Source organism: Argopecten irradians, chromosome 11 (assembly GCF_041381155.1).
Source record: "Argopecten irradians isolate NY chromosome 11, Ai_NY, whole genome shotgun sequence".
NCBI classification, from domain to species: domain Eukaryota; kingdom Metazoa; phylum Mollusca; class Bivalvia; order Pectinida; family Pectinidae; genus Argopecten; species Argopecten irradians.
Genome location: NC_091144.1, coordinates 10598722 through 10726126, shown reverse-complemented (window position 1 = coordinate 10726126; position 127405 = coordinate 10598722). Strand labels below are relative to the sequence as shown.

At 34.5% G+C, this 127405-nt stretch overlaps 4 protein-coding genes and 1 long non-coding RNA gene across 7 annotated transcripts in view; 3 read left to right on the top strand and 2 right to left on the bottom strand.

Annotated features, from left to right (window-relative positions):
- Positions 1–6418: 6418 nt before the first annotated feature.
- LOC138334734 (SMC5-SMC6 complex localization factor protein 2-like) lies at positions 6419–43450 on the bottom strand. 3 transcript variants are annotated; one of them, XM_069283429.1, is made up of 23 exons: positions 43358–43450; positions 42239–42285; positions 36963–37007; positions 29288–32407; positions 28016–28039; positions 24556–24640; positions 23027–23069; positions 22395–22505; positions 22100–22144; positions 21292–21358; positions 20758–20795; positions 17981–18143; positions 17360–17455; positions 16952–17101; positions 16500–16560; positions 16071–16175; positions 15594–15671; positions 14304–14382; positions 12459–12641; positions 11663–11791; positions 11360–11443; positions 10628–10696; positions 6419–10225 (listed from the first exon to the last, which is right to left on the bottom strand). In XM_069283429.1, exons 2-23 carry the CDS (start codon positions 42261–42263, stop codon positions 9977–9979), a joined length of 5049 nt encoding a protein of 1682 aa, XP_069139530.1. In that variant the 5' UTR covers positions 42264–42285; positions 43358–43450; the 3' UTR covers positions 6419–9976. The 3 variants fall into 3 exon arrangements, with proteins under 3 accessions (XP_069139530.1, XP_069139527.1, XP_069139528.1); XM_069283426.1 differs by lacking the exons at positions 36963–37007; positions 42239–42285; positions 43358–43450 and adding an exon at positions 35232–36660; XM_069283427.1 differs by lacking the exons at positions 28016–28039; positions 36963–37007; positions 42239–42285; positions 43358–43450 and adding an exon at positions 35232–36660.
- A 616-nt stretch (positions 43451–44066) lies between these two features.
- Positions 44067–50971, top strand: LOC138334391 (protein SFI1 homolog). Its single transcript, XM_069283063.1, has 7 exons — positions 44067–44081; positions 44525–44701; positions 45068–45354; positions 46244–46333; positions 46694–47278; positions 47885–47990; positions 48633–50971. Exons 1-7 carry the CDS (start codon positions 44067–44069, stop codon positions 48744–48746), a joined length of 1374 nt encoding a protein of 457 aa, XP_069139164.1. The 3' UTR covers positions 48747–50971.
- Positions 50972–55794: 4823 nt separating this feature from the next.
- LOC138334733 (uncharacterized) lies at positions 55795–73934 on the top strand. Its single transcript, XM_069283425.1, has 4 exons — positions 55795–55908; positions 57554–57674; positions 69310–69402; positions 71220–73934. The coding sequence occupies exons 2-4, from the start codon at positions 57615–57617 to the stop codon at positions 71382–71384; spliced, it is 318 nt and encodes a 105-aa protein (XP_069139526.1). The 5' UTR covers positions 55795–55908; positions 57554–57614; the 3' UTR covers positions 71385–73934.
- A 36639-nt stretch (positions 73935–110573) lies between these two features.
- Positions 110574–122772, top strand: LOC138334732 (uncharacterized). Its single transcript, XR_011210148.1, has 3 exons — positions 110574–110697; positions 116537–116583; positions 121812–122772. It is a non-coding gene; the product is annotated as an uncharacterized lncRNA (long non-coding RNA).
- A 4394-nt stretch (positions 122773–127166) lies between these two features.
- The window catches only part of LOC138334390 (protein SFI1 homolog), a 23472-nt gene continuing 23233 nt past the window's right edge, over positions 127167–127405 (bottom strand). Inside the window, exon 23 of the mRNA XM_069283062.1 lies at positions 127167–127367. Coding sequence (XP_069139163.1) covers positions 127167–127367 — 201 coding nt within the window. The remainder of the gene's footprint in view (positions 127368–127405) is intronic.

Here is a 127405-nt window from a genome sequence, read left to right as displayed (position 1 = left end):
CTTAAAATGATGTTGTCGTGGCCAGCTTCCCTTAAAAAATTTTGCCGTGGCCAGCTTCCCTTAAAATAATGTTGCCGTGGCCAGCTTCCCTTAAAATAATGTTCTCGTGGATAGCTTCCCTTAAAATAATGTTGTCGTGGCCAGCTTCCCTTAAAATAATGTTGTCGTGGCCAGCTTCCCTTAAAATAATGTTGTCGTGGCCAGCTTCACTTAAAATAATGTTGCCGTGGCCAGCTTCCCTTTAAATAATGTTGTCGTGGCCAGCTTCCCTTAAAATAATGTTGCCGTGGCCAGCTTCCCTTAAAATAATGTTCTCGTGGATAGCTTCCCTTAAAATAATGTTGTCGTGGCCAGCTTCCCTTAAAATAATGTTGTCGTGGCCAGCTTCCCTTAAAATAATGTTGTCGTGGCCAGCTTCCCTTAAAATAATGTTGCCGTGGCCAGTTTCCCTTTAAATAATGTTGTCGTGGCCAGCTTCCCTTAAAATAATGTTGTCGTGGCCAGCTTCCCTTAAAATAATGTTGTCGTGGCCAGCTTCCCTTAAAATAATGTTGTCGTGGCCAGCTTCCCTTAAAATAATGTTGTCGTGGCCAGCTTCCCTTAAAATAATGTTGTCGTGGCCAGCTTCCCTTAAAATGATGTTGCCGTGGCCAGCTTCCTTAAAATAATGTTGCCGTGGCCAGCTTCCCTTAAAATAATGTTCTCGTGGATAGCTTCCCTTAAAATAATGTTGTCGTGGCCAGCTTCCCTTAAAATAATGTTGTCGTGGCCAGCTTCCCTTAAAATAATGTTGTCGTGGCCAGCTTTCCTTAAAATAATGTTGTCGTTGCCAGCTTCCCTTAAAATAATGTTGTCGTTGCCAGCTTCCCTTAAAATAATGTTGTCGTGGCCAGCTTCCCTTTAAATAATGTTGTCGTTGCCAGCTTTCCTTAAAATAATGTTGTCGTTGCCAGCTTCCCTTAAAATAATGTTGTCGTGGCCAGCTTCCCTTTAAATAATGTTGTCGTGGCCAGCTTCCCATAAAATAATGTTGTCGTGGCCAACTTCCCTTAAAATAATGTTGTCGTGGCCAGCTTCCCATAAAATAATGTTGCCGTGGCCAGCTTCCCATAAAATGATGTTGTCGTGGCCAGCTTCCCTTAAAATAATGTTGTCGTGGCCAGCTTCCCTTAAAATAATGTTGTCGTGGCCAGCTTCCCTTAAAATAATGTTGTCGTGGCCAGCTTCCCTTAAAATAATGTTGTCGTGGCCAGCTTCCCTTAAAATAATGTTGTCGTGGCCAGCTTCCCTTAAAATAATGTTGTCGTGGCCAGCTTCCCTTACCAATAATGTTGTCGTGGCCAGCTTCCCTTACAATAATGTTGTCGTGGCCAGCTTCCCTTAAAATAATGTTGTCGTGGCCAGCTTCCCTTAAAATAATGTTGTCGTGGCCAGCTTCCCTTAAAATAATGTTGTCATGGCCAGCTTCCCTTAAAATAATGTTGTCGTGGCCAGCTTCCCTTAAAATAATGTTGTCGTGGCCAGCTTCCCTTAAAATGATGTTGTCGTGGCCAGCTTCCCTTAAAAAATTTTGCCGTGGCCAGCTTCCCTTAAAATAATGTTGCCGTGGCCAGCTTCCCTTAAAATAATGTTCTCGTGGATAGCTTCCCTTAAAATAATGTTGTCGTGGCCAGCTTCCCTTAAAATAATGTTGTCGTGGCCAGCTTCCCTTAAAATAATGTTGTCGTTGCCAGCTTCCCTTAAAATAATGTTGTCGTTGCCAGCTTCCCTTAAAATAATGTTGTCGTGGCCAGCTTCCCTTTAAATAATGTTGTCGTTGCCAGCTTTCCTTAAAATAATGTTGTCGTTGCCAGTTCCCTTAAAATAATGTTGTCGTGGCCAGCTTCCCTTAAATAATGTTGTCGTGGCCAGCTTCCCATAAAATAATGTTGTCGTGGCCAACTTCCCTTAAAATAATGTTGTCGTGGCCAGCTTCCCATAAAATAATGTTGCCGTGGCCAGCTTCCCATTAAAATGATGTTGTCGTGGCCAGCTTCCCTTAAAATAATGTTGTCGTGGCCAGCTTCCCTTAAAATAATGTTGTCGTGGCCAGCTTCCCTTAAAATAATGTTGTCGTGGCCAGCTTCCCTTAAAATAATATTGTCGTGGCCAGCTTCCCTTAAAATAATGTTGTCGTGGCCAGCTTCCCTTAAAATAATGTTGTCGTGGCCAGCTTCCCTTACAATAATGTTGTCGTGGCCAGCTTCCCTTACAATAATGTTGTGGTGGCCAGCTTCCCTTAAAATAATGTTGTGGTGGCCAGCTTCCCTTAAAATAATGTTGTCGTGGCCAGCTTCCCTTAAAATAATGTTGTGGTGGCCAGCTTCCCTTAAAATAATGTTGTCGTGGCCAGCTTCCCTTAAAATAATGTTGTGGTGGCCAGCTTCCCTTAAAATAATGTTGTGGTGGCCAGCTTCCCTTAAAATAATGTTGTCGTGGCCAGCTTCCCTTAAAATAATGTTGTCGTGGCCAGCTTCCCTTACAATAATGTTGTCGTGGCCAGCTTTACCTGTGATCAATGTTTGATAGTGGACAGGAATCTTATGATACGGCTCCCCAGCACATCTTTCAAAACATAGTTTCTGACAGAGGCTTCCTTTATTTTTAGTGACAAGATTTCTCATTTTAAACACATTCTGTTATTGTATATAGGCTTTTAGAGTTAAAATATAGACATTCCCTTTTTTAGATACATCCCTCTAATGGAGCGCGCTTATCTGAGTAAGGGGTTTTATGTTTCTTCCATATCACCAAAAACTTATTACGCACAACGAAGGTACGGCGTATTCTAGCGACATCAGCACAAAATTATTTTTGGTGAAAAAATAAAAAAAAAACAGTATTTTATGGGCAATTGTCTATTTTGCTTTTAAAAACAGTAAAAAAGGAATAAAAATGCTGTGCCAGTCACTAATGCAACAGATGAAAAATATTGAATAAAAGTGACTGTCACTATGAATCTTTCATAAACATGTTGGTGATTTTACCAAACTTTTATAATCAAAGATATCACTGATGTTATTGAAAATATTTCCATTATCCTTCATATCAATACTGACCCACCATGACATGTTCGTAATGAAAGTGTCATCCCATACAAGGATTTTGTCATTATTTCGGTCACTTAAGTATACGTTCCACTGTTCAGCTCTTCTCCTAGATGGTAAAAAGGAGTTTACAAAAACATTAGCCTACCACCTTTTCCCGGTTCCATTTTTTCAATTATAGAGGTAGCCTTGGGTCTCAAATAGCGACTGGTTAAAAGAACTGTTTAGTTTTGTTTCAGCAATGAGCTAGAAGAGCAAGATGTCAACCTTGTGGAGAAAGCTGGAAAAGTCACTGAATTGATGCCCGATAGTGTTTCTGTTCAGGTACAAATCACATTCTTCGCATCAGTGATTCCTGGAAGGGGTCTCCATCTTCGACATCAGACGTACGATATTCAGAGAGCAGTCACACGAGGTGTTTAACGAGTACCTAGGTATATGATCAGTCCAATTATGCAAGAACACTTCAAGTGATTGTATAGTAGTAATGGTTTTTTTTACTAAAAGTAACAATGACCTTGGAATTTTATACCTTAAAATGCATTTCAAAGCATGCAAACACTTTTGGTAAACAAGTGTCCTAAAATTTTCACATTGCTTGTTGATTAACTTGATTGTGTTGACTAAAGTCGTTTATTTATATAATGCCTTGTAGGTAAAAGATATAGAACCGAAATGAAATACATAAATGTGTAAATAACCTTTTACAAGATGTTTACGTTGCTCCACTAGACATCATTATCTGTAGTACCTTGAGTCAATGACTTATAAATCCTTGTTTGAGCTAATACCACCCTGAGAACTATTCTACTACACGTGTACATTTTGTCCTCCAGGATAAAACCTGTCTCTTTCTCAATGGGATAGTACACAGGTTTACGACGCGCAATAAAAAAAAAAAAACAAACAAAAACTATTTTTAGTATTTTTTTTTTTTTTTGCGCGCGCGCGTCGTAAACCTGTGGATAGTAGTCGAAGTTTTCTTGTTAAAAAAGCCAAATGTTAAGGCCATTTTTATACGGAAACACCATTGTGCACAGCTACTGGCCAAGTCATTCGATTAATCTCGAATTGCACCTATCATTTACTCCTGTCTTCTATAACGTTGATTCATAATGAATGGATGTGTTGGTGATCAGTGTCAGATTATGTTCTACACTAGTTTTACATATGCATGTCCTCATAATAATTAAAATTAACCTATAATATCAGTGCTTGAAACTTGAAAACATCTTTTTTAATCTCTTGCTATTTCTGGAAGTCGTGCACTCGCAGTTCGACCACTGTGGCAATGTATTGTATCTATACCAGAATGGTTTAGTGGATGTATACTATAGGCAAAGAGATCAGTGATAAATACTAAAGTTGTTGACTAGATCAAAGAAACATAACCAGTATGCTACAGGCTCAATATCAGGTCTTCATGCCTCTTAGTTAATGACAAGAAGTTGTTAAAGAATTTAGCCTATTTGACGTTGAATAAAGTTCATGGTCATTCATTAGAATAAAGTTCATGGTCATTCATTAGAATAAAGTTCATGGTCATTCATTAGAATAAAGTTCATGGTCATTCATTAGAATAAAGTTCATGGTCATTCATTAGAATAAAGTTCATGGTCATTCATTAGAATAAAGTTCATGGTCATTCATTAGAATAAAGTTCATGGTCATTCATTAGAATAAAGTTCATGGTCATTCATTAGAATAAAGTTCGTGGTCATTCATTAGAATAAAGTTCATGGTCATTCATTAGAATAAAGTTCGTGGTCATTCATTAGAATAAAGTTCATGGTCATTCATTAGAATAAAGTTCATGGTCATTCATTAGAATAAAGTTCATGGTCATTCATTAGAATAAAGTTCATGGTCATTCATTAGAATAAAGTTCATGGTCATTCATTAGAATAAAGTTCATGGTCATTCATTAGAATAAAGTTCATGGTCATTCATTAGAATAAACTTGGTACATATGGTCCTTCATCCCGCCATATGTTACAGGCCCTATAGGAATACACCAGTCATTGTAAATTACAGGCCTCAAAGTAGCACTTGGGAATGACTAGCCAAGTGGCGAGTGACCTCTAAATTTTACTCGCCAAATGTTGTCAAGCGAAATTTATAAGTTTCAAATATTGATTTGATGTGTTAAGAGCTTTATTGAGACACCTTACACTATTGAGCAAGCAGATACAAATATACAAGTATTAAAAACATGAAAAACATAATTTTGTGTTGGTCAAAACTCTTTTTATTCAACAACTGCAATGTCCCACCAAACAGCCTCTGTACTTCAGCTTCCTTTTTGTTTTAAACCATTTTTCAATCTGTTTACATTTCTATATACGGTAATATAAGTAATTTATATATAAATGTATAGTAATTATCAATATATCTCAAATTTATTCAGTTACTAACTCATATCTCGCCGATTAGGGTTATAATATTTGATTTTGAATTGAATAAATTGGGCCTAATACCTCAGGCAGTCATGTACAAGCTTCCAAGAGTCCGTTTTTCGTTGCAAATGTCTACCAGCGTTGGAATTTACACTGTAGTTCTGGCTTGGCAATTCTATACATGTATGCATTGACGAACTTCATGTGCATATCTTGCAATGTTTGAAGCGATAACAGTATCATGAATGTCTTACTGTCTTTCTGTGTCACACAAGCGTCTGTCTCTTTCGTAACAATCAGTAGTTGGACACAAAGTCTATTTTGCCGGCCATTGATTAATTAATAATCTGTTCACACATCTTTCAAAACATCGTACCTTCGTCATGTCTTAGTCACAACATTCATTCAGCCATGTCGAAGCGTTTGCTTCCTGTCGATTTATTGGCTTCAGTCCAATTTTTCACATGAATCCCGAGTCAAATCTGCCATTGTTTTCTGTTTGTTTTGACTTTTTAAAGCCAAAACAAGTCAGGGGGATTTACCCCGGCCTTTTTGCCGCCACATTGCTACTGATACACGCTGTAGGGTCATCAAGACGCTTTACAGCATGCAGTAATTATGCTTTTAAGCGCTTTTCTGACACAGATTAGATATATGTTACTACTAAAAGAACCGAACACAAAATAAATCCGGAAATATTTAGGAATTTTTTACTCGCCGTTTGGCGATATATCGTTAATTTTAACTCGCCTTTGGGAATATTTACTCGCATATGCGAGTAAATTTCTCTCAACTTTGAGGCCTGTTAAGCGTGGCGACTATAGGTCAGCCAAATGACCTAAGAACGTAGTAAAAAATTCCATATCAAGTCCATGGAAAATCAAGTATACAAATAGATGTCAATTAACTTAATTATTAATAAATAACAGGACACTATTCTAGAAACGACATTTTATCATTTTATTTTAATAAAACATAACTTCTGATATCAAACACTTGAAATACCTGCAGATACATCCCATCTTCCACATCTGATATCAAACACACACTAACACACACCATCTCTCCCATCCAGAGACCGTTTTTGCATTCTCACCTTTTACATAGATCCTATACTCTAAGTTTTTATAGCTAAAATCAATCAACTTTTTATCTCTTAGACTAGAACTTACTCCAGAAATCTCTACTTGCACAAAATAATCGTTTCAATACAAGAAAATGACAATCATCTGTGAATTTTCAAAGCAAATTTATAAATGAAAATAAAAATTAAATGAACTCAATAAGTTCTGATAACTTTTTCTACTGGTTGTGCCTTCTTTTTAGTTCAGTTCAAATCAAAAGTGATCATGCAAACATCTGATTGGTTTTTGTTACTGTAGCAACGCCATTGAAAATATTGTAAATAATCTAGACATAAACATATGTACAGTATTTATTAACCATCAGCAATCAATGATTTTGAATAGAGGCCCATGGGCCTTAGCGGTCACCTGAGTTCGGATACAGAATGAAACAAAGACACAAAAACACTATATATTGGCCCATCAGGCCCTTGAAACCATTCAGTGATTTTAAAACTGACTTTTCAATCTATGAAGAGTATTTGGTTCCATCAAATCTGTGAATTCAGAAGATTTGTTTTCTTATTTTAGTCATTTTGACCCCTTTTGGCCCCGCCAATCTACCCCTGGAGGTTGGCCAGGACCAATATGGATATGTTGCTAAAATGCTATCACAGGGTAATAATTCTAACCAAGTTTGACCTATTGAAAATTAAGCAAATAATGCTCATAAATGTGTTTTTCCAATATCAATAAAATAGATTTGACCCCTAATCAGGGGAAAGTCCGAGATGCCAGGGCCATGAAATTCACAATTTTTGTAAAGGGCCTAAAAAGACCTTCAAATCTATGAAGAGTATTTGGTTCAATCAAATTTGTAAATTCAGAAGGAGACTTTTGAAATTTTAGCCATTTTGACCAATTTTGGCCACCCTCTGGCCCCTGGGGGTCGGCCAGGACCAATATGGATATGATGTTAAAATACTATCTCAGGCTAATAATTCTAACAAAGTTTGACTCATTTCCTATGACGCATGACCAAATAATGCTCAAAAATGTCTTTTCCCTATATAAACTATAGTTAACTTGACCCCCCTCCCCAGGGTAATAAAATTCACAATTTTGATTAAGGACCTCAAGACCTTTCAATCTATGAAGAGTATTTGATTCTACCATTTCTGGAATTTCAGAAGAAGATTTTTGAAGTTTTAGCCTATTTGACACCTTTTGGCCCCATCCCTCAGGTCCCCTGGAGTCGTGGAAAATTGTTAATAGGATTCAATGGCCATCTCATATTGATAATTCTGACAACATTTGACTTATTTCCTATTACAAATGACCAAATAATGCTCAAAAATGTCTTTTCCCTAAATAAACTATAGTAAACTTGACCCCCCCCCTCCCCAAGGGGGAACTTGAGACTCCAGGTCATATAATTCACAATTTTTGTAAAGAACCTCAAGACCTTTCAATCTATGAAGAGTATTTGATTCTACCATTTCTGGAATTTCAGAGGAAGATTTTTTAAGTTTTAGCCTATTTGACCCCTTTTGGCCCCATCCCTCAGGCCCCTGGGGGTCAGTGGTGGAAAATTGTTAATAAGATTCAATGGCCATCTCATACTGATAATCCTGACAACATTTGACTTATTTCCTATGACAAATGACCAAATAATGCTCAAAAAATGTCTTTTCTCTTTATAAACTATAGCAAACTCGACCCCTTCCCCACGGGGGAACGTGAGACCCCAGGGTCATATAATTCACAATTTTTGTAAAGGACCTCAAGACCTTTTAATCTATGAGGAGTATTTGATTCTACCATTTCTGGAATTTCAGAAGAAGATTTTTGAAGTATTAGCCTATTTGACCCCTTTTGGCCCCATCCCCTCAGGCCCCTGGGGGTCAGTTGTGAAAAATTGTTAATAAGATTCAATGGCCATCTCATACTGATAATCCTGACAACATTTGACTTATTTCCTATGACAAATGACCAAATAATGCTCAAAAAATGTCTTTTCTCTTTATAAACTATAGCAAACTCGACCCCTTCCCCACGGGGGAACGTGAGACCCCAGGGTCATATAATTCACAATTTTTGTAAAGGACCTCAAGACCTTTTAATCTATGAGGAGTATTTGATTCTACCATTTCTGGAATTTCAGAAGAAGATTTTTGAAGTATTAGCCTATTTGACCCCTTTTGGCCCCACCCCTCAGGCCCCTGGGGGTCAGTCGTGGAAAATTGTTAATAGGATTCAATGGCCATCTCATACTGATAATCCTGACAAAAGGTGATTAGGATAGGTCATTTGAGACTTCGTCTCAGGTGACCTAAAAAATGGAAAGTAAAAAAATATTTGCAGCATTTAATTATCACAACAAACCATCAGAAAAGTAATCTCCAATTCCATGACTTACTTGCGACTGGTATTGAAAATACAGAATACTAACCACATAAGTATTTCCATACGACTGAAATATAGAACATTCAATTGCTAATAATAATTATAATTTCCTCACATTGGTACAAAATAGAAAATCATTTTCAATTTTATGATTTACTTCAGACTGGTATTGAAAATGAACTATAAAGATGAAGAATACTAATCACATTTCCAAACGACTAACATATAAATCATTGACTACATGCATGGACACATTCTGAAATAACAGTAAAGATCCCAAATCCAACAGAAACTGCTACACATGGCTACCAAAACTATGCAATAATAGCTCTACATAGCTAATAATGTTTGTTAGTCAATATGCGATGTTACACAATTTTTTTTTGTATCTTATAATGTCAATCAGATTTCTTATTCCTTTTTTTATGTATTATAGTCTACATTATAAGAGCCTAAACAGTCATTGCAATACATCACACAAGCTCAACCACAACATAACACTCGACAAAGAAGAGGGCTTTGAAATAAGGTAGGAGTAATTTTGAAGTGGAAAATGAGTATGTCAACATAATATATTCATGTGTTACAGCCACAGTGGTTCAATTTCAATTTCAAGTCTAAAAAACATCCCTTTTGTACATCAACATCATTTAAAGTTTTCAGGTTCAGAGAGCCTTGGATCCAAAAGAATCCTAAACGTTATTTAGTCAATATAGTGGCTTTGGCAGTCAACAATTTGACCTGAAAGTGAACAAAATACCATCAGGACAGTCGGCGGATGGTTTCAACTAAATATAAGTAAAATCCAAAATTTGCTATAATTGAGACTTATTAGATATATTCAACATAAAACATTTACAAACCATACACAGTAACAAAGCACAATAACTTTATCATTTGACCTATTTGATACATAAATCCACAGCCATTCAGAGATAATCAGCTATCTGTATTAAATGAGTAGTGAGAATTTATATGTCATAATGTTTCCTTCCAAATGAACAATGTCAATAAGTTGTACGTCCTATAATTCTGGTAAATCATCATCGTCATCATCAACTTCCATTTTGTCATTGTCTGAAGGTGGATCCTTCTCCTTCACATCAATCGTCACGGTTTTAACTTTAGTTTGATCCTCTTTGTTGTCATCCTCTGTTTTAGCATCCTCCTCCTCGGACTCGGACGCTTGGTCTGTCTGACTCACATCTACAGTCTCAATCTTCAACTTTGTCGTGGATTGGTGGAAATTGCCTTGGCATTCAAAAAGAGTTTTCTGCAAAGTGAAGACCAAAACATTTTTTTCTTTCTTTTTACAGTGATAATAACCACAATAATCAAACAACTGATAGAAATGGTTATATTTACAAATCAAATGGTCTGCTTTTGCATTTTTGTCTTCATGTTCACTGATATTTTAGTGATGAAATCTAGAATAGGTGTAAAGGGGTAGGAAGTAGACGCTTGTTATATCAGACAAATTCTTATTGATCAATATCAATCAAGCAAATGATAAGACCAACTGGCATCAAAGTCAGTAAATATACTGGACAAAATTCACAACTTGTAAAATATTTTACAACATTTGTAAACATTTCAAGATGTCATTATTTTCGTTATAATTATAATTTTTTTCTCTCTGTATTTTTGTAACGTAGTTTCATTCAATTAGTTTTACCTGTTTACTACCGATACTGTGGACGACTAGTGTCCACTTGAGTGTTAGCCTGATCATCATGTCTTTGATCTGAAACGTAATAATAATAATGAAACTAATATATAAATATAACTGAATGTCCTCTCAAATATGGGTGAGTTTGGTGAGGAGAATCTAGAACTTCATCATGGTCAGCAGAGAGAGGAGGTTAAAACTTTATAAATCTACAAACAGGTTTCTGGGCATTCAACTGTGATGAAAAACAGAAATTTATCTAATAAGACAGCTTAATTGATTCATAGACAATAAATAAGTCATGAAAACATTAAAGAAGTTTTATCAATGAGAGCAATAGTAACACCAATGAGTGCAAAAAGCACTGAAAAGACAAATGGTTGATAACATCATCCTTTTCTCACATTTTAACTTTCAATTAATACAATGGAAATACCATATTCGACGCAATAAGCGCCCAGGGCGTTTAAAAAATTGAAAAAGTGCTAATAAAACAAAATTATTTCAAATCTATACAGTTTTCAGACTTTATTTATGCCTGGGCAATTGAAATGAAGGCCTGAAAAAATGGGGAGGGGCGCTTATAGGGACATGGGTGCTTATTGGGTCGAATACGTACGGTATGTGTAAATTTAACAATCACAAATAACAAGGAGGTATGGGAAGTAGAAACCTTGTGTGTCATAAATTTGCACTCTCAGGATGACTGTGAACATTGTACAGTACATATTTACTTACTCGAGTCCTGTCAAGCGTACAAACGTTGTCTCTCACTTCCCCTGTCAGCTTTTTCATCTGTTCCGTAATGTACTCCAGATCATTCTATATGGAAAAATCAGATATACTTCTGATCATTTTACTTTATGAATTCAATTTGTGATAGACCTAATCCTCATTCATTTTTATAAAAGATTTTAAAAAATGAGAATCAAACGCAAACTTTGACAGAATTGTAGCAAGATTGGATAAATACAAATTAATTGGTATTTATATCATTTTGCTGATTTCCAGCATTTAATTTTGATATCCAATAATTCCAACCTTCTCTGCAGATTTGATTTGCCCGTTTCCGATACACAGGTCTAGGAGACTAACACAGCTTGACAGCAGATAGATATCCTTGTCAGCAAGTCCTTGTAACTGAGGCAGGATGTTGTGAACTTGATTCATCTAAACAAAACAAATATTTGGTTATCAAACCATCCATTATCATTGAAAATTTAAAGCCAAATAAATACATTTAGTTTAAATTTTGGTGAAAAAAAGGGCTAGCAGTGATAACAAGGCCTTAACAGTCAGGTGACGATTATTTGATGTTTGTTAAAAAAGCCATTAGCTTGGTTAATTTAAATTCTATATTCAAAATATTGACATCAAGACAAGTCATTTTACTCCCTGTTAGTATTGTTTGGACCTAAACCAGAATACTGTTAGTGGTTTTATAGGCAAAGGGAGATACCTATATTTGGAATTTATGATATATTTCCTCAGTTCTGTTGGACTTCTTGTTGACAAATTGGTCCCAGAATGGGGAGTCTACATATGATATTTGGTACAGATCCTGGCAGTGCTTTCTATAGAAATAGCACTAAGTAACAAACTTTAACTACAAGTATCATACAAGATGGCTGTCTGTTGGCCATCCTGTTGACTGATTGGTTAAGAAATGCAATATGCACAGCTACCGTCCTAGAGGAACCTACACACGAAAATTCAAACAGTTATTACAGCAATTGGAATTTCCTATTTCTAAACATCATTGTCTTTGTGGTAAACACTTACTAGCCCTTTTGGTTAGGCAAGCTATGGATTAGGCCTGCTATATAACTTAAATTACCTGAAATTGCATGACATCATCAGGAACTTTCCGTTCTGGGTAGATCAGTTTGTGAACCATTAGGTAGCTGACTCGGCGCTGTAGAAACTGGCCTCTATTGGTAGGGGGAAGTAACTGTGCAAGGTACACTTGGTTGTGATGATGTGCCGTCAAACTAGACAACTCTCGACAGAGTATCATGGACTGAAATTTTCAAGAAAAACATGCTTGATATAAATATAAATTTAGATTTAAAAGTCATACTGACAGCTCAAAAAATTATTGATAGCATTGAAAGGGACTTTTATATAATTGGTAAAAGATACAAAAGTAATTTAGCTGTCACAATCAAATTTATAGTTGCATGTGCCATAACTAATCCAAATTTTGACATGGTAGTTTTTCTTCAGTAATTTATTCAAAACCAAAAATTGTATTAATCAATCTGTCAAAATCCTTCAAATAGATAGAGAATCATGTATGTATCATGTCTATAAACATCAGTTACAACACACAATACATACTTGCTGACTTTTTGAAATTCCCATGGGGGTAATTTCATGTGTTTATACTTTTAACCTCAAGAAAGTTTACATAGTAACCACCTATGAAGAAATTAAAGGTTGATTTTCGCATATTATTTTTAAAAAAATATTTTTTATTCATTTTCAAAATATATTACAAGACATACAAAAGCAACACAATAAGACAAAAAGACAGAAAAAAAAATACAATGTCTGTTGTCAGACTCTCTGATGTGAAATTATGTACTTTTTATGTGATTTTTGCATATTTTTACCTGTTCTTTCAGATGGTATAGTCAGATTTTTGCCATTTTGAATATTAAATTAAATTTGGACTTGCTAAAATGACCTAAAATGAGGGTCTCCCTTCAAAATGGGGAAGGTTGGCAAGTCTGCGAAATTGACACACTGTAAAATACTTGTTTTTATGCCATTTATATGTTTAGAAGGAAACACCTGCATTAATCACTTTTTACTAATAACACTGTAAAATGTGAAATGAAATTGTAGAGCACATTGGCTTCATGGTCTAACTGTGTTTCACAGCATTACAGATGTAAAAATATTTTCAACTATAATCTTAAAACCTATGCATTGTTTGTACTGTAATGTAATTCTCAAAATGTTGATAACTTTTGGTGGTGAATAACTTATTAAAAGCCCTTCTTGATTCATGAGTATGAGTATGAAAATCATGACTAAATTATATAACTTAAAAGTAAAAAAAAAAAAAATATTGCATCATTTTTGGGAACATTACTTGTAAATATTTGAGTTTAGATACAATTATAAGATAATATTTGTAAACATTTCTGAGGTTAAAGGTATAACTATCAGATAATATTTGTAAATATATCTAAGGTTATAGATATAATCATTAGATACTATTTGTAAATATTTCTGAGGTTATAGATATAAATGTCAGATAATATTTATAAATATTTCGGAGGTAAGATATGACAATCAAATAATATTTGTAAATATTTCGGAAGTCAGATAATATTTGCAAAAGATAGTAAAGTGGTAATCAAGGGATAATTTTTCAATGAATTTATCAAGGGCCACAACTCTTGAAAGGCCATCTTCAATAAATTTAAACAAAGTATGAAATATAATTTCCTTTGCAACAGTCAAAGAAAACTACAGAAAAATTGTATTTGTTAATAAAGGCTTTTTATATCCAAAAGGATTTCCACAAAATTGCTAAGTTCTCTTGACAGAAACAGTTATATTAAACCTCACCTAATACCGAATTTGAACAAATACCACCAAAATTCACAGCTGTCATTAGAGTTTGATACACAAATGTACAGAACAACCCATGTAGCTATAGCTGTTATACCTGATGGATCCAGTCCATGTCTGTGTACAACTTCAGCAGAGAGGCCACAACAACTTCTATCTCATGTGTCAGCATGAAACTGTAACACAGCACAATAGTGAATTTTATTCTAGATACAGATATCAGTCCCCAAGCAAAATATATATGGGCCAAGGAAGTAATTCCAACCGTGTGGACAAAAAAAAATTTGTCAAATTTTCCAGGCGATCTGCCCCTTTATCAAGACATACAAAACAAACACGATTACATAATAGGATACGAACAGTAATACAGGACAAAGTTGACAAATATTAAACTATACAGCACAATGGAGCGCAATTTACCATTCGGTAAGTTCACGAAGCAAAATATATATGTATATATAAGTATGCCTCATACTAGCTTAAGCAGGACAGTAAAAAGAAGGTCAGAGCTAGCATCAAAAGACCTCCCACTGGGTTACAGCAAGTGGATAAGATTACATATTCAAATCTAGTCACAAGAATCCACTTGTTAGCAAATAAAATTTTTTAGATTTTAAATCTTTTATCATATCTTATTTTAGAAGCAGACAATATACAATCTGGGGTCGAACAATCTAACATTTTGTTTATAACATAATTATATGAACTAATTGTAAACAATAATCACAAATTAAATACATTTAGGAATTGACAAAATTTCATCTTTCAGACAAATCAACAAACTTCTTAACAAGGATAACATCACATATGCCAGGTATGTCAGTACTCAAAATGAATTTGAATAGTTCTTAATAGAACTAAGTCTTAATTTCAGATAACTTGAACTGGTCTTTCAATGTTTATTTCATTGTTTGAGCTTTCCAAAGATTTAACATTCTTGTTATACAGTTTGGAGTCTTGTCTTGAACATTAGCATTACCTATTCGTTACAAGATATATTTTTCTGCATCATTGTTAGTTTTTCAATTACATTTGTATGTCAAAGCATCCAAGATTAGAATTTTTACCATGTAATTTAACTCAATCACCCCTGAAATTTCATAATGAACTGGTCTAGTCTTTGATTTAGAAGAGTCTAAATGGGTCTTCAGGGGTGAATAAGTTAAACAGCCACTCATAACAGTGTACTTACCTGTTATAACAGTGTACTTACCTGTTATAACAGTGTACTTACCTGTTTACTGTTAACAGTGTACGTTACTTACCTGTTATAACAGTGTACTTACCTGTTATAACAGGTTTACTGTTATACAGACTGTTATAACAGGTATACTACTGTTATAACGTGTACTCTGTTTAACAGTGTACTTATAACAGTGTTACTTACCTGTTAAGGGATTTGTCAAGAGCTACTTTACAAATCATCACGATCATTTGTGTCAGCTGGCTGTCTGTGTACTTGGGCCTGGTATTAAAATAAAGGTAGAGGTAAAATTAAAAGAAAGTCAGCATTTTTGTAAAGGTGATGGTTTGGTTTATGTACGATTAGTTATTGATGTTACAGTTATCAAGTACAAAATTTTTTGTAAAAGTCTACAGCAAGTTAATTACATAATTTAACAAATTTAAGCCCCTAAACATATGTGCCACAGGGTTGTATTTCTCTCAACTAGATGAGCTTTTATGCGGAAAGAGCCAGTCAGATTTTTGTTTTAAATTTAGGTCAAACGTCATTGTGTAGGTCACAGTGACCTTGTTCTGGAAGTGACATGCAGTTGGACCCACATATCAAGTATGAAGTAGAGCCCAAACAAGATTGAACACCACAACACGCTTATTTTTTTCAATTTGGTCTCCTGCTTACCTTATTTGAAATGCCAAGGCGAGAGAGTGAAGAACCAGACGAAAATTTTCACGATTGTATTTCCCATCTTGTACAATCTCCGCATTTTGATGAAAAAGACTATTTCTGGAGAAGAAATGACATTCAACCCAAGATTAAGAAGATACATGGTTTGTGTGGTATTAGAAAGAATTATATATAAACTAGTATGTACTATACTATGCCTGTGTATTAAAGAATAATGCCATATATTGAACACAGGCAAGACTTTCCCTATAAGTAAACCCTAGAAGGTCTGATTTTTTAAAGCTGTTAGCAAGATATGAAAAGCAACCCAAATAATACTTTTAACCAATTTTTATAGGACAATTAGTTGTGATGATATATGTACACAAATGACAAGAAAATTGTGATTCTATTGCTAATGAAATGTCTTAATAGATGACTCACTGTACAGATTCCTCATTTGTCACTAGTGATGACTTTGGTAGTAGGTCACTTGGGTTAGCTCCTAATGAAAAGAAATTAAATGATACATATTCAATCTAGGCTTGTACATGACATAACTTACTAATATTTCCCCCTTGACTATTAATTGAAAGCACTACTACTATAACAATTAATCAACTTCAACAACCAAATAATGATATTTACTTTTCAATTCTAGCTTTCAAATCCACTTGAAATTGTTATGAATATCACTATCTATATAATCGAGCATGTCCTTCCACTTTGTCATTAGAATTTTTTTTCAAAGACTGATATATGCCTCCTGGATAGGTTAAAATACATCTAATACACATACTATTGAATTCATCAATCTAAAATAATTTTTAATAATCATGAATATTCCAGACGCCTGATTAGATTGTGTGTTACAGCTATAATGACAGAACTCATACCATAGTTACAGAGGATGGAGAGAATATCCGTCACCGCTGGCGACCAGGTATATTTCGCCTTACTGCAGGTGGAATGTTGACAAGAGTACAGATGTTCCTGGATAGTTTTGTAGCAGCAGTTAACCAAAAGGTGGCTTGGGTGCACTGACACTATGTAATAGCATTAAAAGAGTCTCGTACAATAATTGAATCAAAACAACAATATTTTGTTTTATTTCAGTACTTAATATTTACAGAGGACCCTGTGGAAGATTAACTTTGCTAAACAGGTTTATATCCTCAGAAAATAAAGTGTATTATATGTAGATTATTTTTTACAACTTGATTCAAATATAGTAATTGAATAAAAGGAGTGAATTGAACAAATCATGCTTTGTTTACTTCTGTTATAGGTTTAAATCAACTTACTGATAAATAATAGCCAGCGCAGGACAGCATCTTTACAGGAAATAGCCTCAAAGCACATCTGCATAATATCCGAAGTCAGGAGTGTCAAGTAATCCGCTTTAACAGAATAAAATAATTATGAACTTTTTAACCCGAAAAAAATAGAAAATCATAGATATATTATATACATTCATATAAAAAAGTAAAACTTTACATGTACATGGGTACTGAAAAGTATAAAAAAAATATTAACATCATACAAGCGCTTGATTGACAGCATGGCAACAAAATGATGTATTTGTTTCAATATAATGGAACCAAGAATTTTTTTATGCTCATTTTGACGATTCCTTTGGAAACCATGGCAAACAAATGATATCTGATGTGTTGAAAACTGTAGCTTTTGTATTTGTCGCCCTTTAAAACTCCTATAATAGCAATATATGTCCATGCAAGATTTGCAGAAGACAGATAGAGAGGGTGATCCAAGTGTACCTCTTGTTGAGGGAGGGAGAAGGGAAGAGTGTTATAACAATTAACAAAGATATTGTATCTTTCCAAATGCAACTCGCACGATATAATGTAATTTACATTAAACTACATCAAATATATGAGTTTATTCAGGATTCAAGAAATCCATACCTGGTTGAATAGTAGCGAGATGTTTATCAATGTAGGTTGTTCCTGGGACAAAACCACAAGCCTGGAGAGAGACACTAGCATTGAACAGACACTGGTACCTATTGGCCTGGAAAATATTCTCGCCAGTATGGATCTCACTCATCTCACTTTTATGGATCTGAAGCTGTAATACAAGCATCATCATTATAAACAATTACATAAATCATCATCATCATCATTATAAACAATTACATAAATCATTATCATCATCATCATTATAAACAATTACATAAATCATCATCATCATCATTATAAATCATCATCATCATCATTATAAACAATTACATAAATCATCATCATCATCATTATAAACAATTACATAAATCATCATCATCATCATTATAAACAATTACATAAATCATCATCATCATCATCATTATAAACAATTACATAAATCATCATCATCATCATCATTATAAACAATTACATAAATCATCATCATCATCATCATTATAAACAATTACATAAATCATCATCATCATATCATCATCATCATCATTATAAACAATTACATAAATCATCATCATCATCATTATAAACAATTACATAAATCATCATCATCATCATTATAAACAATTACATAAATCATCATCATCATCATCATTATAAACAATTACATAAATCATCACCATCATCATTATAAACAATTACATAAATCATCATCATCATCATCATCATCATCATTATAAACAATTACATAAATCATCATCATCATCATTATAAACAATTACATAAATCATCATCATCATCATTATAAACAATTACATAAATCATCATCATCATCATCATCATCATCATTATAAACATGTCATCATCATTATAAACAATTACATAAATCATCATCATCATCATCAATTATAAACAATTACATAAATCATCATCATCATCATCATTATAAACAATTACATAAATCATCATCATCATCATTTATAAACAAATACATAAATCATCATCATCATCATCATTATAAACAATTACATAAATCATCATCATCATCATCATTATAAACAATTACATAAATCATCATCATCATCATTATAAACAATTACATAAATCATCATCATCATTATAAACAATTACATAAATCATCATCATCATCATTATAAACAATTACATAAATCATCATCATCATCATTATAAACAATTAAAACATAAATCATCATCATCATCATCATCATTATAAACAATTACATAAATCATCATCATCATCATCATTATAAACAATTACATAAATCATCATCATCATCATCATCATTATAAACAATTACATAAATCATCATCATCATCATCATCATCATCATTATAAACAATTACATAAATCATCATCATCATTATAAACAATTACATAAATCATCATCATCATCATTATAAACAATTACATAAATCATCATCATCATCATCATTATAAACAATTACATAAATCATCATCATCATCATCATTATAAACAATTACATAAATCATCATCATCATCATCATCATATAAAACAATTACATAAATCATCATCATCATCATTATAAACAATTACATAAATCATCATCATCATCATCATCATATAAACAATTACATAAATCATCATCATCATCATTATAAACAATTACATAAATCATCATCATCATCATCATTATAAACAATTACATAAATCATCATCATCATCATCATATAAACAATTACATAAATCATCATCATCATCATTATAATCAATTATAAACAATTACATAAATCATCATCATCATCATCATCATTATAAACAATTACATAAATCATCATCATCATCATCATTATAAACTCATTATAAACAATTACATAAATCATCATCATCATCATTATAAACAATTACATAAATCATCATCATCATCATCATTATAAACAATTACATAAATCATCATCATCATCATTATAAACAATTACATAAATCATCATCATCATCATCATCATCATTATAAACAATTACATAAATCATCATCATCATCATCATTATAAACAATTACATAAATCATCATCATCATCATCATTATAAACAATTACATAAATCATCATCATCATTATAAACAATTACATAAATCATATCATCCATCATTATAAACAATTACATAAATCATCATCATATCATCATCATCATTAAAACAATTACATAAATCATCATCATCATCATCATATCATCATTATAAACAATTACATAAATCATCATCATCATCATCATCATCAATTATAAACAATTACATAAATCATCATCATCATCATCATTATAAACAATTACATAAATCATCATCATCATCATTATAAACAATTACATAAATCATCATCATCATCATCATTATAAACAATTACATAAATCATCATCATCATCATTATAAACAATTACATAAATCATCATCATCATCATTATAAACAATTACATAAATCATCATCATCATCATCATTATAAACAATTACATAAATCATCATCATCATCATTATAAACAATTACATAAATCATCATCATCATCATTATAAACAATTACATAAATCATCATCATCATCATTATAAACAATTACATCATCATCATCATCATCATCATCATCATCCTCATCATCAAAATCATTATCATCATTACATCATTATAAACACATTGTCAACATCATTATAAACACATATCATCATCATCGTCATAATCATCATCATCACAATTTGACATCATTTCCCTGCTTATCATTTAGAGATATAAATGATCATCTATAAATATGTCTTAAACTTACCTTCTTCAGCTTGATTTTATGTTCAGGAAGTAAGTCATCTAAGGAAGCAAAATAGAAAATCTGTTCAATTAATACCGAATAATATGGAGGTTTCACAATATATAAACAAAGGCGATATCAGAAGTACAATTTACAGTTAATTAGTAGCATATTTCATATGATATCAACTGGTGACAAATAGATTTTACATAATGGGCTATGTAATATGAAATTTAATAAGCATGTTCATTAATTTGATATGCCAATTCACTTTCCAAGTGATCTGGCAAGTGACCCCTGACCTTTTCACATCAATTCCGGGGACAGAACCAGTGAACCATGGAGCACTGGACACTTAGGTGAAAGACGAGAGGCTTAACCACAATACACCTCCCAATCACCCAAACAGGCCAGTCATGTTTATTTGGTCCGACACCATAGCATGGCAAGTCCTTTTAATGATTACGTAGCTGTATTTCAAATAAAATGTGAAAAGAATACAATGTCTGGTTCAAATTACCTTGATTTTGTTGGACAAAATAGATTTTGACTTACCTTCTGCGACAGGTTCTTCTGTGACTTCCAGGGTATCCTTCACAAACCCTCCCTTCCTGAGTCCCTCCTGGTACACACAACACAGAGGTTGGTTTCAGACAGAATCTTTCAATTATTTACAGTTATGTGATAACAATTTGGGAAACAATTACAATAATGACAGTAACCTGCCTTAGCCACCAACTCTGTATAAAGACCAACTGTATAATTAGATTTACCTTGGGCCCCAAAGAGCTAATTTCCACACAAGTGCAATCCTTTTTCTTTATCACTCTGGTGATTTTTATGGACTGATTTGACTGTATAGCCAACATATATCAGCATACATCACTTAACCACAGAGTTCACACTTCCCTGTCATGACTTTTGTCTCTAATAAAAATAACTAAATTTTCAACAATAAGCCTTAATATGATGTCCTCATTATCCCTCATTTGGGACCATTTTTTTTTTATTTGTTTAATGCCTTATTAAGTTTGAACAAAATCGATCAAAAGACTGATAATAATTTATAGGCCATTTTGCAAAATCTGTGTAAAGTGACCTCGTTACCATGGCAACCAAACTTTTCAGAAAATATAGCATTCTTGCACATATACAAAACAATACTGTATTAAGTTTCATTGAGTGTCATTTCTAGTAGTATAATACTAAGGAGTTGTCTAGACAGGATTTGAGAATGATGGACATACAAACAGACAGACAATTGGACATACAAACAGACAGACATTTGGACATACAAACAGACAGACAATGTGATTCCAGAATAACACCCCCAAAAAGGTTACATTCTTAACATGCATCTTACCTCAAGTACCACATGCATATCTTCACACTGTCGTTCATCCGATGTCTAAAATGTAAATGACATAGTTTAAGTAACTTTAACACAAAATCAAAAATTCTTTTTTTCTTCATAATCTTGAAACTTTTAATTTTAAAATCATCAGTATGAAGTAATTTAAATCTGGAAAGAGTTTTCTGTTTCTAAATAAAATGTACTGGTCAGTTGTTACAGGAAATCCCTGTAACACTTTAATTAACAGAGCCAAATCAAAATCCTTAGGTTAACCTATAGTTGTTAGATTTCTCTAGTTCTATACCTTGTCAATAGCTTCTGCTAGCAGTGCATCTAGTGAGAAACCAGAATTGAATGAAGACAGAGGGGCCAGCGAGATCTGTGGACTGCCTGGGGTAGGTGATTCTGTGTAGGACTGTTAATATAACAAGAAACATAATATAACCTGTAAAATACATATCTAGTACGTTTTTATTCATAGCTTAGCCTAAATATTCAATTCGATACAGAGATTTCAAGACAACAAACAACATAAGCGAAGAACAATTTACTGTCAATTAAACCCATCTTTCAGTAAACCCTACTTCACTAATGTTGGTTTTTATGTCTTGAAATTAAGGTATTTACCAATTATTCAATTTGATATCCAATTATGACAAAATCTGTTTCTATTCCAATGCCCAGTTCTATCGACATTCCTTAACTTTAATAGGAACTTTTTATTTTGAAATTCTCCATTGGAAGACATTATTACTAAAGAAATTAAGGAAAGTTCATTTAACTTAATACTATTTCCATAACTTCTGTAATGCTTTTCTATGGAAAATTTTAAAAGTTCAGGAATGTTGGTGAAACTGGGCCTAGATTTACAACCCTTTTGGTGTATCATTTAGATTGTAGTCAAATCCTACTATAAGCTTTCCACTTAGAACTTACAGCATTAATTCCTTTGGTGGGTGTGGTGGGTATTGGTCTGCAGCTGAAAACACACAATGGAAATTAGTATCATTATCATAAGCATGACAAAAAAAAGTAATACTTTTTGCTTCACTTCATAATTCAAAAATATTTTGCAGAAACTAAGGTATCAGTGTATGATATTATGACATTAGCTATGAACTGTTTTGCATGATAATGGATCTTGAACTATAAGAATTGATTGGATAATAATCTCACATCATCTAATACAAGTATATATATCAAAGCAGCATCAACACCATATACAGAACTGTCGGTACAGTGGACTAATACTACCCCGTGCACAAATTTAGTAATAGCTCCGTATCAGAACCCTATACAGTTTACTCAAATCCTCTTTATGTCAGGGTTCTGTGTACCAGATTTTATCAAAATCTGTCAAGTAGTTTAGAAGGAGTCCGCCCGACCAAAATGCAAAATGTGTCTACAGACAGACGGACGGACGGACAACCCGATTCCAGTATACCCCCCTCCCCTTAACTTTGTTGCAGGAATACTGTGGGACAGGACAGGACAGGATGGTAAGTGCCAGATAAAACTACATGTCCTTCATACACATTTAATTACAGGGGCATAATTTTTGACAATATAAAATATTCCAAAAATAATTGTTCAGCTGATTAAGAGAAAATGGTGCTAAATCTCATTGGAGATTACAGATTTTTGACCTTAGCGTAAACACTCCTACTTTGGTGTAATTTTAGCACAAACCTGATTTTGAACAGGTTAGTGCAATCATCAATTCACTCTTCTTTATCAGCACAAAATGCCTGGCAGAAGAAATATATTTACATTTTCACTGCAACCCCACTAAGTATCCTTACCAAATACAGTTGGCTTTCACCATTGCATGAACTGCCATCTGCTTATTTTGACATCATTATCATTGTGACATCACAATTGTCATGCTAGCGATCACAGAAAATAGCTGTTCAAATCGCTGTTCCGTCATTGGACTGGAGATAATGATTTATTTATTCATTATACATGCAAAATCTCTTGGGATTGTATCATAAAATTGCAAATGTAAATACATGTATAAGCATTGCAGAATCTTAAAGCGCACTTCATTCAATTTGCTACTGTCCAATTGGCATTTATACTCCCACAATAACTTAGAGATTACACAAGTGTTTGGGGATCACTTCAGACTTGTATACAAGCTTAAAGATAAGGGTTCGGCCAGATAGGAATTCCAATAGGAGATTACAGATTTTTGACCTTAACATAAACACTCCTACTACAAGACCAAAACTAGGTTATTAGGAAGCCATCTCACCAGCAATATTCAAATTTACCCCACAATTAAATTAAATTAAAAAAAACAAAGAGAACCAGACCATTACATTTACATCAAAATCATGGAACAGAAACATAAGGATAACTCTGTAATTATATTTAAACTGACATTGAAGTTAAAAATAAGATAAAATATGACTTGATAGTTTATTATTTGACCTCAATTGAATACTCAAAAGTACACATACCTTGCTTCATTTAATGATGTTAGAAAAAATGGAGTCTCCAATTCATCATCCGAATCTTCTTCATCAATGTCATCGTCGCTACCCCCTTTGGTAATACAAATTGAGAATTCTTTAAGAAGGAAATCATAGAGTGACCTATCAGTGCCTCTGTCTACCATAGTGAATCAACTGTTTAACACTTAGCTCCATGTGTTACCATTCCCAACACTGTCATCAACAAACTATTCATATTTAATCCCAGTCTACATGCACTGTACTTCACCTATGAAAGAGAAATGTGAACTTACTCTTGGCATGCATAATTAACATCTGTTACAGTAATAATCAATACGTGTGATTGTTTGATTCAGAGAACTAAATCCATAGATTGTGTATAATATATGTAGGTTGACAGATATCACAATGATTCTGCGAACTAGATCCATAGATTGTGTATAATATATGTAGGTTGACAGATATCACAATGATTCTGAGAACTAGATCCATATATTGTGTATAATATATGTAGGTTGACAGATATCACAATGATTCTGAGAACTAGATCCATAGATTGTACATAGTATATGTAGGTTGACAGATATCACAATGATTCTGAGAACTAGATCCATATATTGTGTATAATATATGTAGGTTGACAGATATCACAATGATTCTGTGAACTAGATCCATAGATTGTATATAGTATATGTAGATTGACAGATATCACAATGATTCTGAGAACTAGATCCATAGATGGTACATAGTATATGTAGGTTGACAGATATCACAATGATTCTGAGAACTAGATCCTTAGATTGTACATAATATATATGTAGGTTGACAGATATCACAATGATTCTGAGAACTAGATCCATAGATTGTACATAGTATATGTAGGTTGACAGATATCACAATGATTCTGAGAACTAGATCCATAGATTGCACATAGTATATGTATATCGACAGATATCACAATGATTCTGAGAACTAGATCCATAGATTGTACATAGCATATGTAGGTTGACAGATATCACACTGATTCTGAGAACTAGATCCATAGATTGTACATAATATATGTAGGTTGACAGATATCACACTGATTCTGAGAACTAGATCCATAGATTGTACATAGTATATGTAGGTTGACAGATATCACAATGATTCTGAGAACTAGATCCATAGATTGCACATAGTATATGTAGGTTGACAGATATCGCACACTGATTCTGAGAACTAGATCCATAGATTGTGTATAATATATGTAGGTTGACAGATATCACACTGATTCTGAGAACTAGATCCATAGATTGCACATAGTATATGTAGGTTGACAGATATCGCAATGATTCTGAGAACTAGATCCATAGATTGGACATAGAATATGTAGGTTGACAGATATCACAATGATTCTGAGAACTAGATCCATAGATTGGACATAGAATATGTAGGTTGACAGATATCACAATGATTCTGAGAACTAGATCCATAGATTGGACATAGAATATGTAGGTTGACAGATATCACAATGATTCTGAGAACTAGATCCATAGATTGGACATAGAATATGTAGGTTGACAGATATCACAATGATTCTGAGAACTAGATCCATAGATTGCACATAGTATATGTAGGTTGACAGATATCACACTGATTCTGAGAACTAGATCCATAGATTGGACATAGAATATGTAGGTTGACAGATATCACAATGATTCTGAGAACTAGATCCATAGATTGGACATAGAATATGTAGGTTGACAGATATCACAATGATTCTGAGAACTAGATCCATAGATTGGACATAGAATATGTAGGTTGACAGATATCACAATGATTCTGAGAACTAGATCCATAGATTGGACATAGAATATGTAGGTTGACAGATATCACAATGATTCTGAGAACTAGATCCATAGATTGTACATAGTATATGTAGGTTGACAGATATCACAATGATTCTGAGAACTAGATCCATAGACTGTACATAATATACAATGTATGTAGGTGGACAGATTTCACATTGATTCTGAGAACTAGATCCATAGATGGTACATAGTATATGTAGGTTGACAGATATCACAATGATTCTGAGAACTAGATCCATAGATTGTACATAGTATATGTAGGTTGACAGATATCACAATGATTCTGAGAACTAGATCCATAGATTGTACATAGTATATGTAGGTTGACAGATATCACAATGATTCTGAGAACTAGATCCATAGATTGTACATAGTATATGTAGGTTGACAGATTTCACAATGTCACTCCTGTTAACCAACTCATTTTCACAGTAACTTAATTCCGTGTCTCCATGCTCAACAACCTTTTCGTTATATTTATATTCATATAGATATATATGCTCCCACTGTAACTATACTCAGAGCTTTTTTCTTTTAATTAATTTTCATGGATTCTGATCCTATAGGAAATATTTAAAATTTAACTATACTTAGAGTTTTTTTCTGTTGATCTATTTTCAGGGTTTCTGATCATATACAAAATATGTCAAATTTGAATATACTCAGAGCTTTTTTCTGTTGATCAATTTATATGGTTTCTAATCCTATAGAAAATATGTCAAATTTAACTTTACTCAGAGCTTTTTTCCTGTTAATTAATTTTCATGGGTCTCTGATTATAAACAAAATATGAAAAATTTAACTGCACACAGAAGTTTATTGTTATTCAGTAATTATCCTTTATACAAGCTTAGATTCCTTCACTTACGTCTTAATAATTTTGCATATAACATAAACTCTTAGTATCTAGCTAGTTAAAAATCTAGTATAATACAAATGTAATCAAGCCTTAAAATATAAACTGATATTAACATTCTGCTTAGCTATTATGACTATCAGAACATATTACGATACTCGTTGAAATTTTGGTACATTTCGTTTATTCTCAATTCAAATTAACTAAAATCTACATTAAAATTGGTCATCAGAAGTGATTTCATTTTAATCCTTGAAAAAATTTATGTGCATCAGTGCATTTTGATATTTAATAAGGTTAAAATTTCTTATATCAATTTTTAAGTTTGGTTATATTAGACTCAAACAGTTTTTACCGCCTAGGAAATTGAAAGTAGTCAATATGTCTATCCTTGTGATGAATGAATTTGGCTGACCATTACATGCTATATTGAAGAATGATAAACATTATTGTAGAATGAAAAGTTGATGCCAGACAGTCAGATGACCATATAAAGAGTGCCATACTGCCATAGATATAAAGCATCATCTGAGGATTCTGTAATTATTACAATTATCAACACTCCGTGTGTAATGATCATGTTTCTTTACAGTCATATCAGAATATGAGTATATACATGTATTATATTAGGCGGTTCAAGCTGGCCAGTATAAGAGCATGCTTATAGACATACATGTTAGCATGTTAATGTAACTACAGGTTTATTAATTTATGTTAATATTGTTGGAGTAGGAGGTATACAAGAGGAAACATATCTTACTGTTTAAAGTTTCATCATCATGGTCTGCAATGTCAACAAGGATTTAAAGCTAACAAAATCAGCAGCATGACAAGTAAAAACAGTGCCCAAATCAAAACTTAGAACTGAAGCTTTAAACAGTGTCCAAATTAAAACTGCAGGTGGTCCAAGGGCTGTTGGACAAAATTAAGTACTTAGAAAAGAGTCTTTACTTAAGCTTGATAGAACACCTATCTGTTATTTAATAAGTCCTGTGAAAACACTCTATCAATCCAAGCCCACTTTATACAGTAATATACGAATATCTTTTAAAACACTAAGATGATCATAAATTTGGTGCTTCACCTGGTAACTATCATATGGCTATACTTATAACATTATGGTTTAAATTTCTCTCTAAAACACATATATGATATATATGTATATATGTACCACTTATTTTATATATCACCATACCAACAGAGTGAACAAAGGGGAGTAATTCTGATAAACCAGAATACCTGATGACATATGGGCTTTAAAATATGAATCAACTTATTTCTATTCATCATATTTTTTAATTATCTTAATACATTTTATAACATATATAACTTTTATATATCACATAGTTACCACAAGGATCAGATTCATTTTGAAGAATGTTTGAGGATAACACTCAAAATTGGATGTTTGCATAAAATATACCATGTATCCCTTGTATAAAGGCGAAGTCATTTTAACAAAACCAAAAAGTTTTAAATTAAAACTGCGGAATGCCCATTATATAGATTTCAAAGCAAGCAAGCCTTCGACCAAATCCTTTACCTTAAATAGCTTAAATCAGAACACTGTAACTGTGATCTGAGTTATAACAACCTCAATCACATCTCATACGTGATATCTAATCCTAATGATTAGTAATCAACTAACACGACTAGACTACAGACAATAAAACATCACAAGTGTAATTTTCCATCAAGAGGCCATACATTTTGAAGCACTTTGAAAACTTTCGACTGATAATATAATGATTTTTTTTTTAATTTTATGACATTCCATTACCTAAAGAATGAACATGGACATTTGAACCTTGTTATATCTCACAGCCAGTAGCTAAGGACCATGGTTAAGTGTAGAGATTTCGGAGTTTAAATTCTAGCAAAGACAAAACAAAAACAAAAAAACACAAAACAATTTTCAGAATTCAAGTTAACAAGGTTCAAGAAAATTCTAGCAAAAACAAAATAAAAAAAAACCCACTCAAAACGATTTTCAGAATTCAAGTTAACAAGGTTCAAACAAACATGTACTTACCATTACACAGATCTGTGTGTCTCTGTCTATCATTGTCAGTCCTCCGATCTGATTGATGACTACTACTGCTGCCCAAGTCTTTTGATCTTGGCCGATCACCTTCTTTCCTCTCACCTTTTGATCTGTGTCGGTGTCTGTGTCTATGGGACTTGTCTCCCCTTGACTGATGCCTGCGAGACGTATGTGAATAGTCAGAATCACTGTTAAGATTACTGTCATTGCTGCTCTCCCTTGTCAGTCTCCTTTCTTTGTGTCTATGTGAGGTATGGTGTTTTTTGTCTTTAGCATGACTGTCGATATCTTTAGAATGCGACCTTGACCTTCCTGAATCAGAGGAATGTTTATTTCCTCCGCTTGTGGTACTATCTTTGACCTTATTATGTTCTGTACTACTACTTTTTCCTTGGCTTGAGGAATGATGAGAGTATCTCTGGGTTTCTCCTTCATGTGTGCTTTTACTTCGAAATGAACGCACCTCTTTGTCCTTGTTATGACTTCCAGTTTGAAAAATGTCAATTAATCTCACTGACACGTTTTGTTTCCGAAATTGATCTTCTAAATAAAAACTCTTTTGACTCTCACTCTCGCCTACATGTCTGTTAGATTCGGACCAATGAGTATTTTCAACCTTGCTGTAATTACTAGCTAAACTAACTGAATTTACAGACTCCAAATCCTTCTGAAATAGTTGTGACGCATTTGCTGTACAGGTTGCTTCTTGTACAGCCTTTTCTGAAGTTGACATATCAGGTTTATGGCCAGGTGAGTATGGAATGGCATCCTTTTGAACATTTTGATCTGGAACATTATTTTTTTCAGTTTTTCCTAAATGTCTTTGTCTGTCAGACACATCAGATGGAGGCTGTCCTGAGGACACATCATTTGCACTTTGATTTAATTGAGGTAAAGGTGCTGAAGTAGACATGGTATTAGACTGACTGGAATCTTGATGAACTTTGTCCAGTTCAACAGGATGTTGCTCATCCTTACTGGAGATGTGCTGATCTTGTAATGTTTCTACCTGAACACCATGATCATCATTATCACAGATGTTATCTGAAATCTCCATCTCTGTTCCTTCTCCAGATTCATTTTCGGAATGTTCTATGATAGGAAGTGAGTTATCAGATGTTTGAACTGGGGTTGTAGAACACAAAATACTGCTTTGATCTGTATTCTTGTCAGCTTTGTTTTTCTCTTGGTCCACGGTTGTCTTGCTGGATTCCGTCTTACTCTCCTTTATGCAGATCTTTGATTCGTGCTCCATCACAGTCTGCTTAACTATCTTCTTAGCAGTTGTTTGAAAGTTGGTAGAACACTGACTTCCATATCCCTGAGTATCATGAAGGGCACTACCCAGAACTGAACAAGTATTTCCGTTACCCTGAACTAACCAGGTATTCACACTGCCCTGAACTAACCAAGTATTCTCACTGCCCTGAACTAACCGAGTATTCTCACTGCCCTGAACTGACTGAGTATTCTCACTGATAGCTCCAGACATTTTGTTCTCTACTCCTACTTCCATATTGCTCTCTCTCGTGTCAATTTTTTCGCTCCTTTGCACGTCATGCGACTTTTGCTCTGAGATGGTGGAATCTACCACGCCTTGACTAGGTACTTCAGCCATGGAAGTTGGATTTGTATTCTGTGTAGTTTTCTGTTGTTTATCTATCTTTTGTTCAATTACCTGTCTGACAGGCTCATCCATATTTCTCTCATTTGAGACTTGTTCTTGCAAAATCTGTGCATCTCTTCTTTGTTCACTAGTCGATAATGAAAGCGACTGTTCTTTGGGCTCATCAAAACATTTAGATATATTCTTATGGTCTGATGAATGTTTTGATTTACTATCAGTGGAAGTGTCAAGTTTACTAACAGAATCTGATCTGCTTCTTGGTTCCAATGTACTTGAAGCCTTGTTGGAAGATGGAGTCTGCTTATCATGACACTGATCACGGTTATGTGATCTCCAACTGCTTTGTGAGCTTTGGCTGCTATCGTCAGATGCTCTGTCTTTTTCGTTTGTGTTGTCATAATCACTCCTCTTATTTGACACATTTACAGATTTATTCCTACTGTTTTTATAATCCTTTGCTCGATTTCTTTCATTTCGAATCTCTGGTGAATAATAATTTGGCTTTTCCTGTTGGCTTCTTGGTGAAAGAGAATGCAGTAACCCAGACTGTCTTGGAGTTTCGCGATCACCAAAGGATCTGTTTGGACTATGATGTGGTCGTCTATTGTCAGACTGGTACTGGAATCTTTCACTTGTTTTTTGTTGCCATGTATGTTGGGTTCGATCAGTCCCCCTTCCTCCAAACCTTGAGCTCTGATCCCAAGAGTCCTTTCTAGTATCTCTTACAGTCCTCTGGTGTCCTGACTTATAATCTGATGTTGGGTCTTTCATGGTCGAGCTGTGGTCGACTGAATATGAATCCCTGGCAGGGCCTCTCATCATCCTCGGATCATCGCAGTAGAAATCCCTTGAAGGACAACTCTTTGTCCTTTGGTCCCTTGAATAAGAGTCTTTTCTGGAATCTCTTAACCTTTCATCAGTAAAGGAATCTCTTTCAGGGCCTCTAATCAGTTTATGGTCCTCTAAATGAGCATCCTTTATGGGCTCTTTCATCATCCTCTGATCTCCAGAGCGAGAATCCTTTCCACTACCTCTCATTATAGTTTCTGCTCTGTATGATTCCCTCTTGCCGGGTAAGTGCCAATCACCTCTCCTATCTTGAACACTCCCTTTCTCAGGCATGTCAGAAAGTCTGCCTTCTTTCCAATTACAATCCTGTCGACTCCTTGGTACATAAGTGTCATTTTTATTTCCCTGAGAGATTGTTTCTATTGATACTATGCTGCCTATTTGTCGTTCTCCTGAAATTCTGTCTCCACTGGATTGTCCAGGACTAGACTTCGTCTTGTCTTCACCCTGTCCACCTCCAGTGAAGTAATCGTCTGAGGACCAGGTTTTTCCCTTCTCAACGTTTTTCTGAAGTGATACACCAAAACACTTTCTGTTCTTCATTACAGGAGATGTTGCTTTATGTTTTTCTGCTGCAGTTATTGGCTGACGTGGGGATACACTTCCTGTATCTTTTAGTTTCTGTGCTGAACCTTTAAAACAATTTTCATAAAATATTGATAAGAATGATAAAAACAAATAAAGTATGAAATTATATAGAGTAACCAATACATTATTTGTTATTAAAAAAAGCAATCGCAATTTATGGTAAATGGTTAGTACCTGTTATTTACATGTACACTGATAATAATCTACACGCTGATAGTCCAAAAACTCACAATTTGGATGATAAAAATGTCGCACAACAGATTTGACAATTGACTCAGTAAGCGGAATTTAGCAGTTTGGAAAAATATAATATCTTAACAGTTTGGCTTGGAACACAGTGTTCCGACATTTGAGGGTCCAATGTACAGTACATAAAATATTTATAAAGTTTAAGTCTTTGTGCTAGAGAATCCAAAGATATATGTCTATTGACAGGTAATCAACCAAAATAGGCATTGAAATCATGATACCAAGGCAAAGTGCTACTCATGTAGAGCTAGAGAGTTGGACTTCCTAATCAATATGTCATTATGGCCCCACTTTCAGGATCATTCATTTCTTTTTTAAATATTTTTTCACAATGAAAATCGGGATAATTTCTTACCTCGATTGATGTTCATAATATGTACAAAGTATACAGGTATTAATGAAAATTTGAAGACAGTGAAAAGTTCTGATATGACTATGTCACAAACAAAAGAGGGGTCATTCGTATTTCAACCACATTAATTTACTACTTATGTCAAAAATATATTTTAAACATCAAAATAGAGGGATTTTGACACCCACCGGTACATGTCCCATTAAAAAATTGAAAGATGGATTCTTTCTCTCCTTTTCCTTATGAACTCTACTGTAAAGATTTGGTTGTCAAATTTTAACACAGCCAAATTTTGCAAATACATATTCATTACTTTGTAATTCTTCTCAAAACTTATATTTAATACAAACTTATAATTAGAAATTTCAATACAAAAAAAAAAAATAAAAAAATAAAATAAATAAATATCATTATTTCTTCAGCATTAAATATCAGTTATTATGAAAATCAAAGATGGCTGCAAAATCAGTACAAAACTGCAATATGTTTCAAAAGGCCCATATGGGGAGCTTACACATGAAATTTGAAAGAGAATCCTGCACTTATTCCATAACTGGCCTGTTCAGTCATGCACTAAATCCATTTGATAAACAACTTGACCCTATTGCGACATAAAAACATCAATGATATCGCTATGAATGTCGCATTACATGATTGTCTCAAATGACACATGTACAGCCACTCATGTAAGATCCTGTAGATATTTACCCTTCATACATACCACAAACAACATTTGGAGACATACTGTGTAGCGCTTTAAATTTGCAGGGTCTATATTGTACTGTTTCCTTTACAAGTTTTATTTAATTTTGCGGTACATCAACTCCAATTTCTGATCTATGAAAGGCACAGATCTATATATCATTCCATGTCAGTGACTTTTGGAATAATTTTCTGGTACCAGGTATTAATAATTTGTATATTTTAAGTAGAAACATAAATATAGCGAAAATAACATTTAAACACCCGCAACATTTAGTCGCTATACAGTTGTTTTTAGTGCACATGCAGGTTGTGTATATTAATTAAAGTTGCTCCAACGCCGATAGATCATATTTAACATACTCATCATTTGAACAATAATTAGTGTTTTATCGCGTATATATATATATGTCTAATAAACACAAAAAATAATATAAAATCGTTTAAGTACTTCAATCAATATAGCATATAGTGCCACTGAATTTTTTCCTGAGACAATTAATCATTTTAAATATTTTTATCTTGAAGCAAAATGAGAAGCTCAAACTTTGCAATGGTGGTAATGGTGTAAAGTAAGTAACTTTTGTAACTAAAGAAAAAAATGAATTTGCTGCTCCTGTTTTTGATAGAAAAAATAATATTTGTCAGCGGTGGAGCATCTTTATGGAAAAGTAGCTCAGTGTCTGTTACAACCATTAACTTGAAGTTCACAGCTAATTACTATTGATATCACAATGCTAGTTCTCTCAAAAGAACTTCAAAATACAAAGGACTATGTATATTGTTTGGGCCCATAATCCATCATATCTTTAGAACTGTTATTTAGTGATTAATTTGTTGTATTTTGAATATTTAGTACATCCCTGATTCAAGTACATACGTATAATGACTGTTTTTTTTAACTTTGCAGCTATAGATGCCATAAATAACCATCCAAAAGATGCATTAACTATAAAAATGTGAAAAGTTTGGCCATTTTCTGCTAGGTTTTTGTCTATGAAACTATAGAGCGCATCCTCAAATAAAATTAATATTTACTGAGAATCTATAGGAGAAATATCAAGTTTGTTCAAGGATGTGATTTATGGTTTCCAAAACAAAGACTTTCCATATTTTCATAATTTATGCATACAAATGTATTTCAAGTGGTTACCATGCTAATTATAACTGAAGCTGCAAAATTAGGAAACTATCATTACAATTAAATTAGAGATGTACTAAATATGTCAAATCCAACAATTAAAATACTAAATAACAGGTTTGAAAATTTGACTGACTTGGGGGTCAAAAACTACACAATTCTATTAACAGATTAAAGAAAAACTGTTTCAAATTAAAAAAAAACATTGAGATACTCACATTGAACAAGGTGAGAAAAATGTATAAGCTTCATTATGTTTTACTTCAATACAAATAGTAAGACTTCTATGATAATAAATAATAGACCTCTACCATAACAACAATTCAGTATCGTATCTCTTTTGTGCTCTATAAGGGAATGGTAAATGGTGAAAGAGTAGTGAGGCAAAGTGACATATAAAAAAAAACATCTACAAAATTGTTACCTGTGTTTCCTTCGCTATCCAGAGGTGTGCTAGTTTCACTATCTAGGCTTACAAGTTCCAAGCACAATTGAACATGGTCTACAGTGGATTCCTCCGACTGGGTTACATGGTCAGCAGATTCCCCCACACTCACCACAGATGGGGGATTATCTTGTTGACATACAGGGAGTGATGGAGTCGATATGGGTAGTAGATCACATAGCTCATCCTTTCCATCAGAGACTTTCAAGTTACCATCCCTAGTTACAGTTTGGCTTCTACTCTCTTCAGTAGACATACAATCAGAATTGCTATCCTTCTCAGTCTCTTTATCAAGACAAGCCTGCTCCATGGAAGTTGTCTCAGATGCATGCTCACAAGGCAGTGACTGACCTAACAATGTCTTTGCTGCCATTGCTGTAGCCATGTCGTTATTGTCTTTGACAGCTGAAGTCTCATTGCCACAGTAAGTTGAGCTGCCATCAGCATTTGACATTCCTTGATTGGATAAGCATGGTTGCAAATCAGAACCCTGATAAAAGTATGACTTACCCCTTTTCTTATTCTTTCTTTTATTTCTAAAGAATGGTGGTGATGGCTTCTGGTTTGACGTCGTCCGACTTTCACCACGGGGTGTGAAACCTTGCATTCTTTGTGCATGATTATCAGCAGGTGCACCAAAGTAATTTTGCATCATATTTAACAATTTTGGTTTGAAATGTTCCCAAGTTGTGTCATCCTGACCAAAGCATCTCTGAGCAATCCTTTCTAAGTTTTGAATGCCCAAAGCTTCTCTACCTGTTTGACAATGCCTACCATTGGTGATGTGTCTCCCTTGATCAAATTCAGGAGAGAATCGTCTCCCTCCAGAAACACCAGCTGGACTGTTCGTTTCATTGCCCATGTTTGTTTGTCTTACTCCGCCAAACTCATGTAGGTAGGGCCTCTCTCGCAAAGGAACGGGAGAATTTATTTCATTGTATTCCTGTTGCATGCCTCCACGACCAAAATGGTCAGGATAACTTCGACTCCTTTGATGTTCCATCCATCTCCTGGCATGTTCACCATGCTGCTGATTTCCAAAGTTTGGAAAATTCTGCTGAATTGAAAATTGTCTTTGGGAATTGTTCCAGCCCCCTTGAAAACCTGGTCTGATTGGACTATTTCCATACACATTTGTTAAGTTCTGCGAGTTATTTCCAAACTGACTTTGCACAGGAAATTGGTTTCTATTTCCAAACTGCCCACTATTTCTACTTGTATTGCTGCAGTTATTATTAACATTATTAAATCCTTGCTGTCTTTGCCCCATCCCCCTGTTAAAGCTTTGGTTGTATGGATGCATGCTTAGAAGTCTACACTCCAGGTAATGTTCTTACAAAATTTTTGATTACATGTCAGTATTTATATTCACAAACCGGGTCTGCCCTATCCAATATATAAACATATATATATATATATGTAAACAGAAAAAAATGTTATAGAACAAAAATTATAGAGTGATTCCAAAATAAACAACAAAAAGAGAATAAAGAGGTGATTCCAGCACTATACAATATAAAATTGACTTTGTCCAGCAAACACTAACTCTATAGAGGCATACAACATTGTACTTGTTGGCATTCCAACTAAACTAAGTGTAATACTGTACAACAAACAGTCCAGGATAACCACTCCACAATAGCAAAGCACAAGCAGTACAGCTAATTACTACTCCCTAGGTGGACCGCCTTCAACAGTTTAGTTACATACCGCTGACTTCTCCTCTCGGTGCTCGTCCTGGTAAATGTTTGTCAGCTGAAAAATACAAAATTACAGGGTTAAGATATGTATACCCTTACAGAAAGCTTAAGTGTGCAGCAATATTGATGCAACATAGCAGCCATATTTCGGCACACTGATCTGTGTGCAGCAAGTTACTGCACCAATTGAGCAGGTTAATGCGGCTAGCTGCACCGTTCTGCCACTATTGCTGCACTAACACTTCCTTGCAGCTATATTGTCGCAATACTGCAGCTTTCGTGCAAGAATCTTTACTTTAACAAGAGGCCCATGGGCCTTAACGGTCATCTGACTATTAGTGTACAATACCACATAGTCGTTTAAAGATTTTAGCCTCTTTGACCTTGATTGAAGGTCAAGGTAATTCATTTGAACAAACTTGAGAAGAAGTCATTTAAAGATTTTAGTCTATTTGCCACCCATGACCTTAAATGAAGATCAAGGTCATTTATTTGAATAAACTTGATAGCCCTTCATCCAAGCATGCTGCATGCCCAATATCAGTACCCTTGGCCTTCTGGTTCTTTAGAAGAAGTCATTTAAAGATTTTTGCCTACATGTATTTGACCCCCGTGACCTTGAATGAAGGTCAAGGTCATTCATTTGAACAAACTTGGTAGCCCTTCATCCCAGCATGCTACAGGCCCAATATCAGTACCATGTGCCTTCTGGGTCTTGAAAAGAAGTTGTTTAAAGATTTTAGCCTTTTTGACCCCCATGACCTTGAATGAAGATCAAGGCCATTCATTTGAACGAATTTTTGATAGCCCTTCATCCAAGCATGTCAAAGGCCCAATATCAGGTCTCTAGGCCTCTTAGTTATTGACAAGAAGTTGTTTAAAGGATTTTAGCCTTTTTGACCCCTGTGACCTTATATGAAGGTCAAGGTCCTTCATTCGAACAAACTTGGTAGCCCTTCATCCCAGCATGCTGTAGGCCCAATATGAGTATCCTTGGCCTTCTGGTTCTTGAGAAGAAGTCATTTAAAGATTTTTGCCTATTTGACCCCTGTGACCTTGAATGAAGGTCAAGGTCATTTATTTGAACAAACTTGGTAGCCCTTAGTCCCAGCATCCTACAGGCCCAATATCAGTACCCTGGGCCTTCTGGTTCTTGAGAAGAAGTCGTTTAAAGATTTTAGCCTTTTTGAGCCCTGTGACCTTGAATGAAGGTCAAGGTCCTTCATTTGAACAAACTTGGTAGCCCTTCATCCCAGCATGTCACAGGCCCAATATCAGTACCCTGGGCCTTCTGGTTCTTGAGAAGAAGTCATTTAAAGATTTTAGCCTATTTGAGCCTCGTGACCTTGAATGAAGGTCAAGGTCATTTATTTGAACAAACTTGGTAGCCCTTCATCCAAGCATGCCACAGGCCTAATATCAGGTCTCTAGGCCTCTTAGTTATTCACAAGAAGTTGTTTAAAGGATTTTAGCCTATTTGACCCCTGTGACCTTGAATGAAGGTCAAGGTCATTTATTTGAACAAACTTGGTAGCCCTTCATCCCAGCATGTCACAGGCCCAATATCAGTACCCTGGGCCTTCTGGTTCTTGAGAAGAAGTCATTTAAAGATTTTAGCCTATTTGAGCCTCGTGACCTTGAATGAAGGTCAAGGTCATTCATTTGAACAAACTTGGTAGCCCTCCATCCCAGCAACCTACAGGCTTAATATGAGTACCCTGGGCCTTCCGGTTATTGAGAAGAAGTCGTTTGAATGAAAAGTTTACGCACGCCGGAGGGCGGACGGCGCACGACGACGGACGGTGCATGATGACAATAGGTCATCCTGACCCTTCGGGTCAGATGACCTAAAAACCTGTGTGCAGCAATAGTGCCGCAAATTGTACTAAAGCATCCTACACAGAAAACTTTAGGAAGGTTGCGGCAATATTACTGCTATATTACCGCACTATAACAAAGAATTATGGGTACTCCCGTAATCCTTTGATAAAGGTTAAAATCAGTTGACCTTCATTTCAAACATTGATTCAAGAGGTTGTGGTATATGAAGGACAGTGGTAATGGAAACTTCTTCCATTGGATTTATGATAAGTTACAAGTGGATGTAGTCTGATAGTTTCATTGGATTTGATAAGGTTTGTTGGTGAAATTTAAGCAATGTTGATAATTGTTTTTATTGGTTTATAGTCATTTTATGCCTGTATGTCTACAGAATTATAGGTTTTACACACATATGTCTACAGAGCTACAGAATGCTGTTTACCTTTGATACACCTAAAGAGATTTTTCACATATAATAAATAAACATGTCATTATATCAAGAAGGATGAAACATCCATTCAACAGCGGCGCGCTAGCCATATGATGAGATTGCTGACACAACCATTGTGACATCAGTGATCATGACGACATGATATGCAGCTGGCAGTCATATGCATGCACTGAACAACATCTATTGTGTTTGGTAAGGTCGCACTTAGTTACCAAGTCGCAGTGAACATATAAATCTGCAGTGTCCAAATAGAATTTCCATCTTCAAGTGTCAAAATTGAAAATTAAAGAGATAAGAAATAGGTTTGAAATTTCTATGTGCATCAGTAAGAACTCATAAAGTGATCGCTTAATTAAGATAGGGAATATATGCTATAACAAATCCCATGGGACCAGGAGAATTTGTTATAACAGAAAATGGCTGATTGAATCCCGATTTAAAGTGGTCAACAATTAATGTATACTTATTACCGGTAGATCATATTTGATTTTTTATCAATTGATTCCCTTTTTTGTTAAGGGACTGCCATGGCCGAGTGATTAAGATGTTTTGACATATTACTACAAGCTTCTACCTCTGGGTCGCGACTTCGAATCCCATGTGGGGCAGTTTCCAAATTCTGATTGCTGGTCGGAGGTAATATTGGGTACTCCAGCTTTCCTCCACCAACAATCCTGGCACGTCCTTACATTTTTTTGTTCATGACATGTTAATAGTTATAGGATGTTAAACTAATAAAACCGTCATCCCCAAACCCATTTTTGGCCACAAGTTTCACTCTAAAACAAGCCTACATATAGCACTTTCAGAACACAATTCTGGAAAAATTTGTTATAGAGCAAATACTTACTGGACGGGACCTCAAAAACACTTTGTACAAAAGATAATTCATTTAAAGCAAATTTATTATAGGTTTCTAAAAGAACAGTGATTTTCTTACTCAATAATTTTAGGGGCCTGTACCTTTTCACTTGGGAAAAATTTACATAGTATTTTTCTTGAAATGTGTATATTTTGGAGAGTTTATCTTTATTTGGGAAAATATTTACATGAAAATATGGCAAAATTTCTCTAAGGGAAACGGCCTTTATTTGGCCCAAAATGTACCTACAAAGTGCCAAGGCCACTCATAGATGCTGTGAATGAAGGACTCAAACAAAGGAATAAGGAAATTGGTTTTTCATTTAAATATTGAATTTAGTATACAAAGTGTGCAGTGAATTTCAGAGTTTAACAAAACATATTTACGGTATCCCATATTTATTTTATGATATTTAAAGTTTTTCAAGAACAATAAGTTGAATAACTCATTTTCCTGAAATATTGCCGAATTCTGAATTATAATAAAACATGGCCATATATTTTTGCCAAGTAAAAGGTACATTATTTGGTTACTTATATAACATTCAATTTTTTTTTGAATTCATAAGAACGCTAACATCAAGAAAACTTCGTGCAATACATCAGACTTTAGCAAGTCTTCATAAGGCTACCATACATTACAAGGCAATATAAGTTCCTTTGTCACTTAAAGTTGCTCGTATATATATATAGATCTATATCATCATTATATTTTGTAAGTTTATGGTGAGAAATTTTGTACTGTTTCCCTTTCAACATAACACAGTTGTCGATAAACAAAAGACACAACTCCCAGTGACAGATCAAGGGAGGAAACACGTACTCAAAACCATTAACTTTTCCTGCACAATAACATCATCAGATATAGTTTGTCAATGCAACCAACACAAAAAACTTTATAAGCATTAAAGAACTTTTTTTTGCAGTTATCTTCCTAACATTTGATAACAATAATCGATCAGTAGCATGATTACGTAAAATTTAAACAAGAGGCCCATGGGCCTTAACGGGGGCAGACCAGACTCATTTATATAAAATATGATTGTCCGTCCCCAATGATGTTTCACACCAAATATGGATAAAATTCATCCAAGGATGAAGGAGGAGTAGGATTTTAAAGCTAAAATTAAGAAAATTTCCCCATTTGGGGCCCCATCCCTCAGCACCTAGGGGTCCGACCAGGCTCATTTATATAAAATATGATTGTCCGTCCCCAATGATGTATCACTACAAATATGGATGAAATCCATCCAAGGATGAAGGAGGAGTAGGTTTTCAAAGCTAAAATTAAGAAAATTTGCCCTTTTGGGGCCCCACCCCTCAGCCCCTAGGGGTCGGACCAGACTCATTTATATAAAATATGATTGTCCGTCCCTAATGATGTTTCACACCAAATATGGATGAAATCCATCCAAGGATGAAGGAGGAGTAGGATTTTAAAGCTAAAATTAAGAAAAATTGCCCTTTTGGGGCCCCACCCCTCGGCCCCTAGGGGTCCGACCAGGCTCATTTATATAAAATATGATTGTCCTTGGCCAATGATGTTTCGAACAAAATTTGGTTGAAATCCACTTAGCGGTTAAGGAGGAGTAGCGTTTTAGCGAATCATGATGACTATAGGTCATCCTGACCCTTCGGGTCAGATGACCTAATAAACATACACAATCCAAAATCCACCAAAAGTCTGTCGTGGAGGAAGACAGCGAAGAACGGCGTTGTTCATGATTTTCGGGAGACTACTGATCTCGGAGTAATACAAATATCATAGAGTCCAAACTGAACACTTAAAACACTCCATTCATGGTGTATATGTATGCACAAATTCAATGTCTGTGGTTTTGAAAATTGGGGGTTTATTTTTTCATACCATCAAGTATTAAGTGAAATGAACAAAACATCTTTTAATTTTCACAGCGGAGTGGTTTCATTGTTTTGATGTGCAAAGGCTCGCCGAGCGTACTCAAGAATGCTGTTTTACAGCATCAAAAATCACTGAAGAAGTATAAAGAGGAGCCAAAACCAGGAATCTGAATTTACCTTAGTAGTTATAATAAGCAGAAATTTGTATCGAGCAGATTTGTCTTTAAAAAGTTTTATTGTTATTTCTTTCATCAGACTTAATCTCCACCATAAATATGCATGAAACTACTTACAAGTAGGCGAAGGCACCATCTTCATAAACTTTGTTATAGACTGCAGCCTACAATAAAAAAAAAAAAAAATTGACAGTTCTTATTTCAATTAATAATGAATATATAACCATGCAGTGCTCCAGATAAATTTTTGAGGGGTGGGTAATTGTACTTGCATTTTTGAAGGAGAGGGTTACAACTCTGGCTTCTGTGTGAACCCAAAACTTAACATAGAAATTTAGATAAAAGTTATGTGGTTACGTATAAAGTAATCGATGATAAACTAACAACTGGTAGGTAAATATCTGTCTGAAACAATAGCACAAATGATGCAGACTCTTAAAAAAAATGACTCACTCACTGGAATTCATCTGATTTAAATAAATTCTACTGATTTTATTTCTAGATGTAAGCGCTCATACTAACTGGGTTGAGTAATACAAATATTTGTAGGGGTAATAATTTGTATAGTCAAGTGCCCTCAATACCTCAGGGACCTGTACATGTCTACGTCATGTTTACAATTTTGCTTATATCGTCATGAACTATTGCGTGGTTTCATAAAGAGTGTCGTCTGCCAAAACAGATTTGATCACGGAAGATTTGTCATGCTTAAAAAAGATTGTGTGCTATAACCAAGTGATTTTATAAAAACGTTTGTAGCAATATACCGGTTACCCCAAAATGAAGGTATTTTCTTAAGTCTATTCTAAATGAATCTTTAAAACCTTACTGTCAGCATTTGACTGTCCACCTGCACTGATCAGCAGTATGTCAACAAAGTACCGGAAGTCACTTGTCTGATCATGTGATTCCTAGCCCAGATTTTGGGTAATTACAAATTATTTTGGCGATTCAACTTACATGAAATTTTTGGTGCGGTACAGTTGAAAAACATAACGTTATTCTATGTAAACAGAAATGTTCGACACTTTCCATGACCAAGAGGTTTAAAGACTTACAATTGATGTAACAACAAGAAATTTTCAGCTTACTGAGGAAATAAAAAATGTCACAGTTTAACTAACAAAAACACTAAAAAACTAACAAATATGAGACCTGGACCAGCAACATGAAATGCATATTCTGGAAATGAGATGGCAAAGACAGCAAAATAACGTCCGCTAAAAATAGGCTGACCTGTGACCTCATGGGAGTAGGGCAATACACTACTCCCATAACATGAAAGGTATCAGGACATCTCGGCACTTGGAGACCTCGGCACTTGGGATTAGAGTCACTTCGGCACTTTTCCAAGGTCTACCTCGGCACTTTTTCAGATATCTTGGCACTTACCGACAATTGTCGGATTGTCTGTAAAATGATAATAATGATAACTGAGTATCACTTATAAGTCCTTGATATATAAAATACCCCTTCATGGTTCGCACAGATTTTCAAACCAAAATTCCAGCACTTTTCAAGCACTTTTCCAGCACCTTTTCTAGATTTTCAAGCACTACTTTTTTCTTCTACATTGGACTTGAAATCAGAATTTTCAGAAAACATGCCTACAATTTTGCAAGCAATTTGTTAGTACAATTTTTGTAAGAGTAATTAGATTCAATTACACATTCTTATCAAACAACAAAGTCATCCCAAGTAATGTCTGATTACTGAAATTATGATAAATTGATTGACAACAGAGCTTTTGCCAGTGTTCTGGGAGCATGAAGTTTCAATTCCAGCACTTTTCAAGGATTTAAAGAAAAACGATCGGTTACTCTGATGTGAATGACATTCGATTTAGGGCTTTCTCGTTAGCTTTTTCAAACACTAAATTTATGTTATACATTTTTTTTCAACTTGATATTGCTATCAATAAAACACTAAAATAAAAAAATCCAAAATGCTGAAAGATAGGGTAATCAAAATGGCATTGCCGTGCATTGTTTGTCATAGTTTGAAACCGGACATTTTGACTGTCGATCGTGACCAACCTCGGATGAGTCGAATACCCCGTATTCCTCGAACTATTGACCTGGTCCCCTGTTGTTCGAGTTATAGGGGTTTTACTGTATTAAAATTTATTGTAAATCCTGCACCCTGTTACACAAATTAACATGATAAAATTATAAGCTTGTAAATTCGGAACCTGCAATTGGCTCAAAGATGACTTAAGCTTTCCAAAAAAGATTCCTCCTTTCTTTTTATATCTGAAGATTTAATATTGGTAGATGTAATGACACTCACAACAGAATAAGATTTATTTTTTATTTTTTGTATACACATTTGATTGGCAATAGTTTTCGAACTTGATTACTCACTATTTACTTTACATTGTGTTTTAATTAACATTGTTTACAGGCATTGGTGACCTGGTATGTGGAGACTCAGAATAAAAAGAGAAAGAAACGGCGCATCCTGGAGGCACTAGAGAGAAGAAGGAGGAGACTACTCCGACAAGGTGTTGTCCAGTGGCTCACAATGGCTTCAGATCTCACCGATATGAGGGCCAAGTTCGCAGCACAGCAACATGCCAAGGTTTGATTCTTATTCTAACAGGGATAGTTTTCTATTCAAATGGCTTGTTAAACCATAATGGGAGATACTTAATATAAATTTTATATCCTTTTACTTGTTTCAATAATTAACAAAGGTGCATAATCAGGATAAGATAATTCATCTCATTTGTTTTACAATGTTAACTGAAAAATAAATAAAACTGTTTTTAATTATTTATTTGATTTTTTTTTTCTACATATTTTATGGAAGGCATATATGGAAGTTGAAGTCAGGACATCAATTGGGAATATTTGAAATAAAAGATTTAAAACAATATGTTTTAAACAGCTACAGTTTCCGCTAATATTGTTACATCCATTGAGTTATATGTTTTCTGTGTAACAGAATGCCTTTGTAAAGCATCAGCTGATCCAGAGATGTGCTCTTCACTGGCGCCACTGGACAGCTAAGAGGAAGCTACAGAGGGGAGATAACTACAGAGTTCCTGTCAAACATCCAATCGCTCCCCCACCCTCACACAGTGATGTCTTCTATCTGAAAGTCTCGGATCTTCATAGCAAGAGGCAGGCATCAGAAATGGTAGTCCACAGGCCCGTCCTCTCAGCATCCCCCTCTAAAGCTGGGGCCACCAATCCTTCATCGGGACTGGAACTTCCTGTTCCTGATCTTAGGTGAATAGTTAATTATAGATAGTTGTGGGTCATAATTTAGACAGGAAAACTATGTTTTACTATTAACATGGTATGAAAACAGACTATTGTTCTTCAAAGTATTATCAACATTGGGAGTTTCGATTTTAAGATAGATGTCACTTAACGATGCTCCACCGCCGACAGACCATAAATGATAATCATCATTTGAACAAAAATTGGTGTTTAGTCATGTATATATTATGTCTAACTACCACAAAAAAATATAATATAATTTATTTTGCTTTTGGTGCATGCGCAGTCAGAACTTCATTCTATATAGAACATAGTGCCACAGAATTTTTTCGGGATGCAATTAATTATTTCTAATATTTTCATCTTGAAGTAATATTAGAAGCTCAAATTTTCTAATGGTCGTAATGGTGTAAAAGTAAGTAACTGTTTTTGATAGTGAAAAAATACCATTTGTCAGCGGGGGAGCATCTTTAAATTACATTGTATAAACTATGGTTGTAAGAATTACTGATAACGCATGCCTCAGATAAAATGTAATTCTGACAGAGTTAAGGGTATGTTGCAATATATTTACCTGTTCCAGCAGATTGTTATAGATTTGGTACATTTACAAGCTGTAAATTGGCTTTTGTTGACCAGAAGATGACTAACAGAAATAAATACCAGGTAGTCACTTACAAAGTATACAAGTGAAGTCATTGAATCTGACATTGTAAAGGTTCACTCTTTTCTCATCAATATAGCATAGTGAAAATCAGCATAACATTCATGTATTATGTCCTGAAAATTCTCTATTAGTTTAAAAAAATGCAATGTTACATATGTCTTTCTGAGACAAACAAGATTCAGTTTGATATTTAGAATCAGCATTATACAACATTAACCTTTGATGCAGGTTACAAACCAGGAGAAAACCCCGCCATCCATCATTCTTGGTAGATTCACTGAAGAGAGCAGGACTCAATGTTGAAGAATCAGATGTCAGGTTTGTATAAAAATGAAATGATATGTGAGTGATGACAAAAATGTTAACAATCACTTAAAATCATTGAGTACTTAAACAGATCTTTACAGACCAAACTAAACCAGATTTTCGTAAAATACATACGCCAAAGTATCAACAAGCTTATGTTTTAAATCATTTTCTGTTAATCAATCGCAAATAGAAGCATTTAATATGTAAAAGCTGGAGTACCCAGAAAAACCACTGACCTACAGTCAGTAATTAGCAACTGTCGCATGTGAAATCCCAGAGCTGCAAGGCTTGTGGTATTATATGGGAACAACCTAATCCATATCATGTCTGTCTTAGATGCTTTACTAGTTGGTATTTCTTATATTTCAGAAGTGATATACCTCCAAAGATTACTAACTCTGTATCTGAGGATAGTTGTGTGCCAAAAGAGAAAACAGACAAACATTCCAGTGAAGACATTCCGTCTTCTCCTGTAGTAAACATTGATACCTCATCACCTTCACCATCCCCTCGGACAATGTGTCATAACAAACAGCCAGAACAGGATCCTATACCTAGGTATGGGATAGACTTACCTCCATCATCACAACATTCTAAAATTGTGTCATGGAAACCAAACAGCGAGGAGACACATATTTTAAAGCTTCCTGTTGAACCTGATCAAAGAACTTCAGACATCCTCAGTAAACAAAATCCAAATTGTGTAGAGAAAAGTGTAGAAAATAGACCTATAGATTATAGTGCTATGAAGCCAGACTTCCGACTCCTGACACCAGCAGATTTCATGACCCAAGTTAGTTGTGATGGTGATACAAATTACTCTCCCTTGTCAACACCCCGATCTGTTGATTCTGACACAAGTAATCTGAATATGCCTGAGGAATCTACAGATAAACAAATAATCAGAATCAGGAACCGTCTGAAGGAGTTTGACAAGAAAAAGAAGAAACTCAGGTATTGTCTCCGAACCCATCAGAAAATATCTTGTATTCAATTTAGACATTTCATTGCCTGATAGATAAATTATTATTTGATTTACAGGGCTGCTTTCTTTTATACAGTTTAACTGGTTGGGCCTATTTGTGCATTTTTTAATAAATGACAGACTTTGTGATTTTACATTGTTTTAAACGAATCTTGACAAAGCCCTTATAAGCCTGTATCAAAATCTGCATGCAGGATTTAGGATTTATACTTGAAATAATTACTTTCATAAATGGTCGAACCAGTATAAAAGAAAATGACCTTGCATTTCTTATGAAAGCTGCACACTTAGTAGTAGGGAATTTTGGTATCAGATGTTAATATGTAATTACATGATATTAAAAGGTATAATGAATTTGTATCAATGAAATGTTCACGTAAGATAAATAGTGTTGTCTTGGTCAGATAATTCACTTGATTCTTGAGTTACACTGTTAAATTATCTCCCCTGAAACACTGGGTGTATGCATATGTCTCCTGGTGCAGTGTTTGAGAGAGTTTAGGACACAAACTTCCAATGTGATTGATATTTTGATTTCAGAAGTCATTATTGTCTGTAATGTTTTATTTTAACAGAAAGTTACAAAAACAACTCCAGCATTTAAAAGATTGGGTAAAACTAGAAGAGGCCAAAGGTCAACCAGATATTGAGGTGACTGAGGTCAGGACTGAAGTCGAACAGGTAATACTATAGCCCAATCTTTACTTCCATCAGAATAGCTTTCTATATAACTGTTCACATTCTGATTATCAAAGGTCATACTACTGTAACATGATACTTGTTAGTTCTGTACATCTGCATCATCGCAGATTTATTTTACATATTTACATACTTTACAGTATCACCATTGTCATGGTAAAAGTTCAATGTCACCTTTGATCCTACTCCCTTCATATGTGGGTTTAGCCTGAATATTATCATCAGATGTTATTTTGCTTAACCCTGGACGTATTGTTTCAAAGTGTTTGTTGGTACTAAACCTGTAGTGTTGGCTTACTTTGATATGTTCACCTTTTTTATACCCCTATAAAAAAGTTTCTATATAAACTCTATTGACAAAAATGCCAATAAATGAACTGTTCCATCGACTGCTAAAATGTGCTGTTTGACCGGAGTGACCCACAATGGGGCAGGGTTGTCACTAAGTTTTTTTAATAGGCAACAGCTTGTCATTGGGTCCAACATATCATCTGTTGCCCTCAACCCCAGTCAACAATTGTATATTATTCATTCTGAACAATCACATTATAATGGAAGAGATAGTTTTAGATACACATATTTTCTATCATTTCTGCTATTAAAGGTACTTTTCTATTATTGCAGATGGAAACGGAGCTAGAATCACTGCGGACATCAGTTGAAGAAGACAAGCCTCATTGTGCTAAACTTGTTCAAATTGTCACCCAGCTTGTACAGGACCTCCATAAGATTGATTGAACACTTGATTAAAATATTCATGGACTAGAAAATGTCACAGATTGAAAAACACAGTTAAAACTGGTATTTTTAGAGATGGTATATTTTTAACCGACCATCATCAGATGGTGGGCTATTCAAATCGCCTTTCGTCCGTCCTTCCGTCCGTCCGTTAACAATTCTTGTTACCACTATTTCTCAGAAAGTATTAAAGGGATCTTTTTCAAATTTGATTTGTAGGTTCCCCTAGGGCCCTAGTTGTGCATATTGCATTTTGGGACGGATCGGTCAACAAGATGGCCACCAGGCAGCCATCTTGGATTTTGATAGTTAAAATTTGTTACCGCTATTTCTTAGAAAGTAATGAAGGGATCTTTCTCAAATTTCATATGTAAGTTGCCCTGGAGCCCTAGTTGTGCATATTGCATTTTTTGACTGATCAGCCATCTTGGATTTTGACAATTGAAGTTTTCTACCGCTATTTCTCAGAAAGTGTTGAAGGTGTCTGTCTCAAATTTCATGTGCAGGTTCCCCTAGGTCCCTAGTTGTGCATATTGCATTCAGGGACCGATCTGTCAACATTATAGCCACCAGGCAGACATCTTGGATTTTGATAGTTAAAGTTTGTTACCACAATTTCTCAGAAAGTACTGAAGGGATCATTCTCAAATTTCATATGCAGGTTGCCCTAAAGCCCTAGTTGTGCATATTGCATTTTTGGACTGATCAGTCAACAAGATGGCCACCGCCATCTTGAAATTTGATTATTGAAACTTGTTACTGCTATTTCTCAGAAAGTACTGAAGCGATCTGTCTCAAATTTTACATTTAGGCTCCCCTAGGACCTTAGTTGTGCATATTGCATTTTGGGACCAATTGATGAACAAGATGGCCGAAAGGTAGCCATCTTGGATTTTGATAATTGAAGTTTGTTTCTGTTATATATCTCAGAAAGTACTCAAAGGACCTTTCTCAAATGAAGTTTGTAGTAAAAGTTTGAAAAGCAAAGAAAAGATCCATTTTTCCATTGTCATACGTAGATCATTCTTTGGTGGCCGCCAAGATTCCTCTGGGATCTCTTGTGATAATTGATGTTTGTTACTGCTATTCTCAGAAAGTACTGAAGGGATCTGTGTCAGATTCCATGTGCAGGTTCCCCTAGGGGGTCTAGTTGTGGATATTGCATTTTCGGACCAATCGGTCAAGAAGATGGCCGACAGGCCACCATCTTGGATTTTGATAATTGAAGTTTGTTTCTTTTATATATCTCAGAAAGTACTCAAAGGATCTTTCTCAAATTTCATATGTATTATTATGTAGTAAAAGTTTGAAAAGCAGAGAAAAGATCCCTCTTTCCATTGTCAGACATAGATCATTCTTTGGTGGGCACCAACATCCGTCTGGGATCTCTTGTTCTATGATAGTGTCAGATTGAATCTTTTTTAATGAAGTACATTATGTGGTTTCTATGTCAAAAGTTACTGTATAACTTACATTGTTAATTTTGTGGGGGAAATATAGTTATGTTTATAGCTGATTAAGCAATGATTGCTTTGTTTTATAGAACAAAATGGTTGTGGATGATAGCAACGGTAAAAACAACAAAAGATTTTTAGTTACGCAGATAATTATAAATAAAGTTTTTGTTATTGTTTCGTTGATTAATATGTTAAGAAGAAATTTCTGCAAGTACTGTTGTTCAAAATCATGTTCGTATGTTTATCACAAAGTAATGAAAAATTAAGATTTGAATTGAATTGTCAGGAAATTTCAAACTTGCCAGTGTGTAAATGATCATACAAATGCTAAATATTCAGTCGTTATATTTATTTTATCTGCATATTAATTGTGAGGAATTAGAAGTGCCTGATATTGATTATGTTTTCATGGTTTTTTGTAAGCGTAAGTTTTATGATGAACTGTTTTCCATGATGCTTGCCATGTCTTTGGATTTGAAAAGTACATAAAAAGAGAAATTCACATAATAAGAGGTTTTCTATACATTGTTTGTGTAAGGAATTATTTTTTGAAAATACATGCACATGAATCTATAGTCATATGAGAGTATTAGCCTAGGGATTAGCTATATATACAAAGCGCCTGGTATTGGTGTCTGGTTAGAACTAAGCAGTAGATTATCATTTATGGACTACATTTGAACACTGTGTCAGCTCGTAGAAATAATAGTACAGGTATTAAATCTTATTCCTGATATTGTCATGTACAGCATTATTTATTTATTACTTTTATATGTAAAATAAAAAAGATAATGCAAAAATGTTGTCATTTCTTGTTTTATTTTTTTTAAATCATGTAATACATGTAAATATTTACTATGTTTCTTGAAGAAAAATATTTAAGAATTAAAGTTTTATAAGTATCAGAGTCTATGGTGGCTACATAATGTGGTATGTGGATACACGGGAGTACCAGAGTCTATGGTGGCTACATAATGTTGTTTGTATTAATGAACATAAATTACTTCTTACACATTACACCTTATGTAGACACAAATGTTTGAAGGTTTTTAGCTCACCTGGCCCGAAGGGCCGGTGGGCTTATGTCATGGCGCGGCGTCCGTCGGTCGTCCGTCTGTCCGTCCGTCCGTCCCTTTAAATCGCTACTAGTCATAGAGTTCTGCATGGATTGTAACCAAATTTGGCAACAAGCATCCTTGGGGGAGGGGGAACAGAACTTGTATAAATTTTGGCTCTTACCCCCCGGGGGCAGGAGGGGCGGGGCCCAATAGGGGAAATAGAGGTAAATCCTATAAATCGCTACTTGTCCTAGAGTTCTGCATGGATTGTAACCAAATTTGGCTACAAACATCCTTGGGGGAGGGGGAACAGAACTTGTATAAATTTTGGCTCTGACCCCCCGGGGGCAGGAGGGGCAGGGCCCAATAGGGGAAATAGAGGTAAATCCTTTAAAACGCTACTTGTCCTAGAGTTCTGCATGGATTGTAACCAAAATTAGCCACAAACATCCTGGGGGGAAGGGGAACAGAACTTGTATAAATTTTGGCTCTGATCCCCCAGGGGCAAGAGGGGCGGGGCCCAATAGGGGAAATAGAGATAAATCTTTTAAATCGCTACTAGTCATAGAGTTCTGAATGGAATGTAACCAAATTTGGCCACAAACATCCTTGGGGGAAGGGGAACAGAACTTGTATAAATTTTGGCTCTGGTCCCCCCGGGGCAGGAGGGGAGGGGCCCAATAGGGATAATAGAGGTAAATCCTTTAAATCGCTACTTGTCATAGAGTTCTACATGGATTGTAACCAAATTTGGCCACAAACATCCTTGGGGGAAGGGGAACAGAACTTGTATAAATTTTGGCTCTGGCCCCACGGGGGCCGGAGGGGTGGGGCCCAATAGGGCAAATAGCGGTAAATCCTTTAAATCGCTACTAGTCATAGAGTTCTGTAGGAATGTAACCAAATTTGGCCAGAAATATCCTTGGGAGAATAAGAACTGAGTTTGTATAAATTTTGGCTCTGGTCCCGGGGGGCAGAAGGGGCAGAAGGGGCAGGGCTCAATAGGGGAATTATAAGTAAATCCTATAAATCGGTACTTGTCCTAGAGTTCTGCATGGATTGTAACCAAATTTGGCCATAAACATCCTTGGATATAGGAGAACAGAACTTATATAAATTTTGACTCTGACCCTCCGGGGGCAGGAGAGGGGGGGGGCGCCCAATAGGGGAAATAGAGGTAAATCCTATAAATCGCTACTTGTCCTAGAGTTTTGCTTGGATTGTGACCAAATTTGGCCATAAACATCCTTGGGGGAAGGGGAACAAAACTTGTATAAATTTTGGCTCTGATCCCCTGGGGGCAGGAGGGGTGGGGCCCAATAGGGGATTTAGAGGTTAATATTAAAATTCCTTCAGAAAAGAAACAATGAACCTGTATTCAGAACATTACTTGGAATTACAAACCAGGTGAGCGATACAGGCCCTCTGGGCCTCTTGTTTTTAATAGACCTACATTTTAAATATATACTGAAGCCGCTCATATATATCTTCTGACAAGGTCAAAAATGACTCTATGTGTATGGTTTTTTTAAGTCGAATGTTGTCAAATCGGCGCTCCTACAGATGTACTACATATATAGCATACATGCTTTAAACACTAGTAAACATAATGTCGTGGTTTATTTGGTGACAGAAATGTATGCTGAACCTTGTGGACTTGCAAAAACTTTTTTGTACACTTTTTTGGCATATTCTACCAAAAGAGCTAAGGTCACTTTCCGTCCGCCAAAACCTGTAGGCCTGGCCATGAGAATAGAATAAAATAGACCTCTGATGGGCTCTATCTTAAAAAAGGGATTTTAATACACGAAATCCCCACAAAAAGTTGCAAATCGCACAATGATGCAATTTTGTTGTCATTTAATGAATTACTTTCAGATTAAGTTCTAATGGTGCGATTTGTCTGAAACTTGCATGAAATGATCCTGACATGGTCCCAACAAAGGGTTGTTTTTTATCGGGTCAATCCCAAATCCAAGATGGCTACCGCAGCCGCCATCTTGAAACACATTTTGAAATTCTTCTCAAGTTCTAACGGTGCGATTTGTCTGAAACTTGCATGAAATGATCCTGACATGATCCCGACAAAGGGTTGTTATTTATCGGGTCGATCCCAAATCCAAGATGGCTACCGCAGCCCCCATCTTGAAACACATTTTGAAATTCTTCTCAAGTTCTAACGGTGCGATTTGGCCGAAACGTGCATGAAATGATCCTGACATAGTCCTGACAAAGTGTTGTTATTTTTCGGGTCGATCCGAAAGCCAAGATGTCCGCCACAGCCGCCATCTCAAGTGAGAAAGACTTTCGCCGATATAATATCGGTATTTTGGTCGATCCGGTGTAACGTTGAAAATGGACTCCCGTTGAAACTGACCTCAAGTCATTTTTCAACGTTGAAAATTTTTTACCCCGAAAACCGTTGAAAACTGAACATTAAGCGCACTTTTTACACGACCCGTTGAAAATAGACCCCGTTGAAAAGTGACCCCATAAGAACTCGTTTTTACACAACAACACAACACGACACAACATCACCATGAAACCACACAGCACATCAACACACCAGCAACAAAACAACACTACACAACACAACACCACACAACAACACATCACACAACACAACAAAATAACACAAAATCACATTACACAACATCACACAACATAACATCACACAATAACACAACACAACATCACAACAAAACATCACACAACACAACCACACCACAACATACAACCACGCAACAACAACATCCAACAACAACACAACAACACTACACAACAAAACATCACACAACTAACACAAGAACACATCACACAAACACGCAACAACAACACAACACCACCTAACAACAACACCACAACAACATAACACGCCTCACATCACAGCGCAACATAACAACAAAACATCACACAACAACACATAACACATCACACAACACAACCACAACACACAACCACGCAGCAACAATACAACACCACCCAATAACAACACAATAACACACAACAACACAACACACAACAACACAACACACGACAACATCGCACAATACAGCATAACACAACACAAAATCACACACCAAAACATCACACAACAACACATTACACAACACAACCACACCACAACACACAACACAACAACAATACAACACCACCTACCAACAACAACACAGCAATACACAATAACACAACATAAAGCAACAACATATCATGAAAAACATCACACAACAACACATTACACAAACACGGAACAACAACACAACAGACAACAACACAAAACACAGCCACACAGCATACAACTACACACAACACAACAAGACACCAATAACACACAACACAATAACATTACACAACCGCACATAATAACACAACACAACACACAACAACAAACAACATAACAACAACACACAACAACAAACAACACAACAACAACACACAACCACAAAACAACACAACACAACCATACGCAGAACACAACATAGCTGATCCATACGCAGATATATAATACATGTATTCTTGTATTGCAGGGAATAAATATATATTAACAATTACTGAATACCTGACAAACGAAAAATCGTCGAAAATATAATCATAAAAAATCATAAGTACAAACTTTTCAAAAGACCACCCGTTGATAGTTTGCCAAGGTCATTTTTCAACAGACCTGCCGTTGAGAATTGACCCTAGACACTGTCAATTTTCAACGACATGTTCAATTTTCAACGGTGTTCGGGGTCTGTTTTCAACGTTGAAAACTGACCCGAGGTCAATTTTCAACGGAGGTCCATTTTCAACGTTACACTGGCGCGCCGGTGTTTATGACGTCAACAATTAATTATGACGTCACCAATAAAGCGCATGGGAACGTTGCGCACCGGTTAGAAGTCAAACTATTGGCCGGTAAATAGTATAGAACTGTTTCATGCTTTTTTCAGTCAACAGACAAAACTCTTTCCCGAGGTGTTGGGACAAACCCGATGAACTGTTTCTCGTACAGTTATTGAGTGGGGTTGAGAGCAACAGATAATTTGTTGAACCCGAAGACAAACTGTTACCCGAGGAGGGCAAAAGTTTGTGTGTGTTATCGACTAACTGTTTTGTTATTATCATTGACTCAAAACAGTTCAACAGCATATTTTTCTAGTAACAGTTGTTTTTAACAGTTCTTTGGACCGTTCAACGGAAGAGTACATTTATTGACATTTTTGTCAAGTGAGTTTATATAGAAACTATTTAATAGGGATATAACAATAATATATAAGGTTAGGACGGATGAATTATAACCACTTTATATTAACTACGTTATGTTCATGCTAAACAAGTACATCTAAGAAGTGATATATCCATTTACTGTAGGCATACAAAAATCACTAGTTTTAACAGTGTCTTCTTGGTACAGGCCGTCAATATTGACGATTTGTGGTCTATGGGAGTATACGTTGTACTTTGATATTAATTTGTGCAGCATGAAGATAAAAATGGGATAAAAGGAGTAGATTTAAGTGGATTGTGAAGGCTTCAAGGACTGTACATGGGATGTATGCCTTGAAGACGACGAGTGTTGTGTCTTGTACTGCTGCTGTTTGTATATGTGGAAAGAAGGAGTATTTGTATATGTCATTGGAGTCCTATCGAGGATATGTAACGGTATGTGTGTGGGTTTGAGTGTCTACAATATCAATATGCCTTAACCTTAATAAATGGTAGAAATCAGAAAGTAATCCAGAAGATCCCCTTCCTAGCTATTTTTACGGAAATATCTAGATAAGTTATGTAGGCTCCAAAAGCCCCATATTTGATGATAATCTAAATATGACTGGTCAATGTGGTTACAGATAGACCGATAGATGCACATTGGTTACTACATGTAGCTTTGCTGTGAATATATATCATAACGTCAGCGATAGTAACCCCTGGAATATTGAGGATGCGTGTCATTAAACTATTCTATCTAAATTAGACACATCCTTAAAATCCCATCATGTTTTCGTAATATTTTTAATCGTAGAAAAAAAAATACAAAATGCAGTAGTTAATCAGGATTGTAGACATAGCAATGATTGGGAAACATCTGGAGATTCTGTTATTTACAGTCTGTTGGTGCCAGAGTCTACACGTGGATAAAATCACACTTGAGGGCCGCTTTGTACGTTGTAGATGTTGACAGACGACGCTAATTAATGTATGGTGGCGCCTGGCCTTATGCTTAAGGCCAGTTTGGCATTATTTTCGCTCACCTTCGCTAAAAAAATTCAAGAAATTTAAAATCATAGTTCCTTATAAAATAAATCTATTAAAGTAAACGACTTCCCCTCTTTATCAAGGGTATGCCAAGATTTAAGAGCCATCCTATTGTTTAGTCTTTATTTCATGAAATTTTGAGCAAACAAAGCTCGAGGTATGGACCAAGAAGCCTTGCTGATTTGAATGTAAACATGTATATAACTTTAATCTTTAGCAGGACAAAAAAATGTATTGTTATCTTATTTTCGTCTTTTTATAAATGAGTCTCTATAGACCTTAATTAAAATTCTACTTAAAATCTTCAAATCCTTGAAGAACTTTTATCAGAGTTTGGTCATATGGAACCAGTAAGGGAGTTAACCATTGAAAGTCAATTACTTAAAAATAATCAAGTATTAAGAGAACAACCAGTGTTGCACGAGACCATTTACAATACAGTATACACAGGTAAGAGCGAAGCGGGTACACGCGCTCGATTAAGAGGTAACCGAGGGGTATTCTCTTCTCAGTAATACTTCGCTCTTTTGTAGTTTTTGCGTACAAAGCGTGTTTAAAGTCGTCAGAATGGAGTGTTTAGTTCTATTGAAATATTGTATTTTATTTTGGAAAGAAGAACCAGTTTTATAAGGATGAACATTGTAAAACATTGAATAAATATAAACATGTTCTAAATTTCCCCGTAGTGTCGTTGAGATTTACTCATTCGGGTACATACAGGACATAGGCTATTTTCAGACAAACACATTTACGTGGTCTATTTATAAATATTTTCAATATGCATTTTTGTCGAAACTACATATTTGATAAAAATTTATTAAAGATTCATAAGGATTATCGATGTTTAGTTTGAAGAAAATCCATAAAAACATTATGGGACTTTAATATATATGTATGAAATTTTAAATAAGCCGACTCGTGTATACCCGTGAAGTGGTGAGTTGACCTCTTTTCACTACTCGGAAGTTGCCCTTATTGGCTGATACTGGTCACATGACAAAAAAAAAAGAATATTATTGGTTCAGAAATTTTTCTTCAACTCTCTTTCCAGATCTCAGAAACCTTCTGACTGACACGCACGCTCTTTGTATCGATCCAAGAATTCAAGAATCATGGAGGCTTTGCTGTTTTTGCTCTTCCATTTTATATTCAAGGCTATTGTTCGTGGAAAGGTATGTAAATTAAGCTTTTTTTCCTTGTCCAGACTAAAATTAACTTTAAATTACTTTTTACTTTAAATGTATTTTATTGTCAGGACAAAAAAATAATGGGATTAGCCATATGTTATTACAACTGATGAAGCCTTCTCCAATCAACATGTTAATTAATATTTACATGTGATGACATATAAATCTGGGGTTGAGAAAAATATCTTTCTGGGGTTAAAACCCCAGAATTTGAGTTTACACTGATTTTTTTATTATATTTTGTTGTTTACTGTTGTGTAAACTGCATTTGTTGGACTGATATTTCAACATGACGCGCGTCATTTAAAATATATATCCAACAAATATTCAGAAATATTGCATCAATGGAATGAAAAAGATTGTGTTATTGTGGAACTATAATTTGAGAACTTTTTGAACTTGACAACATTTCCCGCGAAATTGGCGCCACCTGTTCCGAGATTCCAACATGGCGCGCTAATGCGCGTCATTTTAAACACTTGTCCAACAAATTCATGCAGTTTACATACCAGTAAACAACGAAAAAAAATATTTAAGATAAAAAAATCCTTAAATATATATTATAAACAGCCATAATACATCAATTTAATTGCACCTGATGCATGTGCGTACACAGGGACTCGGCACGAATTAACAGGTTGGGCACAACCCTGCATATGGGTAACAGTTACCAATAAGTTACCCAATTGAGTAATCATGTGAAAAGAAAACGCATATTGCTGTTTTAAAAATAATTATCAAAAAAGGGCGTCATAGTTTTTAGAATGCCTTACAACTGATCAAAGACTCTACGTTTCTGACGGTGAAATATCAAATTCTGTTGTCTAACTGTGTTGTAAGACGATAATTTAGGTGCTCTCCATTGACTTCGGTGTATAGCTATCGGGGATATCAGTGCAAATGTCATGGTTGAATGAGTTTTACCTGTGTTATATTTTTAGCACCATAGTAAGCAATGGAGGTGGTTTATTTTGTGACGTTTACCAAAATTGAGACAATGACGTTTGTCCCATTTTGATTAATAATGTACTATGTTATGTAAGTAATGGTGCCATGTCAAAATTACTGCGCCCTTTTTTGGATAAAAAAGTTTAAAAACAACTTCATGCATTTTTCTTACACAATATTCCTCATATGGGTAACTTATTGATTACTCAAACAGGTAACTGTTACTCAATTGGATAACTGTTACCCATATGCAGGGTTGTGCCCAACCTGATTAATGTAAATTAATATATATTTAAATATTGACTGTTGGTTGGACATTGTGCCAAGCCCCTGCGTGTACATTGTACTGCCAGTGTCCCATAAATCATGTTACACTTTTAAAATGACATAACTTTTGATCTGTAAATCTTTTTTTTTTTTTACATTTTTCAGAATTTTGTTTGATAAAAGTACGGGAAAATAGTTGAGTTCATTTGGCAGAATTATCTGTTTTTCGGCCTTCCGTACAAACTACCTGACGTGTTTGAGTTCATTTTTATTTGTTTACAAGTTTTGTCGAGTCACCCCGTGGAGGCCTTTTCGGGTGTTCGATTTCTATGTACATTTTCAGCAAAACGTGAAGTCGATCTTGCGTGAAATCGAGAACAAAATGGAGTGCTTACCAGAGTAACTGTTTAAAACTGATCGCGACATACATGTACATAAATCGCCGTTGTTATCAGAGTTTGACTAGTTCTTAATCAAACGAGGTCATTTGTGTTGCATTGTATTTTTCTCGTATTTGGCGAGTTTTAGGCTAATTTCGGAATCCGTCATGTACATATATACACGTGTCCGTCATTACAAAGTTTGTTTGGGAAATTCCACATTATTCTATAGGATACGTAGGCCATTTTTAGCGGATATTACCGTAAGAATATATATATAGTTTGGCTGCACTTCGCATCAAGCTAGTAGTATCTTGTGGTGGATCATGATTATCTTGACTGGTTGTAACGGTGGTTGTTCCTCGCCCAACACATTACAATGCAATGTTTACAAGGGATTTGATGATTTCCTTTTTTAGGGTTTAATTTTATTTTTTTTTTTATTTCATATTTTTATTTGTTGTTAATTCACCATGCTTGAAAATATTCCTTATTTTGTCTTTATATTTATTTTTGTTTTATTTTATTTTTATTTTCCAAAAGTTTATTCCAAACATAGACATGTATAGCATATACACTAAATTACGAACATCCCACTATTACGGCCACTTATTTTTCAGTTCCGATTTTTTTTTCTCTTCAGAAATACAATCACACCGCTATTCCGTTTTACGACCAATTTTAATAGTCCCAACGACCACTAAATTAACACTAATTGACCATTTGATTATGACCACAGGCACATGTGACTTCACACCTCGCTGTGCCTCACCTTCCCGCACGCAGCAACCCCGTGAACAACTACCCGCAGGTACATCAGTCAGTCTTTTGTTTCCGTCGACCTAATTATCAGATTATCTACCTGTACTAGGAGAGTGTTAATCGCCATCATTTGCATACTTGTGACTGGCAGTTGACGTGATCGAAACCACAAGTAATGCAACGTTCTTTCGATAGCTCTGGTGGCGAGATCGAACGATTTAGGCAGTTCTTTCTCATACGTGTAACGCCAATGGAATTAAAATTCTTTAATGTATGAGATATATTGATCTTATTTCAGATATTTATGAAGTACCGTACATCAATCATCTCATTTCAATAGATGTGTCATCTATTTTGTTGCGGTAAACAATCGGTGTTTTGCATTAGTTAAAAGTACGCTTGACTATTGCACAGTAGTCTTTCAAACACTTTACCGATTGTGATCGTAAGTTATTATTTGACCAATCATTGCACATGGCGGGGTAATTAAAATCGATTTACGTAAATATTAATAATAATTTACACAGATCAATACCAATTTTTAAAACACATAGATTCTCATTTACCTCAGGTGATACTATGTGATAATTAAACCAGAGACATAGATAATTTAATAACTATCTAAATCTCTGATTAAACTAACGATATGTATTTGAATTATAATTAAAACATAATAGAAAGTAATGTCTAGAAAAAGTATTTTCATTTAGATTGTCAACAATTACTTCAGTGAAATTCAGTTTAAGATTTAAGTAAGCACACACCATTTAACTTAATTTAATGAAAAAAATATGTCTATGCTCTAGAAATAAATGGTATAGTCATTATATGTCCCTAATTTATCAATCTTTAAAAAATATTTGTAAATTATTGGTTTTGATTAGATACGCATGCATTAAAATATGATATGATTAAGATTCTAATGGCCGACAAAACTAATTGATCAAATATAGTAATTTGCAAATTTATCTTAACCAAAATATATCAAACTGGTTTTTTCCCCCACACGTACATGTACATACTCAGCATGCTATGTTATGTTTCTTATGTTTTTTATATAAATGTAATGTATATGTCATGTCAAGTTTATGTTGATGTCCCATGTATTTGTAAATGTGTTAAATGCAAAAAAATTGAACAAAAAAATAAAAAATATATTTATAATATACATTTATATATACATGTATATTGCATTTTTCATAAAATTTCAATTTTTAACAAAAAATACAGTACATATATTATGTACCGGTCAGCTAGGATACAGAGTTTCTGTTCTTGATCGTCATGATCATAGAAGAAACCTGGTCCACCTCAGAATTAAGACCACCTCGCTATTAAGACCACTTTTACTCGGACCACTGGGTGGTTTTAATAGATAGGTTTTAATGTAAATACTGTTATACATATTCTCGACACATGTTATATAATGTTTCTGACGTCCCTTGCTCATACACATTTTCATTTACAGCGGTTCGGAGCGGTAGGGAGCTGGGTTTTCGAGAAAAGTATTTCAAAGATTAAAGGATAGATAACCACCCCATATATACATCTCTTCGTATCTGTAGCAGTGTGCAGCCAAGCGTGAAGGTGTGTGATACATTGATCATGACCACATCAAGTTTCTTTATTAGTTCTCTTTGACAAATACATTGTATAGAGAAACATAATATATAAATATCAATTTCAAAAAAATTTGACCAAGTAGAAAATATGTTACATATAAAGAAGAATGACAAAATCATAAAGTTCTTTTTGGAGAATATCAAAAACATTAAGCAGTGTGGTCTAGAGTGTGCTGTTCTATTGTTTTGAGGATTAAGTGTCATGAAGTTATAACGATAATTCTTATCGTTTGGTTGTTTATGCAATATGAAATTAGAAAATTCGCGAGGTGTTTTTAAACTATAAATGAATTGTAATACATTGTACGTGATACTATTGCTGTACTAAGGCAAATGTACTTTTGATAAATTTAAAAGATACATAATTTGTAACACACTGTTTTTTCAGAGTTATGATTATCATGTCAAAGTAAAATTTGCTGAGTGAATCTGCTTTAAATGAGATTTATTGAGAACCAGTTGAAGCTTATTAATTTTCGTTACAGTAAAGGAAATTTTAGAAATATCAACCCATTTCAAATGATTCGACTGAACTAATTAAGTCTTCCCATCTTCTCCTCCGGTTAGGAGAATGTTATTTTTTCATTACATTGTACAGATCAATATGAAATATTTAATGTAAGTAGGAAACAAATTTGACATATTTCAGAGAGTCGGCCTAATTCAGGTATTCTCTGATAGCAGATACTAAAACCGTGATATTCCACAAAATTAGTACTAATCTGATAGATTTGTATCAATTCATCAAAAACAGTAAAAAGTAAGCGTGTCACTATCCTTCATTAATTCATATACTACAATTATGTTTTTTCTTGAACCAAGCCTTATAAGAACAGTTTTTCTACCAATATTCATATTTCAAAGTAAATTATCATGTTCAAGCCTTATGAAAACAGTTTTGGAACCAATAGTCAAATTTCAAAGTAAATTTATCATGTCAAAGTAAAAATTTCTGAGTGAATTTGCGATCCGAATTTTGGACCTATCCTTGCTCCAAATTTTGCTGAACAACTTTCCATAATGTTTAATAAGAAGATATTTACAAATTGTAGTTAGAAAAGGACACTGATGACAATATCTGTCATTTAGGTAACTCGTGCCGTTACCGTTTGTTAATGTTGTAATGTACTACAAACTTGATAGACATAGAGAAAAAATATTAACATGTTTTGACAAAAAAATCCTTCGTGCCATTAACATGTCGTTTAGTTAATTAACTCAGGTTATTTAGTTCTTTAGTTAATATATATACATTCATGTACTTGAAACTTGATAAAGCATATACCGGTAAACAGCTGATAGCTGACAGAGATTTTTTTTTTCTCTCTTTCCCTCTCTTTCCCCTCTTTCTCCCTGATATGTTGCCAAAGTAGTATTCGTGAAGTTATGAAGCATGAAAGTCATCCTTTATGACAATATACGTTAGTTATATATGTTACACGGTCTGACAACCATTAAATTTTGTACTTATAGATAGTATGGTGTTCTTAAACTTGCTAGATACATTTTTGTTAAAAAGGAAATCCTTGATGTCATTCATATTAGTCATTAAAGGTCAAATACGTGTACGGTATCGCTTAAACATTATATGAGATTTTATATAATATAACCAGTAAGTTTTTTCTTGATATCTGAAGAATGCCTGTTTAGTTTTTAACAAAAAAAAATCAATTTAATTTGACATTACAAGTCACCATAATGCTGAAACTTTTCTTTATATAAACTTGACAACATAAATACTTCCTCTTTGATTGAAGGTTATGCACTGAAATGCATTATGTGTATTTAGAATAACTGGACCTGTACAAAATGTGAGAAAATAAATCAATGTGATAAATTATTACGACCAAATAAAAAACAATTATTTGTATTAGTTTTTTCAGCCTTAGTTTAAGTCCTGTTTTCTTTGGATCGTTTTCCAATTTTCAGTTATACTGATAATATAACCATTGACTTATCAATCTTTAACACTCGAATCAACTCCTATCATCCAGAAGTTTTACCGCAGCAGTACTTTCAGTACTTTGATTTTTAAAAAGGATTTATCTTAAAGGGTAATTTTGATATAAAATTAAAAAAAAGTGGTTTTTTTTAGGTCAAGTGACCTATTCTAATCGCCTTTTATCCGTCGTCGTGCGTCGTCCGTCGTCCGTCGTATGTCCGTAAACAATTTACACTTTCGACTTCTTCTCAAAAACCGCTGAAGCAAATTCAATGAAATTTTGCACAAACCTTCTAAGGCATAAGGCCAATCAAAATTGTGAATTTTATGGTCCCCACCCCCAGGGAGCTGTGGGAGGGGCCAAAAGGGGTAAAATTAACTATTATTTCAAAAATCTTCTTCTCCACTCACAGATGTGATAGAATCAAATACTCTTCACAGATAGAAAGGTCTAAAGGTCCTTTACAAATATTGTGAATTATACAACCCTGGGATCTCAGGTTTCCCCTTGGGTAGGCGGTTAAGTTTACTATAGTTTATATAGGGAAACACATTTTTGAGCATTATTTGGTCATTTGTAAAATGAAATGAGTCAAATGTTGTCAGAATTATCCCTATGAAATGGCCATTGAATCCTATTAAGACTCCCAGGGCCTTAGGGGTGGTGCCAAAAGGGGTCAAATAAGCTAAAACTTCAAAAATCTTCTTTTGAAATTCTGGAACTGGTAGAATCAAATACTCTTCATAAATGGAAAGGTCTTAAGGTCCTTTACAAAAATTGTGAATTACCCTGGGGTCTCGTGTTTCCCCCTGGGGAGGGGGTCAAGTTTACTTTAGCTTATGTAGGAAAAACACATTTATGAATGTTATCTGCTTATTTTTCATAGAAAATTAGTAGAACTGGGTTAGAATAATTAGCCTGAGATAGCATTTTATCGTCATATCCATATTGGTTCTGGCCGACCCCCAGGGGCCTTAGGGGCGGGGCCAAAAAGGGTCGAATAAGCTAAAACTTCAAAAATCTTCTTATGAATTCACAGGTTTGATGGAACCAAATACTCTTCATGGATTGGAAGGCCTTTACAAAAATTGTGAATTTCATGGCCCTGGGATCTCAGATTCTCCCCTTGGGAGGGGGTCAAATTTACTATAGTCTATATAGGAAAAACACATTTATGAACATTATTTGCTTAGTTTTAATGGGAAATGAGTCAAACTGGGTTAGAATTATTAGCCTGAAATAACATTTTTAACACCATATCCATATTGGTCCTGGCTGACCCCCAGGGACCAGAGGGGCGGGACAAAAATGGCTAAAATTTCAAATTCTTCTGAATTCACAGGTTTGATGGAACCAAATAATCTCCATAGATTAAAAAGTGAAATTTATAAAATCACTGACTGACTTCTAGTTTTGTTTTGTTGTTTACCGTTAGCAAAGCAAATTGGAATTTTAAGCATAAAGTTTGGTAACATAATACGCTAACTATCAAAATAAAAAAACAAAAGAAAAACAAACAAAAAATTCTAAAACGAAAGTTCAACTTGAAAGTTTATTTCAATTCGTGAATAATTTTTTATAGATTTGAACCAACTTTGCAATGCTCTTTCTGTAGCAGCACTCAGGTGACCGTCAAGTCCTCTTGGGCCTCTTGTTTTAATTATTGTACTGGCGTAATTTACATTACGGGTATAACGTATTTATCTATTAATGTTCAATATCAAGACAATTTGTCCCAAAAGTTGAAAAGTCGTTTTTAAACCAATCTAAGAAAATGCTTTTAATACTTTTTTTTAATTTGTCATCGTAATTTTTATTATTTTCTACGCTGTTTAACTAGCATATTAAAAATATAACTTAAATGATATTTGTGGACCGATATAAAATTAAACAAATTTCATGGGGTTTTCGCTTTTGACGTACATTTTTTGACCTTACAAATCCTTATTTCCCCTTATCTGATAATAGATCGATTTTTGATATGTTATTAAAGTATATATACTAGTAACTAAGGTTTGGCCATTTTTTCACGTAGAATGACTAGCTATAGACTACAACGTCATCGAAAACGTCCTCAATGAATGAAAGGTTAAAAGTCTCATTCAATATGATTAAATACTTGGTTCACTAGCATGACCTTGGCAAATATTTTCAAGGTCATGTTGGTTTAATGCCTATGTAATCCACTGTTTCCATTACTTATTCTATACGCAGCTAATGCTCTATTTAGTGTTATCACCAGCCTATACATCTACACAGATTATAGAACTATTGTATATTTTTGTTCCTACTTTGAAATATATTTTTATTTCGTTATTAAGTTCCTCAGCGGAGTTGGGAAGTTATTGTCTTCTTTTTGTTCTTCTTGTTCTTCTTTTTCTATCGCGAGTTCATATGTTTGTCCGACCATTTTCTCGTAAACTCGGATCGCCATGAAATTTTGCGAGACTATTTCTGGTGACCTGCAGATGTGTCGACCGGTTTCATGTTTTCCGATCGCCATCCAAGATGGCCGACACAGCCATTCATTGTTCAAAATCGATCTGCTTATATATATTTAACTACTGGTCCGATTTGCCTGATAGCGGTTTCAATCTGTAGTTAAAATAAGATTCTAAATTTTTAAAGTGAAAAATACCATAATTATAAGAAAGAAAAATATATGCGATTGTTTCAAATTTAGAGCAAGAGTTATCTCCCTTTATTCACTGGTCAGCAGGGATCCGTTTTAGGTCTAAGTTCATTTTTGTTGCATTTTTAAGTTATATATCATATTGTTACTAGTGACAACTATTTTGAGATCATTTTTGGTGATCTTTATATGTGCAGCTTTTGCAGACCAGGAACCAAGATGGCCGCCACGGCATGCAATAGGTCAAAATTGAACAAAAAGGAACATAGTTGAGAACGCAAATCTAATAAAAGTATAGAGATTGCCGTGCCTAATGTATTAGCTTTAAATGATGTGACTTTTCTTCTACAAAATGAAATTTATTTAACGGTAAAACAATGTCACGTCACCATTCAGGGAGGTCACTCTTGTCAAATTAGGCTCTGTGGAGATTGCAGGAACTTTATGTGCTGGCATCCGCCACACTTAGATCTTGTTTATTTAATTGAAAATAAAGTAATTAGGTGAGGGTGTTTTACCAAACATAAATAATTGTCAGATGTTGGGCTTCTCGTTTTTCGTTTCTAATATGAATTTGAAATCTTTGCTTCTTCATAATAATTTGATCAAAGCAACTTAAATATTAATGCATATAACAAAGATACCAATCTCCATGATTAATCGGCTTTGTATTAGATGGAAAGTCGACGATTGTTCATCACTTCGCCAGATATTGCGTCATCTTTAGCGGCCATTAGTGTCGGACCACAAGCGATTGGCTCTATAAAATTGTTTCTCTAAAACTGTATTACTTATATGTATACATATATAAACTGATATATCAAATATAATACAACGGAAAAAATGTGTAAAATAAAGAAAAATATATGACACATTCTTTGAACGTTTCGCCGTATCAGATATTCTGAAAAGCCGTCGTTGAGTTTTCTTTATTTATATATAGAGCCAAATAAACATTCTGAAGCTACGTATACAAGGTTTTTGCCAGCTATTTTGGGAAAAAGGACCCTTAGCAAATATTTGGAAAATATCATCGTTTTTTTTTTCTTCAAAAATTGAGAAAAAAATATCATCAGCATCATTTTAATGAAATTTCTTTACAATTCAGTGAAAATAATATGAAATACGGGTACAAACGTAAATACAAATAAAGAAGGCTTTGCTTTTTCATTCTATTATGATATTTCATATGATATTCTTCAACTTTTACAAGATATTTTACTATATCGTAGGTATGAGACATCATTTGATGTTTTAAGTTTATTTTACTGTAGTTTGGAAAATACAGTGGTATTTGTGTCCATCTACCGGTCCCCATAAAGTCCTGACAAAACACCAGCGAGGCTCTTATCATTTCATTTATTCCAAACAATATCTGAATTCTTAGATTGCTCCATCCATAGGGGTTGGTAATGATAAATAAAAAACAATCCAGAGTCAGAGAATTTAAACATTGATTGGAAGATTTTTTGTGTGTTAAGTTTATCATTACAAACCCTTGTGCCCTGTCCATACAAGTATCTCATGCTCGTGTCCACTATAAAACCATGTTCAACATTGCTATATGGATGTGGTATCTAATAAATCCGATAATTCCTAAACGGAATATCATTATGTATATATAGCTTCACTATCTTTCTTACGAGATGGTCGCTAAAGATAATAACTGGCGAAGCGGTACAAAATGGCGGATTTTCATCTAGACAACAGATTATTACGTCAATGTAGATTGGTAACCATGTACAACCAATTATGGCTTTCCAAATGATATTGGAATGATAAAATACTAATAAACATATTTTTAAGTTATATTGCATGCTAATTTCACTCTAACGATATGTCACTTGGAATGTAAATGTAGATTGATAACCCTGTACAACCAATTATAGTTTTCCAATGATACTGGAATGTAAATGTAGATTGATAACCCTGTACAACCAATTATAGTTTTCCAATGATACTTGAATATAAATGTAGATTGATAACCCTGTACAACCAATTATAGTTTTCCAATGATACTGGAATGTAAATGTAGATTGATAATCCTGTACAACCAATTATAGTTTTCCAATGATACTTGAATGTAAATGTAGATTGATAACCCTGTACAACCAATTATAGTTTTCCAATGATACTGGAATGTAAATGTAGATTGATAACCCTGTACAACCAATTATAGTTTTCCAATGATACTGGAATGTAAATGTAGATTGATTATCCTGTACAACCAATTATAGTTTTCCAATGATACTTGAATGTAAATGTAGATTGATAACCCTGTACAACCAATTATAGTTTTCCAATGATACTTGAATGATGACATACAGATAAACATATTTTAACATTATTATTTAAATTAAATACATATTAAAAGTAATTTAGGAATACCTGTAACCATTCATGTCATTACAAACCAGGAATCCATTGGTATGACCACACTAAGCATTACTAGCTAGTTACAAGCAGCTGTCACCCATAGGCTCGTAATACACTACATTAGATTTTACCCCTGATAATTAAATTTATGTTACTAACCAATTGTAGGCCACGTTATTCCCCACCTTGAAAAAAGTTTTCTGCTAACATTTGAACACCAATTTTAGACATTTCGGGTGAATATCATCGTCAAGGAGGTGAATAGTGTTATCGTAAAGGTTTCATGATTGGAGATAATTTATTTTACCGTCGTGTTTTTCTCATGATTATCTTGGAGAAAATTATATGGAAGTCGATGTCTGTACTGTTGATCGAGGTTTTAGAAAGTATTACAATTTCATATAAAGTAAGGATTATACGACTATTTCATCTGTATATGAATGATAGGAATTTTCTACTCTCTGGATCACAAAATATATTATAATTATTTAACGTGTAGATATGACCCTAGGGAAGATTATCGCCAACTACCCTATCCACTTAAGAAAGAGTCTTATTTTACTAATATCAATTAATGTTATCCATGCGAACATATCTGAACAATTTGTTCGGTCAGATGCTTACTTAAACATCTGCAGGATATTGTGTCTTAATTCGTTAACTGAACTTCTGTTGATTTTGTTCTTGTAGGCTGTGTCCTTCCGTGGCCTTAGCCTGGTTAGCCGGATAGCAATGTCGATTGCTATTGCGGTTGGCCGTCGTCTGTCTCTGACGGAGGCCGTGGTAAGATTTTACTCTCTAGAAGTTAGTTTAACTCTATTTGTAGACTACATCATATTTTCTCCTGGCTGTAGTATTGTAGCTCGAAAGACTTCTAGACAGATAATGGTGTCTTTAAAGCGTAGTCAGGCTGGGTACGTACATGTATAGGAGAAACACCGAAAACTGTCTACAGTTTGAGAGGTTTCTGTTACTTAAAACATGGCTAGGATATCATCTTTTGTTATCACACATGCTTTTTTTAGACTTTTTTCAAGTACTTATTCTGTCTGTAGATAAGTAGACCTTTCACTGTATATTAGTTTACCTGTAGCTGTAGATTAGTTTCAACTAATCTATTGTTCCAAGTAAACTAATGTACAGTGAAAGGTATAGAGAGCAACACTAAATGCAGCATTGTAAAAATTGGGCAGATGAATAACAAATAAATCAATTAAATTCAATATAAATGTAATACAAAACTTCAATAATACATATTATTACATATTTTATGTTTTATATATTGATTCACGGACATCGGTATAAATCAAATCGCATCAGAATTACTCCTTGTGATGAAAATCCAAACTCTTTAGTACATGTATTTTGACAGCAAAGGCAATCCTACAATGCTGATTAGATTTTAAACAGAAACATACACTTTCTTTCTTTGAAAATTGAATGCTTTCATTATATCAGAAACATATATTATATATATTTCTGATTATATTTATTGTTTCAATAATTTCGCGGATTTAAAATTGCTTCATTTCTTGAATACATACATGTTACACACAAATCCACGTTTTTTTAATTGAAAACTTTCGGAATAATTCCTCATCCAAGAATCACACAAAGCCTAACGAACAATTTTATATGTTTAAGTTTCTTTTCATCACTTTGCCGTTTTCACTGAATTTCAATGTAGTTTCCTTTAGAATTATAAACTAAATCTCGATATTATGGTTTTTAAAAGGACCAATCATATTCTTCATTTCATAACGTAGAGCGGTATACTAAAAATCAATACGTTTTCATGGTAATCCTCCATATCTTGTGAATTTCCGACAAGTTATATTTAAGTGAATGGTCCGACATAAACAGCAGTTACATTGCTGCCATTTTGCCTCTTGTACTGCTCCACTCAGAATGAAGAGCATTTAAACTCACAAGAAAGCTCTGGTAATAACATTGGTATGGAATTTCATGAAAATTACATGCAATGCATGCATGACTAGAGTAGACATTATACAATTGTGTTGAAATGTAAAAGTTGGTTGAATGCCTTACCTGTAGCTGTAGATTAGTTACACAATAGCTGTACATCAGAGTACCATGTGTAAAGAATATGTACCATATACAGTTTTCTCTGCACAATTGGAACTTTCAATTTCAGACCAATACGATTAAAATACATATCCTCATTACATATATCACTCCATTCGATGAGGATCTGGCAATAATCCATTAGGGGGTACGTTCTGGTCAAATTGCTGCTTCCAGAAACTGGAAAGTGAATTTTCAGATTTCATCTATGTAATGCATTGATTATAAGGATCTGTATTTTAATTAGATTAATTTGACACCAATCTGATATTATTGTAAAGTAGGTAAACATTTGGATTCATGTTTAATATATAACACAATTTTCATGTTTGGAGAATTTTATTGGACATTGTTTTCTTAGATAATACCATGATATATATAAGTGATATCGGTTAACCACGTGCACAGAAACATATCTGATAATTGTTTAGACCAGATTCTCACTTGTATATCTACCGAATATTGGTATAATACATCTTTATTTGTTTACTGAAATATAGCATGTGTTATTGCAGGTTGTGTACTTCACTGCGTCGTCTGATTGCCGAGGGGAGGATAGCCTTAGCCTTGCAGATCTAGATGATGAGCCAGCTACACCACCCGCTCCGGCCCCTGTGTCCGTCCGTAGGTCTGGCCGTGTGAGGAGGGCACCAGCCTGGCACAAGGATTACATCATGTGATGTACTGTAATATCCTTGTTAAGTCCATGGACTGATGTTGCTTGAGGATGTGGTAACCCTCAATAATCGTCCCAACCCCAATCCCTCGCCCAAAAATGTACACCCTTAATTAGACTTAAACCCATGCAGTGGGGTTACTCTGGGTTATTTGAGGTATACATGATACATGTATCTGTAAGGGTTTTGTGCGATTATCCAGAAACTTGAGTCACACTCGTGGGGTGTGTATAAAGGGTTTTCATAATAGAAATGCCAACATGGCTACCAGGGTCCACTTTCTTCAGCTATTTTCCCCGGTTTTGGTGTAAATTGATAAATGGGGGTTGAAGGGATGCCAGACAACACACCTATGTTTTCTGATAGATCGGTCGCCACGTGCACGGTGATGTACAGAGGCCTATAATTGGTCGAAATTTATACGTTGCTAAAAAAATGAAAATTGAGGGACACTGAAAACATGCAGTGAAAGGACTGTGGTGTTGTTTGAGGTAAATGTGTAATGGCTCCCATTACAATCAGTACTTGTGTACAATGTTGGATTTGACTCAACTGAAGTGTACAGAAAGTAGTCGATAGGTTTTTTTTTTTTTTTTTTTGTCCCTGGTCCTAACAATACTCACTTTACCCAACCCACCTACCCCAGCACAAACACAGCACGCATTTAGTATTTAACATTCTAACCACTACTTTCTGTACACTCGCAGTTGACCTTTTTTCTAAAAAAATGTAAATATTTGATTTGATAAGGTTTTTTTATATTGTTAACAGCGGTAGGGTCATTTAAGTATATGCCAGGGTCAAAGGTGGAGAAAAATTGCCGACCTGCCGTCAGTACCTGGCAACTGCCCCACATGGGGAAAAATAAATTGTCATCTGACAATTATAGCACATGTGAAATTGGAAAAGATATAAATAAAAAGTTTGTTCAAGATGGCGACTTTTGCGCCCATCCTTGCAGTTCAAAATGTGTTTTAAAGAACACTTGGTTGGAACTATGTCGGAATCATTTCAGACTTATTTAGCTGAATTGATGGAACTTGAGAAGTTCAAAGTTTGCTTATAAGATGGTGGTCAAGGCGTGCACGATCTTTATAAGTTATCTTGGCCTTGCGGGCCAATCTAATAAAGTTTGTTAAATTATTTCAAATATTTTCCATTTGCCGTTCCAACCACCCCCTCCCACTCCCACTCCAACCACGTGCCATCTAAATTTAGGACGACAGGAAGAGACGGAAATTGTAAAATAAAATTGTATATAAAAAGGAATGAAAGGGAGTATAAAAGTGCCACATGTATTCAAATACATGAGGAATGAGAGAGAGAGAGAGAGAGAGAGAGACTCTAGTGTCAACGGTGTGATGAATGAAAGCCCCCTGCGAGGGGATATCTGTTTAAATTGTATATAAAAAGGAATGAAAGGAAGTATAAAAGTGCCACATGTATTCAAATACATGAGGAAAGAGAAAGAGAGAGAGAGAGAGACTCTAGTGTCAACGGTGTGATGAATGAAAGCCCCCTGCGAGGGGATATCTGTTTAAATTGTATATAAAAAGGAATGAAAGGAAGGATAAAAGTGCCACATGTATTCAAATACATGAAGAAAGAGAGAGAGAGAGAGAGAGAGAGAGAGAGAGAGAGAGAGAGAGAGAGAGAGAGAGAGAGAGAGAGAGAGAGAGAGAGTCTCTAGTGTCAACGGTGTGATGAATGAAAGCCCCCTGCGAGGGGATATCTGTTTAAATTGTATATAAAAAGGAATGAAAGGAAGTATAAAAGTGCCACATGTATTCAAATACATGAAGAAAGAGAGAGAGAGAAAGTCTCTAGTGTCAACGGTGTGATGAATGAAAGCCCCCTGCGAGGGGATATCTGTTTAAATTGTATATAAAAAGGAATGAAAGGAAGTATAAAAGTGCCACATGTATTCAAATACATGAGGAAAGAGAGAGAGAGAGAAAGTCTCTAGTGTCAACGGTGTGATGAATGAAAGCCCCCTGCGAGGGGATATCTGTTTAAATTGTATATAAAAAGGAATGAAAGGAAGTATAAAAGTGCCACATGTATTCAAATACATGAAGAAAGAGAGAGAAAGTCTCTTGTGTCAACAGTGTGATGAATGAAAGCCCCCTGCGAGGGGATATCTGTTTAAATTGTATATAAAAAGGAATGAAAGGAAGTATAAAAGTGCCACATGTATTCAAATACATGAAGAGAAGAGAGAGAGAGAGAGAAAGTCTCTAGTGTCAACGGTGTGATGAATGAAAGCCCCCCTGCGAGGGGATATCTGTTTAAATTGTATATAAAAAGGAATGAAAGGAAGGATAAAAGTGCCTCATGTATTCAAATACATGAAGAAAGAGAGAGAGAGAGAGAGAGAGAGAGAAAGTCTCTAGTGTCAACGGTGTGATGAATGAAAGCCCCCTGCGAGGGGATATCTGTTTAAATTGTATATAAAAAGGAATGAAAGGAAGTATAAAAGTGCCACATGTATTCAAATACATGAAGAAAGAGAGAGAGAGAAAGTCTCTTGTGTCAACGGTGTGATGAATGAAAGTCCCCCTGCGAGGGGATGTGTTTTTAAATTGTATATACAAATTTTTTATGAAAAAAAAAAAAAAAAAAAAAAAAAAAAAAAAAAAAAAAAAAAAAAAAAAAAAAAAAAAAAAAAAAAAAAAAAAAAAAAAAAACAAAAAAAAAAACAAAAAAACAAAAAAAAAAGTAAATAAAAATCACGATGGCTTTACGTGTGATAATGTCATAATTGTTTCCAATATTTTCATATTTTCAGGATAGTGATACCATGGAGATAGTGGCAGTGACACCCGAAACAGACGTCCCATTATTGCGATCATTATATAATAATAGTGATGAGCAGAGCTTCATTAAGGTATCTTCACTATAAAACTATCATGAAATTTTTCATTTGAATTGTAAAATTTAACTAAAGATATAAACATATAACGACAGGCATTCCTTGATAAAGACCATTTGTGATAAGCAGACCTCATTCACTAAAAGTTAGTAAAAGTTGTATTTATAATAAATTGTAAAGTTCTATCGGGAAAACACGATCCATATAGGTTATACTTTGCAAGTGCTTTTATAGTGTTATCCATCACAACTGACGTTGATTTCTATAATGATTTTGAATTATAATTGTTGTGATGGGTATGAACAATAAATTAAAGGAGCGAAATGCTGCATTTTGAGAACTTCAAGAGTTCCAATGGACTGACACAATTAGTTATGTAATGACATTGCTATAGTTTATGATGCTGGTGAATGATAAAGAACCTGAATTAAATTAACACACTTCCATAGACAGGCTTTTTTTGGTTATACTGTTATGATAATTGTTTTTTATATTGTTAAAATTTTTATTTACCATAATGGGTAGATACAACCAACAGGATAGAGACAACCACCAGGATAGTGACACCCGATGGCAGACGCTCCTTGATAGTGACCATTGGTGATGAACAGAGCTCCACTCAGGTAATCATAGTAAAAACAATAGTTTTTCTTTCCTCCAAAATAGATATTTCAACATCGCATTATAATGATGATTATATAAATAATGAGATAATATGCAAAAATAAAATGTTATTAAAGATGTAATTGTAAGTACATGTACAATGTCCATGTTTTTATGTTACTTTCACTAAGACAGTTTTAATAACATAAATGAATATTCAAATACTTGGTGAATAAATAACTTTGTTAACAATATTCATTCACAATCTAATAGATTAGTTATTGTAGACAGAGAACATTGTAGATATAGTAACAGACAATTCTGAAATCTTCAAATCTGTTGTAATCATTTACTGTAAAATTCCCTTGAAAAGTTATATTTGAATTGTTAATTAAACTACAGTTTTTCTATAGGGACCTGAGGTCTCAAAGCACACCAATTTACATTTCTTCATTTCGTAATGGGAGAAAACTATTTTATAGATTTATTCGAAACAAAGAGACTAAATAATGTAATCTTTATTTATTTTACATCGATTAAGAAACAAGTTATAAAACTTAGGCAAATTACTTTCGATGGCCCGGATGGAAGCTCGCGAGGGATCTTATGAGACTTAAGTTGAATGAATAAAGGAAAGTATTTTCTTGTAGCTTTTTAGTAAAATTCTTCCCATATCCCAGTATTCACAAAAATTCCATTATATTTAAAAAAAACTACTTTTTCATCAAAACAGAAAGTTCCATAAATTTAAAATAACGTTTAGTTTTATAATATAATCATATGAATAAATATTGCAGAAGATAAAGTTTCTAAATTTCAAAATTTCTCCAATTTCAAACTACATGTAGTAGTATTTTGCAAACAATCCAGAATTTTAGATAACAATGATAATGACACGTTTGTTAATGTTATGTTTTAGTCTCTGACAGCCAGTAGGATCATTTTTGCTCTTGTATTAACCAGTATATTTTTGAAAATAATTTTTATAATGAATAAACTTCCAATTGTGCCCACATAATATTATGCAAAGTTTAAAGATAACCATTGTAGTAAACAATTTATCTGATATCATGCCATGTTTTTGAGTCATTTCCTTATTTCTTTTTATAGTATCCAATTAAGGAATATAGAAAAGTAAAGTTCTTTAATCCTTATACTCACTCTGCAAGACATTGACGAAAAACCTCCCAACTGACAGGACACAAACGACTAGACGGGACTGACATGGGAGGCGCGTACGAACTGACCCTATCATTAAAACTACTAATTCACATTCTCACTCCAAAGGACTTCTTTCCTATATTCTTTAGTAATGATATTATCATAAATTCTAAAATTGTGTATATTATTGTTCAACGATTAATTTAATTTGTAAGTTTAATGAAATGAAGTAAATTAATTGAATTTTTTTATTGGTAATAAGTGTTAATTTCAAATTTTGTTCTTCTACAAATACTGGCTTGAGCTATTATGACCATCTGTCTTGTAGACCAGACTATTGCTTTTTATAATAGATTTCATATATTTATATATAACTATTTTTATATTACATTGTATGTCATTGATAACGAATTCTAATTAAGGAGTTATCTTCCAAATTAAATAACAATATTTAATCAATATATAGTGAACAAATCGCAAAATTAAATAATGGAGGTTATAACTGTTATTTAGAAATAAATACCTTTAATTTATGCGTGATTTCAAAAGACGCGCTTGAAGAGCTTGAGGGATCTGTCAATAATGAAGCTTCTATACAAAACAAACCATATCATGAACCTGCCATCTTAAGGAGTCTTAATTTTTAATGTATCTGTGCAATTAGTGATAAATTTGAGGCAGGTTCCATGCGATACTAGAACAGTATTTGTAATAGGAATTTCAGCGGTACATATTTTCTGGGCCTCTTGATAATTTAACTATTTTGTACAATTGGTACTGCCCCCACAATATTTTACAAAAGTTCCAAACTTTCTAAATTAGATAATACTTTTTAGACCGTCTGTCCCTTAAAGCTTTTTGTTTTGTTTCGAAATTTCACATTTCATTACTTGTTTCCTAATTCCATCAAGTATAAACCGTTTCCAGTCACGACATCAATCGAATAGTTTTTGTGATTTTTGTGTCTGTATTTGTAGCGAAATTGGAACCTCTTGAATTTTCGATTTTTACGTTTTGATTAAGTTAAAAAGAAATTTTATCTCTAAGTAAGAAATGATGAAAAAAATAACAAATTTTAGTTTTCGGATTTTATCAGTTCTAAAACATGCTTAGTATTCCATAATATTTCTTTATTTTTCAGTATAAAAGTATATTTTTCTTAAATGCCACCGCCAAAGTTCGGTCAAATAAGAATCTGATTCATGCAATGTAATAGCTCAATATCAAACACACTATCATATTCTTTTTATTCCATTGTCAACTTTGATATGAACTCCTCTTCCCAGAAATCAATATAAGAAAAAAATATTAGCCTCGATTTTTACGTTTTGATAAAGTTAAAAAGAAATTTTATCTCTAAGTAAGAAATGATGAAAAAATAACAAATTTTTTGTTTTCGGATTTTATCAGTTCTAAAACATGCTTAGTATTCCATAATATTTCTTTATTTTTTAGTATAAAAGTAAATTTTTCTTCAATGCCACCGCCAAAATTCGGTCAAATAAGAATCTGATTCATGCAATGTAATAGCTCAATATCAAACACACTGTCATATTCTTTTTATTCCATTGTCAACTTTGATATGAACTCCTCTTCCCAGAAATCAATATAAGAAAAAAATATTAGCCAACACAAAAATAGTACTTATCACCAAAGCATCCTTAAACGCTTGTAAATATTTCAATAATTATCATATCATGGATAAGATTTGAATTTGCAAGTGTTCAATTCCAATAAAAACAATATCATTGACACATATCAAAGGAATTAGACAGCAGGCGTTGTCTAGATAGGTCTTCTCCCTATTCAGTTTCAGTTTCATTTATAAATAATTTGCAGGAACTAATGATGTTTTTCTCTGTTGTAGAAGTTGGAATGAATTCTGTGTATATAAGTTGCAGTGTTAACGTTCTAGACATTGTGTAGGATCCTGGAGGACCAGCATACATCGGACTTAACGCTACGGAGATGTCCCATTTTGGAGTTTACAGTGTAAACGTGCAACTTTGTTTCTGCGTTTTAAGACTGTTTTATAAAGACTTATCTTATTCGGTCGTTTTTTTGTTGTTTTCACGGCCATCTTAAATCCAGCATTTGAAATCTTAAGCATTGAGTGCTGGTGCACCTCCTGCTAACCTGCACTGCAGGATTTTTCAGGTTGGGTGGCTCGCTTGGTTTCATAAAAGGCCGTAGGACATTTTACACGTCCAATACCAATTAAGCAGCCTAATACAGCGTTCAAAAGAATGTCAGTCTTGTGTTCTTATTTCAATTAAGATATTTAAAATAAAATGTTTTATGTACGGATAAGGTATGAAGCAGAAAATTTTATATAAGTATTCGGTGTAATATTGATCCTTATAAACGAATGCCGAGTGTAATCCTTGTTAACAGTTCATCTTCCTGTTTTACCGTCTGGTGCAGTGATAGTAAACTAACGTGCTAATTAGGATGACGGCGGGGAACAAAGTCGACCCGCGTTAATCTACATTTATATTAATTTTAATTTCAAGACAAAATTAGCCACGTCATTTTTAAAGTGAGTAGTCGAGCAAAGGAAGTCGATAAAAATGGTGTTAATATATCCAGTATAATTTCTGATGAAATAGAAAGAATGATCTGCATGCAAAGAAAATTCATTTTGACATTTCCATGCGAATTTATTGTTAGAATTATGCTAAATTTCTATAAATTCAACGGTCATCAATAAACAACGCAAGCAGAACTTGACTGTCGTTTTGATATACAAGGACTTTTGGAAGGCCAATGAACGTATTAAGATTGGTTTTCTTTGCCCGACTATTTGCTAGGTATTCTTTCAAAATTTGCAGTGTTAAAGGTCTAGGTATATTTCTTTTTTTATTTTTGTGTACTATTTTTTTTATCTATTTTGACTTTTTAAATAGGAATAAAGGGCATACAATGATGATTCCTGACAATATTTTGGATGCGTGTCAAGGGACCCCTTATTTCAACCTTTTGAACATATTTTTGATTTTTTAAAAATCATTTTTGCTAATGAAAATGCTTCATTCCTTATATCCTTTTTAATATAGTTACTAATTAGTTTGACTAAAATTGAACATGATAAACAATGTTAAGGGGTTAAATAGATTAAAGAGCGAAAAAAGAATTATAAAAGAATTATATTAATTTTTAAATGAAATATGTTACAGGGAAATTAGTTTATCCCATAACTATGCATGTTTCACAATCGAAAACCCATGTGATAAATTCCATAGTAGTTGGTTATCATTTATGTTTACACACTCCAATGTGTAAACACCTACGGCGCCTCTGATTGGTCAACTCCAAGATCTTTTGATTCAGATTGGCTCTCAACTTCAGGCTACTTTTCACAGCGCATTTTCTTTTAAGTATCATTGTAATTACTGTTTAACAGGTAGTTGCTTATTCAAAGTATTAAACAATAGAATATTGGCTCTCTATTTATGCACTATATTCTATGGCGGGAAGTCATCACTACACATTGTATGGTGGTAAGTTTCCCTGAATGAAGACGAGAAAATGGTCACCACGATATAAATATAGAGTAAAAGTTATGGGATAAATACGTTCCCCAACGTGTGACTGTTGTTCAACATGTTTATCTAAACTATCGTTAGTTAATTTTCAAAGTTTTAAAAGACACTCGCTTTAACTAACTCGAGTTTGATAAACATGATAAACAACAGTCACTTGTTGAGGAACCTATTACGTTAGCATGGTAAAGAAGTATTTCAAACTTATTTTATTGAGCATACTTCATAACCCTATATAAAATTTCACTGAAATCTGACAATATCTAAATTAACATCAATCCGGCATTTTTTCCATGGCAACCAATCTTATTTAAAAGTGATACCATGTAATTCAGCATACCTCGTAACCCAATGTACAAATTTTCGCTATCCAAAGGCCTCCGTTTTACCATGGCAACCAATGTCTTTAAAGGTGCTACCATTATATTAAGCGTGTGAAAATTATTCCTATCTATGTATACTAACAAAGAACTGCTCCATTATAAACTTCACTCACTATTTTCAAGTCACCCAAAGACTGTTTTCCCGGATTTTAATTTCGAAACTAATTTACACATAGATAAAAAAGAAAAACCTGAGGGTATCTTTGATGCTGGGTATAATTATGGACATACCCTTTCACAGGGAGAACCTGGATAATAGGGCTGTGGATTGTCTAACATGTGGCGATCCGATCCGATCCACGATTCAGGGTTGACGATTTACAGATCGGACCACGAATCACCAGTTAGATACAAGCAAAAGATTCAATTGCAGTAAAACTGTTTTTATTGATAAATCAATAATGGTCTTATATATTGATAAATGTTTGATTGATAATAAAACCAATTTTAGCAGTTTTACATTCCTTATCATTAAGCAATAGAGTTACAGGTGAAGTACATTAGAATACAGTCACTGTAACTGTAAAATAATCAAATCATTTGAATTTTGAAATAACGTCATCTCAAAAATACTACTGCACATCAATTACGGCATGGATCAAAGTCAAACCATCTGTGAACAGGTACACTGTATATACATCATCATGGTAAGTCATAAATCACCATATCAAAACATTTCATTGTTACTTTTATTTTGGTCAAATACAGAAAAACATTGAAATTAAGAAAAAAAAATTAAAATCTATAAGAGTAGTTACAATTTACTTTGGTTCTAGGCCTATAGTTTTTATTTCTAATCAGGTGATTTATGATTTTGACTCATAATTAGCCTACCTTTCGTTTTTGACATGGGGTTCACATCTACAGTACTCAGTTGCCTAATATAATATATTCGTATTTTTACATATTTCCGACCCGTAATGAAAACGAAATCGATAATAATCTTTTACATCTCTAGAAGTCAATAATTATGTTTTATCATTATTATTTTATGAAGAATTCACAACATTGCATCGAAGCGTGGGTACGAAAATAACATGTTGCTAGCTTTACTTCACGCAGCTCATGTGTACTTCCGGTCTACTTCAAAGTGAAAACATCGATGATATTCAGACTTTAGTGTACATTCCTTCACATTTTTGAGCTATGACAGCATTAAAGAAGGTACTATTTTTTGCTTTTGAAAGATCGCGATCCACAAATATCAGGAGTAACGAATATTCGTATCCGATCTTTCTCAATAATTCGTGAATACTCGAGTACTCGGATACTCGTTACAGACCTACCCTTTCACAGGGAGAAATGATATGACAGAGCAATGCGCAAAAATTATTTCAAACAAAAGTTTCCTTACGATCTACTCAAATGATTTATGAATAAAATAAACGCAGAATATTTAGCAAAGAATGACCTATTTTGCAGACAGTTCTAATGAAAATCAACACGAAGATTTCCGACCCTTTGTTTTTTTTTAATTCTTTAAAAGAACAAGTAGTGTTAATTTAGAGAGGCAACTGGTAGTACATTCGATATGCAAAGTTTAAAGAAAATCGGGCTGTGGACAGTTTTTATTGGATTTTAACTAGCCTTACCAAACCGATGACTAGGTACACGAAAATAATTCTGACAGCTTTTTCAAACTATATGTATTTAGTCCCCCGAAATTCACATCAAAGATTTTGGAAGCATTAATAATTTGATTGGCCAATTTAAAAGGTCAACAGAATTTGACCCCTGACCTGGTTACATACATATATGATCACAGCATCTACACTTGTCAAAGGATATTTTACAAACCTTAATTTCTCTCACATACAATGGCAGAATTAACTAGTTTTGACTCGAGTTGATTATTTGCCATCTAACCGCCAGCCTCGGAATGTTTCACTGTAAATGTTCTGCACTCAACACCTGTCCTTTTTATCTCCATTTATTTAGTAATCTCCATTTGTGTAAACTGCAAGAAAACATTCACGCTTAAAATTCACATAATAAATTGTTGTGAAAAAATGATTAAGCAAAGCAAAATATACGTTTTCTTTATTTTGTAGACTAGACATGGCCCCATAGTGATTCCAATATTTTAATTGGAGTTACCTTTCTTGTTTCAGTTCATAAACACTGTTTTTTACGATTATACTGTTGAATTTTTATTATTTTTTTTCGATCCTTAACAGATCCATTAATGGGAGTGTTGTATTCTTTTTAAGATATGATAAAACTTATTAATTACAGGTCCCTCCATAACAGGTCGCCGGGCATACTGGACTACAATCACCCTTCCACTAAGCGAACATTCTCATCACCACATACGATTCACATAAAAATACGCAGCATCCCAGGCCTGTATAACTGCATGGAAACGCATGAATCTGAGAATTATATCATTTCGGATCCACCAGATAGCCCATAGACAATTATTTTAGACATTTTAGGGATCTAGATTAAAAATCGGTAAAATCGTATTATACAATGTACATGTTGTGGCATTATATACTAAAAAGGATGGAAAGCTCATAAAGACAAAAGTCTACCCCACCTGGTTCTACCTTTGGAAAGGGTGTTAAAACCGTCAGTGATAGTAATCCTTGGAGTATCGAGGATACTCGTATTTATCCTGCAACCAGCATGGAATACACATACAATGTATCACAAATGTTTTGCTGTACTCGGCTCTGACGGAAAATGGCTGTAGACCTGGCTGCTATTGGTTGATCTATAATAATCATAATAAAACGAATGTGTTAATAAATGTAACACTAAACAGTAACTATTAAATATAAAATATAAGCTGTATTTTGGCTCGGGACACTGACCATGTCTTTTCTCTAGATACACATCCAACTCATGAAGATTCAGGCCACAGGTGTGCTTGGAATATGCAGACGTGCACATTCGACTAAAAAAACAATATTTCACGTGGAAAATTTGGATTTTTATGGTGTTTTTCCACCGGATCATGAGGATGAATGGATGCGAGTACCAACAAATGCAACGATGTTTCTGATTTTTTTAATCACCGGAAATAATCTTGGATGATAAAAATATATCGTTTGCTTTTGTTTACACCTTGCTAGCTATACATGACCACTTGTACATGTGGTCCCTTTGTTACACAGTCGTACACGTCTCTCTGACCTGTCTAAAAGTTACAGGCCATTTAAAAGGTTAATTCAGAAAACTCAAGTATACCAGTCTATGATTAAACCAAGACCCACATTTATAGCACCGTAGGTGTAAATGACACCTATATATATAATTTACTAAGGTGTATATGTATTTGTGTATGAATATCGGTAAGTGTAATGTGGGCGGGTGCAGAACATGCACGTGCAAGGAAAGGGTCATTTAGGGTCAATGTGACACTTTCAACCAATGCATTTGCTCGCCTCTCATACGTCACAACAACTTACACATAGCAGGTCCAGTCGATCACTATATAAAGCCATCAACAAAATTTTACGTCACTCTCTATTTATTCATAATGCATTGAGTAACTCTTCCAATCGAGTAAATGAAATGTGGTCACGTGATCTCGTTTACTATGTATTTACTATGCGATGCCTTTCACTCTGAAGTAATGGCCGGAACCGGAGTCTGAGATCGAAATCCCGACTTTAATTTTTTTCGTAGAAAAGTGGGAAAATATTAGGGTCGGTCGGGTAACCTTAAACAGACATATTTCTTTAACCCTAATAGCTGTCGCCAAACACAAGTCACTTTTTGTTAATGTTGCGTTATAAACATTAAGTTAAAAAAAGATTCCACCGCTGACAAATGGTATTTTTTACTATCAAAAACAGGAAGACGATTTAGTATTTTTCTTCAGTTACAAAAGTTACCTACTTTACACCATTACCACCATTGGAAAGTTTGAGCTTCTAATTTTTCTTCATATTTAAATTGCAAAATATAATTAATTGCATCCCGAAAAAATTCCGTGGCACTATATCCTATATGAAATGAAGTACTGAATGCGCATGCACCAAAGGCAAAATAAGTTACTGTATACGATTTTTTTTGTTAATTAAACATATAAATACACGATTAAACATAAATTATTGTTCAAGTCATGAATATCATTTATGCTCTGTCGGCGGTGGAGCATCATTAAGTTAAAAAAAGATTCCAACTGGAATTTGTGTTTACGATTCTTCTTATCCATGTTAATTCTAAAGCGTTGTTAATAGACTGTATGTTCGTCATTCTGCATCCGCCATTTTTATAATCCTGAATTATTTGCTCTCTAGCTAATCTTTCTCCAAATGAAATTGTAAAAATGCTTTATGGCTCCATTAAAAACTACTCATTTGGTTTTGCTAAACACATAATGAAGATTTAACCACTGTAGTCTTCCCTAAAACTTTTAACCTTCTATTGTACCAATGTTTTATAGTATTATTAACCTCATATAATTTAGCACTATAGTTTAAATCAGGGATCTCTTCCAAATTAAGGCTAAACATGATACCTAACACATTACAATGTAAAAGGTTCAAATGACCACTCCAGATTTCAATCTCTGCAAAGTTTGACTTGCGAGTTTTACCTTGTCCCAATCCAAATATTAATAGTCATATATGGAACGTTTAAAACTTATAGAGGAGGAGAAAAATAAGAGCAAGTCATAGACTATACAAATTTTTAAAATTTATTAAATTCGTAATTCAAAAATTATTTAATCTTGATTTGAAAATTGTCGTTAAACTGTGATTTATCTGATAACTATTTCCATTTACGGGTTCGTACCTGTTGTACCGGTACGGATCTGCTGTATCTGTAATGGAACGCGCTGTACCAGCCGAACCGAACCCATCCTGAACTCACCGGTCATACACAATAGTAACAGGAAATTGACCTCGTTGTTCTTTTAACTCTGGTGAAACGGTGAAATCAAACCATCAAACTTATCAAGTTTCCTGATATTTGGCAACCTTGTCCTCTTTTCGTAGAAAATGTTTGGACGGTCAGGGATACACACTACCTTTTTCTATATTTCTAAATTGTAAAATTCTCATGAGGTGATCTAGCCCATCTTTTGTAGCTGTTGCTGTCAATGCCAGATGAGGAATGTCAGGAAAAAGAGCGGTCAAATTCCCCAGTTTATTGAAACTCGGTCGAAACTCATCATCCCTGTAATTAAAATGTTAGTATGTTATTTTGGAAAATTATTTTATATGAGACTTAAAGGCCCACTACCTTTCCGCAGCAAAACATAAAGGTTTCTTAAAAAACATAAATAACATCAGAAAATATATACCGATGGCCTAAGATGAGGTAACAACACCAAACATATGCAAGATTTCCTGCGTAATATATGATAACAGTGGAGAGTCATTTCGCCGTTTTGCCGTCTGGCGCAGAGATAGTCAACTACCGCGCGGCATTTAGGACGACGGCGGGAAACATAAAACGACCCGCGTTATGAAAATTAACATTTTATTTATTTTAACCAAATTGTTTAGAAGGTGATGATACGTGTAGTATTATCGGCAAGTTAATAACTTTTGCGACTCTACAAAATTATCGATCTCGTTTTTCATTCCAATTTTAAAAATTAAAAGCCGTTTCGGAAAGGTAGTGGCCCTTTAAATGAGGGATCAAGTCTTAAGAGAGGTTACACAAGGAGTGATTGTTGGATATGGAATCTATTTCACACAAGTGACTTATCTGATAAAAGTTAACAAAAAAAAACGAGCTTTTGTTATGAGTGTGAAATATATTTCATATCCAATAACCATGAGCTGTGTGATCTGTTTCTACCACAATGAAAACATCTGCAAGAAGGCAAAAACTTCGATAAAACAATGAGAAACAAATAGTTCGTCGAATCGGGTCGAAGTTTCAAATCTCAAACAATCAAAAGGCAGGAAGGTGTTATTCCACTAGTGAACTTTCAATATATTTAACCAACACATGTAAACAATGGCATGACAGTGGAATAACATGACGTATTGTGGTAGAAATCATTTAATTGATACAACAGAAAGAAATGTTTGTAAATACAATAGATCCTGTCACACAAAGGTTTAGATGCTAACAGCTTTCTCACTTTGTTATTGCATTTTGTTATATAGATTCGGGATGAGAATACAGTAACGAAAGACCTGCCTCTGCTAAATTTGTCACATTGTGTAAATGTTCTGATATTTCACCATCAGAGCCAACCTCGTCTATAAGGAGATGGCCTGCTTTGATGCTTTTACTCGCCAAAGATTGCAACTGATCTTCCATGATTGCCGATATTGGCGTCATAACTAATGTCATAAGGGGGCATTGGCTTTGTACCTTAAAACTCATCATGTAAGGAATAAGCTGGAAAATTAGACTTTTGCCATAACCTGTTGGTAAAAAATAGCGATAGTATCATGTCCACTAAATACTTGATCTAAAACGTGTTTCTCGGCTCCGCTTTCAGATCGAAGAAACACCGTATTGATTTAATGCCATTTGGCAACACGTGTCAAATGTAGGCGTCGCCATCTTTGTTTACCTTGCCAACGTGATAAAATTTGTGATTTTTTAGAAAATACATCATATGCATGTTTCTTATATTAAACATTCGTAGAACAACAATCATTATCATATATCAAAGTGATGAGGTTATTTAGAAACGAATTGGACACCCAATGAAATATAAAAGACTACGAAATTGAAATTTATCCTGTACATAGATATAATCTTCAGATCATTTTCAATGCATACAGCGAACAATATGGGTGGTCAGTTGCCTAGCTTGACCAGGAAAATACTCCTCTAAAAATAGAGTGAAGTCAAGCTTTACATAGAACATGACGTATTTTTTTCCAAAACGAGGCCGCATCAACAAACGGAAGCGTGCAATGTCAGATAGAAGTGACAGTCTTGACACGTCATGTTTAGTTAAAAAAACCAACAACAACAAATCGAAGTGCGATGGACTGTTTATACATATCATATAATCTAAAACACTTCATGTTACTTACATGCGCTCGCTTACGGCGGCACAGAAGTGACACGAAAAATATTTATTTTAATGTAAGACAAAAAAAAAAAGATTTTATGTAGGGTGAAAAATATTTTTTTCTTTTACGTGCTCACGTAAAACTTATTACGTGAGCACGTAAAACGTTTACGTGCTCACGTAAAACAGTTTGCGTAAGACAAGAAATATTTATTTATGTATGGTGAAAAATATTTTTTTATGTAGGACGAAAAATGTTTTTTTTTAATGTAAGACAAAAAATATTTTTTTTATGTAAGGTGAAATATATTTTTTTCTTTTACGTGCTCACGTAAAACTTACTACGTGCTCACGTAATACTTGTTACGTGAGCACGTAAAAGAAAAAAAATATTTGTCTTACATTAAAAAACATTTTTCGTCCTACATAAAAGAAATATTTTTCACCATACATAAAAAAATATTTCTTGTCTTACACAAACTGTTTTATACGGCGGCACAGAAGTGACACGAAAAATATTTTTTTTTATGTATGGTGAAAAATATTTTTTTATGTAGGGCGAAAAATATTTTTTTTTTTTATGTAGGATGAAAAATATTTTTTTTAATGTAAGACGAAAAATATTTTTTTTTATGTAGGATGAAAAATATTTTTTTAATGTAAGACGAAAAATGTTTTTTTATGTAAGGCGAAAAATATTTTTTTTTATGTAGGATGAAAAATATTTTTTTATGTAAGACGAAAAATATCTTTTTTAATGTAAGACGAAAAATATTTTTTTCTATTACGTGATCACGTAAAACTTATAACGTGCTCACGTAATAAGTATTACGTGAGCACGTAATAGCTCAACCAATGAGAAGCGACGCTTCACGCGTGGATCTGATGCGGTATGGTAATGTTGCGATCTGTTCATTTGCATGAACATGGACTGAAGTACAGGGAAATTCAGTATGTTTTGGACGAACAGTGTGGTATAAGTGTAAGTTTAAGACATATTAAGAGACTTCTGAAGACACTTGGTCTGCAAAGAAGGAATTATAGTGATATTGACACGGTTATCAGTTTCATACGAACTGTTCTCAGAGAGAGTGGTCAGTTACATGGGTACCGGATGATGCTTGCGAGATGTAGGGGAAATGGTTTAACAGTACGTTCCAACGATGTTCGTATGATTTTACGTCACTTAGATCCAGAGGCTGTTCGTCTCAGGACAGCTAGAAGTATACGGAGGCGTGCCTACTATGCACCGGGGCCAAATTTCATATGGCATGTGGACGGATATGATAAGTTGAAGCCGTTTGGTATTTGTATAAGTGGAAGCATTTGTGGCTTTTCCAGAAAAATCATTTGGCTGAATGTATATCATACAAACAACAATCCTCAAATAATCGGCGGCTATTTTCTAGAAGCAGTAAAACTGTATGGGTGTTGCCCTCGGTTCGTTCGTGCTGATTATGGTACTGAAAATGGGCACATTCGTAATTTTCAAACTTTCTTTTTGCGACATTTACCTGACAGCAATAATTCTTATATAGATGGTTCAAGTACAGCAAATCAGCGAATTGAAAGTTGGTGGGGTTATCTACGCCGGGAGCATATACAGTTTTGGATAGACACATTTAAGCATCTTCACTTCAGCGGTCAGTTCAGTGGAAACTTCCTGGATAAAAGCTTAATACAGTTCTGTTTTACGGCACTAATTCAGGTAATCAAATGATGTACCCAATATAAATAGAATTGTTCATGGGTCCTTAAAGTGGAGGGGACGTTTTAGCTCGAGTATAAGATTGCTTTAAATCCTGTTTTCATCGCCATATTCACAGGAACATTGTGAGCGCTGTATGATTGAGTTGTCTTTCACCTAACAACTACATCGACTCGTGGTTCTTACGTGTCGTATATATAACCGAATAAATAAGATTATAATCTTGCCAGTGTAAACATTTGTATGAATTGAATTTTCTTGATTCTAGTTGGAAAATTAAATAACCAATATGTTGAAAGTCATATTCATTCTATGTGTTGAATTGACCTCTAGTATTAACTTTCTGTATATAATAAAGCAACTTTAGCAAAGCTGCATTACAAACGCGATGATGTCGCTTTTTTAATTTTAGCTATATACTATGGCATCAAGATACTATTGATCTATTGATACTGAGGTGGATGTTACCGGGTTATAGGAAAGATAACTGGGTAGTTACCGGTAGGGTATTCTACGGGCATAATGGTTTCTGAAAGAACAACATCACATATATTCACACAGTTTTAAGTCAATTAGGACTCTATAATTATTCTAGTTTTTCATATAATTCTATATGAAGTGTAACGTTGAAAATGGACCTCCGTTGAAAACTGACCTCGTGTCATTTTTCAACGTTGAAAAATGACCCTGAAAACCGTTGAAAACTAAACTTTAAGCGCACTTTTTACACCGACCCTTTGAAAATAGACCCCGTTAAAAAGTGACCCCATAAGAACTCGTTTTTACACAACAACACAACACGACACCAAAACACCACGAAACCACACGGAATAACACAGCACATCGACACACCAACAACACAACAACACTACACAACACAACACCACACAACAACACATCACACAACACAACAACACATCACACAACATAAGAAAACACAACAAAATAACACAACATCACACAAACACAACATAACATCACACAACACAACAACGCATCACACTAAAACAACATCACACAACACACTACCACACAACACAAGACAATATTACACAACAACACGACACAACATCACAACAAAACATCACACAACACAACAACACACAACACAACCACACCACAACACGTAACAACAATACAACAACATCCAACAACAACACAACAAAACTTAACAACACTACACAACACAACATCACACTACACAACACAACATCACACAACACAACATAACACAACAGCACATCACACAACATAACACAAGAACACATCACACAAACACGCAACAACAGCATAACACACCTAACAACAACACACAACACAACAATCCTCACAACACACCATAACAACAAAACATCACACAACAGTACAACACATAACACAACAACAATACAACACCACCTAACAACACAACAATATACAACTACACAACACCCGACAACAACACAACATCACACAACATAACGCAACAACACATCACAACAACACTTTACACAAACACGGAACAACAAAACAACACAACACAAACACAGCCACACAGCATACAACAACACACAACACAACAACACACCAATAACACACAACACTATAACATTACACAACCACACAACACCACACAACACAACAACAACACACACCATAACAACACAACATCACACAACAACACACAACACAACACACCATAACAACACAACATCACACAACAACACACAACAAACAACACAGAACACAAAAACACACAACCACAAAACAACACAACAACACAACACAACCATACGCAGAACACAACATAACTGATCCATACGCAGATCTATATATAATACATGTATTATTGTATTGCAGGGAATAAATATATATTAACTATTACTGAATATCTGACAAACATAAAATCGTCGAAAATATAATTATAAAAAATCATTAAGAATCAAATTAATAATATCACATAATTATAGTTTTGTAATACTATCCACTGGTACTCGGAAGTGAACACCACATAGTACAAACTTTTCAAAAGACCATCCGTTGATAGTTTGCCAAGGTAATTTTTCAACGGTCATTTTTAAACAGACCTGCCGTTGAGAATTGACCCTAGACACTCTCAATTTTCAACGGCATGTTCAATTTTCAACGGCATTCGGGTTCCGTTTTCAACGTTGAAAACTGACCCGAGGTCAATTTTCAACGGAGGTCCATTTTCAACGTTACACCGTCCATTTTGCAAATGTGTGCTTCCTACGCTTTGAAAATAGTCGAAATTGACACTATCTTCGCATTTTTAGGTGTATTGAGTTGATTTTTGTTGTGAAGGATTCACTCTGATGAATCTAATAAAGATTGAAGTGTGAAATCATACCATATTGGTTTTTTTTATATATTCTTTTGTAGTTGAAGTGATTTTAGTCGTTTAACAAAAATGCTAAAAATAATAAATATTCTGATGGAGCAAAAAATCAAGGATACTGACCTCCAAGGTTATGTATCATGAACAGCAATCAATTTTCGTTTAATTAAGTTGCAAGTTATAAAAATAAGTAATAGGGCCTGTTTGTAGGGAGCGTTAAATATGTGAAAGTCATGAAAAATAGGATACACTGGTTTTTTGATCTTCAAAGTTAAGGGGGTAGGGGCACATGTGCAGCTATTCTGGTAAAATATGATAAAGTATTTGTGTGGAACTGGTATTTTCATTGCCACTTTTGGTAATTCTGCAAACATTCATGCTTATTAGATAATCTAGTTTAAAAACATTGCTTGAGCTTGTCGTGTGTATGGCCGAAACGATAAAAATCTGCTAAAATCACAGATTACGTCAAATAGGCATTTCTAATTCACAGTTTCTGAAAATTAAACCCACTTGCATATCAGTTTTGTTCCATTTTCAGCTATGGTTTTAACTTCCAAAAATCCACACAAGAAGATAAATAGTCATAGGAAAAGTTTGACTTTTCAGCAGTCAGAGAAGAACCTTAATGAATAATTACTTTTTTTATACTTCGATAGACTTTGTTTAATTATATGTACCTTCGTGTAGTAGCAAATTGAAAAACCAAGTTTTATGATATCTCCTTTTGTGATGAGCCTTTTAACGATGAATATCTGTATATATTAACAGTTCTAATATTTTATTTCTATTTTTCAAAATGAATTAGATACTGCGCTTGGAATGTGGAACAATCACAATATAAGGCGTTCAACTAACACCATGGTACCCTCTGGTCGCCCCAACAACATGTTCACTTTTCCTTTTTTGTGGAACACTGATGACAAAGGTGTTGTTGTATCAGACAATGACTGGATGGCTTGTTCCAGAAAGGCGGAATTTCGCATTCTAGTTCCTTGTGATAAGGATGTGTATGAAGTGTGCATTGGAATCATGCAGGAACATGCCATGACACCACCTCTCACCTATAATGACGCAACAGAACTATATTTGCAACTCAGAAGAAAAGTACATTTATTGTACTTACTAGCCTTTAAAACGGTAACTACGAAGTTGCGCATTGGGTCATTTGAATGAACTGTTTTGAATAGCTTGTCTAGTGTAGGAAGCATCCTCTTATGTTTAGTTTAGACTTAGTTTTAGTAATTGTTGATATATATATATATAGTAGTCATTTTTTTTACTGCGCTGTCGAAATCTAAGTGTCTAAATTTCCCTATCGAGAGTCTAAAGCACAACAATAGTGTATATTCAATTTAATTTCAAGTGACTTTACCTAATGTCCACCACAATTGGCCTCGTAAGTAATTGTTTCTATCTTTGGCATATTTTTATTAAATCTGAAACGAGAGCGTGATTTAAGAAAAAAAAGTTTACATCTAATGTATATTTCTTTTTCTATTTAAGTATAATAAGTTTGCATGTAATACTGACATTCATTAGCATATTGTTTTGGTCATAATGCGTTTTTTGTTTAGTTTTTTTGTAATTTTAATTTTATCAGGATTTTAAATGTAACCTTAAGGTAGCAACTGGAATTGTGGTGTTTTAAAAGAGGCTTTATAAACGCTAAGACGCCTTGAACGTTCGAAATCGAAACGTTTTTCGTCAATTATGAACTGTGATTTTATGAATAAAGTGCATTGGTAAACATTGAACTCCATAGTCTCTTGTTGTAGTGTGATCCGGATGTTTTGAATTACATTTCCATCAAACAAACAATCGGTATATAGATAATCGCTGTTTATATCGTCGCATTTGATTGGTTGAAACGGCAGAGTAAGGATGTCTATGAGAAAAAAGTAAGAAAATAAATTTATAAGGATTCACTTGCATATAGTTTTATGTTCTAGAGATATAATGTGTTACATCTCCATAACATAAAGATATATCCAAATCAAGTTATTTACCCGATAAAATAACGCTTATATAGCTATCGTCCAATAGTTACCACATTTATTCGTAATTATTTTTTTTTAATTTTATTTTAAAATCGCAAATAGCAATGTTTCTCATCATAATTTGTCAGTAAACCAAGTATTTCATTCATCCGTCTGTTTATTCTCGTTGATATCATGTTCTGTTGTTTTAACGACGATCACGGATCCTCCCGAACTATCCATGCTCGCCAAAATTGTATTTCTCATTGGATGAACAACAGTGTCACCAGTGATAAAAGGATGAGTTTCAATAAAACAAATAGTATGTTTAGACCTCTTCCTTCAAATCTACTTCAATTATAGTCAATTTGTAACCATAAGGGCTTTACCCTCTATCATAAAATGCCTTTTTATAACGATAAAAGGTGATCGAACAATGAACCAAAATAATCAACAAAACAAAGTAATGAAGAAACTTTTATTTATGAATATGATTAATTTTATGTATATCAGTATATCATGCTGCATACAAACGAACCACTTGTGTATTTCAAAATGGCAGTATTAAAGTAGATAATAACATTTAATTAAGTGTAAGTGTAGATTAGGAACGTGTAACTAGTAATATTGTACATTATAATGCGGCTGTCTGAATGCAGTTATTCAAAATTGGTTCCAGTATCTCTATTGATTCTGAATGCTGATCGAAAAGACTTAACAAATGATAAATGAAGAGAATATATGAGATGATAATGTCTTATAATTCGGAATGCACTTCAAACAACTGATACACTACATTTATTACAGCACTTATGCAGCCGATAAGGTTTATCAAGGTTTCAAATTACACATTTACACATATTATATCAAAATCTAAATAATGTATTTCTAAACAAAAGAAAGATTAAATTGAACAATTAAGCCGCCGGATTCTTAATGTTGGCATGACTTTGCCTTGATTGTTGCAAGCAGGTAAAACCGCAAGCATCAATAACTCTAGAAACCCTAAACGCAAGTCATGCAAAATCTTGAATGTTTCTTCAAAAGTAGATAGCATCTAGGGAACAAGTCAGACGAAAATATCGAAATCTACATAAAACATTAATAGCCCTGTAGCTGCAAGTCAAGCAAATATGTTGAAAACTACATTAAAAGTAAATAGCACCTGAAATGCAATATAGGAAAAATATTGAAAACTGAATTAAAATGAAAGCCCAACTTCCGCAATTAAGGCAAAATGTTGAAAACTACATCAAAAATAAATAGCCCTTCAGCCGCAAGTCAGACACAATTATTAAGAGCTACACAAAAAATGTAGTCCCGCAACTGCTAGTCAGGCAAATATGTAATAATTGCATTTAACGTGAATAGCCGTGCAATCGCAAGTCAAGCAATAATGTTGAAATCTACACTAAAATTCAATAGCCCGGCAGCCGCATGTCAGGCAAATATGTTGAAAACTACATTAAAAATGAAAAGCTCCTGTAAAAGCAATTCATGAAAAATATTGAAAAACTACATCAAAAGTGATTAGCCCCGCAGCCGCAGGTCAGGCAAAATTAATAAGAAGTACATCAAAAGTGATTAGCCCCGCAACTGCAAGACAGGCAAATATGTAATAATTGCATTAAATGTGAATACCGTGCAATCGCAAGTCAAGCTATAATGTTGAAATCTACACTAAAATCCAATAGCCCCGCAGCCGCATGTCAGGCAAAAATGTTGAAAACTACATTAAAAATGAAAAGCCCCTGCAAAAGCAATTCATGAAAAATATTGAAAACTACATCAAGAGTGATCAGCCCCGCAGCCGAATGTCAGGCAAAATTATTAAGAACTACATTAAAAGTGAGTAACCCCGCAACTGCAAGTCAGGCAAATATGTTAAAATAATTACATTAAAAGTGAATAGCCCTATTGGCCTGAAGCCGCAAGACAGGTAAACAAACGTATTGAAAATTATATGAAAATTAACTATGTGAAAATTGCTTCAATTCAAATGTCATTCATACTAAATGAAATCCCCCTGCCCACTGTATAGCTTTCCGAAACGATTCCTCGAAATCGTCAGGATTATCGAATCCTCTCCATATTGTGAGAATTAACCCACATGTATGGGCGCATGGTAATTGCCTTGAAGCTCCGAATTTTACTTCTAACTTGTGGTCGAAGCCCAAGGGAGGGATTTTTCTGGCGCCAGTCCAAAATGAGAGCACACTCTCCAATGGAACTCCAGTTGCTCCCCCTAAAACATTCAAAATACGAATTCATTTAGAAAACAGAAATCACACTTCATAAATTATTCCAATATTACAAATTGACAATGGCAACATTATCTCTTAACACGATTTAATATTACAAGAAGTGCATTCTTTGTTTTCAGTTTTAAAATCAATATTTCAATTTCATTATTTAATAACTTTATATACGAAAACGAACTTTACAAAAATCGGTGAATATCGAAAGTTTAAACTTAGAGAGGCGGAGAAAAATATGTAGAACACTCTAAATACTTTTTCTATGCCAAAAATACAACAAGTCACAGACCATACAGTTTTAAGAAAGAATGAAAATATGAATGGTGTTAATTTTAAGAACTGTCCAATTTTATTATCACAGTATGCAGATAATACTTCATTCATACTGGATGGAACAGAAATGTCATTAAAGGAAGCAGTATGTGAACCTGAAGACTTTGCTTAACTTTCAGGTTTAAATATGAATGTAGGAAAAATCAGGATATATATGGATTGATGGTAAAAAGTGTATTTATGAATGGATTTATAATCAGAACATGAGAATATGCTACGTGAAAACGTAAGGATGTGTTTAAATAAAATGAACTACACAAATAAGAAAGAGTAAATATAATAATTATGATCATCGAGTATACTTATTTTGTATATATTACACATAACATTGTATTGATGAAAAACCTGAATCAAATTTAAATTATAAAACAAGAGGACCATGGGCCTTAACGGTCATCTGACTTTTGGCAAAATACAACACAGTCAAATCACACAGTATTGGTTAACAACTAATGAAATGCATGGAGCTCTTTAGAAGAAACTGTATATTCCTGATCTATGTGATGACTTTAATCATGAAGTAGGTCACGGTCAATCATTTTAACAAACTTGGTTGTCCTTTATCCCAGCATGCTACTGATCCAATATCAGCCCTCTAGGCCTTTTAGTTATTCACAAGAAGTTGTTTAAAGATTATATCTATTTGACCCCTGTGACCTTGAATGAATGTCAAGGTCATTTGTTTTCTACAAACTTTGTAACCCCTCATCTCAGCAGCCAACAAGCCGAAAATGAGTACCCTGGGCCTTTCGGTTATTGACAAGAAGTACCCTGGGCCTTTCGGTTATTGAGAAGAAGTCGTTTGAATGAAAGTTTAAATACGGCGGACGGCGCACGGCGCACGGCGCACGGCGCACGACGACGGACAAAACACGATGAGTATATATTTATGTAGGTCATCATGATCCTTCGGGTCAGATGACCTAAAAAGAGCGGAAAGTTCAATTCTCTTTAACCACCTGCAACGAAAAGGACAATGGTAAGCCATTACAACTTTCCTTTCAAGAGCAAAATTTTGTCCTACTTTGTAGATATGGTACAGGAAATGACGTGCATTTAAAAGTATAAAACTTTCATTTACCAAAAAAGGATCCCACTAAGAAATCAGGCAACATAAAACTGTTTCAGACAGATTTTTGTAAAGAGTTAAAAAAATCTGTCTGGAAATAGCTTTATGGTGCCGGGCCCTGTTCTGGGTAGCATTGGTTTTGACCACTTAAGAGGCCATAGTGAAAATGCAAAATAATGAGCAAGGTGTATGCCTTTATTTGACTTAACCTTTTAGCATGTATTTTAAATCTTGATATTCTTAGTGCAGTGTGGTTGTGAACCGTTACTGAATATCCCTTTAATGACAGAACCATTAAAAACGTTAAACAACTACATTTGAATGAATGTGGCTTTAGCTTTAAAGATACCTTTTCCTCTTCGAATCTCTTCCAGTCAATTTCTCTTCCTTTAAGGAACTCTATCAGCTGTTCCATTGTCCTGGAAACAACAAATAAGTATGTGCAAACTATATCTGAAATGACAAGTAATGGTAATATAACATTTCAATCAGTTCCTTAAGTTACACAACGTATTAACTGACCCGTGCTTCAAGAAAACAGTGTATTACATTCGAGAAAACAATATGACTTCTATTTCGTAATCTTTTACAAGGACATGGCCATTGGCCTGGTAGAATACCCTTAGTCACTGTCACCACCACTGGATCATATCTTGATGAACTTGTATTACTTACGCTTTATTCGGCGTCGCATGCGAATGACTCGTGTCCTCCGATTGGTTGAGCTATTACGTGCTCACGTAATACTTATTACGTGAGCACGTAATAAGTTTTACGTGATCACGTAATAGAAAAAATATTTTCCGTCTTACATTAAGAAAAAAAATTTTCGTCTTACATAAAAAAATATTTTTCATCCTATATTAAAAAAAAAACATTTTTCGTCTTACATTAAAAAAATATTTTTCATCCTACATAAAAAAAATATTTTTCGTCTTACATTAAAAAAATATTTTTCATCCTACATAAAAAAAAATATTTTTCGACATACATAAAAAAAACATTTTTCACCATACATAAGAAAAATATTTCTTGCTTAACACAGAATGTTTTACGTGAGCACGTAAACGTTTTATGTGCTCACGTAATAAGTTTTACGTGAGCACGTAAAAGAAAAAAATATTTTTCACCCTACATAAAATCTTTTTTTTTTTGTCCTACATTAAAAAAAATATTTTTCGTGTCACTTCTGTGCCGCCGTAGTTTTACGTGAGCACGTAAACGTTTACGTGCTCACGTTATAAGTTTTACGTGAGCACGTAAAAGAAAAAAATATATTTCACCTTACATAAAAAAATATTTTTTGTCTTACATTAAAAAAAAACATTTTTCGTCCTACATAAAAAAAAATATTTTTCACCATATATAAAAAATATTTGTTGTCTTACACAAAGTGTTTTTACGTGAGCACGTAAACGTTTTACGTGCTCACGTAATAAGTTTTACGTGAGCACGTAAAAGAAAAAAATATTTTTCACCCTACACAAAATATATATTTTTTGTCCTACATTAAAAAAAATATTTTTCTTGTCACTTCTGTGCCGCCGTACTCGCTAGCTTTGTACACCAAATATACATGTAGTTAGTCTGCGGCTGTTGTGCGCTGGCATATGTATTGAAATTTAACTCACCACGTGCAATGCCGTTACACGAGTCCCAACAGATTCGGGCAAGTTCCACTTGAGATGTGGCTTCAGTTTCTTCTATTGTACATGCCATCTCTGAATTTAATTCCCTATAGATATCCTAGGACGCAACCGATTTTTGTTTGTTTGTACGAGTTTTACGGCCCATCGACAACTAAGGTCATTTAGGGCCAAACTACAAGTCATGCATTGATATCAGGATAAAAGATCAGGGTAAGAAAAGGCAAGTAAGGACTAAAACACAGATTGTAAACGTTTATTTGATAAAAAAAAGGTTTGCATGGGATAAAATAGTTTTGGCTAAAACACATGAGAAAACTCATGCACAATGTTGATGAAACGATGAAATGTTGAGTTGATACGATGATATGATGAGAAAACGTTCATATTTTGTTTAAAATACCTATCTCTTTGAGATAATTGAAAATACGATTATGTCTCACGGCATGAAACAAAGTGTACATGTCGGAGACATCATAGTACTTATCTCGTATGTGTTTAAAATCAATACAATGCAATAAAACATGCTCCACTGTGAGAGGAGAATCGATCCCCCCTCTCAATAGATAGGAGTGTGTAAAATATGTGTGTCCAATTCGGAGCCGAGAGAGAACAACTTCCTCTCTGCGGTCTCTCCGACTGGACAGGTTAGGATTAAGTGTAGGTTGTATTTTAAACATTTATTGTTTGTTTCGGTAGACCACCTTTGTTGCCAATGGTGTTTAATGGCTGACTGAATGTAAGGTTTGATGTCGGTGTATGGTAGTTTTAACTAGTACTGTGTTTGTGCTAGGCGAAGAGCAGTCTTAGCTGCTTTATCGGCCTTTTCATTTCCCTCTAAACCAACATGGCTGGGAATCCAGAGATAAGTAATTTGAGTTTTAGAAGACAATCGAAATGTTCGGATCAAACAGAATCCATTATAATTTCCTCCACTTTGTTGCCGATTCAGATATATTTTTCTTTATCTCACACTTTCGTTCAGCCATTTTGTTTACTTTTAGTGCATGACAATGCGCATGCGCAAAACTTCGACAACACAATCCATCGCAGCTTCATTTGCATACTATTTTGTCTGACGGACACCGTAATAAATCAAGGGTTTCCTTCAATTTTGTCAGAGATTTAAATAGTAGGGATAAGAAGGTAGCTCATAGCCTTACTTAACGACGCCCGCAGCGGAAGCTATCCCAGAGAGCATCGCGTGTCTAATATAACTTACAGTCGAGTACAGTCTAACGACGCCATATTGAAACTACGCTTCGTCCGATGAAGCGATCTAGGCTATTACAGGAGATGAACAGAAAAAACCCCGCCAAATAGCTTAAAGTTTGCTCTTTATTGAAAATGTAATTTATTTGAATAATCCATCACATTTTCATAATTGTAGAGGTGTTACACTAAATAAACGTAATGTTAACTGTGAATGTCCTCATCCTATGGTGGCTGATTACGGCCATCTCGTGTTGTTGTGTTGTCGCCTTGTCGTGTTGTCGCCTTGTCGAGTTGTCGCGGTCTCAAACTGCGACAACCCGAGATTTAACAGTTAAAATGTCGACTTGTCGCGTTTTCGAACCGCGACAAGTCGACAACACGACAAGACGACAAGTCGACAACACGACAAGTCGACATTTCAAACACGCTAATTAGCGCGTACAAAATCTCGTGTTGTCGCGGTAAAATGTCGACTTGTCGTGTTGTCGAGTTGTCGACTTGTCGTGTTGTCGCCTTGTCGTGTTGTCGACTTGTCGTGTTGTCGAGTTGTCGACTTGTCGCCTTCCTGTTACACATGCGCAAATCATATGAAATAACCACAATAACCACTATCTTTGAATATAGAAAACTGAAGTCAGTGCTTGTGAATATTTGGTGTGTTTGTAAGATATTCGATGTTCAAAATTGTTAAAAAAATATATTTTTCCCCATTGTTAACTCTCTTGAAATGTATTATACTTAACGGAAATCATAATATTAAATTAATTGAATATTAACAAAACAAAGGATATTGTCAGAACACAGAACAAAAATGTTTGTACAATGAACAGTAACAGAGAGGACAAATGTACATGTATATTAACTTAATATTGTAAAATCTCCTTTACAAAATATTGTGTTATTAATCGGTTAAAACTTATTATTCAAGTTGAAGAATTGAAGAGAACACGGATGATAAGACGAAATATTATCTATTATAACTAATTACTGTAATAGGTTATGTGTGCAGTACATCAAACAATAACCTTAATTTAAGATCTAATAAAGAATTTGATTTAAAACGATAAGAAAAAATCATTAAAACTTTCATTTAGTCCAAAGCGTTATAGAACAGATAAGGTGTTGTGCCCCATCTTTCTGGTAATTAGTTCATCTATTTTGATCATCTGCATGTATCACAACGTATATAATGGTTAATATTCTTATTTGTAAAATTTGTTTATTGTAATACAGCAAGATTTAACCCTCGAAAGTTTGATTGTGTATTTTGACTACAGTAATTCATACAATAGTAATCAAATGCTGTAGCATAGATACTTCCAGTAGACATTTAATATAATGGAACTCTTGCAAAAGAAAAGTACACAATTAGTATTTCTGGGTCTAGAAATTCCTAATACATAAAACGTGTTCATTTTACGAAATGAATATCATAATTATATAATAATCTTTCTCAAAGCGATCAATTTGTGGTTAAGAGAGGCTTGGCTAATTATGATACATCCAAGTATAATTGACCTGTGTTAATATGGTCCGAGTGCAAAGTCAATAAAAGCAACTCAAGTTACATTACGCAAACATTGAGTTCTTCAGGGTGGTGTCCTATGGTCGATGTTTTTTCTTGTAAGTAACATGCACATTAGAGAATGCTTTGATACTTGCCAAAGAAAATAATATCTAGTATAAAAAAAAAATAAGGACCTCAGTTTCGGTTCATATGGTGTTATACCGCCCTGGTATAATTTAAAATAATGACCTCGGGCTACGGTCTGGGTTATTATTTATTCTACCAGGGCGGGACAACAACATATATACATCCTTATGCATGTATATCTGCAGTGCTTTTATCTTTATATTCGGTAATTCCTGTGTTATATTTGATACATTTACCATTATGCTCCGTCGTTATATCGAGATATTCGATGCCTTTTCCTTTATATTATGTAGCTAAAATTAAACTTTATATTCGGTACAAATTTCTTTAAATTCTGTACACACTGCTTTATATGATGTGCAACCTTCTTTATATAATGTGCAAACATTTATATAATGAAGATCAAATCCGGCTTATAATATTTGCATATTTTTTCGGCTGATTTCGTCTTAGTGACAGCACTTTGAATAGTTGTGTAGGATTTTGAAAAGGAAATTATTGCTCTTACCAACGGTAGTAACCGTTTTTGTGAAGATTTACTATAAATATGATTTTAACCGCTAAAACTTCATATAGGTGGACTACGTTTTGTTTGTCTCGGGATCTATCCATCCTTCTTAATATATATATCACCATGTAGATTACGATTTTACCGATTTTTGTATTTAAACACATAAAACGTCCAAAATAGTCTATGCATGACACTCTGGTGGGTCAAATTGTTGGGTCGCCATCTACATGTAGACAATTAATCCTGTGTCTATATTGGATCACCAATATAAGAAAAAAATTGATTTTGTTTTTAATTTTAGATGTGCTACTATTTTGTTAATTCATACCACGAAAATAAAAACAATTAAGAAGCAAACGCTAATTGAATTCTTCGTTTCGGAAAGGTAGTTGGTCTTAAAAGCTGTATATATGTAATAAAAGTGATGTCGATAGGTCACCTGCCTGGGTGACCACCTTATCCTTAATAGTCCGAAGGCCTGTTAATCTGAACGTCCGTTAGTCCGAACGACCGTTAGTCCTAAGGCCCATAAGTCGGAAAGTCTGATAGTCCGATAACCGATATAAATGTACAGACTTAATTACAAGACTCAGTAGTAAACTTGCTAAGATATGTGTAACTCTAGATTGACATCATCTCTATGTGACCCACGGATGATTGCACTGCACTACGCTACAATTATCACAAATGTAACGTAGGGTCACCGACAAAAACCGAAATGAAATTGTGAAAAAAACATAATCTTGCAATACATGTACGTAAATTTACACTGCAATCCTGGTTATTAGTTTCCCTGAAATTACCATTATGCGAACCATTTTCATCATTGAAAAAGGAGAGAATAAACAAGTAAAAGGAAGCAGGAAACACAAAAATAAGTCGTGAAATACATATTTCAAACATGTAGGCAGGTTAGAATTGGTGATATATATCATCCATTCATGCAGCCATGTTATCCCTAATGCAATCAAATTGCAGTACACATAAGCTTTACTTTAGGCGTAAGTTTGTAAGATAATTCATAAAATGTATATTTATGTGACATCTTATAAAATGTAAGATATTTTCTATCTCTTTATGATTTTTTTTTATTTATAATTTTGATTTATTTTTTATCATGTAATGCTCATTGAAGAAATCACAACTTGCCGTCCATAGAAGTTTGCAGTTAAATAATTTTAAAGAATTCCCGAAAAATGTATTTATCACAATTTATTGAAAACATGTCAAACTATAAATTTACATGAAGTAAAACAACTACATAATTGCAATATTTTCTAATTTTCGGATTAACGGGCCTTCGAACTATTAGGCCTTAGCGGTTCAAGTGACCTTAAAATTAACAGATCAGACCATTATTACACGATTATCATATAATAAACAAATTATTGAAATTCATAGTTCAGAGAAAAAATACTTTGACAACTCTTGGTAAAGAAATTGCTAACAAATATCTTCATCTAGCTACAACCACATGCACACAATTATTTTCATAAGCAATCCAATATGGCGAGTGTTATCCATTGTTTGCGCATGTGTAACAGGAAGGCGACAAGTCGACAACTCGACAACACGACAAGTCGACAACACGACAAGGCGACAACACGACAAGTCGACAACTCGACAACACGACAAGTCGACATTTTACCGCGACAACACGAGATTCTGTACGCGCTAATTAGCGTGTTTGAAATGTCGACTTGTCGTGTTGTCGACTTGTCGTCTTGTCGTGTTGTCGACTTGTCGCGGTTCGAAAACGCGACAAGTCGACATTTTAACTGTTAAATCTCGGGTTGTCGCAGTTTGAGACCGCGACAACTCGACAAGGCGACAACACGACAAGGCGACAACACAACAACACGAGATGGCCGTAATCAGCCACCATATCATCCCGACATGATTACTTCGAATTCCTCGATCGGTACAATCGATCGCCCCGTGAAATATTAATATAATAAAACCCGCATACTCTGATTTCAATAATTGACCAATTTCCATTTAGTTTTCAAATATTTGTTGCTTGGTAAATTTTAAATGCTAATATATTAAATTGATCTAATTTGAACATATTGAACCTTTTGAATTTTCGGAGGTAAAACTGTACACAAATCATCGATGCTACCCTAAATTTATACTGGCGACGATACTGTTCAGATAGGGTCGTGAAAGATAGCACAATTAAAACCACGTACTCTGAATTCAATAATTGACTGATTTCCATTAAGTTTTCAAATATTAATTTTCTATTGGTTGAGTTTGTACATATGGAAACTTTAAAAGCTCAAGTACAAGTGTTAACAAATTATCGATGGTACCCAACATACATGTATCATGGCGAAGAGATAGTGTCGATCGAGCTGTGATAGCGTAATTTGATATCTAATTAACGGAAAGTGATTTGCAACTGCTATGTACAGGTGTCATACTGTCATCAGGTGAACCGTCGGCCAGAACACCTGTCCACCGCCCCAGGTCATCGCCTCACTAACTCAACGGGGGTCCATTTACCTGTGTCTGAGTCTTGAAGGCTATACATTAAGTTTGTAAATTAGGTAATATTTTTATATAATCTTAATTTTCCCAAACAGCTAAATTTATAATGCATAGAACCATATTGAAATAAAAATCAATTTTAAGTGAAATGTAAATATTCCGCTTCAACAGAGATTTGAATATAATTTATTTAACTATCCTACTTTACCAAGCAATTTTTTTACTAAAGCCGAATTGAATTTCCAGGTTTTAATTCATTTAATTTATATGTGTCGTAATTTTCATTCTAACAAATCAAGAAAAGCTTTTATAATATGTCATTAATCACCAAAATTTACTAACATTATGATCATTACTTACAGAATTTTCAATACATAGGTTTTAATTTTACAATTTTTCATAAAAAATAACACGTAAAATATACATGCATGAGATGAGCGTCTCTAATGTAACAGTAAAAAAGTTATGAGATACTTTTCGATGTTTATTGGTTTGTAGTCAAATATGCCGTACACAGCTTCACGGGCTAACACGCCTCCAGCTATTAGTGCGCAGACGCACGGCTTGGTCTCGCGGTAACCGTTCATCCGTTTACGATAACAATAGGTGTGTACGTGATATCGCGAGAACAGCCCTAGTTACTTATCCCAATACTATTTAAATCTCTGATTTTGTATTCAAGACACATTTGTTCAATCTCAAACGCATAAAGAAATTAAATTGAGGTATATTAATATGTTTTTCCATCTTTTCTTCCGTTTATCGCATTTCACAAAAAATATTTATTTGGCCACATCTCAAGCGGAACTTGCCCGGATCTGTTGGGACTCGTGTAACGGCGTTGCACGTGGTGAGTTAAATTTCAACACATATGCCAGCGCACATACAGCCGCAGACTAACTACATGTATATTTGGTGTACTAAGCTAGCGAGCGTACATGTATGTAAGTAACACGAAGTGTTTTAGATTATATGATATGTATAAACAGTCCATCGCAATTCGATTGGTTGTTGTTGTTTTTTAACTAAACATGCCGTGGCAAGCTGTCACTGCCATCGGCACGCTTCCGTTTGTTGCTGCGGCCTCGTTTTGGAAAAAAATTACGTCATGTTCTATGTAAAGCTTTACTTCGCTCTATTTTTAGTGGAGTATTTTCCTGGTCAAACTAGGCAAGTGACCACCCATATTGTTCGCTGTATGCATTGAAAATGATCTGAAGATTATATCTATGTACAGGATAAATTTCAATTTCGTAGTCTTTATATTTCATTGGGCGAAACCTAACTTTAATCAAGGATTTATAAGTGAGAAGGATTCGTGTCTGTCTCTTTACATTACTAAACACCACGCGAGACGCCTATGAACCGGGAATAAAAACCGTTTTTCTCAACAAATACTTGTCTTATCGAGTCAAACGAAACACCATTGTAAAGTTTATTAAATTTCACGACGTTTATAACTTGCTTTAAAGACGGAATGTTTAGGGGATATGTCTTAAATTTTCGTTAAAAAAATCGACAGCTCATGAAATGACCGTGTTAAGAACGCTTTAAAATCATCAAAATACATTGTAAAACTCATCTCAGCCATTCAAAATCGTAATATTTTCTCCCGGTGGGAGAACCCAGGACCCCCAAAAACAACAAAATATCTCGCCTTCGGTGCACGCAAATACAACAAAATGCATCATAAAACTCATCTCAGCCATTCTAAATTGTAATTTTTCCCGTGACCCTCGGACCCAACAAACACCAAAATCTCGCGCCTTCGGCGCTCGCAATTTCAACAAAATGCATCGTAAAACTCATCTCAGCCATTCTAAATTGTACATTTTTTTCCCCGGGGGTGATCCCCAACCCCACAATCACCAAAATCTCGCGCCTTCGGCGCTCGCAAATTCAACAAATACATTGTACATCTCATCTCAGCCATTCTAAATCGTATTTTTTTCCCAGGGCGAACCCCGGTCCCCACAAACACCATAATCTCGCGACTTCGGCGCTCGCTAATTCATCAAAATTCAAATCGTAATATTTTTTCCATGGGTTACCCCGGACCCCCCAAACTCGCACGCTAATTTGCGTATTCATTAATCCCCTGTTAGCGACGCCACTGGTTACTGTTTAACATTTATATATGTATGCTAGGATTACATGTAAGGATATATGAAAAGAAGTATACCAAGTATCTCTCTCGCGCGAGGCTTGCTGATCCCAAAAACCTATAAATATACAATGGAGGCGGCGGCCCTAGCAACGAGCCTCGCAAGCAAAGACAACGACCTCCTAGCAGCCGAATAGGATCTAAAACTTCTGGAAAGGGACTTCAAATGGCAGATAGCCAATTGGATATCCAGGATTTCGCATCGCCATTTAACAGTGACGATGAAAGCACAGATGGCGAGTGGCAATGCCTATTATGTAAGGTAGTGTTCAACGATGAGGACGCAAAACTGCTGGAATGCGAGCGCTGCACTCAACACTTTTGCATTAAGTGTTTGGGTAAATCCAGCAAAGAATACACCTTTTTGCAGGATTCAGACTCGATGTGGTTTTGCAGTAGTTGCAAACCACATGTGAAAATTAATATCAGAACGGATCTTCTTCAGAAGATTGAAGAAATGTGCAAGAGCATCACAGAGGGATATGAGGATAGATTTTCCACGCTAGAAAATGAAATCTCCAAAAAATGTGACGAGGAAATGGTGAGAAAAATAATAGTTGAGGAAAGGGGAAAGGATCATAACCCGCAGCAGCGTAAAGAAAAAGACTCCAGAAATGTGAAGTCAATAATGACAGAAATAAATGAGAGGAGGACACGAGAATGTAATATCGTGATCTATGGGGTAGAGGAGAAGGACACCAATATTCGCCAGGAGAGAATAACCCACGATACTAATACTGCAAACAGAATTCTCAACAAATGTGGCATTGAGGATAAGGATAATGTCAAATGTATTAGACTAGGGAAATTCACCAAGGAGAATGACGAAATAAAAGCAAGGCCCTTGTTGGTATCACTTTCCTCACCAGAAGTGAAGAAATCAATGTTCAGTAAAATAAGAACACTCGGAGATCACAAGGAATTCAAAAAATACAGAATCGCCAATGATCTTACAAGAACAGAAAGGGAAGAAGAAAAAAGGCTTTGGTCAGAGGCCAAAGCCAAACAGAATAGTAACCCATCGGGGGAACATATATACAAAGTAAGAGGCCCACCATGGGCAAGAAAAATAATCAAAGTAAAAAGAAACCAAATTTAAATCAGAAGTTTCAACAACAAGATCGCCTTAAATTTATCTACACAAATGCAGACCAACTCAAAAATAAATTAACAGAACTAAATCAAAGAATCATGGACACAAATCCAGACATTATTGGTATAACAGAGGTAAAAGCCAAAAACAGACTCCAGGACATGTCAGCAGCTGAATTCAATGTTGAGAGCACCAGCGAATACCAGATGTTTAACAGAAACGTGGGCAACAACCTAGGGAGAGGCATGATACTACTTGTCAAGAATCTGGTACCTGCTACAGAAATTGTCATGGAAACCAACTTCCAGGAAAACCTCTTTGTAGAAATTATGCTGAATAACAGCAGGAAATTACTAATTGGTCTTGTTTATAGATCAGACTCCGGCACAATAGAGAATAACAACAATCTACAATTAATCTTAGATGAAGTTTCAAGTAAAGGATACACGGACATATTGATAATGGGAGACTTTAATTACCCTAATATCAACTGGAACCTGTGGAACACAAGAGGCAATAGCACAGAATCTCAGGAATATAAATTTCTACAAAAACTTCAAGATAACTTCTTCTCACAGCACGTGGATCAGCCAACAAGATGGCGGGGTAATGATAATCCCCATATATTAGATCTTGTATTAACTAAAGAAGATAATAGCATCTCAAGCATCGAATATCTCAGTCCACTAGGGAAAAGTGATCACTGCGTTCTTTCGTTCTTTGTAGAGTGTAAAGTTAACACAGTCACCCAGACAAAAATTAAGAAATGCTACAATAAAGCAAACTACCCGGAAATAAACAGAGAAATAAGAGAGCTACAATGGGAAGATATTTTGAATGAAGGAAACAGTGTTAATGAGAACTGGATAATATTTAAAAACATCTTAAAGGAAATTGAGGACAAATTTGTTCCAACAAAATCCTTCAGGATAGGTTGCAGTAATATCAACAGCTTTCCAGCAGACAAGCATACTTTAGAACTAATCAGGAAAAAAAACTCACTCTCTAGGAAGGCTTTCACAAGTAAAGACCCTGAAATAAGGAAGGACTACAACAAGATAAGAAACAAAGTAAGAAATGCCACCCGGAAACTTAGGAAAGAATTTGAGTACAACCTGGCAAATAAAGCAAAATCAAATCCCAAGGCCATATGGAGATACATTAATTCTAAATCAAAAGTGAAAGCTGGTGTGGGAGATTTATACAGCATACCAGATGACAAGAGCTCTCTTAAGGTTTCACAGGATAAACAAAAGGCGGATGTGCTAGCAACATTTTTCAGTCAAGTATTTGTAACTGAGCAAAGCGAAGATATACCTAGAATTAGAAACATAACAGTAACTGAGGACATGATACCTCTCCAAGTCAACAGACAGCAAGTAAATAACTATCTTTCAAAGCTTAAAACAGAGAAATCACCCGGACTGGATGAACTTCACCCTCACTACTTGAAAAACACAGCAAATTCTATAAGCATACCACTAACAATCCTGTTCAATCAGTCACTGACCACCGGAGATCTACCACTTGATTGGAAAAATGCTAGAGTCTGCGCCATATACAAAAAAGGTGACAGATGTGAAGCTGGAAATTACCGCCCGGTCAGTCTAACCTCAGTTGTATGTAAAATACTGGAAACCATAATAAGGGAGCACATAACGAAACACATGAGGACCAACAAGTATTTTTCTACAAAACAGTATGGCTTCATATCCGGAAGGTCTACTTCTCTACAACTAATTGAAGTTTTAGATAAATGGACACATGCACTGGACAATGGTCATGCTATTGATTGCATATACATGGATTACAAGAAGGCCTTCGACACGGTCCCTCACCAACGTCTCCTCAATAAACTAGGCGCGTATAACTTCTCAAGTCAACTTATCACTTGGATTTCAAACTTTCTTACAGGAAGGCATCAAAAAGTCACAGTTAACGGGGAAGATTCAGAGTGGACAAAAGTCACTTCTGGAATACCACAAGGTTCAGTGCTCGGACCACTTCTCTTTGTCATCTTCATTAATGAGCTCCCTAATCTAGTAAACTCCGAGATATATCTTTTTGCAGACGACACAAAAATTTTCAAAGTAATTTCCAACGAAGAAGATTTCCTGCAAAAATCCTGCAAAACGATTTGGATACCATGAGCAAATGGAGTGAAGATTGGTTATTAAAAATGCACCCGGACAAATGTAAACATATGCATATTGGAAAGTCTACAAATACAAACCACCATTACAACTTAATGAATAAACAACTGCTGACTACAACAAGTGAGAAAGATATTGGAGTAACTATAGCATCAGATTTAAGCTTTGAAAACCATATCAGCAACAAAGTAAAAAAAGCCAATTCAATGTTTGGTATGTTACGTAGAACATTTCATTTTATGGACACAAAGTTATTTATACCATTATACAAATCACTTGTCAGGTCCCAGCTAGATTACGCAAGTTCAATCTGGTATCCATACAAAAACAAGGAAATCGACCTGATAGAAAGTGTTCAACGACGGGCCACCAGATGCCTGCCCGGACTACAGAAATTGCCATACGAGGAAAGGCTGAAAAAACTGAAATTGCCCAGTCTATCATACCGGCGTATGCGTGGGGACATGATTGAGGTGTTCAAAATGATTTCTGGATTATATGATAAAGACTGCTGTCACTGTATAAGCTTATGGTCAGATGTTGCCCCCAAACATAGTGCTAGAGGAAACTCAAAAAAACTTTACCCCCAACATTCAACATCAACACTGAGGAAAAACTATTTTACTGTGCGAACTGTCAGAATTTGGAACTCTCTTCCAGAATCTGTTATATCATCATCTAATATAAACTGTTTTAAAAATAATTTAGACAAATTCTGGGAAAACCAAGACCTACTCTATAATTATAGAGCAGAGTTGTCATTATAACTGTGTTAACAATATAAACATGAACACCTTGAAATTATCAACATGGAAATCGAACATTTCTTAAAAACTTAACTAACGAAACTTTATAGAATATTACCTGCAATGCTACATGTACATTATATACTGTATCATGTATGTATTTATTGTATGATTATGAGTCCAGTGTAGAGGACCTCAATCCTGTACTGGAAAATAAACTTAACTTAACTTAACTTAACTTTAAAGTAATTGAAAACATCTGTGGTGTATGGGAGACAACTCTCAATCGATATTTTAAGCGTTTTAATAACGTGGACTTTTTCAAGCAGACGACTGATCATGAATTAACCGCGGTTATTCCGTTTCCTGTGCTGAAAAAAATAGTTTGAAGTCCACAAGAAATGACCAAATTCTCCTCAGTGCATTATGAACAAAAGAAAACCAGAACAAGGGTTTGTTTTTAAGTAATTTAGCTTCTCTAGAGATAATAATCACTTGCTATAACGATTAAATATGTAAAGCACGATAGTGAAGCGGGTATAATTTAGACATCTTGATCTGTTCATCGAAATTTTGCCCTCGACACAAAATGAAATGATGAAAAAGTATCCAAGTGCCGAGACGTCTATGATTCACACGAGAGTCGACTGGTCAACCGTTTTTTTTACCGGACGTTATTTAGCACACGACATAATGTTCCAAAAGTGTCTCGTCGTGCTATACCTCTAACAGGTTGGGCACAAGGTAATACACCTCTAGCTGCCATCAGCAAACTACAAAGGCGTAATTACCTTTTCAATCGCCCTTAACATAAAGGAATAAGGAATCATAGACGTCTCGACACTTGGAGACCTCGGCACTTGGTCACCTCGGCACTTCGATATTCGGCACTTGGTAATCTCGGCACTTTTATTTTCGGCATTTGGAATGTTCGGCACTTTTTGAAAAGAATTCAGCACTTAGTTTTGAAATATTATAAAGTCTATCGCTGCACGAGAATTATTGACTTTCATTCCCTTTTCTCCAAATTTATGAGGGGAATAACTTGTTGTTTGTGTGCAGATGCACAGCAGTGACGACCGATGAAAATTGTTAAAAAGTTGTTATGTTTCAGTCATGATACAATAAAAATATTTTGGAACAAACACATTTCTGATTTATTAGCATTTAAACGTTTTGATATTTAACTTATTCATAATATTTAATGCATTTTGACTATTTTTCGATCAAATTTCACAGTTCGTTTTTCAACGAATTTTCCATAAATTCTGTGGTAAGTGCCCTTTCATATGTGAATGGACGATTAAAATACAGTGTAATAAAACTTTGAAGTCAGTATTAAGTTCCGCTGACGATAAAAATGCATGTAACAAAAATATCTCTTGAAATAGACCACGGGAAATTATACATTGAATTATTACGAAATCTGCAAATATTTTTCTACGATCACAAATAAATTTGATTAATTCTGATAATCATGCTTATTACTAGAGGATAATTTTTCAGTGTCATATGCCGCATTAAATTGCGTTTCCAACAAGTGTTACTTTTAGTAATTTGGTCAATTCAACATCGTAATATATTACCGGTAATTCACACGTACAGTTACCTAATAATTTATTTATAATTAAAAAAAAAACTGCATTCACTATATTGAAGATATTGAAAAAAACTGCATTCACTATATTGAAGATATTGATTTTCTTTCCCTGTAACAAATTTTATTGTAAACTAATTATCGGAAATTTTCTAACATAAATGCAAAGAAGACATGAACGTGCATCGGACAGTGTCATATCTGAGCTTAAATTTCCAATTTTGCAGCAATCTAATTTTAGTTCGATGTTCATTATTTACTCCGTTACATACGGAGTACAAAATGTATACATCAAATTTTAGAAGATGGTATTTATTTCTGGTTACCGGTATGCCAAAATACAATGACGGAACATAAATGAACATGATTGCAAAATATAACTAAAGATTTCTTTATAGCAACATATTGCATATCATATGCTTCCGTTTGGTTACAGCAAGGATTTATAAGCAGAAATAAATCTTAGCGTATTCGCCTGGAGCACAGATTCAGTAACCAATAAGGAACACGCCTTGTCAATCAGTTGGTAATTAGAATTGACTGACACATGAACATTGAGGCTAGTAGCCAATGATATGACAGGGGCGGGGCGTCTGTTGTCGCATGCTTGTCAATTATACCCGGTCACGGCGACCATCTAGCAAAAGCCATACTTCAGCAAAAGATTTATTTAATACATAAAATTATACGTGTCCGTGTGAAATAAACTGTGCTTTAATTTTGTTGTTGGTATAAACTTGATAAACTTATAGCAATACGATGATCAATATGCTGCAAATATTCTAGTTATGAATATTAGAAAAATAAATTACTGTTTATTAATTTTAAAAACGAAGAAATCAAGAAATAAAAGCATTTTGAATTCTCTTACTAATTAACTGGTACTTGAGATTCGGATTTAGACAATATTTTTTAGTTACTACACGCTTCAAAAGTCTGTCGCTCCATGCATCTTTTACCATTAAACACTGACAGGTAGTTTAAAAAGATTTAATTTGCCGTAATTATTGTATGATATGAGAGACAACTGACGGTCTTTATATAAACATGAAATAATTATCGTATGAGAAAGCCAATATTGATAACATGCATTTTGGTTGCCAAATGAATATTTTATTTTATAAAGACATCAGGGTACCAGTAATTTTCTTCATGCTTGAACTTTATTGTAAATTTTATCTCAAAGCTACTTTTGTGCGTTATTCAATCATCATTTTGTTTAATATTTGCGGTCATATGTATATATCATCATTCTTTTTTTACGGGAGAAGACAGATTATAAATTTACAACTTGTGTCTAATCCCATTTGTGTATAATGTGCAAATAAAATATGTTTAAATTAAATATATATACATATCATAAATTGACACACTCAGGAGTTTTCTAAACACAAGTACATTCTGAATGCAATGAAATTATAAACAGAGAAAATTACATTATTATTGTACCAGTCCACAGTACGTATGTGTTTATGAAACAGGCATGGGGTAATCGTAATCGTGTAATCGTAATCGATTGTAATTAATTACATTTTCTCAAGTAATCGACAGTAATCAGTAATCGAAGGCTATTTCGATTACTTGTAATCGTAATCGTAATCGATTACAGTAAAAATTTACTGTGTAATCGTAATTACATTTCGATTACTTTTCAATTACATTATACCTAATATGAAGTTGAATTTAGCAGCCAGTATACTAAGTTTAGAAAGTGTAAAGTTCAACTTGTCTGCTGTAGTTCAACTAAAACTGAAGATAGATGTAACAGTGTTTAGTATTGGTCTATAAAAATCTTTTATAATTAGTTTTCTGATGAACTGTAAGGCTCAAAGAAATAAAGAATACATACAAATTGTCTACACAGGTACATTTTATAGCTAATTTTAAGTTTCACCAGTGTGCCCATTGGCATAAGAGCATATTGTATTAAACTTTGGAAAGCATTGTTTTCATAAAAGTCAACAGGCATTGACAAAGATCAATTCAGTTGTTTCAGGGAGTATGTCCTCAGATTTCCTATGAACTTGTTGTTTTAGGAAACAATGAGAAGTCAATTAATTCTGTTTGATATTCCCAGTAACTGTTCTTTTTACCTGTACAGTCAACCAAGATTTATCTGTTTAGCTCAGAAGCATAAGTCACATTTTTGCTTTAAAAAAATCCTTAAATTATATACTTGATTCATTTTTATATATTTAACATGCATTGCATTGTAAATGAAAATTATAAATATAAGAAAAATTACACTGCTACAGATTTCCGCTTTCTCACTAGAAGAATCAAGAATTAGATTTCAGGTTTAAAATATCTACTTGTTGTGTTATACCGTCATCTGCAAAATGCAGGTTATCAATTAACCACATACGAAAAAATGCACATGGTCGTTTCTAAGACACACCAGTTTAAAAAGCATGATGTGGGACGGGTGTAAACTTGAAACTAAATTAACAGTTTAACTAATTCCAATGAAACTATTTTATATAAAAATAACTGATTTTGGAATGCTATCAAATCGTAAAAAGGAAAATTTGAAAATATTGTGATAGAAGATAAAATTTAATAAATCAACTAAATATGTACTCGAATGTAATTGAAAGTAATTTCAATTACTTTTTGTAAAGTAATCGATTGTAATCAATTACATGTCAATGGTACCTGTAATCGATTATTAATCGATTACAGCATTTTCTCCCAAGTAATCGATTATTAATTGATTACATTTTGAAGTAATTGTGCCCATGCCTGTATGAAACATCTTGCTTAGAATGAAAAAAAAAAAAAATATTCAATAGACTAGGCCTATTCTTGTACATGTATTTACATATATTTGTGTAACTCAAAATAAACAAGTGCCGAAAATTGTTCTCAACCTTATTTTTACAATTTATGTTCGGATTCTGTCAACATGTATACAGAAGCATCAATATATATATAAGGGGTATTTTATATACCATGGTTCGTACAGAAGATGAAAAAGTGCTGGAATTTGGGGGTCAGTGCTGGAAAAGTGCTTGAATTTTGGGTCAGTGCTGAAAAGTGCTGGAATTTTTCTTTAAATCCTTGAAAAGTGCTGGAATTGAAACTTCATGCTCCCAGAACACTGGCAAAAGCTCTGTTGTCAATCAATTTATCATAATTTCAGTAATCAGACATTACTTGGGATGACTTTGTTGTTTGATAAGAATGTGTAATTGAATCTAATTACTCTTACAAAATTGTACTAACAAATTGCTTGCAAAATTGTAGGCATGTTTTCTGAAAATTCTGATTTCAAGTCCAATGTAGAAGAAAAAAGTAGTGCTTGAAAATCTAGAAAAGGTGCTGGAAAAGTGCTTGAAAAGTGCTGGAATTTTGGTTTGAAAATCTGTGCGAACCATGTATGGTGTTGTTATATTTTATATATACCAAGGACTTATAAGTGATACTCAGTTATCATTATTATCATTTTACAGACAATCCGACAATTGTCGGTTAGTGCCAAGATATCTGAAAAAGTGCCGAGGTGACCTTGGAAAAGTGCCGAAGTGACTCTAATCCCAAGTGCCAAGGTCTCCAAGTGTCGAGATGTCCTGATACCTTTCATGTTATGGGAGTAGTGTATTGCCCTACTCCCATGAGGTCACAGGTCAGCCTATTTTTAGCGGACGTTATTTTGCTGTCTTTGCCATCTCATTTCCAGAATATGCATTTCATGTCGCTGGTCCAGGTCTCGTATTTGTTAGTTTGTTAGTGTTTTTGTTAGTTAAACTGTGACATTTTTTATTACCTCAGTAAGCTGAAAATTTCTTGTTGTTACATCAATTGTAAGTCTTTAAACCTCTTAGTCATGGAAAGTGTCGAACATTTCTGTTTACATAGAATAACGTTACGTTTTCAACAGTACCGCACCAAAAATTTCCTGTAAGTTGAATCGCCAAAATAATTTGTAATAACCCAAAATCTGGGCTAGGAATCACATGATCAGACAAGTGACTTCCGGTACTTTGTTGACATACTGCTGATCAGTGCAGGTGGACAGTCAAATGCTGACAGTAAGGTTTTAAAGATTCATTTAGAATAGACTTAAGAAAATACCTTCATTTGTGGGTACCTGGTATATTGCTACATCGTTTTTATATATTCACTTGGTTATAGCACACAGTCTTTTTTAAGCATGACAAATTTTCCTTGATCAAATCTGTTTTGGCAGACGACTCTCTTAATGAAATCACGCGATAGTTCATGAGATATAAGCAAAATTGTAAACATTACGTAGACATGTACAGGTCCCTGAGGTATTTAGGGCACTTGACTATACAAATTATTACCCCTACAAATATTTGTATTACTCAACCCAATTAGTATGAGCGCTTACATCTAGAAATAAAAACAGTAGAATTTATTAAAATCAGATGAATTCCAGTGAGTGAGTCATTTTTTTCAAGAGTCTGCATCATTTGTGCTATTGTTTCAGGAGATATTTACCTACCAGTTGTTATAGTTTATCATCTATTACTTTATACGTAACCACATAACTTTTATCTAAATTTCTATGTTAAGTTTTGGGTTCACACAGAAGCCAGAGTTGTAACCCTCTCCTTCAAAAATGCAAGTACAATTACCCACCCCTCAAAAACTTATCTGGAGCACTGCATGGTTATATATTCATTATTAATTAAAATAAGAACTGTCAATTTTATTTTTTTTTATTGTAGGCTGCAGTCTATAACAAAGTTTATGAAGATGGTGCCTTCGCCTACTTGTAAGTAGTTTCATGCATATTTATGGTGGAGATTAAGTCTGATGAAAGAAAAAACAATAAAACTTTTTAAAGACAAATCTGCTTGATACAAATTTCTGCTTATTATAACTACTAAGGTAAATTCAGATTCCTGGTTTTGGCTCCTCTTTATACTTCTTCAGTGATTTTTGATGCTGTAAAACAGCATTCTTGAGTACGCTCGGCGAGCCTTTGCACATCAAACAATGAAACCACTCCGCTGTGAAAATTAAAAGATGTTTTGTTCATTTCACTTAATACTTGATGGTATGAAAAAATAAACCCCCAATTTTCAAAACCACAGACATTGAATTTGTGCATACATATACACCATGAATGGAGTGTTTTAAGTGTTCAGTTTGGACTCTATGATATTTGTATTACTCCGAGATCAGTAGTCTCCCGAAAATCATGAACAACGCCGTTCTTCGCTGTCTTCCTCCACGACAGACTTTTGGTGGATTTTGGATTGTGTATGTTTATTAGGTCATCTGACCCGAAGGGTCAGGATGACCTATAGTCATCATGATTCGCTAAAACGCTACTCCTCCTTAACCGCTAAGTGGATTTCAACCAAATTTTGTTCGAAACATCATTGGCCAAGGACAATCATATTTTATATAAATGAGCCTGGTCGGACCCCTAGGGGCTGAGGGGTGGGGCCCCCAAATGGGCAAATTTTCTTAATTTTAGCTTTAAAATCCTACTCCTCCTTCATCCTTGGATGGATTTCATCCATATTTGGTGTGAAACATCATTAGGGACGGACAATCATATTTTATATAAATGAGCCTGGTCCGACCCCTAGGGGCTGAGGGGTGGGGCCCCAAATGGGCAAATTTTCTTAATTTTAGCTTTAAAATCCTACTCCTCCTTCATCCTTGGATGGATTTCATCCATATTTGTAGTGAAACATCATTGGGGACGGACAATCATATTTTATATAAATGAGCCTGGTCTGACCCCTAGGGGCTGAGGGGTGGGGCCCCAAATGGGGAAATTTTCTTAATTTTAGCTTTAAAATCCTACTCCTCCTTCATCCTTGGATGGATTTCATCCATATTTGGTGTGAAACATCATTGGGGACGGACAATCATATTTTATATAAATGAGCCTGGTCTGCCCCCGTTAAGGCCCATGGGCCTCTTGTTTAAATTTTACGTAATCATGCTACTGATCGATTATTGTTATCAAATGTTAGGAAGATAACTGCAAAAAAAAGTTCTTATAATGCTTATAAAGTTTTTTGTGTTGGTTGCATTGACAAACTATATCTGATGATGTTATTGCGCAGGAAAAGTTAATGGTTTTGAGTACGTGTTTCCTCCCTTGATCTGTCACTGGGAGTTGTGTCTTTTGTTTATCGATAACTGTGTTATGTTGAAAGGGAAACAGTACAAAATTTCTCAACATAAACTTACAAAATATAATGATAATATAGATCTATATATATATACGAGCAACTTTAAGTGACAAATGAACTTATATTGCCTTGTAATATATGGTAGCCTTATGAAGACTTGCTAAAGTCTGATGTATTGCACGAAGTTTTCTTGATGTTAGTGTTCTTATGAATTAAAAAAAAAATTGAATGTTATATAAGTAACCAAATAATGTACCTTTTACTTGGCAAAAATATATGGCCATGTTTTATTATAAGTCAGAATTCGGCAAAGCAAAACTCAGGAAAATGAGTTATTCAACTTATTGTTCTTGAAAAACTTTAAATATCATAAAATAAATATGGGATACCGTAAATATGTTTTGTTAAACTCTGAAATTCACTGCACACTTTGTTTACTAAATTCAATATTTAAATGAAAAAAACAATTTCCTTATTCCTTTGTTTGAGTCCTTCATTCACAGCATCTATGAGTGGCCTTGGCACTTTGTAGGTACATTTTGGGCCAAATAAAGGCCGTTTCCCCTAGAGAAATTTTGCCATATTTTCATGTAAATATTTTCCCAAATAAAGATAAACTCTCCAAAATATACACATTTCAAGAAAAATACTATGTAAATTTTTCCCAAGTGAAAAGGTACAGGCCCCTAAAATTATTGAGTAAGAAAATCACTGTTCTTTTAGAAACCTATAATAAATTTGCTTTAAATGAATTATCTTTGTACAAAGTGTTTTTGAGGTCCCGTCCAGTAAGTATTTGCTCTATAACAAATTTTTCCAGAATTGTGTTCTGAAAGTGCTATATGTAGGCTTGTTTTAGAGTGAAACTTGTGGCCAAAAAAGGGTTTGGGGATGAGGGTTTTATTAGTTTAACATCCTATAAATATTAACATGTCATGAACAAAAAAATGTAAGGACGTGCCAGGATTGTTGGTGGAGGAAAGCTGGAGTACCCAATATTACCTCCGACCAGCAATCAGAATTTGGAAACTGCCCCACATGGGATTCGAAGTCGCGACCCAGAGGTGGAAGCTTGTAGTAATATGTCAAAACATCTTAACCACTCGGCCATGGCAGTCCCTTAACAAAAAAGGGAATCAATTGATAAAAAATCAAATATGATCTAATAAGTATACATTAATTGTTGACCACTTTAAATCGGGATTCAATCAGCCATTTTCTGTTATAACAAATTCTCCTGGTCCCATGGGATTTGTTATAGCATATATTCCCTATCTTAATTAAGCGATCACTTTATGAGTTCTTACTGATGCACATAGAAATTTCAAACCTATTTCTTATCTCTTTAATTTTCAATTTTGACACTTGAAGATGGAAATTCTATTTGGACACTGCAGATTTATATGTTCACTGCGACTTGGTAACTAAGTGCGACCTTACCAAACACAATAGATGTTGTTCAGTGCATGCATATGACTGCCAGCTGCATATCATGTCGTCATGATCACTGATGTCACAATGGTTGTGTCAGCAATCTCATGATATGGCTAGCGCGCCGCTGTTGAATGGATGTTTCATCCTTCTTGATATAATGACATGTTTATTTATTATATGTGAAAAATCTCTTTATGTGTATCAAAGGTAAACAGCATTCTGTAGCTCTGTAGACATATGTGTGTAAAACCTATAATTCTGTAGACATACAGGCATAAAATGACTATAAACCAATAAAAACAATTATTAACATTGCTTAAATTTCACCAACAAACCTTATCAAATCCAATGAAACTATCAGACTACATCCACTTGTAACTTATCATAAATCCAATGGAAGAAGTTTCCATTACCACTGTCCTTCATATACCACAACCTCTTGAATCAATGTTTGAAATGAAGGTCAACTGATTTTAACCTTTATCAAAGGATTACGGGAGTACCCATAATTCTTTGTTATAGTGCGGTAATATAGCAGTAATATTGCCGCAACCTTCCTAAAGTTTTCTGTGTAGGATGCTTTAGTACAATTTGCGGCACTATTGCTGCACACAGGTTTTTAGGTCATCTGACCCGAAGGGTCAGGATGACCTATTGTCATCATGCACCGTCCGTCGTCGTGCGCCGTCCGCCCTCCGGCGTGCGTAAACTTTTCATTCAAACGACTTTTTCTCAATAACCGGAAGGCCCAGGGTACTCATATTAAGCCTGTAGGTTGCTGGGATGGAGGGCTACCAAGTTTGTTCAAATAAATGACCTTGACCTTCATTCAAGGTCACAGGGGTCAAATAGGCTAAAATCTTTAAATGACTTCTTCTCAAGAACCAGAAGGCCCAGGGTACTGATATTGGGCCTGTAGGATGCTGGGATGAAGGGCTACCAAGTTTGTTCAAATAAATGACCTTGACCTTCATTCAAGGTCACAGGGGTCAAATACGCTAAAATCCTTTAAACAACTTCTTGTGAATAACTAAGAGGCCTAGAGACCTGATATTAGGCCTGTGGCATGCTTGGATAAAGGGCTACCAAGTTTGTTCAAATAAATGACCTTGACCTTCATTCAAGGTCACGAGGCTCAAATAGGCTAAAATCTTTAAATGACTTCTTCTCAAGAACCAGAAGGCCCAGGGTACTGATATTGGGCCTGTGACATGCTGGGATGAAGGGCTACCAAGTTTGTTCAAATGAAGGACCTTGACCTTCATTCAAGGTCACAGGGCTCAAAAAGGCTAAAATCTTTAAATGACTTCTTCTCAAGAACCAGAAGGCCCAGGGTACTGATATTGGGCATGTAGCATGCTGGGATGAAGGGCTACCAAGTTTGTTCAAATAAATGACCTTGACCTTCATTCAAGGTCACAGGGGTCAAATAGGCAAAAATCTTTAAATGACTTCTTCTCAAGAACCAGAAGGCCAAGGATACTCATATTGGGCCTACAGCATGCTGGGATGAAGGGCTACCAAGTTTGTTCGAATGAAGGACCTTGACCTTCATATAAGGTCACAGGGGTCAAAAAGGCTAAAATCCTTTAAACAACTTCTTGTCAATAACTAAGAGGCCTAGAGACCTGATATTAGGCCTTTGACATGCTTGGATGAAGGGCTATCAAATTTGTTCAAATGAATGGCCTTGATCTTCATTCAAGGTCATGGGGGTCAAAAAGGCTAAAATCTTTAAACAACTTCTTTTCAAGACCCAGAAGGCACATGGTACTGATATTGGGCCTGTAGCATGCTGGGATGAAGGGCTACCAAGTTTGTTCAAATGAATGACCTTGACCTTCATTCAAGGTCTCGGGGGTCAAATACATGTAGGCAAAAATCTTTAAATGACTTCTTCTAAAGAACCAGAAGGCCAAGGGTACTGATATTGGGCATGCAGCATGCTTGGATGAAGGGCTATCAAGTTTATTCAAATAAATGACCTTGATCTTCATTTAAGGTCATGGGTGGCAAATAGACTAAAATCTTTAAATGACTTCTTCTCAAGTTTGTTCAAATGAATTACCTTGACCTTCAATCAAGGTCAAAGAGGCTAAAATCTTTAAACGACTATGTGGTATTGTACACTAATAGTCAGATGACCGTTAAGGCCCATGGGCCTCTTGTAAAAGTAAAGATTCTTGCACGAAAGCTGCAGTATTGTGACAATATAGCTGCAAGGAAGTGTTAGTGCAGCAATAGTGGCAGAACGGTGCAGCTAGCCGCATTAACCTGCTCAATTGGTGCAGTAACTTGCTGCACACAGATCAGTGTGCCGAAATATGGCTGCTATGTTGCATCAATATTGCTGCACACTTAAGCTTTCTGTAAGGGTATACATATCTTAACCCTGTAATTTTGTATTTTTCAGCTGACAAACATTTACCAGGACGAGCACCGAGAGGAGAAGTCAGCGGTATGTAACTAAACTGTTGAAGGCGGTCCACCTAGGGAGTAGTAATTAGCTGTACTGCTTGTGCTTTGCTATTGTGGAGCTGTTATCCTGGACTGTTTGTTGTACAGTATTACACTTAGTTTAGTTGGAATGCCAACAAGTACAATGTTGTATGCCTCTATAGAGTTAGTGTTTGCTGGACAAAGTCAATTTTATATTGTATAGTGCTGGAATCACCTCTTTATTCTCTTTTTGTTGTTTATTTTGGAATCACTCTATAATTTTTGTTCTATAACATTTTTTTCTGTTTACATATATATATATATGTTTATATATTGGATAGGGCAGACCCGGTTTGTGAATATAAATACTGACATGTAATCAAAAATTTTGTAAGAACATTACCTGGAGTGTAGACTTCTAAGCATGCATCCATACAACCAAAGCTTTAACAGGGGGATGGGGCAAAGACAGCAAGGATTTAATAATGTTAATAATAACTGCAGCAATACAAGTAGAAATAGTGGGCAGTTTGGAAATAGAAACCAATTTCCTGTGCAAAGTCAGTTTGGAAATAACTCGCAGAACTTAACAAATGTGTATGGAAATAGTCCAATCAGACCAGGTTTTCAAGGGGGCTGGAACAATTCCCAAAGACAATTTTCAATTCAGCAGAATTTTCCAAACTTTGGAAATCAGCAGCATGGTGAACATGCCAGGAGATGGATGGAACATCAAAGGAGTCGAAGTTATCCTGACCATTTTGGTCGTGGAGGCATGCAACAGGAATACAATGAAATAAATTCTCCCGTTCCTTTGCGAGAGAGGCCCTACCTACATGAGTTTGGCGGAGTAAGACAAACAAACATGGGCAATGAAACGAACAGTCCAGCTGGTGTTTCTGGAGGGAGACGATTCTCTCCTGAATTTGATCAAGGGAGACATATCACCAATGGTAGGCATTGTCAAACAGGTAGAGAAGCTTTGGGCATTCAAAACTTAGAAAGGATTGCTCAGAGATGCTTTGGTCAGGATGACACAACTTGGGAACATTTCAAACCAAAATTGTTAAATATGATGCAAAATTACTTTGGTGCACCTGCTGATAATCATGCACAAAGAATGCAAGGTTTCACACCCCGTGGTGAAAGTCGGACGACGTCAAACCAGAAGCCATCACCACCATTCTTTAGAAATAAAAGAAAGAATAAGAAAAGGGGTAAGTCATACTTTTATCAGGGTTCTGATTTGCAACCATGCTTATCCAATCAAGGAATGTCAAATGCTGATGGCAGCTCAACTTACTGTGGCAATGAGACTTCAGCTGTCAAAGACAATAACGACATGGCTACAGCAATGGCAGCAAAGACATTGTTAGGTCAGTCACTGCCTTGTGAGCATGCATCTGAGACAACTTCCATGGAGCAGGCTTGTCTTGATAAAGAGACTGAGAAGGATAGCAATTCTGATTGTATGTCTACTGAAGAGAGTAGAAGCCAAACTGTAACTAGGGATGGTAACTTGAAAGTCTCTGATGGAAAGGATGAGCTATGTGATCTACTACCCATATCGACTCCATCACTCCCTGTATGTCAACAAGATAATCCCCCATCTGTGGTGAGTGTGGGGGAATCTGCTGACCATGTAACCCAGTCGGAGGAATCCACTGTAGACCATGTTCAATTGTGCTTGGAACTTGTAAGCCTAGATAGTGAAACTAGCACACCTCTGGATAGCGAAGGAAACACAGGTAACAATTTTGTAGATGTTTTTGTTTTATATGTCACTTTGCCTCACTACCCTTTCACCATTTACCATTCCCTTATAGAGCACAAAAGAGATACGATACTGAATTGTTGTTATGGTAGAGGTCTATTATTTATTAGGGCTTTTCACTTTTTGGTGAAAAGACCTATTGTTTTCGTTAAGTTTCTTATTCTTCTTCTTATTATTATTATTATTCTTATTATTCTTCTTCCTGTTTTTGTGAACGCTCTCTCGGTCAAACGGTAACACACAGGTTAAAAATGATTTCAGTATGTTTTAACCAAACATCTGAAGGTGTTCCATGAACAAAATTAAGTAGGTCAAAAATTCCAAAATGGCCGCCATGACGTAAAACCTTAAAACCACAAAAACTGCTATAACTCAAAAAATATGAAAGCTATTGCAAATCTGAAAGTATTTTATTGTAGGGAATGAACATATCTAACTTTTACCCATGACATGTTTCCACAAAATATGTCTTTTTAAAAAGCTCGCTAGAGGTCAAAGTTTACAAAAAAGTGACTATTTTTAGAATTTTTTTTATTATTCAATTTTTTCCAAATTTTTTCCATTGCATCGATGCAGTATCTCATTCTGAAGGCTTTGATGTCTTCAAATTAAAAATTAGTCCACTAATTAATTTTTTATGACGTAATTAATATTTAACTAAGATTTTTTTGCAAATTTCGATAATTATATTTTAAACATCTCCTCTGATTCCACCAGTCCGATCAAGCCCAAACTTACACAAGATTTTCAACTGATTACCGTGACTAATTCTTGTTAATATGGTGTTGATTCAAATTCAAATATGGCCGCAATGACGTCATTTCCGGTTTAACCTAGACAGCCATAACTCGTTAACCACTGAGCCAATTTCTTTCAGTTTTTTATATGTTGTGTAGAATAGCATACTGAGAAACTTTGTAATTGTACATTTTTCTCTAAAATGTCAACTTCCGGTTGTTTATTGACTCATAGTGCAAAATCGCCGTTTTCGGTGAAAATCACGAAAAAATCTTCTTCTCAAGATCTACATAGTATAGAGGCTTCACGTTTTGCATGAAGTAAGCTTAGGTAGTTGACTATCGGGTTTGAAAAAATAAACGAGCTTGACCTTCATCCAAGGTCACAAAGTGCGTGTGATTGTAGAGTTATGAAAATGATCCTGTGAAAATTCAGCTCATTGAGACAGCGGTAGCTCGTTAACCACAAAGCCAATTACTTTCATTTTTGGATATGTTATGTAGAATCAAAAATGAAACAATTCATTTTGTTACAACTTTTCTGTAAAACATCAACTTCCGGTAGGAAATAAGGGACAAAGTTCAAAAATGCAATTTTTCGACAAAATCAATAAAAAATCTTCTTATCAATTTCTAGAAGGCCTAGAGACCTAATATTAAGCATGAAGCATACTGACATAAATGCCTACCAAGTTTGTTAATGTGATTGACCTTGACCTATATCAAAGCGACAAAGCCAATTACTTTCATTTTTGGATATGTTATGTAGAATCAAAAATGAAACAATTCATTTTGTTACAACTTTTCTGTAAAACATCAACTTCCGGTAGGAAATAAGGGACAAAGTTCAAAAATGCAATTTTTCGACAAAATCAATAAAAAATCTTCTTATCAATTTCTAGAAGGCCTAGAGACCTAATATTAAGCATGAAGCATACTGACATAAATGCCTACCAAGTTTGTTAATGTGATTGACCTTGACCTATATCAAAGCGCACTCGGGCTAACAATCCTAAAATCTTCAAATGAATTATTGTAAAGTTCTGAAAGGCCTAAGACCTGGAATTGGACTTTTGGTATGTTGAAACTTATAAGCACTGCCAAGTGTTTTATGAATGACCTTGAACGGAGTAGCTTTAAGGTGAAAAGCCCGTCAAATTGTCCCGGTGACAATTTCTAGTTATTATAGAAGTCTTACTATTTGTATTTAAGTAAAACGTAATGAAGCTTATACATTTTTCTCATCTTGTTCAATGTGAGTATCTCAATGTTTTTTTTTTTAATTTGAAACAGTTTTTCTTTAATCTGTTAAAAGAATTGTGTAGAAATATCATTCTATGGTTTGGGCTCTTTTTGACCCCCAAGTCAGTCAAATTTTCAAACCTGTTATTTAGTATTTTAATTGTTGGATTTGACATATTTAGTACATCTCTAATTTTAATTGTAATGATATTTTCCTAATTTTGCAGCTTCAGTTATAATTAGCATGGTAACCACTTGAAATACATTTGTATGCATAAATTATGAAAATATGGAAATTTTGACAAGTCTTTGTTTTGGAAACCATAAATCACATCCTTGAACAAACTTGATATTTCTCCTATAGATTCTCAGTAAATATTAATTTTATTTGAGGATGCGCTCTATAGTTTCAATGTCATTCTTCTTTTAGATTGGTTATCTATGGCATCTATAGCTGCAAAATTAAAAAAAAAAAACAGTCATTATACATCAGAGTCAGAGTAACCGATCGTCATCTGAGGTTAATGTACAATCCATATTGGTCAACAAGGAGTACATTTTCTATCATTTAATTATTACAACTCATTAAAAACATTTACAAAATACATACCGACAATAAAGTTATTAACCAGCATATTTACGGACATAAGAAATGATATCTATAGATGTCTATTTAGTAAAAGCGTAACGTTGGGTTACATGTGTTCATGAGTAAAGTTACAAAATACAATTTACGGAAAAAGATACGGAACTCACTGATAAAATGTACTTTGCATATATCGTTTGATATCGTTTACATCTTTCGGCAAATAACATTGTTGTTAGCCTGTCGAATGAAACCAACAAAGAAATTATTTTTTTTTATAATTAGGTGGACGTCAGCAATATCTTCCGCCTCTTTTGTCATTTCACAATGCGTACTTTCTATTAACACGGATCAACAACTTCCGTATTTACAACGAAGATTATTACGAGAGAAACATCAATAACTTAATGCCTTTTCTGAAATATTTAAATAAAGTTAGCATCAAACAACGACTTCGGGTAGGTAGGTAATAATGACACAGTTAATCTCTTAATTACCTAAAGGCTCGACACGCCAACTGTAAAAACACAAGATCGTGAGCAATTATCCATGTCGGTCGGTGCAGTCAGGTGTGACACAGGTAAAAAAAATCTCAAGGGCCGAACACCTGTTCGACGAATACATGGGTAAATACTATGTATTTGATGAAACGGGGACATATTTCTGTTCGAGGAATAAGGGGTATTCGACGGATAGCTGTTCGAGCTATCCGGGGTTTTATTACATAGATTATATAGAGAGACGGTCGGGACCGTACGACCAGTTCGACGAATAGGGGGTATTCGAGGAATCCGGGTTAGAGTTAGAGGGGTTTTACTGTACTTGCCTTTACCAGAGATCGAACTCGGGACCTTTGGATTACCAGTCTGATGTCAACCAAACCAGCTAAAGAGAAATGTTCTGTAGCCGAGCAATATATTGCAGCTAGTATTGACCAGGGTTACATTTGCATTTCATGACAAAAAAAAATTAAGATGTATCAATGTTTAATCATCTTCTCTCTCCAGTATACAAGCGGTGACAATATGGAGACCCCATTACCTTTCTCTGAACAACCAGGCTCCAGTGCCACAAGGCTAATCCAGACTTTCTGTGCTCTTCCTCGGCCAGATGATACTGACACTTCCATGTGGCAAAAAAACAGATCATCAGTCGCTTATTGTTGAACCAGTCACACTGCTTTGTTAGCAACTGAAATCATGAATTGTTGTATTTTTAATTAAAAACTA

What these genes read in the sequence shown, in the direction of transcription:
- LOC138334734 (XM_069283426.1), bottom strand. Translation starts at nt 36,555, where the DNA reads ATGCATCCATACAACCAAAGCTTTAACAGGGGGATGGGGCAAAGACAG. An exon ending in ACACACAGATCTGTGTAATG is followed by an intron (nt 28,040 to 29,287) that starts GTAAGTACATGT and finishes TTGACATTGCAG; the next exon opens with ACCATGATGATGAAACTTTA. An exon ending in GTACGCTTGACAGGACTCGA is followed by an intron (nt 10,697 to 11,359) that starts GTAAGTAAATAT and finishes ATTACGTTTCAG; the next exon opens with ATCAAAGACATGATGATCAG.
- LOC138334391 (XM_069283063.1), top strand. An exon ending in CAGCACAGCAACATGCCAAG is followed by an intron (nt 44,702 to 45,067) that starts GTTTGATTCTTA and finishes TCTGTGTAACAG; the next exon opens with AATGCCTTTGTAAAGCATCA. An exon ending in AAGAAAAAGAAGAAACTCAG is followed by an intron (nt 47,279 to 47,884) that starts GTATTGTCTCCG and finishes TTATTTTAACAG; the next exon opens with AAAGTTACAAAAACAACTCC.
- LOC138334733 (XM_069283425.1), top strand. Translation starts at nt 57,615, where the DNA reads ATGGAGGCTTTGCTGTTTTTGCTCTTCCATTTTATATTCAAGGCTATT. An exon ending in AGGCTATTGTTCGTGGAAAG is followed by an intron (nt 57,675 to 69,309) that starts GTATGTAAATTA and finishes TTGTTCTTGTAG; the next exon opens with GCTGTGTCCTTCCGTGGCCT. An exon ending in TGTCTCTGACGGAGGCCGTG is followed by an intron (nt 69,403 to 71,219) that starts GTAAGATTTTAC and finishes GTGTTATTGCAG; the next exon opens with GTTGTGTACTTCACTGCGTC.